At 37.7% G+C, this 138,368-nt stretch overlaps 1 protein-coding gene across 9 annotated transcripts; it reads right to left on the bottom strand.

Annotated features, from left to right (window-relative positions):
* Window positions 1-30,085: 30,085 nt before the first annotated feature.
* On the bottom strand, window positions 30,086-129,716 carry LOC100368443 (homeobox protein Mohawk-like). 9 transcript variants are annotated; one of them, XM_085495578.1, is made up of 9 exons: window positions 129,540-129,716; window positions 113,394-113,501; window positions 85,447-85,539; window positions 58,636-58,849; window positions 44,496-44,655; window positions 42,456-42,627; window positions 37,487-37,876; window positions 32,605-32,653; window positions 30,086-31,752 (listed from the first exon to the last, which is right to left on the bottom strand). In XM_085495578.1, the coding sequence occupies exons 4-9, from the start codon at window positions 58,797-58,799 to the stop codon at window positions 31,632-31,634; spliced, it is 1,056 nt and encodes a 351-aa protein (XP_085351704.1). In that variant the 5' UTR covers window positions 58,800-58,849; window positions 85,447-85,539; window positions 113,394-113,501; window positions 129,540-129,716; the 3' UTR covers window positions 30,086-31,631. The 9 variants fall into 9 exon arrangements, with proteins under 9 accessions (XP_085351704.1, XP_085351708.1, XP_085351707.1 ...); XM_085495582.1 differs by having other exon boundaries at window positions 113,394-113,498; window positions 129,540-129,707; XM_085495581.1 differs by lacking the exon at window positions 129,540-129,716 and adding an exon at window positions 121,659-121,803 and having other exon boundaries at window positions 113,394-113,498.
* Window positions 129,717-138,368: the final 8,652 nt, after the last annotated feature.

The raw sequence follows: 138,368 nt of genomic DNA, 5'->3' as shown, positions 1-138,368 counted from the left end.
AAGTGAGCCCCTGCTTTAAAATGGTAGCAACAAATAAATAAATAAATAAAATAAATTAAATAAATAAATAAATAAATAAATAAATAAATAAATAAATAAATGTGAATGACTTTATTTTACTTTGAGTTTATTTTTTATTCAAAATTTTGGTTGGTACCGGTATATATGCACAGTCTCTTGTGGAGGAACTTCATATTGATGCTTTGTTTTTTTGAAATTGACAACTTTTTTTGTATGATCATGTTTTGTTTAAACAATTTAACAACCAAATGTAAGTACATGTATTTGTCCAACCAATACAATACAATACAAAGGTACTGGTAGTTTGTGTTTTAATTCAATGTTGGTAAGTTGTTAATTGGATTTTATTTTAAACAGTTCTGCATTACGTATATTGTATGTTCTCAACATTTTATCCTAACCATTCTTTTGAGTGTTTCAGTGTTACAAACAAGATTGGTATTTCCTGTGAAAAATTTAAAACTAGGGGTTGACTATTTGAAAATTGTAGAGTAGATTTTGAAAAAATAAAAAAATGGGGGGAAAACTAGTTACTACAATGTATTTTAAAACACATACGGACACATTGAATTGCCCTGAAAAAAATGTAGCTCAAAACAAAGTGACGAAAAGCATCAACCGATGTGACTGAGTACTGTCTGAGTGCATACTTTGCAGTATCCTCATACTAACCTTATTATTATACATCTTTTCTTCCCAGGAATACATCATGGGAATGCCGAAATTAAAAACGTTTAGAACAGCCATGTTTGTTTTCTATTATTTGAGGATGCTTACAACGCATAATCATTCCATATTTGAAATTCACGTTTCCTAATATGGTATGATGAAAATACCCAGTGCAATACCGCAAAATTACGGCACACTGTAACTTATGGCGTTACGGTGACAGATGTATAATAATGTATAGTATTCATTGGATTAGAAATAAAAAACATGTAATACACATGTGTGGTAATTGTACATGAAACAATTACTATGCATGCACACACGAGACACTTTCACAGTTTTATTTAAAAAATACATAATAAATCATAATTCAATGTTTTTATAAACAGTATTCAATGTTCTCATCCATATTGCATCTTTAACACAGTTTAAAACATACCGGGGTAATAATTTTCAAATTAATTTCTACTAATGCAATGAATACAGGGTAGTAACAGTAATAATGATGGTCAACTATATGTTTTTGTTTTTTGGTAATTTTTTCTTTAAAGTATTATTAATGTAATTTTCTCTTTATTGTAGCATTTTTTTACCATACATTACGCACAGATGGTAATTGTTGAGTAATAAAGTTATTATTCAGAGACATTTATGTACTGTTAATTAACCAAGGCAGTTAATCAGCTATTGGCTTTAATTGATTTCAACATACATAATTTCTTTCCATATTAGACATACATGAAAAATTAGCAGATAGTTTGATCCATGGAGTTGAAAAAAAAAATTCATTGAATTCTTAATTCTACTAATTGACATTGTGCAATAAAAATACCAAGAACTTCACAGAGGCATCAAATACAATTGCATAGATATCAAACAAGTTTATCTTTGTGCTCTTTGAAAAATAAATTTCAAGTACATGTACTACTCAAAAGCAATTTTATCAATTTTGGCCTTGGAACTAGATGGCCTCTCAACTCTTAAAAGTGCAGGCCATGCCAGGTCATTCAACTGTGCAGGTATTCCAACAAATCAGAGCGAGACTAAATCGATACTTAAGTAATTACATGTGGTTGTTAATTTGAAATACACATGGGCGACACCTTATTGAGATATTGATTCCTGGTAGTATCTTAGCAATACAGTGGATAACTATATTTTAACTGGAATTTATTTTCACTGTTCTACATAATTGATGCCAATGTAAAGCATAGAAAACAAGTCATTATCAATGACATAGTCCTGTCATGTTTTTATTGACTTTGTCAAACAATGAAAAGCATAGTCAGATTATGTTTAAATATTGGGATGGTATTCAGCATATTAACTACAAATGTGCATGAAACAGGTATAAAGACAAAGTTTGAATGAAATTGGTCAAAGCATGCCCCAGAAATTGTTAATGACATGTCCAAATGTTGATTTTTGGAACAATTAATGGCTGTCAGTTGAAGGTCAACAAAATAAAACAAAACGATAAATTGCATCAATGATGATGGGTGTACGCACGTATGCACGAATGGAACCCAAAACATAAGTTCCCTGTTTCGAACTATGCCCGACAGGAACTAAAAGGCAGATGCACCAGATTTTATTTTTACCGATTATGCTGCGAAAATAAATTGCAAGTTAAAATAAAGTATTCTACAGTATGCAAGTTTAGAGCCTGCATGGTATGAAACAAAAAGATTTTATTCTAGTGTAGTCTAGTGTAAGTCAAGTCTATTCCAGACAAGTCCATTCTAGTCCATTCCAGTCCAGACAAGTCCAGACAAGTCAAGTCCAGACAAGTCCAGACAAGTCAAGTCCAGACAAGTCCAGACAAGTCCAGACAAGTCAAGTCCAGACAAGTCCATTCCATTCCATTCCAGTCCATTCCAGTGCAGACAAGTCCAGACAAGTCCAGACAAGTCAAGTCCAGACAAATCCAGACAAGTCAAGTCCAGACAAGTCCAGTTCAGCCCAGTCCAGTTCAGCCCAGTCCAGTTCAGCCCAGTCCAGTCCACAGTAGCCCAGTCCAGTCCAGTCCAGTCCAGCCAACAGTCCAGTCCAGCCAACAGTCCAGTCCAGTCCAGTCCAGTCCAGTCCAGTCCAGTCCAGTCCAGCCAACAGTCCAGTCCAGTCCAGTCCAGTTCAGTCCAGCCAACAGTCCAGTCCAGCCAACAGTCCAGTCCAGCCAACAGTCCAGTCCAGTCCAGTCCAGTCCAGTCCAGTCCAGTCCAGTCCAGTCCAGTCCAGTCCAGTCCTCGATTCCCCACATGTATGTACATGCGTACATAATAAAATAACATTTTGTCACAGGCAAATTGAGACACTGTTTTATTCATACTAAATCTCTCAAATTAACAAATTTTAAATTAAAGTAGATAGGTTTAATTTTAATTAATCCCGCATGTGAGTGCCAACATTTGGATGCAAAATTCTGCTTATTTTAATGTATTTTTTCATAATTTATTTTTGGATAATATTGGACCAAATGGACAAGCCTTGATAACAATTTTGGAAAATATCTGCTATACTGTAAAATACTTTATTTTAGCTGGAATTAATTTTTACTGAAGAGACTTTTTGGGTGTTTCATATGGAATTTATTTTCACTGATTTTTGACGAGTTGAATGTAAAATATAGGAAAAAATGTATCTTCACTGTATTTTATTTTCACTGAATCATTTCCTCAGCGAAAATTAATTCTGAGCAAAAATAAAATATTTTACAGTATCTGATGTATTTTTCCGTAATTAATTTTTGATAATTTTGGACCAAATTGACATAATTGTTTTTGGAAAAAATCTGATAAAACTAGGTGTGTTTTAATTTGTGTATTAACAAAAGGATGTTCAAAAGGTGGTGGTCATATCATTGTGCATGTTTGAAATGAGTCAAATACAAATGGTGCACATTTGCATTAGACTAATTATTACACAAATATATACATCCAAAGCACCCCCTCCAATTAAATCAATATGCAAAATATGTATATGTGGCCAAACTATTGTTGAAAGGGCAATAAATGCACAGGGTGTTTTAGAAAATATGACAAATTTAATTCAATTTATTGTAGCAGTGACAGTTTCACCGGGATAGTCAGGGATGCAATGTGATTTTCATGAAAATGCAAGAAAAAATATTATATTATTAAAATTCTGATAGTGAAAATTCAAAAGAAATAATGATTTTTCATTTTAGACTAGAATAAGTAGAATTGAAATTTAAGGAGTATTTTTAACCACAAAATATTCAGCCAAGTAGACAATCAATTTAGCCAATTTTCACAGATAATCATGATTATTAAGCAAAATATATTTTCCCTATATGAAAAATAAAAAAAAAATTGAAAGGTACTGGTACTATAAATAATTAGATGTTAGGTGACAGAAATGTTCATGATAGCATATTTAAATGTACCTGGATGAAATTTTGCAAAAGTCACAATGACATTATGTCTTAAAGGGTGGTGATCGTCAAGCCAGACATGTGTGAGATATGGGTCTCATATGAAAAAGCATGGAGACTGACTGTTCTGTAGACCAAAAAGTACAAGCTGAGACATTAACAAGCAATAATTAGGAAATTGCATACTAGTATTTATGATTTCTATTAGAAGAGTGCATTGGATTGTGAAAAATCAAACACAAATCAAACACAAAATCAAACACAAATGTCACACAAGCATTGCGCGACAACATCCGCCCTTTATGGTCACCAATATTCATAGCTACACACCATCACAATTTTCTCTCACTTGCAAACATTTTGTGCAACTTATATCATGCAAACAAAGTGATTTATTATCAATACACATTCAGTATCATGTTTGCCCTTTTGGATAACGAAAATCTTTTAATTGAAATCCACTAGCATTTCTATGGAATATTTTGATTTCATAGGCCAGCTATTTCAATTAATAGATTCATATCAGAGGTTTCATTAGATGAACTATAAATGTGACCATGATGTGATCAGTCAACCATGCAGAAGTGTTGCCAATTGTATCTACAAATATTAAATACTGTTAAATTTTAACTGATGTTCTAAAACGTTTTTGGTTTGATAACTCCATGGTTTCTGCAACAAGTAAATATTCAAGAAAGTTATTGTAATTTCATCCTTTGAACACAATCACCTTTTTTGTCAATTTTTTTTTTGAATTTTCTATTAGTTTTTAAATAATTTCGGAACAAATTGTTAAAAGTTTTAGAAAGATAAGTAAACAAAATAGTTTTATTTTGTCAAAGTTGTCAAAATAACTTTGATATTTAAGATGAGACAGGAAGCTTAGTTGTGACAATTCAACTCATGAAATATTGTGAACCCTGGGAACTACTTCGTATAAAGTAACCATTCACTGAGAATTGAAACAGGGCGCTAATATCAGTTGCCAGCAAATGAAAGAATATGTCTTTTCCGTAACACAAATTAGATAGAAAATGAACAATATTTTGTGATGTTTTACCTGTCTATGCCCAACATAAATAATTCTATTCATGGAAGCAAATAAAATATCCACAAACTACAATAAAATAAACCATGTCGTCAAATTCAGATTTATTTTAAGCAATCAATTCCTTTAGGCCAATATTTGAAAATTTGATTTTTTCTCTGAATTTTTTTTGCATTTTATTTTATTTTCATGAAGAACATTTCTTCATGGAATGTCTTAGGTACCAAACAGAAAGACAAAAGCTATTTAATAATATCAGTATTCCAGAAGAATTGAAAAGTGATAACCAGATATTTAAATATATTATGAGTTCAAGAGAAGACGTACTAATAAGACAAGTTGGTGAATACTTATACAAAATATTTGAAATCAGAAATATCAATAACTGACATTTTACATTTACTTTAATTTTATATGTATTGTACTTTATTACTAACATTTTATTGCTGTTCAACCAATGGAAATTATTTCTAAGGATGCAATAAATTCATTATTATTATTATTATTATTCTATTCCAGTGGATGTTCAGTAATTGAGTAAGTGCTGCAAGTTAACCACAAAATAGTCAGAAGTCATGTCAGTCATTTAACCAGATTTATTGTGCTGGAAAAATTGGCAATTGAAAAGCCAGAAGATAATAAAATAAAAAGAGTAGAGAATACTTTGTTTTTAAGTTAAAGAATGAACAATGTTTTTAAGGTAGTTACGATATAACTACCATTAAAAAACATATTCAGAAATTCTCAAAATCCAGCAAGAGTTGTTGGTTTACTTTAGTGTTAAAAATTCTGAAATAAAAATATATGCTCACCAAACTAAAGTTTTAAGTTTTCCACAAAATTACCTCGAAAATTGAGCAAAAATATGTGATTTGATTAGTTGCTTCCCATGACAGAAACATTCTATTATAACTCAAAATTTTGTTTGGTGACCTATGCCATAAAAATGATCTGTAGTGTTATGAAAGCTACATATGACTGTCAGGAAAAATTGGAGAATTTTAAACATTAAGTATACCGGTAAGTTACGCATGGGATGCTTTTTGTATATCTTGAAAACACATCCTTATTTCTCCATACAAACTTTAAATATAAATGACTTGCATGTATGTGAATCATTACACAACAATTTTTGAATGATTTACTGTGATCAACTTTGTCTGTTTTAATGGTAGCAAACTATCTCAAAGGGCAGTGGTCCGGTGCATATGTGCAACATTTGTGTTGATAAACATTGATTTTCAACAATCCAAAGTGCTCTTCTAATAAAACATGCACTAAGCACCGTCGTTGACACCTTTGATACCTTCCAATCACCAGAACAGTTACCTAGCTAAAGCTTGGTAAAGTCTCAGTTTGTAGTAATAGTTAAAGTTACCATCTTTGTTCAAATGAGACATGTATCTTGCGCACCAACGCCACTTAAAATAAATTTCATTCCATGTATTTGACAACTTAGAGAGAAAGGGCCAAAATTTGAGGTAAATAACAACTCAGCAATCAAAATATTGTATACCTTTGAAATATTTTACAGTCCCTCCCACTAAAATAGAATAGAATAGAATAGAATAATGCTTTATTAATACCGTAAAGAAAGATTTAACATTTCCTTTTAGGTTTTCAGATTAATAAAGTAAATAATAATAAAAATATAACAGATATCTGTGAACAGAATTTTGCCCCAACATAATTAGAAAAAGCATTGATAATGTTTCCAATTAAGTATTAGCTGTAGTCGATGTAAATGTTCAGTACAAGAGACATGTAGAAATGAAAGATCAATGTTTTTTTAACACTAACACAGATTATAGATTGTGTTTCTGTCAGTATAGTACCTACGTGGAAACTTTGAACTGAATTGGACTATATCTTACAGAGGAAATAGCATGAAAGAAAAACGCAGTCAGTCGAGTATTGTTGTTCAAGTATCTCCAAAAGAAATATGGCTTGCACCGTAACCTAATATGTAAGGACATCATACAAAGTTTGATTGAAAATGCCCTATTCAACTTTGAACTAAATCAGGCAGGCCATATCGCCCTGTTCATCTCCAGGAAACAGTTCCGGACATGTTACAGAATAATATTTTACGTTCTTTTTGACAATATGGCTACCATTTCAACAAATTTGATCAAATTTCAAGACAAAACATGTTGTTGTGTTACCTTGAGGTATACTATCTATGTACAAACTTTCAAGTGAATCAGGCCAGAAAGAAACAAAATAGCCACCAGTTGGCCATTTTGGTCCAAATTTTGAAAAAAATGACGTGCACATGTAACCAAATATACATGATCATCATACAAAGTTTGATTGAAATCACCCTATTCAGCCCTGAGAAACAGTTCCGGACACGTTACAGACAGTGATTTTAAGATATTAAACAAAATGGCCGCCATTTTGACAAATTTGATCAAATCTCAGAACAAAACATGGTGTTGTGTTATCTTGAAGTACTATAGTACCTATGTACAAACTTTGAACTGAATCAGGCCATATCTTATGGAGGAATCAGCACAAAAACAGAAAAAAAACAAATGGCCGCCAGTCAGCCATCTTGGACCGAATTTCAAAAAAAAAGTTATGTGCACCTATAACCCAATATGCACAATCACCATACGAAGTTTGATTGAAATCACCCTGTTCAGGTCCAAGAAACAGTTGCGGATCAGAATTTAGCAAATTTGAGGGACAAAATGGCTGCCAGTCAGGCATATTCAATCGAATCATAACAAAAATTGGTATGTATATGTAGGTCATCATACATTGTCTGTATGCCAAGTTTGAACAAGATCGGTCAAAGGGTGTCTGAGAAATGGCTCCGAAAGGACGCACGGACCCCAAATTAATAGTTCGTCCGAACGGGGATTAATTAAAATAATGTAATTAAAATCTGAAGGACGTAAATGCTCCATTCTTTTTTTGTATTGTAATTCAACCAAACATAATTAACAGTATTATTGAAAGTCTCATTTACCAACAACCAATCAAAAACCCTGTTACAAATTTAAATCAAGACAATTAGATCTTCAAGCATGAAGATACTACCGGTAATAGTCTCATGGCGGTTACTAAAGCATGATTAAAAGGAAATAAGCTACACACTTTAATTATGGTAGTAAAATAGACCTAGACTTTTCTGAAATTTTACAAGTGAGCTTTTGACAAAAGTCCAAATTGCAACCATGTGCGCAAGCAGCCAAGTGTACATAAGGGACTTAAATTTTGTGTTTAATGAACCTGACCTACACACACCCATCATACATCATCTGAATGCTTATTAGGTTTGCTTTGCAAACATGTATAATAGAGAGCTCTAAAGTGGTCAGAATTTGTGTAATGAGGGCAAAACGATCATGGCTCAATGATCAGCTTGCGCCATATTCATATTCCAGTGATGTCAGAACATACTACCTGCAGTCTAATTGCAAACTTGCATTTACTGAAAATTTGTAATAATCGAAGAAGGTATTGGAGGCATGTGTATAAAATATAAGGAATGTTTAAAATTAATTCAACATTTAAGATTAGCCTTATTAACAAGATAACTGATAGAGATGCCGAATTACTGACATCGAGTTATTAAAATACTACCATGCCCATATTTTAGAAACCATGCCCACTTGTGCCAAAAAAGTGCTCTGCCTGCTGCCAAACTTTCAATTATGATATTATACATTTAAACAATGTTTTATCATTAATGTCCAGGGTTCGATAGACAGCATGACCAACTCTATGCAGCCCATAATAACTATATACATCAGGTCAAAGTGTTGTCACTGGAGATGTGATTTCTACCATCAATTTTTAGACTTTATGTAAAACTGTCATGTTGTCCAATTATGTATTGTCCACACAAGTCACACTCACATAAGGTATCTGCTATTAATATGAGGTTATTTCGAGAATACCTAAAAGTATGCATGAAGACAGTACAGCTGAAGTATCGACCAACATGCAGCGCGGTGTACTGCCTGAGTGCATACTTTGAGATATTCTCATAATAACCTTATTATTACACATCATAGGAATGCCGAAATCCAAAACATTTAGAACAGAATCAATGAACTTCTTTGTGTGGAGTCTGGTCAAACCCTGTTGGCAGCCATGTTTGTTTTTACTAATAGAGGACGCTTACGCATGTAATCATTCCATATTTGGAATTCACATTTCCTTATATGGTAGGATGAAAATACCCCATAAAATACTGCAAAATTATGGCACGCTGTAGCTTATGGCGGTACAATGACAGATATATAATAATACAATATAATACACATGGGCAGGAAGAATTAGATTCATCTTTCATTAAACTATGTGAAGGTAGTTTTGATTTTCTGTGAATCCCAAATGATAACATTTCATAGATACTGTTATTTTCAAAGCAGGGACAATTACTGCAAATATCTGTCAAAGTATTTACACTTTAAAATATTGTGCAGCAAGCTGCTATAAACTACAATTGATGTTTAATTTTGATGAAATTACATTTGTATCTGAATGCAATATTTCCCTCTCAAAGATCGGCATTTCAACATAGAGGTATATAATAAGAAATTCAAGTTCAAAATTAAATCATTTGATTTTTGTGACAGACTTTCGGTTCGGTTCACATGTTTCCCGCAATACACGAGATCTCGCATTGTGGGATAATAATTTTTTTGAAAGACTGACTGTTTGTTGCAAACTTAGGTACTATTAGTATGGAACACAATTTTAAATTCATTTAATTCATCTGTCACTTTAATAACCCACTACAACAATTGAGACCTATTTGTAAAGGGGACAAAAACTTGTACTTTCGTATTTATATAGCCGAGTAGTTAAACAAATCATTTGAACTTTTACCTCATACTAATTTTAACAAAAGGTTTGCGGTCTGGTGCACGCATATACAGAGGTAGATAGCATCAATTGTCACCAGCTGCGCATGTGTATTATCTCAACAATTAACAATAAGCAAAAGGGTATTTGGGGAGATTGTACATGTGAACACTGAACTCAGCTGTCAATGTATTATCATGCATGATAAATCAGTTCACCTTGTGATCAGGGTCGTCATCTGATGCATTGTGGGATAAATGCATTGTTCTAAGTCAGTCCAAGGTTGATTCCATAAATTCCTGATGCTGGGATGTCATTCAGAGTATGGAGTTTATTGTCTAGTTAAATCTCTAATTAATCCCTTCATTCTACTTATATTTATCCAATACAACCATTTAACGACACCATAATATTTCCTGCTAAAAAGTTTGGTGAAACATTCTATAATTCTTATGTATTTTTATTTAATTTCTTTCTCTATTTTTAACTAAATGTATATAATTTTCCATTTCGTACAGGTTGAACAAAATCTTTGAGAAAAAAGGAAAAATTATGCTGGTTTATTTTATAAAAGGTAACAAAAGTGAGATTTAATCACATTAATGCCACAGTTAACTTTCATCAAAAATAAATATATAACTTGTTTAACTATCACCATAAACTTGAAAAATAATTTCTTCAAAATAGAAGGTCACCAGCTTGTTTCTATGGAAACAAGATAGTGAGAGATATTTGGAGAATAGTACAATTAGAAAGAGAAATGCAGTAACTGTTTTCATGGGAAATTTACATTACCATGACGATACAGAAATGAAATATGTAGTGTATATAACAGCCTGACAACATGATGCCTCATGTCAATGAAACCATTCATTATACTTGACAATAACCAAAACTACAGGTCACATTTGTTGTGGTCACATACAATTGTAAACAAGACAGACTCGTGATTGGGAAAGGGGATGATTTTACTTGATGTCAATGACACACTGCATTGTGGGATGTGTATGTATGTGTAAACAACAGTTTTATTTAGAACACACATCCAGTGTGTCTACCTCTAAATCTGCCACTTAAACTGGAAAGCTTAAAAACAACAACACTCAACATTTGTTAAAGATAATTTCAAGTTCATAATTTTTCTCAAATTTTTGGTGCCACTTTTTTCACATTTTAATGTATTTTTCAATAAATTCTTTGATGATTTAGGTCTATTTAAATGACAGATTTATTTAAATAACAGGTGGTTGCAGAAATTGTCTCTCGCTGCAAACAGGCAAATCAAGATTCAACAAACTAAAGAACACAATGAACCAAGCATTCAAATAATATCGCAATTTTTTTAAAATATACTCCTGTACATGTACACTCACTAAGTGAAAAATTTAAAAACAATGAGGGACTTACAGAAATTCAGCTGACTCAATATTATCTTAGGACATTTCAACCCAAATAGCTACTAGCATCATAACACATTTCTGAATATTTGCTATATTTACAATAAATTTAACAGAAAACACTTGTATGAAATGATTACAAATCTTTGGACATTTTGAAAAATAATTGCTGTTGATGATTTTAATCACATATTGAAATTAATAACTTGCCATTAACTGAAGTATGGCAGGACTACAGTGAGGGAATTCTCATATAAATGTCATTAAGTATAGTAACGCATTCTACTAGTTTCATTTTTAAGCTTATTAATTTTTTGTACATGTTAATTGGAATGATATTTTTATTCTACAAACATTTACAACCACCTACCTACGGCAATCAATATGTAATGCCAATTCAAACATTTATTTCAAGATCAACTCTGAAGTCAATGTAAAGATTGTGCCTGATTTGCTAACCAACTCTAAGAGTAAGACTAATCAGAAAGTAGCTTATTTGTTGACAGGTTTTTTCAAAGTATCATTGTGCCTGATTGGCTAACTAATCCTAACACCTAAGGGTAAGACCAATCAGTAAGGAGCTTATTTGTTGAGTTTTTTTTTCAACATACTATTGTGCCTGATTGGCTAACCAACTAACACCTAAGAGTAAGACCAATCAGAAAGGAGCTTATTTGTTGAGAGGTTTTTTCAACATATTAAATTCAGCCTTGTATATAAGCTTTGATTAACTACAACTTCTTGTTAAAAAAAATTGTCATCAAGTCACTGTTTTGTCAGTATACAATTTATTTTGTTTAACCATTTAAATTTTGCCAAATTGGCAAATGCAGGATTCTTGTATTTATCTATTTTATTTTCAAGAAATAAACTCACATAGACATCTCACCAATATGTCCTGCTGCATCCAGCGAGTTGATAAAAGAAATTGGAACCTTATTGAGGTCTTTCTTCTTGCAGTGTTGGAAATACATCAACAATGCATAATACTGCATACAGCAGACTCATTCCTCAGGATGACAATTACACAAGTTAGATAGTCAAGGAAGAATCATGTAATCTATACAAGGAGTGTAAAAATCTGGCTGCATGGAATCAAACCTACAGCCTCCTTGATGTGAAACCAAGTATCACACCTAGTATTCATTCATACCCTTCTCCAAATGGCAGCCATTATCAAATACCCTAGGATACATAAGATTACTTGTCTCGTAACCAATGTATGTCTGAGAAAAAATGCATTTTTGTGAAAAAAATGTATGCTAGTTGGCCATTTTGAAAATATATAGGTCATGCTTTCTGTAATTAATGAGGTATGTTAATTACTGGGGTATGCATGGCTTGCTTCCTAAAGATGGACTTCCTAAGTCTTTGCCTTTGGATTATTTGTTTAATCACCAAAGTAAGGCTAAGGTTGATTGTTTTAAGCACAGTCCCTCTATCTATAGAGGGACTGTGTTTTAAGATAATCTGAAAAGAACATTTCTACTAGTCCCACTGCACCAGAGGAAGTTAATTTACAAATTCAATCTTTGAGAAAAATTAGACAGTTTGTATTTTGTAAGCCATTGAGGACAGAAACTCAAGCAACAACTGACCACAACTCACAGGGGGCCAGTGGTATATACTTCACCACTAACCCCAGCAGTACTGGACATACCTGCCCAGGGAAGAAAGGCATGCAAGCAAAGAGCAACACCTGTAAAAACACCACATTCAAATTCTGCAAGGTGACCATACAAATCTGTGGTCACACAACATACGGTATGCTGTAAATACAAAAACAAAAACAAATTTCTCAAATTGTTCCCAAAATGATGCAACTTTGGGAACACTTTGTGAAATAGAATAATATTAAGGACCTCATGTCTGTACGATAACATTTGTAAGCAAGGGGTCTTCATCTGACTGGGTGTCGATGACAAAGAACACAATTGTGTTTGCCTTTCTTTAAGTAGTAAATGTCAGTTTCTTTGTTTCCAGCAAGGATTCTTGACAGACCATGAACACATAAAAAGTTTGTGCTGTGTAATACACTGATTAAATGCTGTGCTGAAACCAAAACATTTGTTAGTTGATGGCAAGTTATATCCTCAATCACCTGGGGTACAACTTTCAACTGTCAAACTTTCCAAGCCACACAATCCATTAAGGGTAATTGACAAACAAAATTGAAATTAGTGCCCACCTGTAAGATGGGTAGCTTTCCAGTAGATCTTGTAAAAATTGAAACTTGTATGCACAGGGGGGACCAAGTAAAATTTGTATTATGTTTCAATTGAAATTATGGGAATGCATTTTTTTTAGATTATTTTTCTGATATAGACTTTTCAAAGAAAGACTGACATCATTTAGATCATAATGGCCACTAACTTGGAATTATGTGGAAATAATCTTTAATGCAGGGCAAAATTTGTAAGGTAGCCCTGGTTTCGGGTACACAGTTTAGGAAACAATGTATAAATAATCTGACAAGTGTGCCAAGTATTTTGCAAATTCTTGAAGCAGAATTTTTAGTTTGTGGTCAGTGGTAAAAAATAACCAGAATTAATTACTGTGTAGTCTGTCCAGGTGCAACTGGAAGTGGAAAAAAGATGCTGCAATGCTAATGGGCAGAACCAGTGGTCAAAATTAAGGCCTGTAAATAAGGTTAACCCTTGATAGTAGGGGTGGCAAGTTTTCAAACCTGTTGTCCCTCAATGACTGTAAACATGACAAATACTGTTCAAGACAAGATGACAATCCTTTTTAGTGTCATATCACATGTAGCTCAGTGTATTGTCTGTTCATTTTGAGTTCCATTCGTTATTATGTTTCGGTCCAACAAGCAGGTCCATCAACTTTTTCTATTTGCAGGCCTTGTAGACCATCAAGTCTTTGATTTTAGTGACAAGTGCTGGTGGTGACAATTCGTTCAATTGATGCACAGGAATTTGAATTCCCATTATCTGGTTATTAACGTAGACTATGTGCCTTGATGGTCACTTTCTCTGTCAGCTGTTCACCGTAAAATTTATTGGTTGATTGTAAATGCAGTCAAACATACAATGCTATGATCTGGAGGCCACATGATTTGGGAGAATTCCTGGTATATTGGCTAAGTGAACAGAGAGTATTTTACTTTGCTTGATTCTACTGAAGCTTCCCCACAGTTCACAAATTCGCGATGCAATTGCTTGGTTGCCAAGCCAAGCACTGTCATCAAAGGTAACGCATAAATTGTAGGCTATAGTAGGGCAGTCATAGATTACCTGGACACATTTCTTTATGATTATTACTGTGTATAACTGTATAAGCCCTTCAAATGTTCTACCCTATTTTAATTTTAGTTTTCAGATTATTCAGGCAGTCTGAAATATGACAACAATGTATTGAAATTATTTTTAAAATTGTCCCCAACAAGTTTGATATATGACCAGTAGTAGATATACAGATATCTGCCAGCCCCTAGATCACTTTAACGAAAGCCAGTCATTAAAACTGTTTATTGCTTATACAGTTACCAGCAAGCATGAGAATTTGACCTGACCTTCACATTACACTGCAAAACAACACATGTCATCGCCCTAAGACAGATTTCTATAAGGTCAATAACCTGAGTGAGGACAGAAATTTAAAATAAACATAACCTTGTGTAGATTATTCACCACAATATTGACTGATTTACAACCCATGACATCATTTACATGAGGTCAAATTTAATGACATGCACTACATGGATAATCCTTTCAAAATTTGAAGCCTTGAGTTTTTCATGAAAACTGAATTTTTCTGTAATTTTTTAAAATTCTAACAGACACACATTTGGTCATCAGTTAAGCATTCCAATACTGCCATGAGTGATGTGTGCTACAGTAAAACGAAGAGAAATGATGTTATTTATTTATTTATTTATTTATTCAACACTAAAACAAACTACAGTGAGTTGTTCTATTCTATTCATTTATAACAGAAAAACTATAATATTGTTTTTCTGTCAATACTAAATTTAAGCATATTATTAATTGTTTCAGTAATTTAAGTAATATGGTTGTCTGCATTCACTTGCAATTGTCAGAAGATGTACAAGTTAAGGGTATAGAACTTGTTAGAAAATAAAAATTTACCACATCTCATAAATAACAAACGAACGAATAATAAACCTGAAATGCTAGAAGCATACTACAGAGTGTATTCACATTCTGAGTAAACAAATTTTTTACACGTGGTATACATCTCGTGGGAACCATCTGACCACAAAGTGGTGTGATGACTGAGGCATCCATTTTCCATTTTCCTTAAATTAATTTGAGTCATGCATATGTCAATATATCATACTTATGTTAATGACAGAGCTAGTTGCATCTATGGTTAAAATAAGTCATCAGGTATAAATTAAATCCATATATATTTGCTCTCTTAAAAGCAGTGTATACAAAATTATAGATACAGTGTTTTGTTCTTGTGAGCTTCTATCTGAGATATGCTACTAATAGAGCAAATACAGTATTTTGTTCTTGTAAGCTTCTATCAGACATGCTACTAATAGAGCAAATACAGTAATTTGTTCTTGTTAGCTTCTATCTGAGATATGCTACTAATAGAGCAAATACAGTATTTTGTTCTTGTGAGCTATCTGAGATATGCTACTAATAGAGCAAATAAAGTATTTTGTTCTTGTAAGCTTCTATCAGACATGTTACTAATAGAGTAAATACAGTACTTTGTGCTAGTGAACTTCTATCAGATATGCTACTAATAGAGCAAATACAGTAATTTGTTCTTGTTAGCTTCCATCAGAGATATGCTACTAATAGAGCAAATACAGTATTTTGTTCTTGTGAGCTTCTATCTGACATATGCTATTAATAGAGCAAATACAGTATTTTGTTCTTGCGAGCTTCTATCTGAGATATGCTACTAATAGAGCAAATACAGTATTTTGTTCTTGTAAGCTTCTATCAGACATGCTACTAATAGAGCAAATGCAGTATTTTGTTCTTGTTAGCTTCTATCAGAAATATGCTACTAATAGAGCAAATACAGTATTTTGTTCTTGTGAGCTTCTATCTGAGATATGCTACTAATAGAGCAAATACAGTATTTTGTTTTTGTGAGCTTCTATCTGAGATATGCTACTAATAGAGCAAATACAGTATTTTGTTTTTGTGAGCTTCTATCTGAGATATGCTACTAATAGAGCAAATACAGTATTTTGTTCTTGTAAGCTTCTATCAGACATGCTACTAATAGAGCAAATACAGTATTTTGTTCTTGTTAGCTTCTATCAGAAATATGCTACTAATAGAGCAAATACAGTATTTTGTTCTTGTGAGCTTCTATTTGAGATATGCTACTAATAGAGCAAATACAGTATTTTGTTCTTGTTAGCTTCTATCAGAAATATGCTACTAATAGAGCAAATACAGTATTTTGTTCTTGTTAGCTTCTATCAGAGATATGCTACTAATAGAGCAAATACAGTATTTTGTTCTTGTTAGCTTCTATCAGAAATATGCTACTAATAGAGCAAATACAGTATTTTGTTCTTCTTAGCTTCTATCAGAGATATGCTACTAATAGAGCAAATGCAGTATTTTGTTCTTGTGAACTTCTATCAGATATGCTACTAATAGAGCAAATACAGTATTTTGTTTTTGTGAACTTCTATCTGAGATATGCTACTAATAGAGCAAATACAGTAATTTGTTCTTCTTAGCTTCTATCAGAGATATGCTACTAATAGAGCAAATACAGTATTTTGTTCTTGTGAGCTTCTATCTGAGATATGCTACTAATAGAGCAAATGCAGTATTTTGTTTTTGTGAACTTCTATCTGAGATATGCTACTAATAGAGCAAATACAGTAATTTGTTCTTGTTAGCTTCTATCAGAGATATGCTACTAATAGAGCAAATACAGTATTTTGTTTTTGTGAACTTCTATCTGAGATATGCTACTAATAGAGCAAATACAGTAATTTGTTCTTGTTAGCTTCTATCTGAGATATGCTACTAATAGAGCAAATACAGTATTTTGTTCTTGTTAGCTTCTATCTGAGATATGCTACTAATAGAGCAAATACAGTATTTTGTTTTTGTGAACTTCTATCTGAGATATGCTACTAATAGAGCAAATACAGTATTTTGTTCTTGTTAGCTTCTATCAGAGATATGCTACTAATAGAGCAAATACAGTATTTTGTTCTTGTTAGCTTCTATCAGAAATATGCTACTAATAGAGCAAATACAGTATTTTGTTCTTCTTAGCTTCTATCAGAGATATGCTACTAATAGAGCAAATGCAGTATTTTGTTCTTGTGAACTTCTATCAGATATGCTACTAATAGAGCAAATACAGTATTTTGTTTTTGTGAACTTCTATCTGAGATATGCTACTAATAGAGCAAATACAGTATTTTGTTTTTGTGAACTTCTATCTGAGATATGCTACTAATAGAGCAAATACAGTATTTTGTTCTTGTTAGCTTCTATCAGAGATATGCTACTAATAGAGCAAATACAGTATTTTGTTCTTGTTAGCTTCTATCAGAAATATGCTACTAATAGAGCAAATACAGTATTTTGTTCTTCTTAGCTTCTATCAGAGATATGCTACTAATAGAGCAAATGCAGTATTTTGTTCTTGTGAACTTCTATCAGATATGCTACTAATAGAGCAAATACAGTATTTTGTTTTTGTGAACTTCTATCTGAGATATGCTACTAATAGAGCAAATACAGTAATTTGTTCTTCTTAGCTTCTATCAGAGATATGCTACTAATAGAGCAAATACAGTATTTTGTTCTTGTGAGCTTCTATCTGAGATATGCTACTAATAGAGCAAATGCAGTATTTTGTTTTTGTGAACTTCTATCTGAGATATGCTACTAATAGAGCAAATACAGTAATTTGTTCTTGTTAGCTTCTATCAGAGATATGCTACTAATAGAGCAAATGCAGTATTTTGTTCTTGTGAACTTCTATCTGAGATATGCTACTAATAGAGCAAATACAGTAATTTGTTCTTGTTAGCTTCTATCAGAGATATGCTACTAATAGAGCAAATACAGTATTTTGTTTTTGTGAACTTCTATCTGAGATATGCTACTAATAGAGCAAATACAGTAATTTGTTCTTGTTAGCTTCTATCTGAGATATGCTACTAATAGAGCAAATACAGTATTTTGTTCTTGTTAGCTTCTATCTGAGATATGCTACTAATAGAGCAAATACAGTATTTTGTTTTTGTGAACTTCTATCTGAGATATGCTACTAATAGAGCAAATACAGTATTTTGTTCTTGTTAGCTTCTATCAGAGATATGCTACTAATAGAGCAAATACAGTATTTTGTTCTTGTGAGCTTCTATCTGAGATATGCTACTAATAGAGCAAATACAGTATTTTGTTCTTGTGAGCTTCTATCTGAGATATGCTACTAATAGAGCAAATACAGTAATTTGTTCTTGTTAGCTTCTATCAGAGATATGCTACTAATAGAGCAAATACAGTATTTTGTTCTTGTAAGCTTCTATCAGACATGCTACTAATAGAGCAAATACAGTAATTTGTTCTTGTGAGCTTCTATATGAGATATGCTATTAATAGAGCAAATACAGTATTTTGTTCTTGTAAGCTTCTATCAGACATGTTACTAATAGAGCAAATACAGTATTTTGTTCTTGTGAGCTTCTATAATATATGCTACTAATAGAGTAAATACAGTACTTTGTGCTAGTGAACTTCTATCAGATATGCTACTAATAGAGCAAATACAGTAATTTGTTCTTGCGAGCTTCTATCAGAGATATGCTACTAATAGAGCAAATACAGTATTTTGTTCTTGTGAGCTTCTATCTGAGATATGCTACTAATAGACCAAATACAGTATTTTGTTTTTGTGAACTTTTATCTCAGATATGCTACTAATAGAGCAAATACAGTATTTTGTTCTTGTAAGCTTCTATCAGACATGCTACTAATAGACCAAATACAGTAATTTGTTCTTCTTAGCTTCTATCAGAGATATTCTACTAATAGAGCAAATACCGTATTTTGTTCTTGTGAGCTTCTATCTGAGATATGCTACTAATAGAGCAAATACAGTAATTTATTCTTGTGAACTTCTATCAGATATGCTACTAATAGAGCAAATACAGTATTTTGTTTTTGTGAGCTTCTATCTGAGATATGCTACTAATAGAGCAAATACAGTAATTTGTTCTTGTTAGCTTCTATCAGAGATAAGCTACTAATAGAGCAAATACAGTATTTTGTTCTTGTGAGCTTCTATCTGACATATGCTACTAATAGAGCAAATACAGTATTTTGTTCTTGTGAGCTTCTATCTGAGATTTGCTACTAATAGAGCAAATACAGTATTTTGTTCTTGTAAGCTTCTATCAGACATGCCACTAATAGAGCAAATACAGTATTTTGTTCTTGTGAGCTTCTATCTGAGATATGCTACTAATAGAGCAAATACAGTATTTTGTTTTTGTGAGCTTCTATCTGAGATATGCTACTAATAGAGCAAATACAGTATTTTGTTTTTGTGAGCTTCTATCTGAGATATGCTACTAATAGAGCAAATACAGTATTTTGTTCTTGTGAGCTTCTATCTGAGATATGCTACTAATAGAGCAAATACAGTATTTTGTTCTTGTGAGCTTCTATAAGCCTGTAATATAACAAATACAGTATATGCAAATGTTATTATGCATTAAAATCTGTGTTTATCAAATAAAAACTAAAAAAGCAAGTCATGACATTACAAACATGTTAGTTGGAAAAGTGAATTATGGGTTCATGGGAGTTTATAAAGTGAGTGATAATCAGCTCTCACAAGAATCAGGAGTACAATGACATGCAGAGAGGTGATTGACTTCATATGTTTATAACCTTCATGACTTTGACGTTGAGGCATTTCTATTTGCCCCAGAGTTCATGGAAATACATACATGTGGTGCATTAGTGTTTCCACAGAGAATTGGAGATCATGGAAACAGTTAGTCATGGGAAAGTTAAAGGGTGGTGGTCGTCGTGCCGCGTCCTGTTCGATATGGGACTCATAGCGACAACGCATGTAAATTGCATTGTTTATTTACATGAAATTCGAACATGCGCTACGCGACGACCACCGTCCTTTGAGTTTAATAATATTTTTAAAATATTGTAATATCCATGAAATAATGACAGGAAATAACCTTGAATGAAAAGCACAGAATGCTGGATACAAGATGAAATTGAGGAACCCTTGACTTTGACTTTATGGCACTTCTGCTATAGCTACAGGCAGGGGTGAATGACCAGATGCATTTCTCTCTCAACATCATCAGCATATTAAACTAAGGTTCAAGGAAAACTACAAAAGGTTACTGACCAGAATGAATAGATATTTATGATAACAGAATGATTATGTAATCATAATGGAATATGAAATGACAGTAATATGTCAGTGGATGGTATAGTACATGAGATTTACTGAAATTTATACAAATACAAAGAAAGGTGACTGATCAGAATGAATAGATATTTATGATAACAGAATGATTATGTAATCATAATGGAATATGAAATGACAGTAATATGTCAGTGGATGGTATAGTACATGAGATTTACTGAATTTGATACAAATACAAAGAAAGGTGACTGACCAGAATGAATAGATATTTATGATAACAGAATAATTATGTAATCATAATGGAATATGAAATGACAGTAATATGTCAGTGGATGGTATAGTACATGAGATTTACTGAAATTTATACAAATACAAAGAAAGGTGACTGATCAGAATGAATAGATATTTATGATAACAGAATGATTATGTAATCATAATGGAATATGAAATGACAGTAATATGTCAGTGGATGGTATAGTACATGAGATTTACTGAAATTTATACAAATACAAAGAAAGGTGACTGATCAGAATGAATAGATATTTATGATAACAGAATGATTATGTAATCATAATGGAATATGAAATGACAGTGATATGTCAGTGGATGGTATAGTACATGAGATTTACTGAAATTTATACAAATATAAAGAAAGGTGACTGATCAGAATGAATAGATATTTATGATAACAGAATGATTATGTAATCATAATGGAATATGAAATGACAGTAATATGTCAGTGGATGGTATAGTACATGAGATTTACTGAATTTTATACAAATACAAAGAAAGGTGACTGACCAGAATGAATAGATATTTATGATAACAGAATAATTATGTAATCATAATGGAATATGAAATGACAGTGATATGTCAGTGGATGGTATAGTACATGAGATTTACTGAAATTTATACAAATACAAAGAAAGGTGACTGATCAGAATGAATAGATATTTATGATAACAGAATGATTATGTAATCATAATGGAATATGAAATGACAGTAATATGTCAGTGGATGGTATAGTACATGAGATTTACTGAAATTTATACAAATACAAAGAAAGGTGACTGACCAGAATGAACAGATATTTATGATAACAGAATGATTATGTAATCATAATGGAATATGAAATGACAGTAATATGTCAGTGGATGGTATAGTACATGAGATTTACTGAAATTTATACAAATACAAAGAAAGGTGACTGACCAGAATGAACAGATATTTATGATAACAGAATGATTATGTAATCATAATGGAATATGAAATGACAGTAATATGCCAGTGGATGGTATAGTACATGAGATTTACTGAAATTTATACAAATACAAAGAAAGGTGACTGATCAGAATGAATAGATATTTATGATAACAGAATGATTATGTAATCATAATGGAATATGAAATGACAGTAATATGTTAGTGGATGGTATAGTACATGAGATTTACTGAAATTTATACAAATACAAAGAAAGGTGACTGACCAGAATGAATAGATATTTATGATAACAGAATGATTATGTAATCATAATGGAATATGAAATGACAGTAATATGCCAGTGGATGGTATAGTACATGAGATTTACTGAAATTTATACAAATACAAAGAAAGGTGACTGACCAGAATGAATAGATATTTATGATAACAGAATGATTATGTAATCATAATGGAATATGAAATGACAGTAATATGCCAGTGGATGGTATATTACACAAGGTTTATTCATGTGTCGCCATGTTTGGGTTAAATAACTGATCGACGATAATTACAAAACCTTTTGCAAATAATCACTAAGTCCAGAGGTTTTGTGGTCACATCTGGGTTTATGCAGTGTTATGTAATAATTGTGCAAGTGCTGATCGCTGATTGTTCCTCTTGAACATGCTAGAGTTGCCTGTTTCAGAGTTGTCATGACAACAGTGAAGTCATTATCCCATATATCTTTTTTGTATTGAAAATGAGAAATATAAAAGAGATGAAATGGAATTTTAGAAAATGCACTCAAAAATTATATACATTTTAAAAAATATTATAAGAAAAAGCTATAAACTACCGTCATGAACTAAATACATCATTGATTAAAAAAGAAATAAAAATGGCAATCACACATTCCCTAGATATGGGCAATTTTTGTTGAAAAAAAAAACACTTAACAAAAGTAGATTTCAAAAAAAAGTAGGTTTTTTAGACCAAATTTGGGCATATCATTTTCACTGAAGGAATGTATCAGAGAAAATAAAATCCAGCAAAAATACCCTTTTTCTTACATTTTACATTCAACTCCTCAAAAACCCAGAAGTGATGCCATTGTACCCCCCAGATAATGTTTTTGTTTTTTGTCATTTATCAGACCAAATTTCCATAGAACAGGATCAATATTTTGAGTTGAGGCACATATTTTCTTTATTTTATTATAAGTTTCCTTTCTACTTGCTTACTTTAGCAGGGTGTAGACAACATTTTGTATGCAGTATATTCTGTTATACATTTCTTTTTAATACAATATTTATAGACCTATACGACAATTACTGAAATGGAACATTGTTATTTTATTATGATGTGTGCGCATGTGTGAAAAGGAGAATGACCACGATATAATACTGCAGAGGATATTAAACTATGGATAGACAGCTATGACGAAGTCAGAAACCTCCAGGCTTCAATCACAATTTTCCAATCTCATATGGTTTAATTAGTATGATAGTAGTTGGTGAAACAATAGAACACATTTTAACCTAGAAGGCAGACTTTTTTATTCACAATTCTTTGAATGATACTGCGAAAACGGATAGTTACTATTGAATCTTTTCATCCCTGAGGAAAGATGGTGACATATGTTAATCAATATTTTTTTCTAATTTTTCTAACACAAAACAACACAACACATCTCTTCTACATTCTCATCTCATTTTGTGTAACTTCGGCCTAAAGCCATTTCCATGGATACAAGCATATATTTGTCATTATCCTCTTATATAGGCTGCCATGGAGATATCGACTGGCTCTATCAGTAACGCATAAGCTAATGTTAATGATTTGGGTGTACTTGATTGGAATTCATTTTTGCTATTTCAGCAGAAGTGATGATTCAGTGAAAATAAAATTCAGCGAATATACCTTTTTTCCTATATTTTACATTCAACTTGCCAAAAATCAGTGAAAATCGATTCCATACACAACACCCTAAAAGTCTTTTCAAAAAAATTTATTTTCGCTGAAAAGGCTTTTTGGGTGTTTTGTATGGAATTTATTTTCACAAATTTTTGATGAGTTTAATGTGAAATATAGGAAAAAAAGTATATTCGCTGGATTTTATTTTCACGGAATATTTCCTTCAGCGAAAATAAATTCCAAGCAAAATAAAGTATTCTACAGTAGTTTGATAAGAAATTGTTGACAACAGCAAAACAGACATTGTTTTAAATGGTTATACTTTTCATATTGTCAAAATAAATTCCATTTTATGCTTATTTATATTTCTAACAAAGATGTGTTTCTAATAGAGCAACTATGTGAAAAAAATTTTCCCAGCAAATCCCAATCTGATTACGATCTGTACAGCACATTTTTTTAATTTTAAGATATATTTTGTTTGTAATTTGCTGTTGTTCAAGATAAATAGAATGCATAAATTTCCCATGTCAAGACATTTCTCATAATGTTCGAATGGGAGTCTCATCTGGAATAAGTAGGCGGTGCCTTCAGGACATAGGTAAGCTCATACAACATAATACACTACCAAATATATACAAATGAAAGACTGGAACTTCTCAACACAGACTTACACAGACAAATTAAAAATGATTTTAAACATGACAGAGCCATCTCTGCTTAGACATGTTATCAGATACTTGAACAATGTTTTTACTAAAAGACAAGCACTAACTGGTAGTTAAATTATTATAGTTAAGTTGGTACTTACTGTAAAATGACCAATTTTCACTGGGTTTAAATTTCGCTGATTTAGCATTGCAGGCATATTCAGTGGGTTTTAAATTCACGATTTTATCATTTAGATAATGTATTCTATGCTAAATTTTACATATTCACTGGGTTTTAATTTAGTGCATTTTCCATTCAGCGAAATAAGCAAAATTAAAACCCAGTGAATAATTAACCCTTTTACAGTATATACATCATATCAACATGACAAATACTTTATTATTTACAAACCAAAAAAGAATTGTAATTTCTTTACGGCTATAATAAAGCTTATTATTATTATTATTATTATTACAATGCATAATGTCAACAGATACAACTGCCAACAACACACAACCACCCACCAACCCACCCACCTCACCCCCACCCCTAATATAAGTATTTAAACATTTTTGAGATCAATATTAATATGTCAATACTAAAATAGCGATAATCTTATATGACAAGAAGTATGACGCCCTCTAGTGACAAATCATATAAAGACATATTTTTGGTAGGTAAAGGTGCAACACAAAAGTGCAAAATTGTTTGGAACAGATTAATAGTGTACGATTGATTCTTGTCACAATGTACTGAGGGGGGGGGGGGGTAGTGCTTTGATGTGCATGCATTCAAGAGTCACCCTTGTTTGAATTACTGTAGTCAACAGCATTTTGGAATGAGTATAGGCAGTATGTGGGTAGCTGAATGATGTGTGGATTCAAAAATTTGTCATTGTCAAAAATCACCCTTGTTATGAATTATGGTAGCCAACAGTTGTTTTTTTCTTCTAGTGTATTTCAGTTTTTATCCTGATTGTTTCTAACATGGAATGACAACCATGCTTTATTGTACTATGTCAATTTTTAGGATATGACTTCAATAAGACTATTATTATATTATCATACATACACCATGTTCAAGGGTCACAGTAATTTGGAATGTTACATTTGAGGTTATCAAAAATTACACATACTTTATTTCCTGATGTTTCAATGGCTAAATCTGCTGTCATATCTAAAAATACACATGTAAACATTCAGAAAAAAGTTTTAAGAGGTGTCTCTTTTATAGGGAAACCAAGACACCAATCGTTTTGAACCAATAAAATGTTAAGTGGACAAAGGTCTTCATTATTATGCCTATTTGGTTTAGCAATTATTGAAATGAAACTCCCTACTTGAGAAGAATGTATCGATTGTTTGACAGTAGACTTGCATACATTTTCTTGTTTATTTTTTGGTGTTTTTTCAATAAAATAAAACATGCATGAGAGTGTGCAAATGGCCAAAGCCAGGTTAAAGAATTAAACAATATTGTAAATTTGCATAATTTTTGAACTAATTTGTCCCAATTTGCATATTATATAGTTACAGTAGTAGGAATGTTTCATAACATATTATGCGAGTTTTCAAAGTATAATGTTCCAGCATACTGCCTCCACAAGTTCGTGGAGAAAGGGGGCGTATATGAAATCGTGCGAGCGGACGATAAGCACATTTTCAAATCACACCAAAAAAAATTAGTGATACCGGTATGACGATAAGACATTACATTGAAATATGATGTGATGCTAGTACGAAATGTAGTTCGGGACTCACTTGTCACTGTTCTAATACTGTATTACAGCTCTGGCTGACGGGTTTCCATCGTGCTCGCCCTGTTTCTCTCGTCATTGGCTGTGTCTGCCCTCTGGTGTCCAATAGTGATTATCTGGTTTACACATTACAAACAACACAACCGAAAACTACAGTGCCGTGTATAGTACACCATTAACCCGTCGTTTTGACAAACTACTCTGTATTCACAAAAATAATACAAGTTTTTGTGTGCCTTGCAGTGCGGGACACTTTTTGAAAACAGCGTGAAACATGTTTGTGTGTTTGCTGCCACTGTTCTCCAATTCTATCAAACAAAAGTGATTTTTAGTTTGACCGTGAGCGGGCGGACTATGATATTTGGGGTGAACCATTTGATAATCCAGGAAGGGCCAAGGAAATTGTCATATCGAAATTTTTGGTTTTTCATAAATACACGCGTACGTTTTTTTTTTATTTCCAAGCCTTGGCTTATATTATTTTTGTATTTCTGTTTCTTTTTAAAATGTCAAAATCCACGCTTACAAGGAGGTTTTTATAGTTCATGGGTTGAACATATAAAACCAGTTACTAGTATGCGTTCAACGTTCAATTATTTACTGTTATCTGGACTGGTAAACACCTTTTAGGCTATATTTAAGTTTTAAACCGAAATCACTGATTTTATTTTGACTCTTATTATCTAACAGAGTCAAACGAAATTTTATAGGATTTCTCTCTAAAACACGACATTTACTTAGCAAATTTGTGTAATTTGTTGGCTACTAAAATTCTGATTAATCACAGATGTGTGTTGCTTTCGTTGCTCCAAAACGTCATAAACTTGTCTTATTTATTTAACACTAATTTAAAGAAACTTTGAAAGACGATGGAAGACATTACTCACTAACGATCATTGATTCCAAAATTCAACTTGGTTTTATCATAGACCCTCTAAAAGAGGGTCTATGGTTTTATCATGAGTGAATATTATGTTATGTTATAGCACGATCGATTTTGGCGGGGGAAATTATGACAATTGTTTGATGTGAAAAGTGCTCGTCAATATTTTGGCGGGAAGAATGATTCACACCACATGAGGAAAATAAAATCCGATCACTACAGTAGTATCAGATCTTGGAGAATCATTATAGACTACTGAAATCTGGTTCTATGATCAGCAGTGTTCAAATGTCTCCATTCTCTTCACTTATATTTAAGTAATGTTTAATTGTCGCCTTTATAAACCGAATAAAATAATTAAATTAACTATAAATAAATATATAAAAATATGCTGGGCAAAAATAAAAGTATTAATAATAATGTAATATAATACACTGGAAGAACAAAAACGACGAGGTCATCTGTAATTATATAAAACAAATTAATTAATATTCATTTCTGAATTAATATTACATGTACTGTATTAATCTCAAGGTTCTTATAGGATAACACTAGTATACCATAAATCATTTAACAGTTCTTAAGTACCACGGAAATGTATCTAAGCAATACTTGGGGAATTATACTGTCCAGCTTTATGGCGGGAAAGGTTATTTTTGGCGGGAAAAATATTTAGACTGCCATAATAAAAATAACGTATAGAATGACTGTACTATCTTTGAAATAATCATAATCTTGGAAAGCATATTACGTACATCTAGTTCTCGTGATTAGCATAAATGTCTTCATTCTGTGCACATAATTTTATGTCAACCGAATGACTATTGTAGCCAAATTTGAACTTGAAAATTATAAATGCTAGTCATACTTGAACTTGAAGGAGTATGTTTTATGATTGATAAGAAATTTAAGTTGGAAGATGATCAGATAACAAATACTTGAGTTATTGTAACCACAAAAAAAAGACAAATGTAAGTGAAATTTCGCCAATATCCTTAAAACTATACTTTTAACATTGAACTTGGCCAAGAGCCCAAAATAGTTAATCGATTATTAACTAATTGAGTTATCGTAACCACGTGGTAAAAGTTTAATTCAGAAACGACGACAAACACACACACGGCACAACAACAATAAAAACAACGAGGAAGGCATTTTTTTCTTATACTTTTATCTTCATTTAATGATGATCAAGTCATTCTAGAATCAGATGCACGTTTCATTCAAAATTGGCGCATATATCGAATTATATAATGTGGAGCTTGATGTACGTCATTTTGTTTTTAAGTTCTGATTCAAAATGACTGACTGGCTGCCATTTTGTTTTATTTTAATGAGTGGCTGTTCCGTTTGTGATTCCAATCAAAATGGTCTGATTGTGCAATTTCAGTGCAAAAAATCGCTAAAATCAGAAACATATCTGCCATTCCGTAACTCGGTCTTGTGTGAATGGATTTCATTCAAACTGTGTACATACATTGAACTTTACGTGACATCGATGCACGTCGCTAGAATAGCGTCAACAATGACAAATTCCTGAGCTCCTGAAAGCGAGGTTATTTGCAGTTATGTTGGCGATCGCCGCTGTGTCTGCGGAAGTACTATGAGAAATTGCATGATGGGAGTGACAAGTCTTTTGATCAGTAAAATCATTTTAGAAAAGTGAAAGTCAAATTCGGGAAAATCAATATTTATCAACAGTAATCTCGTTAATTCGTGGAGCGATGGCCACTTCCCTTTAAAGTGGGGTGTAAGTGGGACCATGTATACTGCAGTGGACAAATATTTATTAGGTTTCATTCTTATTTGATGTTACAGGAATATTTAGCAGAAACACACAAAAACGCGTGAGTGTATACACTTTATGAATCTATTTTTTTATAATCCAAAATGGTTGATACAATTGTAGACCGAAAGCTTTCCTGTGCTAAATATTTTTTTAAAAATCCCCCCTTTTTTAGATAGAATATGCGTTCTTATTTGCGAAAACTTTGCATTTATTTATTGTGTCCGAAAAAAGAAACCGAGTTTCATCCTGCCTTGAAATTGTGAAGTATTTTTATTTATCACACACTGATCAAATTATAGATTTAATTTTTGAATTACTTGCCAACACATTATGTATCACGCTGATCAATGTCACGTGCTTGTTATGCGCAATACATTTATTGTGATGTTCCACAAAATGTAATGTTTTCCTACAAATAGCGCCATCTAGCGACAAGGCGATTTATCTTTCGCAGTATCTCCATAAGCTTGAAAAATAATTTCAACCATCTCGTTCAGTTCTGGAGCTCATAGTGGTTTGATCTGGAAGACGTATGAGGTTATTACGAGAACACCGCACAGTACATAGTCACGTAGACCTCACACTCATACTGTTTTGTATTCGTGCATACTTTCCTAGTAATATTCTAATACCACTCACGGATTTAGGCTAGGCGCCTCCCTTCAGCACGCAAAACAACAATTACAGATCAATTGACAAATCCGGTTCACCTTCGGCCACGTCAATAGGAGCGCGCCCCCTTACCGAATTTCCGCCAGTAAATATAGTTGACCTCTCAAAAACATTTTGTCATTCGTTGGTGACTGCCGGTTAGGTGAAAACAATTATCTGGTTTTCATTTATCCCACTTACCCCACGGCGCAACATTTTATCTTTAACCTTTTCACCACCAGTTCCCTCTTTTCATCACAAATTCACAAAATATTCCCGTTTATAGTCTGCACTTTTTTCCCATTTTTTGTGTAAAAACAATAAATTGACTCAAAATTTGTCTGTTGTGCAGAAAAATTTGTGCCACATAGTCTTGTGGGGAAAAGGTTAAAATTTAGTCTGACTTTGTTGGGCTACAGTATTTGGAAGTATAATGACATTTCTTACGATCTCATTGAACTCAAACAATAAAATATCAAGGAAATTTCAAATAACACAACAGACTTGACATGTATTTTATTTTATTGACAGCGAACAAACTTCGTCGACGTGTGATCGTAGAATCCGTTACAATCAAGACAAAAATAAGAACTATAGAAATAAAAGTTGGAACAATTTGGATACAAAATGGTCGTCGCTAAAATCTGTAAAATGCATGCATCATCTAAGCATGCGCAACTGGATTTTTCCGGCATTTAAAGTATTTCTATATCCATTAAAACCCAAACTTATTGTGTCTGTTTTTCACAAACAACATAAAACTTCCCCCAAATCATGTAAAGTGTTCCTGATTTCCGGAGCGGCAAAATCATGATGAGTGTTTTGATAATAACAACACCTACACGTACTGACAGATGTGCACATGAAGTTGTTTAGTGTGCAATATGTTACTGACTATTGTACATTAACATATTCCACTTACAGTATTTAGAGATTACTCCGATTTTAGAACAAATTGTTTTAATGATTCTGTCTGCTTAGTATGTACGATTCAATCGTTTATGAACCTAGAACAATGCCAGAATCCCCTTTCCGATTGAAAAATAACCAAATTGGCAACGAAAACAAACACGAAAACAATGAAGTGCGAACCTGACTTAAAGAACTTTTAAAAACATTTTCCGAACTTACAAAAAATTAGACAAAACACAGATATGCGTACATATATATGTTCAAGTCAATTCGAACAGATGATCTTCAAGTTAAAGATTTACTTAAAAAACGAACGATATTAAAACCAAACGTCAATAGACTTGTTGAAGAAATCGACGCTTGAACAGAAGTAGGGTGGATGGCACACTGAAGACAACCAGCGTCATCAATAGTAATCTCGTACGAGGGCGCTTCAGACAAAAGGTCAACTCAGAAGCGCCCGCACATGACATTCTAAGAAAAATACTTTAATGCCTAAATAAGATCTGATTAAAGTCACTGTTCTAAGTATTGCTTACGCATGCAGATAAGCATTCTGTACTTAGTCAAAGTCAAAGGCACTAGTAGTTTTGTAGGTTTGGCAACATATTGCTTTGGCGTAACATTATACGTATATATATATACAACGGCAGATGAGTAAATGTCCACGTTTCCCAGGGATGACGTCACACTAACGTCACAATAGTCTATAATCGACAAGCTTGGATAAAAAACTGTTCCGTGATTCAATAAAATGCGTAGGCACCAAACACTGGGTTCCGCCGTACACAAATCGCTTTATCCGATCGCCGATCGTTCCGCCGGTAAGACAAAGTGGGCAAATAAAGCTGGCGAATTACTTTTAACATCGCACCAAAAATACAGTCAACCATTTCTCAGAAATGAATCCTGTCTTGAAATTCACTATATTGTTTGATTTCTCGTATTCAACGCTCAAAAACACACCTGCCACCGCACCAATCTAAACCAGTTAGACATATTCACGGATACAGGAGGCACGTGACTTGTTCAACGATTACACGTAATGATCACGTGATTTTGATACTTCATGTTCGTTTCACGAGTAAGGTAATAAAAAACAAACGTCTTCATGCAATTGCTGCAGCCATTGTTTATTTCAACACGTTGCTGTGCAGGGTGTTTTTCTGGCTTGTATTTGCCTTTGCTTCAACCGAGCCATGTGTGTCAACGCCATTGCAGCATTTATCTCCTTCCAGTATGTCTCGTCTGTCTGTTTACTGTAAAAAAAAAATCAAAGTAAATAACATATAACAGCTAAATACGATTGGAGCGCCCTCTCTCGGTGAGGATTTTACTGCGCACACAGGGACACATTCATTACATAACTGCCCCTGCAGCCCCTGTTTGCGTTTGTTCTTATTCAAAGAACAAACGCACACATTCACAGTAACAATAGATCTTCATTTCAGCTCCTAGCTTTGTCAGTTGTTTTGTGTCATGGATTATTTCAATTTCCAAATGCGAGCGAGCTCGTCAAATATCATTTTAGTTTTTTTTTTTTTTTTTTTTTTTTTTCGTTCGTACGTCCGGTTTTTCTGAAGTTTTCTTAATTGAGCGAGTCACCATGAGGCAAGTTCACACCAACTTCCGGGTCATGAAGTATGGGCTGCCTGCGTCAGGAGAAACGATCATTTTTTTTTTTACTTATGTAATGTCAGTAATGCCAGCTATATCTTTGATATTGTTAAACAACGCCGATTTTACTAGTTGACTGATCTGTTCGGCATGTTCAATTTGCCTGATCATGATTATTATTAGTTTGACGTTATTACTGAAATCGAAGCTGCAAATAAAACATATCCTGATCGTATGCAACTAGCTAAAAACGGCAAAATGTTTGAAGACGTTTTGATATTTACACATTGCCTTTGGACCACCTGTTGTCTGTCCACCATCTTTAATCATGACAGTCACGGTACAGGGCGTGATTGTTATGACTACCAATCACAATCGTGATTGAGCGTAGTCGAACACGTAATAGCTGTCGTCATTGGTTAATCATAAACATGATTGGGCGAAACAAACGCGCCTCGGGACAGAGACGGCGCTGTACGTGCAATATAACTCACCTGTCCCACTGTATGCTGATATCTGGGAAACTGAACTCGGTGTGGAAATCTGAAAAACGAAAGCAAATATGGTTTGAAATAAATAAAACTCTGACTGGATTGAAAACTTGGCAATACTGACGTGACATTCAGTGACGTCGCGTACAGTCCGTTCAGTCTTGTCGCCAGCTGAACGATTCGATTCGAGCACATTTTTAGACTTTATTGTGGCGAAAACGGCACAAACCAGTACGACGTGGTACAACAAAACACGCATCTTCGTTGGCTGATGCTCCTAACGGTTTCCAATTATGTGTGTACATTATATGAATAATTATCAAGCTTCTTTTAACACAAGTATATTCGAAATGGTCACTTCTCCTTTCCCCGTTCAGAGTACCGTATTCTCGATATTGTTAGCCATAAAGGGAGTCATGAAAGTGTTCACAACGATTATACTCCTGAACAGCGCCATCTCACGTCACAAACGTCGTCTCGACCAACACACAGCAGGGCGTCCTTGCCAATTTGACCTTCTAAAATTCACCTGCTTTTCTCCAATTCCCGAGAGTTTTTGGAAAATACAATGTTGACGTCATGGTATCAAATATCGCTTTCAAATGTCACCAAAAATTCCTTCACTTAATTTTACTTTAACCGTATTGTCATGGCTCGATGTAGCAAAAGACATAGGGGAAGATTGAAGGTAACCCAACCATCACGTTTGGTGGATGCCAATGATGAAACCACGCGCAGTCACAGTCTTTCAGGGACTACATTATCGTCGAGCCAAACAGCGCAAAACATGCGATGTACATTCCTTACACGCACATGTGCGCTGTCTATTTCAAGAAAACAATTAAAGTTAAAAGAGTGTAACTATCGTTCATTTCACACTGGTGTTGATTTCACTTACTCTTAAGTGTATGCTTTCAACCCAAACAAAAGTCTCCCATTTTCCCCACTTTGACCCCGCAAAATTCTCCCTAGCTGCCCTCGGACTAGAATTCCCGTAAGCTAAGCGCCGACCAGACATTCTTTCTCAATAAATGCGATGGTGTAGAGAACGAAAGAATGGAAATTGGTCCACGCAAACAACCAACATACGCATGACTCGTTGAGTGACGAGCTGCCACACCAAAATAATATGTTGTATAAATGCAAATTTTAAAAAACAGTAAAAGATGATCGAATACCCGTCATTATCTTAGTTATTTCGATAACACCAAATACAATAAATCGCTTATCATGACACGTGGAAAAAACGCGAAAATAGAAATGTTCGAACAACAATGGCGTGGGGATGGTGGCAGGGAAGTTGGTTTGTAACACAAAAGTCGCACACTATATAGGTAACTCAGTCTAGAGTTCCAGGGTGTATAATTTCCAATTTCTTACTGAGGACGAGATGAAGTTCACAATAATAACTGCTAGGTGGATTTTCGATTATGGGGAGGGGGCTGTAACAAGATTTGAGGTGCATTACCGTAAAACGACGGAAAGTTTCTGCATGGCCTAAGGGGTAAGTATCACTTGAGTTTCTATGTTTCCATGCAACCCAATCTCTATTCACAAGTTAACAAAGTTGGGTGCTTGAAAACGACATAGTAATCAACACGGGGTTGGGATTGTAGATCGATACGAGTAAAAAGTAAATTGACATCACCAAGCGCTGAACTTTTTGGCTTTTCTTGACCCCTCTACGCTTGTCTGGGTCGTAAAAAAGTAGACGACCGTGAAATCTCGAGAGTCTTTGCAAAGGATGCCAGAGTGTTACATTATTCAGTTTTAAAATATTATCAGTTACATATTTAAAATCTATGAAGTCCGAAATTTGATTTCGCTGAACGGACAAATTCAGACAAAAACATCGACCTACTGTTGAAAGTCACTTTATCTATTCGTAATACTATTGATTTCTTAAAAACTTCCTAATGGGCAATCTTAATGGGGACATAGTCAAGATGATTGTTCGGCAAATTAAACTGAAAAGTCTGCATCATGAAATAAAACCCGGTCGTAAGTTATACCAAGGACCATGGCAATACGTGTACGCGTGATACACTTTTCGGGTTGCCACTCCATTAGATACAGCAATTGATCAAAATATTACTCCTGATTTTATTTCTCTATAATTGAAAAAGTTTTAGAAATCATGCAAGCAAACTAGACCTATCACAACTCAATAAAATGTCCTCACTGAGTTCGCAGTAAGTTATATAAGTTTATTCTGTGAGGTCTTAGTGCAGCGCCTGTCAGACTGCATAAAGCCACAAGAGGACAACCAAAAACAAGTCGTATTGTGGAGTTGCTCCAGGCGATACAAAGACCACCGAACTATCCATCGAAACAGCGTAACTCGAAACCCAAGATTAAATCACAGGGGAGAGAAAAATACGTCACGTCTTACGGTATTTCTGAACCCAATAACGACTTTTAAACTGTGTTAGAATCTAAAACTATTCATTTCATCTATACGGGAATTAGACGCCGTATTTACGATCCGAAACCGTCGCAATGCATGTAAGCACTTAGTCTAATATGGTACGATTGCTTGGCATGTAATTGGCAGGTCTGTTTTCACACAAATGAACTTATCTGCGATCTTAGTTTCTACAAAGTACAGGTTTGGGGAGCGCATCTATTTCATAAACGGTCGGTGAAATCAACGATGCCGGGAACAATGTAATTTGGCGGTTGAAGAACGGAAGGACGAATATGCAAAAGATATGCCGCGAAGGACGTATTTTAATTTTCCGGAAAATTAAACCAGCTATGTGAAGATCCAAAGAAAACGTGCCGAGTTTGTTTTATCAAGATATACGCGCCGAGTTGCCATAACAGCGACAGAAGGTCGGAAGTATTGAATAGAAAATATTTTTATGAGTTACAAAAATAAATAAGAATAAATTACTAGAGCAGTTAACAGTTAATGGCTTCGATTTAAGGTAAGATATTGAGATAAACACAGTCAGGCGATAATAAAATAGCTATATAAATCTAATAAAGGCCACAATGTTATAAGGGTATAGGTGCCAAAGTTATGTGGAAACAAACTAATTAAAAACAGAACAACCGAGCTATTAATCAATCAGAAATACACCTTCACAGATAACGCGCACATGTGGGCAAACTAAGAAGACGGTGAGATTGGACGATCTTGGTTTGAAAAGCAGTCATGTTAAAACAAAAGCAGTGCATAATAGGACTGATTGCAGCAATTCGTGGATATCTTGAAAAAGCTTGTGCGGACTGATACATATATACAGGTGGAATGTTTACACACTGCGGACTGCTATTCACATTTTTCCCTGTGGCGCAGTGGTTTAATTTCATTACAAAGTGAACAACATTTCTCCCTGACGTGTCTTTAAAGCCGTATATTGTTGAGGGGACAATCCGGTAACTACCAAGCCTAGGACAACGAAAGAATTGCATCACAATCCTGCCACGGAACTCCATGGACGCACCAATAAACCGTGTATAACTAACAATAACAAAACACGTGATATAACAGGGTCCATTAGCAACTCGTTGTGAATTATGAGGGGGTGGAAATAAAAACAAGACAGACAATTTAATTATCAGGGTTATTCAGTGAGTATAGATGGCCTTGCAAGTTAGCTGTTCATTTTTACGAACTGCAATGTATTTTCCCGTTTTAAGAGCTACTTTTAAAAGTTATGGTTGTGAATTGGAGTGGGTGTATAGTGGTGTCTGTGGTGTTGAGGAGCTACTGTGCGCCTTTACTGTTGACGGGATTTAGGGAAATGAAAACTAGAAGGCCATAAATATGTTAACTACTTCAGACCGAGTTACTGAGTATATGCGAATGTAAAGCTGCAAACGTGCAGATTTCAAACACACCAGAAATGAGACACAGTTTTTACTATCGCGACTGACAGGGCGCAGGACGCGATGACACACAGTGGCGACGTTAATGGAATGGCGACACGCGCAATGAAGTGCGGTCCATTTGATGACTTTTATTACAACGCCCTAACCTACTCACTTAAACAGTATCTTCGCTTTAAATTAGGATCACAATAATTCGACACTACAGTCCTCATAAGAATAGGTGAGGCAAGTGTTTGAAGAGATCACAGTGCCGGGTGCTACTTTCCATACAAATATCCATTTCAAATGTTGCTTTACTGAGCATGTCACAGCACTTACATGCAATGCATTATGGGATCGAAACTTCCATTGTATATAATGGAATCTATTATTGACTGATTTTTTTCATAATATTAGGACACGTGTCATAACAGTAAAATTATCAGATATACTAATAATCTAAGCATAGAAACTAGTGTGAAAATGCAAGTTTTGAACATTTTTCATGACATTTTTTACTCAAAAAAATTGTCTGATAACCCAATTGTTTCATTTTCGGTATCCTGGTGGCATGAACATGGTGTATGATAAACATGGCATAAAATCATTAATTTGAACCTCTTTAAGAGTGGGCGATATTTATATTCTGTCATCTCATGTACTGTAAAATACTTTATTTTTGCTTCGAATTAATTTTCGCTATTTTCGCTGAAGGGATTATTCAGTGAAAATAAAACCTAGCGAATATACCATTTTCCATATATCTTTCATTCAACTCGTCAAAAATCAGTGAAAATTAATTCAAGCTAAAATAAAGTATTTTACAGTACCTCAAATCTCAATTGAACTTCTAACTTGGTGACATTTTAGTTAAGTTCTCGGGTATGAGAAAGCTATACAGAAGTATCACTGTTATACGCATGCGTTTTGAGTATTTTATAGCTTTAGTTGCGAGTTAAAGACATACGGGTTGTTCGGTTGCGTGACGCGCACTGCGTGTTTTCTACGTGACGCGCGTCATCTCAGAACGTGACGCAACATAGGATGCACGATGTAGTATACGTACCATCAAAGACTGTGTGGTGAGGGCGCTCCCCTTCGCTGGATGAGGTATCATTTGGTGATGCAGACATATCCTCGTAGTCATGGGAACTGAGAGATCCGGATTTCTTCGTTCTTGACGTTGTTACCCTGTCTTTCGATGACGACGTACTACTTTTACAGTTATGACTTAATGAGTCGTTAAGATATCGTTGTAAGATGGTATGTTTGTATTTGTGAGGCGATACCCCATCGTCGGCTGTATCATCCAATTCACTGTCATGGTAAGTCGAGTGTCCACTTTCTGATGAGAGCGATGGCGAGGGTGGCCGATCACTGGAAGAGCTTTGGTCGCTTTGCTGCCGTGTGTCCACCTCCTTAAAAGATTCATCTTCGGCAAACTCATCCACCAAATCTGCAATGAAAACGGCTAGGATTAGTGTGGACCGCGAATGAGATGTTTTGGACCATTTGGAGAAGAGCGCATAAGTTGGACGGCCAACAAAACGATACCCAGTGGAATGCCAATTGGTACATTCTGTCTCCGTACCCCAAAGAGCATAGAACACATGAAATTAACGAATTTCTTTTCATTGCACTATAGCTACCATTTCAATTCTGATCCGGTCGCGTGGTCACGTAACCCGTCCCTGCATGACACAGAAAACAATGAAGTGAACGAATTGTCGATCACTGCCCTATTTCACCTATCATGAGTTCAACGTACTGGCAATAGATGAAGAGACGTCATTTACAACTGAGACATGTTCAACAGGCACTTCAACGCACAGGGCGGGGATAGTGTAATAACAGACTATGTGAATTTCTAGCATTGGTTTTCTCTGCAAAAAACCTGAGTAAACATATACTGCCCTCCACGGCGAGATGAATGCTAACTTTTATGAACTTCGGTCCCTATTTTGAACTCCATGGTCATAAAACGTCCTTGTTACGATCTGTTTTGATATTTGTAGTTCTTACGTTGCGTATTGGCAATGTTTGCACGTATTAAACGTAGTAAAAATACTGTACTCAAAGTTTATGACGTCACCAAATATTAATGGTTAATATGTTTCACAATGCAGCCTGCCAGTCATAAAGAAACTATTTATTGCTGCGGGCGTATTGAAGTCACGTGATTTGCTTTTATTGTCAGTCGTTTGTATACTAGTATTTGAAATAGTATGTCGTAGCAATACTCAATCATTGTTCAGTTGCTTCCCCCGTCTCTCCGTATATTGTGAATAGAATATTAGACAGTGCATATAGTTTTTCCTGTTTACAGCAATTGCTCTGAAGCGCTGGGCATTAATGCTTAACGGTGATGTACATAATATAAAGTTTAAGTTTTACGACACCATAGACGTCTTACATCGCGCGTTCGAAATCGCGTGAACAAACAAGATATTTTACGCGATATGTAACGTCACATGGGACTTATATCCATCATTACGCGACACGAAGACAATGGCGCTTTAATTTTATTTTTCGATATGAGTAGGAATAATAAGGTGATTCAGAAAATACAACTTGTCTCGTCCTCCATCTATTGAGATAGATTGTTCCAAATCTATAAAAATATGAGAAGTTATAGGTTAGTAATTGGCCGCCAAAATCTCGTTGAGAGCGAGAGAGCCACATAACTTGCCCCCCCCCCCCCCAATATACTAGTAGTGTTACGTTCCCTGTTGCCGTCGCGTCCATATGGTTACAAAAGTCAGTGGAACAGTGCACGAGAATAGAACACTATTTGGGGGAGAGGTAAGTCTTGTATGTATTTCGCTGTCAACGAGATCCCGGCTGCCATTTTGGAACTTATATCGAATAATCCCAAAATTAAAATGAAGTGAATTGCAGCTACAAATTAAACAGTTCCCGCATGTGTGAAAGATAGTCGGGAATTATCAAATTTCTCTGTTTGAAATGTCATTTCTCTTTTTAAATAATATAATCACAACACTCCTGCCACCTACGACATTCGTCCGATCCTTGTGTCAGCTTATAATAGATAAGTATGGCGCCCACTTCATCCGAAATGTCCTTGAAATGACGCAATTGAATTTGAAGTGTTTGCTATATTTTAGTACGGCACGTCCGATGAAAGGTTAATTACTTGAATTGTGACGACATTTTATTAGAGTGCACGTCTGTGTCATTAAAATAGGCTGGCACTACAACAACCCAATACACATCTATTTCCGACCAATTATTCGTTTTCAATGGCCGTCGAACAGATACTCTTAAGAGTCTGTCAGGGTAAATGACAAAACTGCAATTCACGGATAACAGAACTTTCAGATCTTGATGGGAGTAAACTGGATGAAGATACGTCACAAAACGAATACATTCACCCGTCACATAATTGGCATACTTATTAATGTGACGATAAACACAGTCGTTCTAATTTGGTATACTGGTGCGCATGCGTGCGCGGTGAGATATGCTTAAACTAAATGCGTTTCTCAATAAACTCGATAAATTAGTAACAACAACACCTGTACTTTCCCAAACTATAACGACTCACCATTCCAAGGTCGTTTACGGTACATATGCGTGAATTTTGTTCATCAATTAATGACTGGAAGTTGAAAACAACCAGCAGAAAATATACGGTAGTTTTAATTATATTATTGTCAGGGCGTTACAATGAGCCAGAAATAATTACCAGGTGCCAATGCCGTTTTGATCTCGTTACCAATTTCAAAATAGAAATTACAGAGGTCACAACGGGCCAAGGTCGACATTCAAATTAAGACGTGACGAATGGGTCAAAGTTCAAAAAGTAACTTTTTAAAAATATAAATATATGGCTTGTTTGCAGAGTTAGCTGTACATACATACGCTGCTGACTGTGCCCGAATGAGTTCGTGTGAATATTAAAAGAAATGTACTCAGATTTTTTCTTCTTTCAGGGGGAAGGATTCAACGTTTTCTGGATTGTTTTTTGTTCCGAGTTTATTTTTGACTAAATTGCCATTCTAATGTTCCCATGTGAGGGATGGGTGTATAAAAAAACAATGATGACCATGTGTCGGTGAATCATGAATAGTCTAAAATAATGCGCACGTTAATGTAACTAAAGTGACATTTCGTGATGATGTAATCATAAATAAGCTGGAGCCAAGATAAAATAATAACACATTTTAGAAAATTTACCACAAGGTGCCATAGTACGTACCAAAACGGAAACATTAACAGGGATAGGGATAATGAAACATCGATTTGGTCGTCTCTTGTTGGGGCGAGCATTGTATCGCGGAGCCACCGGCTATGGAGATACGATAGCACAGCTGCCTAGTACAACAAACATGATACCATGACGAAACAAACTGTCAATATGTTTAATGTCAGAAAACATTGAGCTATATTGCCCGCCGCGTAATGATCAAAACTTACGTCTCCATCCATGTCAATTGTAACGTATCCTAGAAACAAGCGCTTTGACGGATCTGACCTGTTGTTACGTGGATACGTTTTAAACCTTGTCATCAAATTTATCCACAATTACATTTGATTAGTATATTTCAACTATTAGCGAGGGCATTTGAACAAAGTTTGTGGCGAGCTAGGTCAAACAGATACACGAATAAAACAGGGATAGATGACGCCTGCATAACGCGATCGAAACGCCGTAGAATATGATAACCACCTGCTGAGGTCGCCATTGTTTATGCTTAGGTTATCAAATGATAGCAGAACTGATAGAAAATATGTCAAAATCATACACGCTAGCTGTGTTGTATAACAATAGTGTTGCCGCACGTTTTAGTCCGCATATGTTTCATAGAATTGAGCAACTAGCTAATAGGGGAGTGGTTACAATGGGCGGCAACTTACAGTTAATTGCACTGGCATGTTAGCAGATGGCGGAGTGTTTTCAGTATCTGTGGACAATGCGACTACGTTTACAACCCCACACGCGATAACAACTAGAACACCTGTTGTTCATTCTAAGTACACCTAAGTACAGTTGAAATTCCGAACATTTTTGTGATATTTGTTGTCATGTATTTATCAATACACGCATATGACCTGCTGTTAATATCACACATTAAAATGGCAGTGGTTCTTTTCTTCAAATAATTGGAATATATAATCATTTAAAAAAATACTAAATGCGTAATTTTAATCTCAGGTGATATGGAGTAACCTGAAGTCCGATAATCTAACACCGAGAAAACATCGCGATTTTTGAAGAAATGTTGACATATAAAACTCCGTGTCATTTTTTTTCATTATGCTCTTACAATAAGTGGATGAACAGAATGAACAATTTTGTGATCTAAAATATTCAATGTGTATTTTATAATGTTAAAACGAGGCTGTCTAGCTACACTGCCATCACCTTTAAATTTGATCAGCAAGTTTGGAGAGACGTCGACCGTCCGAGAAATGATGCAATGAACGTGCAATGCGGCGACATTATATCAAGACCATGTCATGTGAAAATCGGACTCTCGCGCGTGGTAACTACGTGGAAGAAAACTGACTAGCACATGACGAGCGCGAGTCGTGGTGTGTGAATAATGGTCACGTGGTAGAAATGTAATATCTTTATCATGACTATTATCTTGAACCAGCACTATGTGAACGTCCGCGCTCAGTTATAATGTCGTATTGTACTAGATAAATGCACCTATTTAAATCTTTACAGGTATAGACGGAGAGATCAAAAACGGCGAAATGAAACCGTTAAAGCGCGGTGGTCGTCGCGCAGCGCGTGTTCGAATTTCATGTAAATAAACAATGTATTTTATACGCGTTCTATACGTCGCTATGAGTCCCATATCGAACAGGACGCGGGCACGACGTCTGCCGCCTTTTAAAGCCCCACAGTCGTCGCACCGCGTTCTGTTCTGTATGGACCCATAGCGACGTATACAACGCGTGTAAAATATATTGTTTTTTACACGCACTTTGAACGCGCGCTGTGCGACGACCGTAGCGCCTTAAACAGAGTTCAACAAGGAAATACTAGTAGGGAATACACTTGCCTTCTGCATGTAAGACAGAAGAACCCGGGGTACTTCCGGAACTGATACTTAAGAGTTCAGCATTTCCTTTCACGTAATGGTTGTACATACGAATCCTTTTCGCCCAGCTCAGCCCTGGATGGCGCACTGTATTTTTTAACCTCCTCCTCGCATTAGCGAACCAGTTAGAAACCTAAGAACAATAAATATGGAAAATGTCACGTGGTATGTTTTGTAACTACTCGTTTTATATTCACACACAAATATTCCAAATATATAGTTATCATTATACTAATTGGCAGTTAACCTATCACAAACAAGCTGACCTGTGATTGGTTTATACTATTAGGTTTGGTAGTCAATCAGGCACGATCTTGTAAGTAGCTTCACATTAACTCAAAATACTTTTCACATGTTTAAATTAATATTTTGTGTTTGTTTTACGCAATATATTTTATATACAGTATTTATAAATATTCTTTTTATTTTCTCTCTACATACAGTATGTACATAGAAATTAAATGTTGTGTTTCCCTCAATGTCAGCTACGAAAGATACACCTGCGAAGAATGCCAGGAAAGGTATTATTCTCAATAATCAAAATCAATTTACAAGGTTGTTTAAAAGTCAAATGCTTGAACTTGAACTCTCCGAACATTCAAGTACTTCTGCCGTTCAATTTAAATATCATAAACGAATATATAATAATAACGATCAGAATCCCTTTTTGTATGGGACTATATGACGCAACTCACATGTCAAGTGTATAATCACGTAAAACAACAGCGAGAAAAACAATTCGGCGCAAATTACTGAATATTTCATGTGATATTTATGAAAATACACGAATGCAACACCTGGTTCGATTTTAGGCACGGTTTACATGACCACTACAAATTTGAGGGTTAAACATCAACCGGGCTTAACATCAACAGGCACGGTTTCATTTGTCTGTTCAAAGGCGCTATGCTTTGATATTCAATTTGACAATGTTAGACGCTCCTTCAGACACGCACTTGTGCGCAGCTCCGAAAAAACACATTGACTATTTATGAGATGAGTAGGATTTTATTTCAAATAGAAAAGAAGTGAATTTATTGAACCCTAACCGGAAACAGTTCACCACTTGCGGTCGCGGTGTATGACGGGAAACCTATGAGCACCCAATCAGTCAGTGCACGGTTACTAAAAAAGTCTTGTTTAGTAACCGTGGTCAGTGCAAACCATGTTATTGAGCAATTTACTCGCCCACGGTTCTATTAACCGTGACTCACCAAAAGACTGCATAACCTTTACCAGGTTTTGTTTTGCGGTACACACGTGATGCACTCACAAAAAGACTACAGAAACCCTGCCAGGTTTGCTTTTGTCGCACACGATCGAACTTGAAAATCATCCCGGAAGCTATTCATTTTTAAAAAAATTGCGCGCTTCAGATATGGCCAGAATTTAAATCCAATCAGCGGTAGGTAGAGCAGCACACAGGTTGATATCCCATTGACAGACAGATGAGTTGTGAATCGATAAATGTGTGTTCTTTTCCCTCAAATTGAATTGAAGGTAAACGTGTAGTTACTGCTAACATTTGAACGAATCTGATTCACTAGTGACGTCACTAGTCGAAAAGAGTGTCATCCCTTCTCGCACTACGTGCTCGCTATCTGGGCCCCGCATATAGTAACGAGCACCTGTGCTATCGAGCGTCAGTTTGAACTTGACAATGAAGCTAAGCATGCATACATAACACGGAATTAGATCGCGCGTTGCTTTGAATTAAAACATCGTATAATACGAATTTGATCCAGTTGCCTAGCAACTGAACGTATTTCGACGAAAGTTCGGAATATAACTACTAGATTGGAATTGGAAATTGCTACTAGCCAGGTTTATCCATGCACGAAATTGTAACCATAGGAAATAAAAGAAGAGGTTATATTCGTGTTTATCATAATTAAAAGCGAATCAAAAGTGAATTTGGGAAATAAAGGTAACCATGACAACATACATATAATCAGGCTACGATCAATGTGTCTTTTGTTGATTTATATCCATAAAACTTACCTGAACTAACGTCATGTGGGATCCCAGGGCGAGTAATATTTTCTCGGTTTTAGTCGGGTATGGATTGTCTTTGTGTTTGTACAACCATGCTTTGAGAGGTTTGGCCATATCCTGAAGTGTTTGTCTCTTATGTCGAACTCTTTCCTCCATATGTGGTCGCCTAAAGAGCAAAAGAAGAAATGCATCAAGAAAAGTGAATAACAAATAAGACGTTCTTTTAAAGAAGAAGACAGATTGCACAGTCTTTTCACAAAAATCGTGAAATTCTGCAGGTACCTTCAAAGTGTCATCATTATGTGGGATACCGCCAATTACATCCTTTGACAACACTCCATTGCATCACGGGATACCACTCCTATAGTTCTACCATACTTTATACATGTATTATTTTACTAAGTGAACTCTGTCGACATCGACTTATTTTTAAAAAAAAAATTCCTAACGGTAGAAAGTTATAAGAATAAAACGGACTGGACAATATTGACAAGATTGTTGTTCTAGGACATAGCGTCTCTTATCTTTGATTGTGGTAGCCCAAGCGACGTGCAATCAGCCGTACCACCCAATCAATATCGAGCATACTGAATACCAACGTGAGATTTGACGATGCTCCATTGAAGTCGCTCGATATATAATAGCAACCCCGGTGATGTTGGCTGATAAAGGGACGTTTGCCATTAGACATTTGAAAAGGGGTATCCAAACCTCTGCGACAGACCAAATGAAGCGAAGTGCTGACTGATGAAGAGGTATAAGACGCCGTCACACCTAGGCAAACAAGGTTCGTACGGGATTCTGAAGAATAAATGTATTTGGGTGCGAGATGTCGACCGTTACACGTTAAGTAGAAGGAGGTCCAATGAACAAACACAATCGCCGCGTTCGGTTGAGGTGGGTGACTTTCACAATGTTATCCCAACTCTGCTATTTTTATTATTATTTTTTCGAATCTCGAGGAGCCCAAAAAATTTACTTTTTAAAGAAACTATAATCCACTCGCCACTTAGAGCATCAAGGGAAAAGTATAGAATACGGCCTTGTACCACTCGGGGGAAATTTTTCAAGTGGCTTTTGAGTTTTAAAGTAGGCATGCCAGCTTTTGGAGATCGTGAAAGACTATAATCGGTCAAATACGTCAAATGTGGACTTTATTTGGATAAGTAGCAAACACGCTCTGAATGGAACAGACTTGATAGTAATAGACGCATTACTCCTCTTATGTGATGGTCACTTTAAACGTTTTACCAAGAAAACCTTATTCGAATAATGTTCCTGCGGACATTATTAAACAAATCCCAAGAAACTGACACAAAAGTGCCTGGTGCGTTACGTCATATAAGGTCAACGTGTTCCATACAGTGTTGTATTCAATAAGCTGCTAGGTGTCTCGATTTAATAAGAATTTACAAGAATGCGGAAAATTGACCTCGCTCAGTACTCCCTTTTAACAACAATATACCTGATAAATCAACGGATTATAGCAAAAAAGACCCCAGCTTAGTTGCTGTGTTGTTTTACTAACCCAGCTTTGTACTAAATGTGTACTAAACTGACAAAAGCCGAAACGTTTAAGAGTATTTTGAGGTGCAGTTCAAATACTACCAAGAATTGAAAATGCCCCGGTCTGTAGTTAATGCCAACTTTCATCACTAGCAGCGATGTAGGAGTGTAAAGTTGGCTATGTAGTGATGTGGAGCGACCATTCGATGGTGGCAATGTACTGCAATGGACTGAGCATATTTGGTTTTATTATCACTAAAAATGTAATGTGCAACCAAAATCCGGTTGTAGAATCATTTAGTTTGAACAAAATCATGCAAGCCATCTCAGAGAAAAACAGTTGTTAAAATGACGTGATTTACCCAATATCTATGATCCTGATACAAAGCCCTGTTCATCTATGAGAAATAGATCCTTACAGACGTCTATGTTAGGATTTTACACAAAATGACCGTCAAACGGACAAACTTGGTCGAATCACAAAATAACACAACCCACATTATTACAAACTCATTCAACTGAATCAGGAGATATATAACTGAGGAATAAGCATGAATATGAACAAAAGCAAAAAGACTGCCAGTCGGCTATTTTGCTCAAATCTCAAAATAATACGATGTGCACCTGTAACTTAATATGCATAATCATGACACAAAGTTTGAATGAAATTAACTTGTTGATCCCCGAGAAACGGTTCTGGGCATGTTTATAAACTGCCATTTGTCAATTCAACAAATTAGAAAATAACACAACCTACAGTATTACTTGAAAGTATTGTAGTGACGATATGCAATGAAAGGAATGAAAAAAGTAATTGCCGCTAGTCGAACCGGACACGTTTAAGTATCAGAATTTTGGGGACGAAAATGACTGTCAGTCAGAAATGGCAATGAAAATTTGCATATGTAAGTAATCATACGTGGTCAGTATATGTATGTTAAGTTTGAATGTGATCGACCAAAGCATGTTTATAACTCCGGTAATAGACCCATCCAAAACTTCAAAAAGTAATAATCACATTATTTATAACTTTTCCCAAAATACATCAATTATGTTCTGGTATCCTCAGCAGTAGACGAAGAACATAAACCTGACTCTCTCGTGTGCAGATGTTTGGCGTGGCGCGTGCTGTGTCGCGTCGTGGCGCGTGCTGATGTGTCCGTGGCGTGGCGCGTGCTGCTGTGAGCGTCGCGTGGCGCGTGCTGCTGTGTCTGCGGTGGCGCGTGCTACTGTGAGCGTCAGCGTGGCGCGTGCTGCTGTGAGCGTGGCGTGGCGTGGCGCGTGCTGATGTGTCGTGTCGTGTCGTGACGCGTGCTGATGTGTCCGTGGCGTGGCGCGTGTTGCTGTGAGCGTCGCGTGTCGCGTGCTGCTGTGTCTGCGGTGGCGCGTGCTACTGTGAGCGTCGTGTGGCGCGTGCTGCTGTGAGCGTCGTGTGGCGCGTGCTGCTGTGAGCGTGGCGTGACGTGGTGTGGCGTGGTGTAGTCACAGACCGGCAATTGCAAATATAGATTCCTTTAAATATTTATTTTGCATACTGCGATGGTTGTGCAGGTCAATCAATAAACTGGGCACTTCAGCAAATCGTGATTGCAGCCAATTCTAATTCTGTCTAGTTTAAATTACTTAGATGTGATTTGATTGACGAGACAATTGAGTGTTTCAATAAAGATGTGGAGTGTTCAACTGACCAATGGAGCCACAGAGGCAATAAAATAGCTAGAATGATTGATTTCAATTCTTTAATTTGTTATCAAATTTGCAATCTGATTAAAATATGGTGTAGTGTACGGGCTTTAATTATTTTGGCTATAAACTTATTTTAATTTTATTTTTTATTACTTTTGTTATTAATGTCTTTTTATTTTATTAATTTTTACTTTGATTTTGAGTTTTTTTGTTGTTTTTTTTAATTCCGCCCTACATACATCTGACCCGATGCCTATGTAACAAGATTTCAACGAGACCCACTATCGACGATTTTAGTCAACGAATCACAGACCTCCTTCTATAGCGCACATGATGACGTCACCGGGCAGAGTCAGGTGGCAAACACACTCAAATAAAATGGCGGATTATACCGACGTTAGCGACCGAGAATAACACGGCTTTTCGGTAGGTTTATCATTGTCAAATGCAACGTAAGTCATTTTTATATTAATATTGTGGCTCGAATGGTTCGAGTTTAGATCGTTATTTTGCGTAGTTATTCTGGGAATGACGATTTTGTTTCCACCGGTTCGACCGATCACCGGTGTCTTTTTCCAGTCTGGACTGGAGACGGATGATGTTTTATTGACGATCGGGCCAAAATCGTCTACGGTATTGAAGCTGTAGCTGTAAATATTCATCAAAATGTATCAACATTTTGTGCATTATACAATAACTCTTTATTAAAGTAATTGAGCTGATTTGGACTTGAATAAAATATTTTTTATTTGGAACACATCGCAATTGATCAGGAAATATTGTTTTGCTCCAATTTTCTGCGTCGATGCCGTGGGCCGGTGACCGTTATACAATTTAAAATCAGTTTGCATTGTTTACTATGGCTGTTTACAGTGTTCTAATCATTACGATTTACTTATTTTTTGCTTCCATTCTAGATAATTATGCTCAGTTTTTGATGTAAAATTGAAGCGATGACTGAATGAACGAACCTTGGCTGGCGAAGTTGCTGCAGTTTAGCAGCTCTTATTGGCCGCTTAAGCTATTTTGATATTACGTTGCGGCCATAGAGCTGCAGATCGCGTCCATTGAGAACCGCACAGTTCGCCGCCCCGGGATCCCGGGGCGCACGCTATTTTTGATGTTATCGAACGATTTCAATGAAATTTAAAACGAATAAAAGTTATCCTTGCAAACACAAACATCTTAGGTATCTACTGACCGAAAATGAAGGACTATTTCTTCTTGAAAAGTATATATTTCTGTGTATAATTAGACCGAACGTAATTTAATCGATTGAACGACGGATTTCAAGATGACCTCTGTCATGTGACCTGATCACATGACAATGACGAAACATGCGCAGTTGACATTTTAACTGAAAATTGAGAATGGCAGGTTCTTGCATTCAATGTGGAGATGAGTTCCAGAAGAAAGTTAAAGGGTATCGCAGGCAATCCATTGCATCTAGACTTAAAACCTCGGAAACTGTTGACAATGCATTAGTGAATGTTCTAAAGCTGAAACCCATTACCCCGTTGGCTTGTTGTCTCTTTCCGCATAATATTGAGGAGCATTGGTGGTAAAATATACATCATACTTTTGCCATACCCTGTTGGTAATATGGCCAATGTGTGTATATTATTTAAAATACAAATAGTACCTTCTACTTGTTGAGCTTTTAGGTCAAATTTAAAAATATCTTTCAGATTCTGGTCAAAAGACTCAACAATTTTGTCCTTTGTGAATTCCATGCTGTCTGCTGTCTGCTCCTGTCACTTGTAACACTCTTTGGCAAGTTACAAGATTATTTTTAGATTTTTCACAATATATAAATAAAACTGCTAGAAAAAAATATTTTTAATAATACATGTACTTTATTTGATTTTTTCAAAAAAAGATGAGTCACTTAATGGTGAAATGAAATTAAAATTATAAAAAGCCGTCTGCCGATGTTTCGTCACATGAAGCGCTGTCCCAGACAGGCGCCGATGGCCGTCTGCTGTAGTCACGTGATTACACTCGTCACTAAAAGAGCCAAGTCACGTGATAGAGGCCGGCTTCAAAATGGCGGCGTTCAATCGGAGGTTTCACTTCGGCACAGTTTTAACGTAAAATAGTCTCATTTACACGGGCAAATTTGCTTAAAGCTTGCTGTAATCAGTAACAGATATATTTGTGAGAACATATTTGTCTATTTTTTCCTGCAAGTCGAGGTAATTTTATTACAATCACAATTTTAATGATACATAACTGGCATATTTAAAAATCTGTGCATTTCTTTAGGGAAGGGAACTGCAGCTCTCTGGTCGCCCCGCAACGTATACCACGACCAAGAGAGCTGCATAAACTGCAGCAACTGGCGAAGATGTATCTATAAGTGTACACATTTGTTGGAAGTGAAAAAAATATTCAATGTAATGACAAACATTGTAAAATGCTGTGGAATTTCTTTTGTAAATAAAAATATACTAGTAATTTTCTATTAATGCTTTATTTAAGTGGGCAAAATATAATGTACAGAAAGATTGCCCGTAGAGTATCGCTGTACTGAAAAGTAAGCAACCGACAGCCTGTATAAAAGGGGGGCTGTGATTGGCTGTTATTTACGCGAGATTTGAACGGGACTTACATAGGCGTCGGATCAGATGTAGGTAGGGCGGAATTAAAAAAAATCACAAAATCAAAGTATAATAATAAAATAAAATAAAAAGGCATTAATAACAAAAGTAATAAAAAATTTAAATAGTTTATAGCCAAAATAATTAAAGCCCGTACACTACATCAGATTTTAATCAGATTGTCAAATTTGGTGCCTGATTCAAGTTTGCTGAAATGGTAACAATTTAACTTTTAACATATAAAACACTTTGAGGCGTTTGAGTTGTCCCGATATAGACAGTCTAATCGACTGAGCGCGTGCCTGCTCCGCAGCCAATCCCAGGCGTTTTAACAAATTGGTTCCCGACCTTCTGATTTATGTGTTTGTTACAACCTCAGTGATTGATTGGCAAATACAGTTTGATTGATCATTGTTTAAATACTCCATATCGGAAAGTCAACACTGCTCTTGATAATGTCAGCAAACATTCGCCCGCCATCGAGAACCCGACCTTGTAAGTCCCAAAATAAACCAATTAACTTCGCTCACCTTACGGGGGAGTTTGCGCGGTACTGGCAGGTGGTCTGCACGCTGTACATGCATATCTACCGATAGTTGGGTTATGGGTGATCGGTATCATGGCAACAAGAAAGGGTCTCCACACGTTATCGAATTCTGACTGTTTTATTTTTGACCCCCTTCCCCGATACTCGTGATTCACATGTATCGTAAGAGAGTTGTGACACGTAATTGCGGATTTATCCATTTATGGTTTTACGTGTTGAACGCGCCCTAGTTCCCTAGTACTAATACTAGTATCGACTGCGCCTGCGTGAAAACGCTAGCACACTGCGTGCACGACACAGCGTGCATATGATGACACCGAGAAGTCACAGTCGTCTGGTTGCCATCCGTGAAAACGACATCAATGTGTTTTCTCTACTTGGCTCCGCCTGTTTACGATAACCTTTCCAGGCTGGATATATATATTTGACGTTTTATACACGCAGCGATTTTCAAATGGGATGTCATTCTTAGTAACATTTGCTCCCTTATTACCAGTATTGCGATTAGGAGGTATGGGCATGTATAATGTTGTTGCTATGTACCACGTTCCAAACCATTTGTAAATCGTTCGAAATTTCACAGGTTTGAGATATTTACAACAAGCAGCCTGTCGGCTGAGATAGCTCCGCTGTTAGCAATGCACATTTCAATTAAAGAACAGAAGACATCATTAGAAAATGAACAATATGTATAGTATCAAAGCAATCGGACTTGCAGTTTTTAACAAGAAGTCGAAAATATCACTTTCTACCAAAAATGACAAAAATATTCACCAAAATTAGAGAATTGAAGATATCATCAGGAAATGAACAAATCTGAGAAAGGTCTACATGTAGTATCTATATATGTAATATCAAAGCAAATGAACTTTTGGTTTTTAACAAGAAGTCGAAAATATCACTTTTTACCAAAAATTACAAAAATATTCACCAAAATTAGAGAATTGAAGATATCATCAAGAAATGAACAAATCTGAGAGAGGTCCACATGTAGTACCTATATATGTAGTATCAAAGCAATTGGACTTGCGATTTTTAACAAGAAGTCGAAAATATCACTTTTTACCAAAAATGACAAAAATATTCACCAAAATTAGAGAATTAAAGATATCATTACAAAATTAACAAATCTGAGAGAGGTCCACATGTAGTACCTATATATGTAATATCAAAGCAATTGCACTTGCGGTTTTTAACAAGAAGTCGAAAATATCACTTTCTACCAAAAATGACAAAAATATTCACCAAAATTAGAGAATTGAAGATATCAACATGAAATGAACAAACCTAAGAGAGGTCTACCCAAGGTACATATACACCAAGTATCAAAGCATTCAGGCTTGTAGTTTTCAAGAAGAAGTCGAAAAAGTAAAACATTGACACGGACGACGACGACGACGGACGCCGACGGACAATCACTCATATGATAAGCTCCGCTCGACAAAGTCGACAGCGGAGCTAATAAAGAGGAACGCATTCAACATATACATACATTCATGACTGAGGAGGCGTGATATGATGTGGTGCATTTTGGGTAAACATGGCGCTGTGGTAAGTCTGTGGCTGTGTTCTAATTGGTGCGGTGATTAATGCACGCGCCGATGTAGAACTGTCTTTATACGATGTGAGAATAAATTACCTACATGTTTAACAACATACAAAACACACTAAAGTCGTAAAAATGAAAAACCATCTCATAAAGTGGAAGTTATACAACACAAATGCAACTCGATAAATTATGTGCCGGGTGTTTCACATGACTACTACGTGTACAATCGAATCCCTCTGTACATAATACTAGTTATACACAAGTAGTTGAATTGACTGAAATTATAAAACAAAATCACACATTTTATATGACCTCATTTCACCTGTGCAGTTAGTACATGCAATTAAAGTGTTGTTGGTTATCCTACTTAGACATGTCCATTAAACAATGTCTGGCCGTACAGATACGGACATGTTTTTACAAACGGAATGTTAATATCATTTCGTGAAACGCTCGTCCAAATAGTCGGGATCAAAGGTTGACTGCTGCTAATTCCGATCAACATGTATGGTGTCCATATCGTTAGCAAAATTTACCTTTCATAAAACTAAAACTTACGCGCACATTCTGTGAGTGGCTCCGAACGAATCCGTGTCTGCGAATCATTCTACAAACTGAATAGGCAAGCATATTTTTAGACTCTCATTCACGGTCCGTCCCTCCTGAAAAGGGGCCACTGGATTTATAAATGTGTAGGGGATGACATCAAACTCTCAAAATATGACCATATATATATATACTTTGGTAGCTACAAAATGTATAAACATATTTATACCAATAAGTGTGTATACCCTGGATTCTATCAAATAAATAAATGTTTGTGTCGCATCGCATAATGCTCAAGTCCATACACTGCACACACCGACGCAAAACTACAATAGCGTGCTATACAACATTGTATAAAATAATAGAACTTCATATTTCAGGTGTTCAACTGGTGTCTGAAGAAAGTATGTTGAGAAAAATCTATACGTAAAACGGTTAAATACATATGACCGAATGTTATACCTGTCTCAGGCGGGAAGAGGAAGCCCTATTTCACCTGAAAACTAAATAATAGGCAATGTGTACACCCCCGCCCGCCCCCGGATGACCGCTACGCTGCATAGGTTTAACTATCGGCACATGAAAGATGGTTGCCTAGCCGATTGCTCCTGCAGTATTTCAAACAAATAACGTTCACAGAGGACATACATATCGAGATTACGGCAGTTAGAGTGTTCGTTAAGACTGGAACTTGAATGTAGAGTATATTGTGAGCGATACCAGGCTGTATCATGTTTTGTGAATCATATACAGAACCATGCTCGTAATTTCCTTCATTTAGGGTAGATAATCCCGAATTCAAGAAATTCACGTATTGTACTTGCTACATGAAAGGGGCGTGGAAATGTAAACCCGTTTAAGGTTGCCCTGTTGTCACGCATGAGGTGAGACTTCACTCAATACAGAGATCTGTCACCTTGTTCACTCTCTCCAGGATGCCTGCTTCCGTGTAAGTATTTTGCCGCGTTCTAATTGCCGAACACATGGCACTTAGATGTACCATGATTGGGTAAAGCTCGGCGAAAAACACTGAACAGATTAGTAATTCGTATACGAGTGTTGAGCGGAAATTTACATCATCACGATTTTTGGCGCCAATATTATTTCCAGACAAATTGGCGCTGTCCGTTGGAAACGCCAAATCTCATTAAAGAACGAAAATGCATTTCAGTCTGGTATACTTGAATCAAATGTATTTTTAGCATATCGTATATACTACGCGAGTTCTGCAAAAAATGCCAGGATGCTTACTTTGTGTATGCGACGAAGGGGAACTTGAAAAAAAAACCTTGAAGAAATATCCATTTCCATGCAACATGATATCGATTATCAGAAACCCACAGCTGTCGACAATAATGATATTTGTTTCTTCGATGCTATCAATATTGCATGGACTTTTAAATACTGGGAAATTCGTGACAAAATAATGCCAGTGGGAGATAAAACGTAATAAAAACACCTTGTCAAATGTCATGTATTTTATTATTTTATTATTTTATTAAATTAAAGATATAGGCTTGATTCACGGGCGCTTGTTCAACAAGATAGTGCCTACAAGATGGTAAAGATAACGGCGGTCGCCTGAAAGACGGTATAGTATTTAACAGTGTGTATTTACAAGCATACCCGATAGTCAGTATCTGATACGAATAAACCGCCTCCTTTAAAGGCGAAGCCGTCTAACAGCCTCAGCGTACATACTCACTAATACGAACGAGTCTATTCACGGTGTAACAGTTATCGAAAAAGCAAGTGTGTGAATTAGTGAGAAATTCATCCATCTTTTCCGATTAATAATATGTCACATACAATAGATGCAGGATGATAATTTCAAGAAGACACCATGCGATTGACTGCAATGTGTCACTGAAATGACCCGTACAATACACACGCGTATTTCTTTATGAGTGAAACAAGGAATGAACACGGTTATAATGTGATGGGCCTGTCAAAACTCGTACACAACTCGTTTAAAAGGCAATTTGATTTTGGTACTAGATTACACGGAATTGTCTTAGTATGTCATTTACCGACCTGGCTCAGTGTGACAAAGAGGGATTTCTGCTCACACGAGTGCGATTTGGCAAGCTGGGTTCGGAAACGTGCATGTCGTTGAGCTTAGTCAATGGTTTAGGTGTTCGTTGTTTTCCTGCAGCGAGAACTTAAAGAGTATTATGATCAGGTTCATTCATACGCCCACCCCTGACTGTGTTTTCACCGTATTGTCAACCATTCAGACTGTCCACTATCAATGTAAAACAAATATGCACGCTGCGCTACAATTGCCGAACAACGAAACCCCGATCTTGAATGAAAACATTATTGAACAAGAATTGTTCTTTGAAAAAAAGACAAGAAAAAGGTAGTTAATTGACTATTGAGGCATTTTCGATGTTTGTCAAAAGCGATGAGGAACTGAAATAACATATATGTCACGTTCGAGGTCATATTACAGTAACACGTGACACGCAAGATAAAAATCGACACCGATTAAATATAACAATTGTGACTCTGATCCCACTCAACAATGACAATACTAGTACTCAGAATTTAATCAAATTTCTCTATGAGCAAAACTAGGGAAGTATTTAACAAATAACCTGACTATGTTTGCTTGCTGTTAATTCAACATATGGTGACCATTTTGTTCAGTTTAGAATTATTGAATGTATGTGCATTGATGCACAAAATGAACAAATATATACTGTGGGTAACAGGGTACTTGTTGTTGTTGTTGTTGTATTTTTAAATTGTAGTTTCAAAAATAGGTGTAGCATGAAATAAAGCTATGAAATAAATTTGTGAATAATATTTGACCACTTTTTTATTGTTGTGTAACACGCGATTGAAGATTTCCATTGTTGGGACTATTAGCTAATTAACAATGGTTAAGACATTATGCCAGGCGATTTTATTATGAGAACGCTTTTATCGTAAAACGTGTTGTCTTCCGCTCGTAATCGTTTGTGTTTGGCAATCATCCAATCCCCCCTCCACCCCACGAGAAGCATTTTACACCCTGAATACCTTACGACGACGCGTTGTGTGTGTGTGTGACATGACTCGCTTTGGTAACCACATCTGAGTCTCCTCAATCGTCACGACGACGTCTTCTTATTCCGATTGATAGTTGCTTGTCTCACTATCAAAACATGTGGATAAGACTTACATATGATGTAATCTGACAGAGAGTAATTAAAATAGCGAGTAGGAATCTACACGCAGGGACCGTGCCGTTGCGGTCAATCCTGTCGATCAAACAAGACGTCTGGCAACTGTTTTTTTGTATTACACGCTTGTTTTTACTATGACACAAACCTGTCATGTTTTGATGTGTCCAGCGAATCCACGTGTGCGTATTGTGACCACACCTAGACACTATATTACTAGACACTTTTTTTTTATCCTAGATTGTCAATTTCTCGATAAGGAAAGAGGGAAGCTGTTTCAAGAAATAGGAATTAAAAATAAACAAAAAAAACAGACAATTTCATTAAAATAATGACATTCTTCATACCCCTGGCAAAGTTTCTAAATAAGGCAAAACAGAAATCAGGTACTAGTATATGATAGCTATCACCTCTACATTGGGAGAATCCTGTAACTATCATAAATTTGTTTTTTCTATTAAGCTTTTAACATCTTTTAGCTTTAATTTTATCTTATAGTTTAGCTACTGTATCTTTTTATGATTTGTATTTTATTTAGCATACTGCAAACTCTGATGACATAGTAGTGTAATAAAATTATTATTATTATATATCGGACTCTCGCCCTCATGTTCTGTCTGGTTTGTACATCTCACAACGCATCTCCAAATGTTTGCGACAGTATGAAACAAATATGATTGATATACACCCGTATATGTCTTCACTCCGTTCGTTATTTCGAAAACAATCTTAGCAACTTAGGAGTTATATTAATAAATCTTTTGTTACGTTAATATGCAACCGTTATGTTTCAATTCGCCCTGGCATACGGTGTACATCAACTGCCAAATCGAATTGATGTAATGAACTTGCGATGGCCTCGTCAATTACCGCTTGTTTCCTCGCCTTGCCGGGTAGCCAACCGTTCACCGCCGCCGTTGAGTTCAGTTCGCGAATAAAACAAAGGTCAAACTCCAGGTGGGCGTGCCCTTAAAGTTCGGGAGATCGTTGATTCTCAACGATATCCCAGGCAATCTAATAAGAATGATGACAATAAAACAGAGGATCTGACGTGGCGTGCAATATTTCATCTGAACAAGCAGTGTCGGTGCCTAACAACGAATTTATTTTATTTGTCCTATGCAGTCCGGCTCGGGGGACTGACATATGCGTGCAAAACAAGCTAATAATGACACGACTTGAAGTGGTCGACTGTGCAAACCACGGGACCGTCGATAGAAGCACTGCAGCAGTCTTCAATTAAAGACCCGCGAACTGTCACATATTCTATCTCGGCTTGATAAAAAATAAAGGAAACAAACGAAATTGTTTGTATTGTGAGTGCCCATCACACAGGGATCTTACTGGTAACCGCGTACAGCCCCCTAAGGCTAAGGGCCTCGGTCTCCTACATACCCAAACAATCGCTATGCAAATTGTAACATCGTATTAACACAATGCAGTAGAGAATTGACTCACACCGTCAAACAAGTAATCACCCCAACCGAGGTCATTTATTTTTACCGTATTCAAACTTCAGAAAGATTTCCATATCTTATCAAATCCTCTGTGAACCTATCGCGACTACACGCCACTAAAAATTCCGATTCCATACCATAACCGCTCGGTCGTCATCCATTTCATTGGATTTACTGAGTTAATGTAACCTTTTCAGCAAAGCTAGCGGATTCTCGCCGCAAACATACAAGTCAAGCAAAATGAAATTGGGGTTAGAATCTAAAGTGCTCACTGCTTTCACCTTCCCGGGGTTGCATTTGTAGTCCATTATAGAAAGCTCACATGGCTACTTCAATAAAAAAGGGAAGTCTCGTCTGTTGGTGGGCGTACAATGCCTAGTATGATACCGCAATACTAGTAATTCTGACATACACTGTTACACACAAACACGTTCTACGCCGCAAGGTGAGAAAGATACTACTCAGATACGAGGTCTTCGAGTAACACGTATGGGCCGTGTTGGGTTTTACGCTGGCGTCGATGTACGTTGTACACAGTAATTACGAGTGGTTGAAACGTACATACATTGAATGTGTTTATCTATACAACAACTTCGTAGCAGATAACCATTGATTATTCTCGGCAACTGCAATCTTTTGCCAGTGTGTCTATGATAAAGGCAGCCATATTTTAGCAGAACGTGACCTCGTCGAGGATTGTCGATGTGTTCCATGTTTTCACACAATTACATTGTTTCGAACTATATCTTGCTTGTGATAGTGGGATTTTAAAATGCGTATCTTCTATAAAAGCTCGTACATACTGTAAAAATAATCCCTATCTAACTATTTTAATTGATACCACTAATTAATTGGTCCCATTAAACTGGTCACATTAAAAAGAACCGGGTCACATCATGAAACAGCACCAACTGAATGACTGATTTATTAAGTTCGATACGATCAAGGTTGGTCATATATGAGAGCTAGCCACATAACACGGTATATAAGTTAAGTGGGTCGGATCTGTCAATTGAATGACACGTACGCGTCAAGGACTGCCAAATCACAAACAGCTGTGGAGTCAGAAATACAGGTAAACCTACCTTGACGATCTGTTTCGTAAATTCCTCACTGGACGGCCAGACTCGGTTTGGGCATCCGTGGTGTTGGCTGACCGCTCATCGCCGGTACCCACCTCCGAGTCGCTGCCACTACTGTCGTTGTAACTTGCCAGGTCATCATAGTCGCTGTCTCCCAGCATCATCATGTTTTACGCGTTCTTGTAAAAAACACCGTTGTTACTTCATTCGTATACGGCTGCAACGAGAGAAAAACGTGTGGATACGATAAATACACGGTGACTGAAAGCTATAACTGTGCCGTGTACGAGTTGCAAACAAAAAACATGAAGTTCTCGGACAAACAGTAGCACTGTGGCGGGTACGCGATGCGAGAGCAAACACTGAACACACGCTGAACAAACACTGCTCAATATACCGGGTTGGAATTTCAGGAAAGCTGCGTTTGCAAAACAAAATAATAGAGAAGAGAGATATTTGCCTAAAATGACATGGATGGCACGGGTGAACGAACATATCTGAATGCATAAACGCTGGTCCACGAACTCCACAGTAAAATCTCCTTATGTGTATATGTGTGGTTGCGCTCGTACAAAAGGCGGCTAACTTGCTAAGCTCCCACCGAGGTAATCCGGCCTCCTAGCGAAAACTATTACCGCAAATAAGAATAAACGTAAACAACGTGTTGAACCATTGGCCGAGTGAGACGCATGCGTAAACCGCGGTGTCATGAATGGTAGCAGAATGAGTTCGCCTTGTACGAGGGTGTACGTTTCCGAACTGGTGGCGTTGCCATAGTAATGGAATGACGCCATTGTCGCCACGAGTGATGCAATAGGCATAAGTATAGGTCGTTTTTATTGGAAAAAATGTGTTCGACTTGATAGTTGATTATCATGCAAATTGAACGTAGTATAAATAAACTAATAATAAGTGAAATACTGGGTAGTTATATTGTTAATATCGTTTCTTTTGTTTATTTAATTTGTTTTAACAACCTTTAGTTGTATTATGCGTGTTTGCACCTGCCATGTATAAATCGTGTTTATCACGTGACATTTCAGCAAATATTTACGAGTACACACAAGTCAGTCGGTTTACATGCGCATATCACTTCTCAGGAACAAGTAATAGTAAAATACAAAATATAGTATAGTATAGTAGTATAGTATATTTTATTTGACTCAAATTAATGAATTGAAAATACATTAACCAAGGTCAATAATCGTACACAAAAACACGAAATACAGATATAAAAAATATAACTTGTTAAAACGGATAACACTAACAACTATAAGGTATTACATCGTAAAATTATGTTGATAAACTTTCCTAGACTATTGGCAATGAAACTGTCTTTTATATATGTAATAGTTGTGAGTACCTTACAGTTAAGTGTGTCTGCCGCGGCGCCTGTGTGTGTTTGACGGTGAGGGGGGGGGGCACCTCTTGCTGGAAGCGTATCTCTGTCGTACGTCAGGGTTTATCATTGGGCGATAAACTAAAGGTTTTTTGGGGGGGGGGATATTGTCAAAAGCAAAAGCCGGAGAATATGCGAACACAAATTGTCGTGATACATATATAAATACAATATTAGCAGGAAACCAATTTCCAATAATGTCCGTGTAACGGTATACGGTGTTTTACGATGTTCTACGCAATCCAGTAACTCGCTTTTCAGCACGTTAAAACCCAATGACCTTAAAACAAGGAGTGAGAGTAAAGCACAGATCGTAAAAATGTAAAGCATGTGTCGGCAATTTGAAAAGCACTCTATGCTCCACTATCAAACTCCGGCCTGTAAGATTTCAACATTTATTAACCCGTGTAAGCAGTTCCACCGCTCTCTGAATGATTCTGGCTGTTTCCCATGTCTCTTGTCTCTCGTGATAAGTCATAATGACAGGTTGGAAGGACTCGCGTGCCATGTTTTATCGACTGAGGGGCATTTGTCGTGCTGCCAAACGGTTAGGATACGTGATGATTCGGGCTGCGGACACGGTGATCGTGACCTTGACTGCTCTTGTAACGCGGTCAGCAAACTCATGTTGCTTTTCAACGTTGACACGAATGTGAAATACTCAAGCCATTAGCTGATGCACAATTAGACGCACAGCCTTGAACCAAGATTCTATTTTTGGGGTGTCAATTGTCAGTACAGTTTTCTAACTTATATAAGTGAATGTGCGCCCTCTAGAGGCAGTAATTAAATTGACTTTGAATTGGAAAGTACCTGGCATCTATATAAAAATTTACTGGAAGTAAAATGCTTATCATTTGAAACACTGTCATCTGGCAATATTCACACACAAATCTGGAAACAGTATTGAAAATAACTTCAGACAGCCCGGAAATATACCTTTCTGGTCACCCCACTTATTCTCGTACATCGATCCAACAACTGTCACAGCGACGTCTTTGAATAGAATAACGATTTTGTCGATCAGTATCCTGGTATTAACACAAAATTTGCCGTTTTTTTTATCAAATTGGTGATGAAGAGTTATTGAAAAAGATCCTAGCTAGTAAAAATTGCGAGATGAAGTTGAGGTGTGGTTACAGTAAACAGTAAGTAAATGAGTTCACTTCGGTCAAACTCGTTCATCGACCTATTCGTACTCTGATATGCGGTGTCTGAGTACGACACAGTAGACGCTATGCTCAGAAAACCCGGTATTGTTTGTTTGCATCAAGCCAGGGTACGCGAATCTATTAAAATATGCACACACACCATATCAATTTAAGAAACATACTTTGATATGATAACCGGCGAGTGGTCCAGCCACTGAACTTAAATCGCCACGACAGACGTGTTCGATGTGCGTCCCATGCGACGTACACAATACCTGTAAAATAGATTTATTGTTTCCGAATTCTGTGGCAGCAATGTTTTAGTGACGTGACAAAACATGATAACAAACATTTGAATTTTTGTATTCATTATTAGACATTGTGTCTCTGTGTTCACATATTTTTTTTGGAGTGACGTGGTTACATTGTTATCTTCCTAGATATGAATGGGTTAAGTGTCGAAGAAAATCGACTCGCGACTAATGTATCCGCAGGGGTCATAGTTCATCTGTCCATGAAAGGTACTAACGTTTGTACCTTCCATGATCTGTCCAATCAATTATGTTGCGGTTTCACATTGTATTATATATATTTCGGACATCGATTTGTTGGGGGAAATTATACATATCCAGTGAAAATTTTGAATCAGTGCTTTGCCTGGAATTCATGAAAAATCAGTGAAAAATAAACCACAAACCTAATTGCGGCTCAAAAATGAAATTTCTATGTATTAAGGGGTATTATTGTAATTGTTCAAGGATTATAAATGTACTAGTAGAGTGGTCTATTTCATAGCGCTATATCAGTGGGATCCATTGCAGTCTTCTTGCGTGGGTGTCACGTTATTATGTTCGATCCCACAATCGCGTGATGCGGACCTATTGTCGCTCGCGTGTAAAGTCTTTTTTTCCCACGGTAATTAAAACTATCATTTGAGTGTTTGAATGTTTCAGGAAGAGCCTGTACAGAAGATGGAAAAGATTACGATTATTGATCACTAAATGCGGTCGAACCGCCACGCATGCGCAATACAATACTATTTATAACAAGCTATCATTGTGTATTTGAATAACGACTACTTGATGTTTGACGTTGACCTAATTTTGCAAACAAGAAAAGGCAGTTGTTTTCGCTGGTCCGCACGGCTTATTTCTGAAGTACACTGGCTTCTCGGATTCCTTCGCACGTGACACGTTTGACTATTTTTTGACCCTCCCCCAGTGCGGTTCATATATGCGTCGAAATACGAGTCACATTAACGAGCTCTAGTAGTACATGACCATTACTTTAACAGGGTTCTGAAAAAAAAAACAATTCTGCGTGGTGTTTGGAATAAAAGAGCCAATAAACTTTTAGGGTTGCTAAAGTTCCCACCGAGAGCGCATGTGTCCAACAACAAAGCGCATGCGCATTTGTGTAGTCCGAGATTTGCGCGCCACCAAAACAAGAATTTTACGATGAATAAGAACCCGTACTATATGGTTACACAAATACAGTACTCAGCAATTATACACGAAAATGACACGACCTCGTTATTAATGACATATATTACAATCTGGATGATTCTCTAAGCGCTCACACGTGGCTGGAGGAACCATGTCATCTACCAAGTTGTGGTACGAAACGTAGGGCGGTGCACGTGAGAACTGTGTGATAACACCCATTCAGTTGGGTCATTATTAGATATCATTTAACATATGGCAATTGATATTTTAATGTGTGATCTCGTGAAATTTAACAGCGGAAAGTATTTCGTGACTTGTGGTATCAGTAACACAATGATTACGCACCCAAAACGGTAAAGTCACCAATGATTGCCTTTTCAAGGCTAAGGCATCCATGTGATAGTGTAAAAAAAATGTCACGCTTGTTTTATTAATTGCGTTTCATATGATACAAATATTATTATTTTTTCTAATATGCTCAAACCATACTTTGATTCAATGAATACATTTGTTTTCCCAAGTGGCGCCCTCTATAGACGATGCGCTTATATGACGTTAATTGGTCACGGAGGCCGTTTAAAGCGTCAATGTCGTTTTGTTTTCTGAAGTGACACATTGACACATTTTAATATAACCTAGATGACGAGCGATTAAACACAGTTGTCGATTTGAACAACAGTCATTGCGGCCACGTACGTCAAGCTGACGTCACATAATCGCAGTAGCACCAGAGGGCGCGCGGTGCATGGACATTCGGATTAATATGGAATCACACTGCAGTTGTGACCATTAGCCAAACTAAAGCCAGACGCACAAAACAGCTGAAACACGTGCACCTGTTTATTGGCGCTCAAGTTTGTTTTTCTTGTGAACGTAAGCGACGTAGATTCCACATGCAGTGAATAATGGTCAGCTGCGGTGTCAGAGTTTGAACAGTGACTTATATGCAAGACGCAGGTCTTCTTGTGACGACGTTTTTAACAGAAGTAATTCTTATTAAAGAAGACACGTGATATATAATGTAAGCAATGAAGAAACCATCTTGTCAGAAATTCGACACCTTCCAATCGTCACCAGAATGATTTCTGTTCAACGAAAAGGAATCATTCGACTAAATATTGGGAATAAATATTGAATTAACACAATACACACAACGACCACATAATGTAATGTTCTGGGTGGAGATTGGAATAGTCTTATATATACTATGCAGTCAAATTGAATAATTTGTTCAACGTCACAAACTAAAAGAATTACCCCAGTATCTATATCATCATCTTAAGTATGTGACTGTATTTTTCCAATAATTATTTTATATTATGTGCCTTCTGTAAGAGACTCAATTATTCACTGGGTTTTAATTTTGCTTATTTCGCTGACTGGAAAATGCGCTAAATTAAAACCCAGTGAATATGTAAAATTTTGCATAGAACACATTATCTAAATGATAAAACCGTGAATTTAAAATCCACTGAATATGCCTGAAATGGTAAATCAGCGAAATTTAAACCCAATGAAAATTAGTCATTTTACAGTATTATACACAGATGTCATTTTACTGTACTGCACGTGCTCGATCAGAGCGCCTCGTATAACGAATGAGCCATGAACTTGGTCTATCAATTTGGATACATGTCCCATATATCTTTTCTTGAAAACATCTGGTGCTTTAATGTTTAGAGCATTTCGGAATTTCGGCCAGACATGTTTAGCAAGATGGAAACAGTAAGTTGGAACAAGCTACATTCAGTAACGTAGTCTAGTCAAGAGTGTGGTTATATATTCAGCTTTCACGCCAAACTTGGTAAATTCAACTTCAAGTAACTTGTTTTTTTTCTCCTGAAAATGTTCGTTTTGCAAAACATTGCTCGGGGTCGTTAGCCGTGCCTGCAAAGCGGACAGGCCTTTGGTTAACGGCAATTGACCTTTGCCGCGACCCACACTCTGCGTGAATTCTAGCGTCCAATCACAATATCATTAAGCTAAATGACGTCACGTAGAACTCCTTCATATCTGTTCGCGCATGCTCTTTAGCGAAGTTTTATAAGTGATGAGCAAAATACGTATGCAGAGCAAACACAAATTTGTTTGGCAACATTTGCAAGTGATCCAAAGTTTACTCACCAAATCAAATTAAAAATCCTTGCTATATTTTTTTTCTACTTTTATTTGCTTGTCAGTTATTTTTTCTTCCTGTGTGTATTTTTATTCTCACTTTAATTGTTTGTTTGTCGTTATTCACATCTGAATTGCATTTTAGTCAAAATCCTACGAACGCAATTATAATTATTATTACAGTGAGGTCGATTTTTTCTTGAAACAATAAGGATTGGCCATTTCAATTGAGGAGGAATCTTTTCACGTACACATATATCCAGACTTTTTTTTCAGTAGTATTTTGTATTTCACTATGCAGTCAGCTATATTAATTCACAGTCATGGCTAACACTTATTATTCAGTAAAATTTATAGATCCATGGATGGTCCGTGATCTTACACACTGGCAGTCATGAGTAACAGAGGTCATTGTCCCAGTGACACTTAGTGAAGACTCGGCCGAAGAAAAAACTGCAATGACTGGCCAAATCTTCCGAATGTTACGTTTGACGACAATAAATGACATCAAACCAAAGACGAGGCGCGTAAGTGCCATGCTGGGGATATTTCTTATAATGCATGCCTGGCCCATTATCAGGTCATGATCTCCCATCATAGCAATGTCTTGAATGTTAAACTCGAAGACTAAGAAATAACAGAATGTAACACATAAGTCGCACATTAAACCACGATCCCTGACAATAACCATGAGATACACCTATGTGAACGTGTATATTAAGGCTAGATCGTCTGCTTTCTCTAAGGGTTACGGCGGGTCATAGGAACATTTGAGGGTCATCTGTATACAATGATAGATTTGTATAGTAAACTAATTAAGACTATTATGTATTTGACTTTGCCACGCCCCGCACCTGAACAAATATGCGTTCGTCATGGTCGGCAGCAAGTCAAGGGGGGTCGTTATTTATGTATTATCACACATATAATGAATGCCTGGGTACCATGTGAATGCCCCGGTTGGCACGGGTGGTAGGAAAGATCGCAAAAACTTGGTAACATATGAATGCCCCGGTTGGCACGGGCGGTAGGACAGGTCGGGTAACATATGAGGCTGCGTCACAGCGTACGTCACGACTGAGAAACATATTTATGTTGACAATGCCTTAAGAGATCGATCATTTGAAAGTATGGATTAGCTGGAAGAATTGTTTAACAAAATGCAAGAAAGACACGAAGAGAAAAAATGCATGCCCGATGTTGCAAAACAAAAATTACTGGCACATTCAAAAAAAATAAAATGTACCAACCCTAACATTTAGGCCAATCAGAGAGCAGCTTGTTTGGTGACGTATCACATCCCGCCTTGCATACTAGTAGATGTTTCAATTCAACTGGAGTGTTGCATTCGCATCGTCGTAAACGCGGCATCTTTGGTCACCTGGTGGTTACCGCAATAGCTTGCAAAATCAGCGTGCTTCTTCCATTGAAAGAGCCAATCTTTATACTTGTAGAAGCAGATGATATACGGTCTCGTACATCTTTATACTTGTAGAAGCAGATGATATATGGTCTCGTACTAAAACAAACGCTGATTGGTCACTTGCCTCTGTGACGTTTATGAATATGCAAATCATATCTTGTTGCAGAGCGAAAAAAAACTATGGCGGATGAGAATGTGCAGTTACGGAGAGGGCACGTACAGTAGGCTTACAGTAGGGGTGAATTAGTATGTGTTCACTGGAGCAAGTACGGGATGTCCTGACCTGAAAACACGGCTGTGAAAAAGAAAGTGTCTACACAAATAGCATTTGGATAATTAGCTTAGATATGAAGTCTATATCATACTTTGAACCAGTTTGAAAGATGTTGTCTTGTTGATCGCAGTAGGTAAAAGTTAAGCCCTACCCAGGTGATGTCAAAAAGTTATCACGTGGTCACATTTGAGGTACCGATAGAGAGCGAAATCCTTAAAAAACTGACACCGTTTACTGTGATCAATTGAGGACTTTTTAGTATACATATACCCATCAACCGAAAACAAACTCTCTGCATGGTTTGGTCTCATGAATTGATACTGGACACAAAACACGCCACTTCCGGTCACTGCTTCATCATTTACGCCAATATGCACATTGGTTACACACTGAGTGACTATACCGCAGAATGAACCGAACTACTTTCTAATGTGAATTAATACGAGTAACATTCGATGTTGCCCTAGCAACTAACAATAACCAGATATGAAATGCAGTTAGTTACCTTACTAACACGGGAGAGCCGAGATCGGACGAAAGAACTACCGTCTATTAAAATCTTCTTCCGTCACGGTCGTCTCACATATTCCATAGAAAACGGTGGAGTGTACACGAGGTGTTAACATACTAACCCCTAATCACATGATTTCTCGAGATGTCACTATTGACCCTATTCACTAATTTATGCATACAAACTGACCAATCACGGAGTCGTATATCGAACAGCCGGTGATAACAAGTACGCGTTGTTCTGAAGCATTTGAAATGCGACTAAACAGGATGATCAACCGATAGCCTCCCTCCTGAAGGGATATTATTTGCAGAAATGATTTAATTAGTTGCGGGAATTTAATTTCTGAATAGTTTGCGTATTAAATGTTACGCTTCGGGCACTCTATTCCAATAGCATAAATGATTTGTATGTAACCTATCTGACCTAAACTAACGAGATATATCAGCTATCAGGAGACTCAATATCAATATTGTTAGAACACAGTTTGAAATGTTCTTGAAAATGTACGCTGGTGGTGTATGACATTATAGGGATGCATTCAATATATTTATTATTATACATCTGTCACAGTAACGCCATAAGTTACAGCGTGCCGTAATTTTGCGGTATTTTACGGGGTATTTTCATACTACCATATTTGGAAATGCGAATTCCAAATATGGAATGATTACGCGCGTAAGCGTCCTCTAACCTTATATTATAAAAAAACGTGTTGGCCACAGTAGAGGATTCAAGGACCGTTACGTAAGAACCAACGGTTGATTTAAAAAATGTAAAATTGCAACTGTGAATATTTGTTGTTTAATATATGTTGTAGTAGTGTAATACTATACACAGCATTAGAGAAGCATAATGTATTGTAACGTGATGTAGTGTAGAGAAGTACTCTATTCAGCGTAGTGTAATACTATACACAGCATTAGAGAAGCATAATGTATTGTAGCGTGATGTAGTGTAGAGCAGTACTCTATTCAGCGTAGTGTAATACTATACACAGCATTAGAGAAGCATAATGTATTGTAGCGTGATGTAGTGTAGAGCAGTACTCTATTCAGCGTAGTGTAATACTATACACAGCATTAGAGAAGCATAATGTATTGTAGCGTGATGTAGTGTAGAGCAGTACTCTATTCAGCGTAGTGTAATACTATACACAGCATTAGAGAAGCATAATGTATTGTAGCGTGATGTAGTGTAGAGCAGTACTCTATTCAGCGTAGTGTAATACTATACACAGCATTAGAGAAGCATAATGTACTGTAACGTGATGTAGTGTAGAGCAGTACTCTATTCAGTGTAGTGTAATACTATACACAGCATTAGAGAAGCATAATGTATTGTAGCGTGATGTAGTGTAGAGCAGTACTCTATTCAGCGTAGTGTAATACTATACACAGCATTAGAGAAGCATAATGTATTGTAGCGTGATGTAGTGTAGAGCAGTACTCTATTCAGCGTAGTGTAATACTATACACAGCATTAGAGAAGCATAATGTATTGTAACGTGATGTAATGTAGAGCAGTACGCTATTCAGCGTAGTGTAATACTATACACAGCATTAGAGAAGCATAATGTATTGTAGCGTGATGTAGTGTAGAGCAGTACTCTATTCAGCGTAGTGTAATACTATACACAGCATTAGAGAAGCATAATGTATTGTAGCGTGATGTAGTGTAGAGCAGTACTCTATTCAGCGTAGTGTAATACTATACACAGCATTAGAGAAGCATAATGTATTGTAACGTGATGTAATGTAGAGCAATACTCTATTCAGCGTAGTGTAATACTATACACAGCATTAGAGAAGCATAATGTATTGTAACGTGATGTAATGTAGAGCAGTACTCTATTCAGCGTAGTGTAATACTATACACAGCATTAGAGAAGCATAGTGTATTGTAGCGTGATGTAGTGTAGAGCAGTACTCTATTCAGCGTAGTGTAATACTATACACAGCATTAGAGAAGCATAATGTATTGTAGCGTGATGTAGTGTAGAGCAGTGCTCTATTTAGCGTAGTGTAATACAGCATATCGTAGCATGGTGTGAAGCAATGTTCTATACTCGTATATCCTCGCGTACCACTATGGGCTATGCCAGACAATGTAGCTTAATGTAAATTTACTTAACGTACAAAACGAGGTGATGAATATCCTTCAATGTAATGTAGTGTAGTGTAGTGTAGTGTAGTGTAGTGTAGTGTAGTGTAGTGTAGTGTAGTGTAGTGTAGTGTAGTGTAGTGTAACATAATTTAGGGTGACGTAGTGTAATGTTACAATGTAACACGAAGAACTAAATGTTGTTCATTGTAATATAATGTAGTATATGGGAAAGTGACATAACGTTGTGTAATGTAGAGTGAATAACGCGTTCATCGTCCTTAAAACGTGAGAAGTGGGACTGTGTTTATTATTTATCTCCCGGCATACATTGGGCTATTAATAAATTTGTATTATCGGAGAGGCAGGTCGGGGTAAGCACCAGACAAATAAATCGACAACCGTTTTACTTTCTCTTATGTTTGTATAAGGCGATGAAAAGTTTATTTGCGATAGCGAGCTCCCTGCCGATAAATGGCACAGAAGGCCAAGCAAGGATAAACACTAGTAGATACGAAATAAGATGGTATTTCTCGGGGATCGCGTTGGATTCTTGCACGTAAAGTTAATAAGTTACTGCAGTATTCTTGTTCTCAAACTTTGTGGTTTTCACGTTTGTTTTGTCTTTCTGAAGACAGCACATAATCAACTTGAGTATTTCTGAAAGCTGAGATGGTTAGCAGGAATGATATTTTTAGCGCGACCTTGCCAGTGATCCAGTTTGATAACGGCATCTGCGCTGTGTGTCTAGCTCGGCCGGCAGGCTGTTCCCGGGGAACACAGCTAATACCACGTGCAGTGCGAATATTAAATCTTTTCATAAAAGATTCGTTCACATATGGTACGCAGTACCCCATACGCGTTTTTACATTTTTACGCAGAAATTTCACATATTGCACCATGTTTTTAACTCAATTTTTAACTCAATCGAATTCAGACCAGGTTGTTAAACAAATAACACACCCTTTCAGGTTTCAGTTCTGACAGAAATGTGGTAGCCAGCCTGAGATTTGTTTTCGTAAATTGAAAACAATAATTTTATCAGGATACTATATATTCTACCAAATATAGAGACATAATTGGAGCATTCACAATTGCTATAGTTAGAAATCAGTACTGTTTACAACTACGTTTACTCGAGATAAATTAAGACATTTTCAAGACTACTTCTTTTTTTACTACTGTCCCGTTTTTCTGTAAATCTGAGACCGAAATTCATCTTCACGAGACGTCAAGGTTAATTTTGGTAAAAAATGTTTCGAAAGAAATATTATTCCCTGTAACACTCCATGGAATATCTGTCACCATACTCAGTTTGCAACGATACCAGCTTCAGCACTGTCCCCATGGCAACAACGCGTATAGAGCAAATATTTCTCATGACCTTTCGTGTTCTACGAGTGACCTGACCTTGTTTCCAAAATAGACGGAATAGAAGAAGGCGGCGGGAAAAAATAAACACATCTAGCATATTTACAACAAGTACACTGTAATGTTCAGATGTACAAGTTGTTTTTTTCAGCCCCCGTCGTCGTAAGAGTTATTAATTTCCATGAAAAGCATATTGCACACCGCGTGATCTTGGCTAGGAGCCACCAGCGACGGCTTCCAATCCAATCAATTCATGTGTAAGGAGTTGTTGACCCGGGCACTAGAAAGTCTGGGGAGATGGTGAAATTTGACTGAAAAAAAATCGACAGTTACAGAAAAAATACACACATATTTAAAAAAGAAAAGCCAAAATCGAATAACAACAACACATTCGTGAAAAAAAAATGTATTTCAAAACAGAAGAAAAAAATTACATAGTCGTTCTACTCCAAGAATTGTAATGGCTAGCCCCTAAGAGTTCAAACAGGGAAAATGATGCAATTGCATGTTGTTTAAATATCCAATCAGTGGCGTGATTTCTGACCACGTGACATCGACGTACTAATTTGATCCCCATTGTAACACATGTTTATTAAAACTTTAAAAATAATGTGAACTAATTGACAACGTGTTAGCCTATTTTTGTATTATATAAGGGATAGGCCATTTGAAATCCGGGGGGGACACGAAGATTTGCATAAAACTAAGATGTGCAACCATGCTGGCAAGGTAAAAAAATTCTAATATCGGAAACAAAAAATGATGATCTTCAGACGATTAAAAAAACAATAACTGAGATGACATTGCATGATTATTTTCCAATCACGATGCAAACATCACCTTGCTTATTTAAATGCATAAAATATGTAAATTGTTGCCATATTACAACCATGGCAGTTTATTTGGTTGTTACAATTGTTATCATCTTAAGCTAGTTTCAAATTCCATGGAGGACAACCCAGAAGACAGTCCCTAGCAACCACATACTTAGTATCAAAGCAATTGAGCTGGTACGTTTCAAGAAGAAGTCATAAATAGTTTATTTTTTACCCCAAAATGACAATGTTTGTGAAAATTAAAGAATTGAAATGTCTTCACAAATCTGACATAGAACAAGTCGAAAATGAATTTCTTACCAAAAAATGACATAAAAAAAAGTGACACAAGTAAGTATTGTGACAACAATTGAGCTGGTAGTTTTTAAGAAGTCGAAAATAGCAAGATATTCATTAAAAATAGAGAATTAAAGATATCGGCAACAAGTGAACAAATGCGACAACAGTAACTACATACCAGGTACCAATAAACATATTTATAAAACTATTAAATACAAAAAAAATGTCTGTAAGTCTTTCTCAAACCTCACTGTCTTGTATCTGACACTATCTACACTAATGCTTCATTTTGCCATTGTCTCAACATCCCTCACAGACCACTGTCCCGGTAACTTTCTCACAGACCACTGTCCCGGTAACTTTCTCACACACCACTGTCCCGGTAATTTTCTCACAGACCACTGTCCCGGTAACTGTTTCACACACCACTGTCACAGTATCTTTCTCGCACGCCACTACCCCAGTGTCTTTCTTGCACGCCACTACCTCAGTATCTTTCTCACACCTCCATGCTCACACACAACTGTCTCAGTATTATTTGTTCTAAGCTATCGACTAAAAACGGCATCATCTTCTAAGCCACGGGATTAGAAATGGTCCAACCCTAAATTATGACGAGTGAAAATAAACTCTTCACCCCCATAAATCGATTGTTCACTGGAACGAAACAAAATTTAAGAGCATTGTGACTCAGATAGCTATAGTTATCAGAACAGAAGACTATAATAAAATGGCGGTTTACACATTCATCAAAAAGCAACAGATTATCTATCGTGTAGCCGGCAGACACTCAACGTGTGTTCGTCATTCTTGACATGATCTTGGGCAACAATTATTCAATTTGTACTTTTGGACATCGCCAAGTAGCGACAGTAATTTGTTGATGCTGACCGAGACCTGATGAGACAATAACAAACACATGTTCTGTACATGTGTAGAACTACTGCCCAAGACCGAGTGTAAGGTACATTCAGCAACATACCTAGATACCATGGCCATTACAGAAACCTGTATAGGCGCGGCACGTACAAGCACTGCCCGGGTACTAGGTGCCAGGGATCGAGTGTAAGGTATATTCAGCAACATAGCCAGACACCAAAGCGTTACAGAAACCTGTGTAGGCGCGACAAGTACAGGAACTGCCCCTGGTACTAGGTGCCAGGGATCGAGTGTAAGGTAGGCAATTCAGCAACATAGCCAGACACCAAGGCGTTACAGAAACCTGTGTAGGCGCGACAAGTACAGGAACTGCCCCTGATACTAGGTGCCCGGGATCGAGTGTAAGGTAGGCAATTCAGCAACACAGCCATACACCAAGGCGTTACAGAAACCTGTGTAGGCACGGCACATACATCGAATCTATACCCGCCGGTGTTGTTTCCCGCCACAGTTTCAGACGATAACAGGCAAGGTCACTGAGGTTAGGAAACCATGGAGACAGTGTCCGATTTCTATCAAATCCAGGCTTTCTCCATCTACGATGGTAACCGGAAGAAAGGATTTATTGATTTCCTAAAGTCTACATATCCACGGATCATATGCTGTAAACCAGACGCAGACGACTGAACCGTTTCCTCCCCAGCAACAATAATTGTCTACAATGTGAATCATGATTCACTCAAAGTACTGCACTACAGAGTAGTAGTATTAAACCATGTTCTGAAATTATCCGCCATTTTGTTGAAATTGAGAGTTTTAACAACGCCTATACAATAGTGTTACAATGCTTGTAAGTTGTGACACATGCCCAATCTGGTAGTTTCCCCAATTTCATACTCGACCGCTTTTACGAAAATGTATGTATATGACCCTGAACCCGATTGTCACTCATCAACCTAAGTGCATCATGTCATGAAATGGTTCCATCTCCAACTTCTTATAATGAATGCGAAGCGTCCTCAAAGACTTGTTTACACAAAGGTAGGACTATGTTTAATGAAAATACAAATAACAGCAGTCAAGAAATATCACCAACTTGAAAATAAATACCACTACTCAATAGCGGCCACTGCACAGACTGCAATGAAACCTTGCCTTTGGTAATTTAAAAACAACAACATCACGTTGTTTGTTGGGTTGTTATTCATTTACTCCATATATATATATATATATATATATCCCCCCCCTTTTTCAAGAAGCATATGAGCTCAGTAAATAGTTACACCAGGTGACCTAGGAAATCAATTCTTTAAAAACTATTTCTAAAATAATGCCTTATATAGTCTGACAATATATTCATATATTCAAACTGCCACTGGTTGGCAACATTTGGATTAAAGTTTGTAAACCCCGAATCTTCATAATTTGCCACGTGGTAAATAGCACACGTACACGTGATTCACAATACAACCAAGCAAGTTGTAATGCGATGATTTATTTAGAGTTTAATGATAATACATTTAGCATTCAGATGACATTAATACTAATTAATTAATCTCTATATTGTGTTCAGTTAGCAAACTTACTAGTCTCAACATACAGAAATGTGTGTTTTTAAAGCGTAGGGGTCGTCACCTGCGCACGCACGGGAATTGAGTCCCAATCGACGTTAACAACGCACGCTAAAATCGAAAAGGCTCATGGGTAGATGTTTGTTTGTAAACAACGGCAGCTATGGCCGTCTGCCGCATGCGCAGGTGACGACTCCGCCGCGATTTTGACTGTTGCGCAGACCAAGTGTAAACTGAGACGTTACTAAACTTTATGTAAGTAATTTCTTTAGTGAATGGTGGATGGAAGTAACGGACGGTAATTAGTGCACGTTGCACCAGGTCAAAACTCGTACTCTTGATTTTCATTGCAAGAGCGCATTGGATTGTGGGAAAATCGATGTTTATCAACACAAACTTGAATGTCGCACATGCGCGGCGCAACGACCACCACTCTTTAATTAAATGCGTTACTGATTTTCCCACATCTAACATTGTTCACGTATTGCAGTTCAGGCCTCGTCTAGTGGTCACTGACACCACAATTTGTGTTACAATATGTCTTTTATCACGTGATTTTAAGCTACAGATTGTAATCTAAGATTGTTATGTAATCCGAAATAAACCTGAGCTGTTAGGGAAAGATCGGTCACTCGTCGAGTACTGTCAACTGCGTCGGCACCATTACGTGTTTAATACCCAGCCAGCCACGGGGCTTATGTTGCATAGACGCGTTTTTATCTTGACATAAAGCAGATGTGGCGCCGAATAATTCAAAACTAGTAGCCTACCGATTGATTCAACAAGTCATTCTAGTCCGTTCGATATTGCTAGAACCATATACCCTCACTTTTTGAAGTATGTGGCAGAACCATAAAAAAGTATGCTAGTACACATCACGACTTCTAGTGCAAATTTCGACCTACCTCCGTCAAGTTCTCATTTTTATACGATTGTTGTTCTTTACACAAGAGAATATTTTCGATATTAAACAATCCCAGGTGTTTCTCCAGATATATTCAGTTGCGCATGAAAAACTATCCTAACAGATTATTGATTAAAAATACACAGACGGGAAGAAGTGCCTGAGTCGGAGATATTCATGCTATGGCACTTCTTTGAGCGTGTACTTGACTTACAGTTGTCGGTATCTTTTATGGATTACAGCAGGCATCTGTTCCTCAAAACTTGTCTGTTTCGGGTGTAATTTTACCTCGTATCTAAAATAGTCTAATTAGGAGGCTCTGTCGGCGAAAGACATTTCACAGATCGGTGAACAATAGAGATAATGGGTCACTTATTGGGCCAGAGTGGTTGTACGCACTCGAGGGTAAAATGAACCAATAAATGGTCCTCGCTTGAAAATTGGAATTTCAGACACACAGTTTGCAAACATTTGTCGTCCAAGAAAGTACACAACAAATAAATGTGGACGATTTTCTGAAAATACAGGCACTCTGTTATAGTGACATGGTGTGACCTCTGACCCACAATTTGATTGGACTGGATGTCTGCGCACTATACACGAGTAGCTTCCCCGAGGCATGGTCTATTAAGTTTGTTTATCCGAATTCCCCCTAAAATACACATGTTATCCTACGTTGGTCTAAATCATTTAACCGTGGGGGGGGGATACTCTGTGATATAACCAACCCGCTTGCATTGCATGACGTGACCCTGGTATATTTGAATTTTTAACACTCGACAGGGCGACTCATATTTGTCGCGACCCTCGAGACTGTCGGGATATCGATAATCAGCTTGACACTTAGGTATTAATGACGTCATGAACTGGCGTAATACAAACGCTACATTCTCCTCTGACGTCAAGGTAACGGCGGTGGAAATAATGCAAATTGGTTAATATTGCTCGATAAACTATTCTTAGAACCATGGAAAAATGCTAAATTATAGTTACGATTACAACCTATATAGTGTGACCCTGTGACCCGAAACAACAATGTCGGTATGTTAAGAATAATGTCATTAGTAATAATAACAACCTTTATTGATATCGTATCCCCTCTGGGATATAAGGAACAATAAAATACATAAGGAATAATAATAATAAAAAAACTAGTATGTCTGTCTGTATAATCCATGATTCGGTATTATCGCGGATCACATACCACAATATGAATATGGATGGCGTGACACCAATCGAACACGTGATATCTGCACAATTTTCCGTTTCGGTAAAAAATATGCAAATTAGCTCTAAACTAAGGGGAACGCGAACACGAAAACAACAATTTGAATACATCGATCAATCAACGGTGGCGTGACACGTGCGAACCACACGTTTGTGGAAGGCATCTGGACCAAGTTAATGCAGCCGACCAAGAAAATCGTTTACATCGATGTTAAATATTTAAACTACAGAAACCATAATTGTAAACACGCATGTACGTAGAAGGTAAAGAAAACATGGCCTGGAAATGTCGATTTAAGTTGCCTATTGTGAACTTGAAATAGTCTAGAAATAGTAATCGCTTAGGCAGTTTCTTCGAAGACATGTTTTAACCACCCAAATATATCTATATATACGATATATCGATGTAGTTTTCAAAATTCAAGTTAACTCGGGCTACATTCGATTTGGCTTTTGATCATATCCGAATGCGTTGCCAAACGCATATTTGCTCATTTGTAGCTGCGATAGTTGATTTTATACAGGCACGACAGCAGTTGGTTGGTGTGTCACCTTTTAACGACTCCTGGATGCACGTCATCACGCCAGAAACCGTATCGCAATATGTTCTCTGGGGTTGCGTGCAACGAATGCGTTATCGTGTAACAGCACGCTGTGAGCTAACTTCAGGGAAATTTGACTAACAGCTTTTAAAGTAAGTGTACTGTTATGTACATCAAACAGTGGCACTGTTCCCCTGGCGTAGAATTTGCATACAGAAGCCTGGTATTATTTTTTTAGCAAACTTCACGTGTAATTCTATTGGCGAATTGATACACTAGATAGGTTTTGCTACGAATATCTCGACATCACGCTTCGGCATCACGCATGTTCTATTTGATGCGGTAGCTATGGACGCTTAAGCTTAGATGTGTTTAGGTTGTTGTGTTCTCAACAAGCGCCACGCACAAAAGCATGTACACGAGTCATGTCCACTCACTCTGTACACGACTCTATTGACTGGTGTTCACATCAGTATTCAGCTCAAGTTCAAGTTAGACAATGACACAAAAGGGCAAGGTCTCGTGGGTTCCAGTGACGTAAGAATGAATACTACAATTCGAATGACTTCCAATTAAACCTACCTTCTTGTAAACTCGTTATCGTCAGATTCCGAGCGAAACAACCGACCACCAGATCTACGGTAGCCACTCGACAAGAACATGGGAACTTTACTCCGCTTGCCACACAAATGGAAAGTTGACTGACAGCAGTGTTAGTGAGCATGCGCAGTAAAGCAGAAACCATACAAGCTGGCATGTAAGTACTAGTACACAACAGTATAACATATCGCACATAAGAACAAAACAACCCCGGTAAAATAACGAAGCAAATTATTTCTGTTCAACGTCCACATCGTTTTACTGCTCAGAATTGGCGCGATTTGTTTTCAGTTATTCAAGTCACGTATGTGGAAGACTAGTTTAACTGTGACACATTCTTCCGTAATCACCACCTACAGCGCGTGGGCTTGATCCCGCGCTATCGGAGACTGCGGGTGTGGGAATTTAACTGGCGGATGAGATTAGCTAACGAAATATGCTGGCTTGAGACACACTTGTTTTTAAACCACAGCATTGTGAAGTTAATCAATTAGATTCGGACTTTTAAACAACGCAAAACGGCACATATCATGGATTTCTAAAACCGGAATATGTTTAGTTAAAACAAACGTGCTCTTCTGGGCACCAACGCAATATCCGTTCCCAGCTTCCTGTCTAAGATCCTCGCCACGTCAGACATATACATGTGATCTCAATGGACGATCCCAGGCACCAGTGACTCTATATGAAACATATTTTAGTGCAATAAATTATTGCATTATCATGGTTTTAATAAATGTCGAGGTATTTTTATTTCTCAGCGGAGTATATCGGACGCCCAGTTGTCGCATTCGCATGGGCATATATCTCGCCGTGACAGTAATCAATTATTTACGTCACGGTGATTTACTGCGCCAATAATTGAACCGGCCGATTGTTGCCATTGTTTCACTTATTTTTGTAGAAATATGTTTTCATTAAATTCGACTTCATTCTATATTCTGTATTTAGAAGTTTGATTTTGGGGGATTTTGAATTTATCTTCAGAGTCCAAAGTAATATTTGTTGTTCCGCATGAGTGTGTAATAAACAACACATATACCTGGTCAATTCTTGTATAACTATTGACATGCTATTGGCTTGACATATTACCCCCGCCTTGTCTTATTTCATTTTGACTCAGTATTTACACGAAAATACTGTAAAAAACGCAGCTAATGTCGTTTATTCAAATGTATCATCCACTCAGGCACCCTATACGCTTGGTCGACAGACGTATGCAACGGAAGCCACAGTAACTGGCAGGAGATCAGCCTGCTTCGGGAGCTCCGTTATTCAAGCCGATCGAATCCCTAGAAATTGAAACAAGAGTAGGCAGGACAACTGCAGCACAGAGTTCTCGAGTGTGTCGACGTCTATATATACAACGGTTATTGACATAACCCAGCCAGTTCATTATCGTAGATTATCACTGGTACCTAAGAGGGTCAAGTGAACCGACTAAGGGATGAACCATTATTTCTGTGGGGGTGAAAAGCTGATCTGACAGGATAAATTGTGAATGAATCAATCATCTGTCAAATGAATGGTACAACCCAAACGTACTGAAACCGAAAACTTTTCCTATAAGCGTCGTTTTTTTTTTCAGTTTTCAGATCCGAAAAACAAAACGTAAAAAATGGACCGAGAATACCGCAAATAACGAACAACTTTCTGTACTGAGTTCAGGTCAAGGGTTATTTTGATTTGATACTATATCATGGAAGTGTTTGTATATTTGAAAGGAAGCTGTGTTGTATAGATTAAACGAAAGTACAATTGCGTTTCAAATTAAATTGATGCAAATGGTCATGTCGCGTCCATCCAATTATTGTTACAGTCCGTCCAAGGACGCGATATGCATCATGGGAAAGAACACCCGGGTCACACTGGTACTCGCAAATGTTTTCGGATGATTTCGCACACGACTTAAAAAAGTAATGGAAATGCGATGAATTTTTTGCAAAAAAAGAGAACTTTGTCTGATTTTGGAGATCATTCTGATTAAATTGCACCAAAGTCCAAACATTGATACTGGGTGACATGTAAACGACAGTCATTTATAAACACGAGGCCGTGGCGTATGATTTATTATGGTAATTGCTACGTTCAAGCGGCGCTGCTCGTGTCAGACCAATAAATCTAAAGAAACAAAATGGCGGTCGTTGTCGTAATCACCATCAATCATTATATTAATTTACTTACCGGCATCCGTTTTTTTACGACCGTCCGCATGTCTGTGGAAGAAACATTGTTTTGAACGTTTTCCTGTTTTAATAACGTTCACTAATATTTTAACTCTGTAAAACCAGAGCAGATGAACCACAGTTCTAATAAAAGTTCGACAAAAATAGAGGCGTGCATTAGTTCTGCACGTTTTGAACTTATAACCACACGCATGATGTAGTACCAGTAAACTAGTTCATGACGTCATACGCTGTTGTGTTGCACTTATTCACAGTGATAGAGGCCGGTGACTGTGACTTATTCTAGTTTTTTTCTTCTGTTGAAATATGAAATCATTCAGATTTTAGATTCGGGAAGGTGATAGTAACTAATCTTATCAGAAACGTAATGCGTGTACAAGGTAAATACATTTTAGTGTGGGTTGTCACATATGTTTCAGTATGTTCGCAGTGTACTTTTACGGCTGATACATGAGTGAAGCTACAAATATGCGCATGTGCAGTTGTGACCTCTCCACATGTTTTGGACAAATCACATGACCCCAAAGCAAAGCCTGTCAGAGCCTAATTAGCATACACATCTGCGTAGTCTGCCATATGTGTAACAATTATCAACTTTTCTAATTTGGGGCCAAGCTGGGAGCAGACGATGCGTAATATTGAACATGACATGCGCATAAGATCAAGCTCTTTTCAAATCAAACTTGTTCTTACGAAGGCCTTGAGCTACAATATTACCAAGAGTAGTTGTCGGCTAGAACTAATGAATGATCCTTCACAGTGTGGTGTCATGCGAGTTGATAGAAGTCAAACGTCTGAACAGATGTTTATATTCGTAATTCAGTCACTAAAGTGATTGAAACGATGTAGTTAATCACAGTGTATAAACCATCCCGTTTCAACAAAGCAATTTGTAATTTTGTAGTTACCATCGGTCGAATCACTCGCCGTGCTGTAAAGTCAAGTTCTAGATCAGGGACATGACTGGTATGAACTACGTACCTCAAAATAGCATTCACACTTTTCAAACACGTGACACATCACTCCTAAACAAATCAATACGATAAATGAGTAATAATGACACTGTTCCATAATTAAAAACAGTGATAAATTAAAAATAGATACTTTGACCTTACTTGCCCCATTTTGAGGGTACTGGGGGGGGTATTAGAATCTAGCCAATCATACCCACAATGCAACTGACATATATGGACAAACACAGGTACAGGGATTGTATTGTTTACATATCTAACTTAATTTTCAGAGCCTGCTCCTGCAGTTAATTTATAATTGCCAACTCAAAATGTCATCATTTTATTGGGTCAGGGGATAGTATATTAAATTTTGGTTGCAACTTCAACCAGCAATAGCAATGTTGTAAACACACAATTCCGTACTGTTCATTTCCGTACAACCCACCAACCAACTTTAATTAACCGAGTAATAATAGCATTTATCGAGATTAAGTACCACACTCTCGCATCACGTCGCGCATGTGTATCACTATTTCTAATTGGCATACGGGCATCCATTTGTGTTGCATGCCATCCTTTCGGGTATTGTTTTCCATCTCACCTGTTTTAAATGAAACACATCTTGATTAAATTAAAGTTTTCGCTTGAGTCACGCGTGCTCGGCATCCATGATTGGAGTGTGGTACAGGGACTATCGCGGGATGTAAGCGAGACAATATGAAAATGCAGCACACGTGAAAGTTAGGGGAAAGTACGATGGGTGAGTACATCGACGTGGCCACGTGACCGGCGACGCATTAATCATATTGTTTTGATAACAAATTATAATAATTCAACCGTATATCTAGACAATGTGATCAGGACAAGTACGAATATTCAACAAAACAAATGTATTTGACATTCCCAGGTTTCGAACTGTTCGTCATAGCCCTATAAGACATCGACTTTCAACAGTTCCCAATGTTCGCTGGTCGCAGATGTGGTACTATACATGCGAAGTGCCGCAACAGGGACCTTAATTACGCACGCCTTCAGTATGCTAAAGCGCATGGCCCATAATGCAATGTGGCAATGACTTCCGCCCTTGAGACGGACAAGATCAGACCACACGTCACGCCTTCCTTGAACATAAACGAGAACCGTTTGTACGATGCTATCTACATTATAATGCATGGTGTGTGGTATGGTATCCCACAATTACATTTTGAATGCTGTCAGTCATCTAACTGCGCGCACAATGTCAATCATATGAAGTATATTACATCGTGGTTTTTGACTGGACTTTTATTATTTTGCTGTGTATCCCACACTTAGAACTATATATCTGTACTAAGGCAAGAACAGCCACCCCTGGTGTTGAGCATTGCCATGGCGATGTGATCTAATGACAGTTCGTTAGATACGGGAAACATGTATGTTCGTTCCAGCATGGACGTACTAGAGATGTCCACAGAAAGAACTATCCCCATACACCAGGGATTTCAGTAGTTTCGATATTCTCTTGAGCGGGAAGTTGACACTACCGTAAAATGTTGATTTTTCGGTACGTGTTGATTGAGACTATGTTGTTTTTGCCGCATTTACTTGTCCTGATTGAACAACAAAGTCAAAGTCCCCTGTTAGTCTCGTCACATACTCGAGCCTCTCTAGCTGATGAAAAAACTGACTGGTTAAGATAGCTAGGTTTTACATTGGACGGATCAGTTTGTAAGCAAAACACCCCAAAAGTCTTTAGTTCTAGCTAAAATAAAGTATTTTACAGTAGTTTTGGGTGAAGTAAAAGAAGAAGTGGGTACGTAACTGAAGGCACAGTGTTCATAAATAAGTTTAACCTTTGTCACCTTTCACAAAATAACCACCAAAATGCTATTCCATTTTTTTTCAAAAATGTTGATCAATATCTGTGACTGATTAGTAATTGGCGTAAATTTAACCAAGAAATTGTAGAAAAACACCTAAAAATGGGCAAAATGTTGTTCCACATTATGGCGTTCAAAGAGTTCAACATATAGAACGATACACAACACTATCATTCATCTGTGACATGACAATTATGTCCATTCTTTGAAATCTGCTGTCCTGATTTGCGATAATTATAGTCTCCTACTCGTCTGAATGAAAATTATTTTTCCAATGATGACGCAGACGCATCAGACCAAAACAACAATGGTTACCAAGGCAACGTGTTCACCAGACATGGTTCCGTCGACGCTCGCGATACTCCAGTGGGGAATCCGATCCCTTTTCACTGATTCCCTCGATGATATCGTGAACTTTTGCCATACAGTTTGCGAGAGTTCATACGGGTTGTTACCCCGAGTTTTGCACCAGAGCAAAAGATTCCCGGAAGTGATGTCATACTCTAACTAACTCAATTTTAAGTGAAAACATTTGTTTTTAAGGAGTTCTCTATTCAAAAATTGTGGTTGGATGTAGGATGCGAGTGAATTTACATGATGACTGCGTTGTGTAAAAATAATTGAGGAAAATGTGATTAAACAAAACTGTCATCATGCAATACGTGAGTGAAATATTTGCAAACAACCATATTCCTTCTGACCCAAAAATGTCAAATGGGTAACACTTAATTTGACATATAATCCTTCAAAAGGGCATTCAAAGATGACAAGGTGAGCTAGAGTAAATACTAGTTACATAACAGACTCTACTAAATTATGTCCGAAATTTTGAAATCTGAAAAATCGGCACATCGCCCAAAAAAGTTGGCACAATTTGAAGAGGGAAATGAGGCGTAACAAACAAACAAACAAACAAGAGTCCGGACAATTGTGCAGGGCATCAGGATATTTTTCTAAACAATAATTTATTTCACATGAATTGTATACCGGTTGCAAACTTTAATGTAATGCACGAAATCATACTGAAGTCTCTCGTGTTGGTCGAATTTAAAATGTTCTTTTTTCGACCACGGGAAACAACCAACGGAATGTTAGTGATGATATTTTCGTCGAAATTGCGTTCATTCCAAAATATGAACACTACTATATGCATTGCAAAAAAATTCATGTACTATAATTTGAATGTAAATAATTAGTGCAGAGTAAAGAAATTTCGTCACTGTTTCCACCAGGGTTTCACCGCGCTTTCCCAAGCGCATGAACGCCCCTTAGACTTCCACGGCCGCGGTTGGTTGAAAAGCGCCCTCAGAATGTAGACTTTTTTATTAATCAGTGTTGTATATCCACGCAAAAGTATTGATTGACTCGACCACTTTAAGAACGTTTCTGGCCGAGAAATTAGTAAGTTCTATTCGTTAAACGTACTTACAATTTAACTTCAAAATATTATACTAGTATACGTGCGCTGTGGTGACTGAAACACAGCGCCCCCAATCTTAACTAAGACCTATGTCATTCCAGTGAACGGTAGTGCTAAACACAATGAACAGCGAATTGGAAATTACACCGAAACAAAGTCTGGATAAGGGATTGGTTATAAAATGTTTTTGTTTTGTTTTCTTTTAAAGATCGGAACTTTGTCCGTGTTTACAATAAAACCAATCGATAAATCAATAAAACCAATCGGTAAATCGAACATGTACCAGACGTTAAGTGTTTAGTGTTGTTGTTAAAGCGGGTTTATGTTCTAATTTGCCAGGCACGAGATGAGCCGACATGTAAATTTGACCCGATCACGAAATATAATCACTTATATGGTTACACCTACACATCAGTGAATGTGAAACGTAAAACCAAACACGGTGAACTCGGAGCGCAGGTCACAGGTGCACTGGATTTTTAACAGTTTGGAACTGCATATCTATAGTTAAGTTATTTTTAGAACGTGTCGATAGAATATACCATGAACAGAGAATATGGATTCTTCTGAAAATCAAATTTCACATATTTGTCGGTATTAGTATTTGGAATCACAGTTGTTTAAATAATATTATTATACTGTAGTGTTTATGTGTGATCGTTAACGACTTTGGAGAAGAAGAGATCACGCATTAGAATCCACGTGGTTGTGGTATACTAGTCGTAGACGGCGAATCACGCCAAGTCTCTGTACGGTATGACAGTATAACGTTACTTGTAAGTATTAAGCAGCCTGTTTAGATGGAAACTAAAGACGCTTACATACTCTGTGAACACCTGTCGCAAAGGGCCTTGCAAGGGGCCTTCCCATGGAACAACGCTATTTATGTTTGGCTAGGAAGGAAAGTTGGGACATGTTTTGAGTTGTTATCCAATCCCTTTACGTGTTGTACTTTAAGTATGTGTTAGAAGCATGGTCTAATAACCTCCCGTACATGTAAAGCGATAGCACAGCTGTGGATGTCACGACTAAATCATGTTTGTTATCTTCAACCAAGTTTATGAGATGCCAATTGCACCTCATATGTTCGGTTGCGATGAGCGATATGAACTTCACTTTTGGTGTCAATCTGAAACCTGTTCAAGTTGCAGTGACGGTTCGGTTCGATTTGACTTGTACATAGCTTTAGCACGGAATATACGTAAAATAACACAAATTCGCTGTCAGACTTATTCGGGTTGCAATACGTGTGATCGATGTACTATGCAAGGATTATCAAATGTGTACCATTCACTGATGAATAATTTCAATCAAGATTTGACATGTTACAACAGCGTTCTAATGCATATAACCGAACTGACATTATCGGTGAGTCGAAATTATATGTGAAAAAACCTGATTTGGATGTACTTTGGATGCTCTTTGGTCTTATTCGCAATGCTGAACACAGTGACTCATTGGTCGACATATTGAACACAACGCGCAGTAGGCGAACATCAACTGGGTTAACTATATACATCGCCAGGTGCAATCACGACCACGGTAATTAGTACACATCGAGGACACGCTTGTAGACGGCACTGAGAGTACAGCGCTTGTACTACTCTACTCATGTGGACGTATACGCCATCTTGCACCTGGGCGGAATCACACACATAAATATTACATTCAACCAAAGGCGTATTTCTCATAGCGATTCGGATATTGTCATGGCCAATATCAGATTATTTTCTTTACAAATTAAAAAGAACGTAACCTCCACGTACCTGCCTTAGTGTTTGCCTGCAGACTGTTCTGTGTATTTCAGCAAATGCGTCAGCCTAGGATGCCTGGAGAAATCTTTTACACAGTTCGATATCCTAATGGAAACAAAGGGAAACAAGAATCAAGATCTGCCACTTACTTATAAGCTGGGAATTGAGCTGACAAAGGGGTTGTACGCAGGATATGTACACTGCCATTCACCTAAATCACGATGGGGGCAGACATAGCGAATTTGAGTACAGTTCCACGCTTCGACAATACGGATAATGACGTGCTACAGTGCAAACTGAGAAAAGAACGAAAACGCGAAAATGAAACCTAATACGTTGTCCCAGGTGGTATCGACTGCAAAACACTCATTACACAGCGGCCTTGTCTGACAAAATGCCCCACTATAAATGTTTCAATTCTCAAGTATTTCTAAACAGACGCCCTCTCTTCATACAGAACGATTTTCGACTTGTTCAAATAAAAATGTCGAAAAGAACAAATTGAGTAGCGCTTGTTAGGTGTATTATAGAGTAGAGGTAGCCTAGCGCTCTCTGCATACTTCCTGAGCGCTTTCAAAAGTGAGTGTTTGACAATGGTTCTAAATTAGAGAGTTTACAAGCCATTTACAGAATACAATAGCTCCGAGATGCGGATTCAACTTTGCCACGTTTGAAACCAGTTAACATCTCCTCAACTGCCAGTCGTAGTGAAGACCCCACATGGAGTTGTCACGGACGAAGAGTACATATTTCACGAGTCTCAGGACAATGATACATGTTTACTCCACAAAGAAGCTAAACTTCGACAACTTTCAAAATCATTCTGATGGTGATTTGTATTCCAAATCCAAGTGACACCCAAGGTTTGTTGGTTTCAACTCAATTTTTCTTACGAGTACGTCACCGAACCATCCATTTTATTCAGCCTTGTTCGCAGTAAAATAGTTCTCCAAATAACTATTTATTTGCACCACTTTTTGAAAGATATATATTTGATGTGGAATTTGCACGCAATCCTGAAAGTGTGTTGTCACTCAGTATTTATTTCAGTGTGTATACGTATACCAACTGAACCACAGTACCACAACAACTGTGACTGAACCAACTTCGACGGAGCTTCCCTACTAGTTGGTGACGTAATCGAACATGCACACCACAAGGATCCCATTGATATATTGCCCTCAACTGGGTCACTTGTGAATGAATAAGTTGGACCAGTTCTTAACATGCACACATGGTTCACATTTGGGTATCCATTGGGTCAGCCAATAATGAACACTTAACCCCCGGCTCACGATTTTACATATAGCAGTCGCTCCTTATTTCAACTATACTTTATCGGGCGGCCAAAAAAGTCACACACAATACGCAACGCCTTATACGTAATTGAATGATTTATCTTAATCCTGCATTATTTAGTTAGGCTTTATTGATCTTGTAATTTACAGTATTACGACAACTAGGTATGCATAACTGGGTCACAACCTGAAATATTTGACATTCGTAACTGTTACAGAGACTGTGTACTGCTTGAGATCATATTTCATGCAGTTATACAACAAACCGCAATATCTACGTCAATCTACTGGCGTGGTGATCTTATGTCAGTCCAAGGCAGTACTGGTCTGTAAAAAAAGACACTCCATGTCAGTCCAAGGCAGTACTGGTCTGCAAAAAAGACACTCCGTGTCAGTCCAGGGCAGTACTGGTCTGTAATGGAGACACTCCACGTCAAACCGGGGCAGTACTGGTATGTAAAAAAGACACTCCATGTCAGTCTAGTGCAGTACTGGTCTGTAAAAAAAACTCCGTGTCAGTCCAGGGCAGTACTGGTCTGTAATGGAGACACTCCACGTCAAACCGGGGCAGTACTGGTATGTAAAAAAGACACTCCATGTCAGTCCAGTGCAGAACTGGCCTGTAAAAAAGACAGTCCAAAACAGTACTGGTCTGTAAAAAAGGCACTCCATGTCAGTCCAGTGCAGTACTGGTCTGGTTTGTAAAAAAGACACTCCGTGTCAGTCCTGGGTAGTACTGGTCTGTAATGGAGACACTTCACGTCAAACCGGGCAGTACTGGTCTGTTAAAAGGACACTGTATGTCAGTCCAGGGCAATACTGGTCTGTAAAAAAGACACTCCATGTCAGTCTAGTGCAGTACTGATCTGGTTGTAAAAAAAGACACTCCGTGTCAGTCCAGGGCAGTACTGGTCCATAATGGAGACACTCCATGTCAGTCCAGTGTAGTACTGGTCTATAATGAACACACTGCATGTCAGTTCAGTGTAGTACTGGTCTATAATGAACACACTGCATGTCAGTCCAGAGTAGTACTGATCTATATTAATGGAGACACTCCATGTCAGTCCAGAGTAGTACTGGTCTATATTAATGGAGACACTCCATTTCAGTCCAGTGTAATACTGGTCTATAATGGAGACTTTCCATGTCAGTCCAGTGTAGTACTGGTCTATAATGAACACACTGCATGTCAGTCCAGGGTAGTACTGGTCTATATTAATGGAGACACTCCATGTCAGTCCAGAGTAGTACTGGTCTATATTAATGGAGACACTCCATTTCAGTCCAGTGTAATACTGGTCTATAATGGAGACTTTCCATGTCAGTCCAGTGTAGTACTGGTCTATAATGAACACACTGCATGTCAGTCCAGGGTAGTACTGGTCTATATTAATGGATACACTCCATGCCAGTCCAGTGAAGTACTGGTCTATATTAATTGAGACACTCCATGTCAGTCCAGTGTAGTACTGGTCTATATTAATGCAGACACTCCGTGTCAGTCCAGTGTAGTACTGGTCTGTAATGGAGACACTCCATGTCAGTCCAGTGTAGTACTGGTCCATAATGGAGACACTACATGTCAGTCCAGTGTAGTACTGGTCTATAATGAACACACTGCATGTCAGTCCAGAGTAGTACTGGTCTATATTAATGGAGACACTCCATGTCAGTCCAGTGTAGAACTGGTCTATATTAATGGAGTCACTTCATGTCAGTCCAGCGTAGTACTGGTCTATAATGGAGACTCTTCATGTCAGTCCAGTGTAGTACTGGTCTATAATGAACACACTGCATGTCAGTCCAGAGTCGTACTGGTCTATATTAATGGAGACACTCCATGTCAGTCCAGTGTAGTACTGGTCTATATTAATGGAGACACTCCATGTCAGTCCAGTGTAGTACTGGTCTATAATGGAGACTCTCCATGTCAGTCCAGTGTAGTACTGGTCTATAATGAACACACTGCATGTCAGTCCAGTGTAGTACTGGTCTATATTAATGAACACACTGCATGTCAGTCCAGAGTAGTACTGGTCTATATTAATGGAGACACTCCATGTCAGTCCAGAGTATTACTGGTCTATATTAATGGAGACACTCCATGTCAGTCCAGTGTAGTACTGGTCTATAATGGAGACTCTCCATGTCAGTCCAGTGTAGTACTGGTCTATATTAATGGAGACACTCCATGTCAGTCCAGTGTAGTACTGGTCTATAATGGAGACTCTCCATGTCAGTCCAGTGTAGTACTGGTCTATATTAATGAAGACACTGCATGTCAGTCCAGGGCAGTACTGGTCTATAATGAACACACTGCATGTCAGTCCAGAGTATTACTGGTCTATATTAATGGAGACACTCCATGTCAGTCCAGTGTAGTACTGGTCTATAATGAACACACTCCATGTCAGTCCAGAGTAGTACTGGTCTATATTAATGGAGACACTCCATGTCAGTCCAGTGTAGTACTGGTCTATATTAATGGAGACACTCCATGTCAGTCCAGAGTAGTACTGGTCTATATTAATGGAGACACTGCATGTCAGTCCAGAGTAGTACTGGTCTATATTAATGGAGACACTCCATGTCAGTCCAGAGTATTACTGGTCTATATTAATGAAGACACTCCATGTCAGTCCAGTGTAGTACTGGTCTATATTAATGGAGACACTCCATGTCAGTCCAGAGTAGTACTGGTCCATATTAATGAAGACACTCCATGTCAGTCCAGTGTAGTATTGGTCTATATTAATGGAGACACTCCATGTCAGTCCAGAGTAGTACTGGTCTATATTAATGGGGACACTCCATGTCAGTCCAGTGTAGTACTGGTCTATATTAATGGAGACACTCCATGTCAGTCCAGTGTAGTACTGGTTTATAATGAACACACTGCATGTCAGTCCAGTGTAGTACTGGTCTATAATGAACACACTGCATGTCAGTCCAGAGTAGTACTGGTCTATATTAATGGAGACACTCCATGTCAGTCCAGAGTAGTACTGGTCTATATTAATGGAGACACTCCATGTCAGTCCAGTGTAGTACTGGTCTATAATGGAGACTCTCCATGTCAGTCCAGTGTAGTACTGGTCTATAATGAACACACTCCATGTCAGTCCAGAGTAGTACTGGTCTATATTAATGGAGACACTACATGTCAGTCCAGTGTAGTACTGGTCTATAATGAACACACTGCATGTCAGTCCAGAGTAGTACTGGTCTATATTAATGGAGACACTCCATGTCAGTCCAGTGTAGAACTGGTCTATATTAATGGAGTCACTTCATGTCAGTCCAGCGTAGTACTGGTCTATAATGGAGACTCTTCATGTCAGTCCAGTGTAGTACTGGTCTATAATGAACACACTGCATGTCAGTCCAGAGTCGTACTGGTCTATATTAATGGAGACACTCCATGTCAGTCCAGTGTAGTACTGGTCTATATTAATGGAGACACTCCATGTCAGTCCAGTGTAGTACTGCTCTATAATGGAGACTCTCCATGTCAGTCCAGTGTAGTACTGGTCTATAATGAACACACTGCATGTCAGTCCAGTGTAGTACTGGTCTATATTAATGAACACACTGCATGTCAGTCCAGAGTAGTACTGGTCTATATTAATGGAGACACTCCATGTCAGTCCAGAGTATTACTGGTCTATATTAATGGAGACACTCCATGTCAGTCCAGTGTAGTACTGGTCTATAATGGAGACTCTCCATGTCAGTCCAGTGTAGTACTGGTCTATATTAATGGAGACACTCCATGTCAGTCCAGTGTAGTACTGGTCTATAATGGAGACTCTCCATGTCAGTCCAGTGTAGTACTGGTCTATATTAATGAAGACACTGCATGTCAGTCCAGGGCAGTACTGGTCTATAATGAACACACTGCATGTCAGTCCAGAGTATTACTGGTCTATATTAATGGAGACACTCCATGTCAGTCCAGTGTAGTACTGGTCTATAATGAACACACTCCATGTCAGTCCAGAGTAGTACTGGTCTATATTAATGGAGACACTCCATGTCAGTCCAGTGTAGTACTGGTCTATATTAATGGAGACACTCCATGTCAGTCCAGAGTAGTACTGGTCTATATTAATGGAGACACTGCATGTCAGTCCAGAGTAGTACTGGTCTATATTAATGGAGACACTCCATGTCAGTCCAGAGTATTACTGGTCTATATTAATGAAGACACTCCATGTCAGTCCAGTGTAGTACTGGTCTATATTAATGGAGACACTCCATGTCAGTCCAGAGTAGTACTGGTCCATATTAATGAAGACACTCCATGTCAGTCCAGTGTAGTATTGGTCTATATTAATGGAGACACTCCATGTCAGTCCAGAGTAGTACTGGTCTATATTAATGGGGACACTCCATGTCAGTCCAGTGTAGTACTGGTCTATATTAATGGAGACACTCCATGTCAGTCCAGTGTAGTACTGGTTTATAATGAACACACTGCATGTCAGTCCAGTGTAGTACTGGTCTATAATGAACACACTGCATGTCAGTCCAGAGTAGTACTGGTCTATATTAATGGAGACACTCCATGTCAGTCCAGAGTAGTACTGGTCTATATTAATGGAGACACTCCATGTCAGTCCAGTGTAGTACTGGTCTATAATGGAGACTCTCCATGTCAGTCCAGTGTAGTACTGGTCTATAATGAACACACTCCATGTCAGTCCAGAGTAGTACTGGTCTATATTAATGGAGACACTCCATGTCAGTCCAGTGTAGTACTGGTCTATATTAATGGAGACACTCCATGTCAGTCCAGAGTAGTACTGGTCTATATTAATGGAGACACTGCATGTCAGTCCAGTGTAGTACTGGTCTATAATGGAGACTCTCCATGTCAGTCCAGTGTAGTACTGGTCTATAATGAACACATTGCATGTCAGTCCAGAGTAGTACTGGTCTATATTAATGGAGACACTCCATGTCAGTCCAGAGTAGTACTGGTCTATATTAATGGAGACACTCCATGTCAGTCCAGTGTAGTACTGGTCTATATTAATGGAGACACTCCATGTCAGTCCAGTGTAGTACTGGTCTATAATGGAGACTCTCCATGTCAGTCCAGTGTAGTACTGGTCTATAATGAACACACTGCATGTCAGTCCAGTGTAGTACTGGTCTATATTAATGAACACACTGCATGTCAGTCCAGAGTAGTACTGGTCTATATTAATGGAGACACTCCATGTCAGTCCAGAGTATTACTGGTCTATATTAATGGAGAAACTCCATGTCAGTCCAGTGTAGTACTGGTCTATAATGGAGACTCTCCATGTCAGTCCAGTGTAGTACTGGTCTATATTAATGGAGACACTCCATGTCAGTCCAGTGTAGTACTGGTCTATAATGGAGACTCTTCATGTCAGTCCAGTGTAGTACTGGTCTATATTAATGAAGACACTCCATGTCAGTCCAGGGCAGTACTGGTCTATAATGAACACACTGCATGTCAGTCCAGAGTATTACTGGTCTATATTAATGGAGACACTCCATGTCAGTCCAGTGTAGTACTGGTCTATAATGAACACACTCCATGTCAGTCCAGAGTAGTACTGGTCTATATTAATGGAGACACTCCATGTCAGTCCAGTGTAGTACTGGTCTATATTAATGGAGACACTCCATGTCAGTCCAGAGTAGTACTGGTCTATATTAATGGAGACACTGCATGTCAGTCCAGAGTAGTACTGGTCTATATTAATGGAGACACTCCATGTCAGTCCAGAGTATTACTGGTCTATATTAATGAAGACACTCCATGTCAGTCCAGTGTAGTACTGGTCTATATTAATGGAGACACTCCATGTCAGTCCAGAGTAGTACTGGTCCATATTAATGAAGACACTCCATGTCAGTCCAGTGTAGTATTGGTCTATATTAATGGAGACACTCCATGTCAGTCCAGAGTAGTACTGGTCTATATTAATGGGGACACTCCATGTCAGTCCAGTGTAGTACTGGTTTATATTAATGGAGACACTCCATGTCAGTCCAGTGTAGTACTGGTTTATAATGAACACACTGCATGTCAGTCCAGTGTAGTACTGGTCTATAATGAACACACTGCATGTCAGTCCAGAGTAGTACTGGTCTATATTAATGGAGACACTCCATGTCAGTCCAGAGTAGTACTGGTCTATATTAATGGAGACACTCCATGTCAGTCCAGTGTAGTACTGGTCTATAATGGAGACTCTCCATGTCAGTCCAGTGTAGTACTGGTCTATAATGAACACACTCCATGTCAGTCCAGAGTAGTACTGGTCTATATTAATGGAGACACTCCATGTCAGTCCAGTGTAGTACTGGTCTATATTAATGGAGACACTCCATGTCAGTCCAGAGTAGTACTGGTCTATATTAATGGAGACACTGCATGTCAGTCCAGTGTAGTACTGGTCTATAATGGAGACTCTCCATGTCAGTCCAGTGTAGTACTGGTCTATATTGAACACATTGCATGTCAGTCCAGAGTAGTACTGGTCTATATTAATGAAGACACTCCATGTCAGTCCAGTGTAGTACTGGTCTATATTAATGGAGACACTCCATGTCAGTCCAGAGTAGTACTGGTCCATATTAATGAAGACACTCCATGTCAGTCCAGTGTAGTATTGGTCTATATTAATGGAGACACTCCATGTCAGTCCAGAGTAGTACTGGTCTATATTAATGGGGACACTCCATGTCAGTCCAGTGTAGTACTGGTCTATATTAATGGAGACACTCCATGTCAGTCCAGTGTAGTACTGGTTTATAATGAACACACTGCATGTCAGTCCAGTGTAGTACTGGTCTATAATGAACACACTGCATGTCAGTCCAGAGTAGTACTGGTCTATATTAATGGAGACACTCCATGTCAGTCCAGAGTAGTACTGGTCTATATTAATGGGGACACTCCATGTCAGTCCAGTGTAGTACTGGTCTATATTAATGGAGACACTCCATGTCAGTCCAGAGTAGTACTGGTCCATATTAATGAAGACACTCCATGTCAGTCCAGCGTAGTATTGGTCTATATTAATGGAGAAACTCCATGTCAGTCCAGAGTAGTACTGGTCTATATTAATGGAGACACTCCATGTCGGTCCAGTGTAGTACTGGTCTATATTAATGGAGACACTCCATGTCAGTCCAGAGTAGTACTGGTCTATAATGAACACACTAAATGTCAGTCCAGAGTAGTACTGGTCTATATTAATGGAGACTCTCCATGTCAGTCCAGTGTAGTACTGGTCTATAATGAACACACTGCATGTCAGTTCAGTGTAGTACTGGTCTATAATGAACACACTGCATGTCAGTCCAGAGTAGTACTGATCTATATTAATGGAGACACTCCATGTCAGTCCAGAGTAGTACTGGTCTATATTAATGAAGACACTCCATGTCAGTCCAGTGTAGTACTGGTCTATATTAATGGAGACACTCCATGTCAGTCCAGAGTAGTGCTGGTCTATATTAATGGAGACACTGCATGTCAGTCCAGAGTAGTACTGGTCTATATTAATGGAGACTCTCCATGTCAGTCCAGTGTAGTACTGGTCTATAATGAACACACTGCATGTCAGTCCAGTGTAGTACTGGTCTATAATGAACACACTGCATGTCAGTCCAGTGTAGTACTGGTCTATATTAATGGAGACACTCCATGTCAGTCCAGTGTAATACTGGTCTATAATGGAGACTCTCCATGTCAGTCCAGTGTAGTACTGGTCTATAATGAAGACACTCCATGTCAGTCCAGGGCAGTACTGGTCTATAATGAACACACTGCATGTCAGTCCAGAGTAGTACTGGTCTATATTAATGGGGACACTGCATGTCAGTCCAGAGTAGTACTGGTCTATATTAATGGAGACACTCCATGTCAGTCCAGTGTAGTACTGGTCTATAATGAACACACTGCATGTCAGTCCAGTGTAGTACTGGTCTATAATGAACACACTGCATGTCAGTCCATTGTAGTACTGGTCTATATTAATGGAGACACTCCATGTCAGTCCAGAGTAGTACTGGTCTATAATGAACACACTGCATGTCAGTCCAGTGTAGTACTGGTCTATAATGAACACACTGCATGTCAGTCCATTGTAGTACTGGTCTATATTAATGGAGACACTCCATGTCAGTCCAGTGTAGTACTGGTCTATAATGAACACACTGCATGTCAGTCCAGTGTAGTACTGGTCTATAATGAACACACTGCATGTCAGTCCATTGTAGTACTGGTCTATATTAATGGAGACACTCCATGTCAGTCCAGTGTAGTACTGGTCTATAATGGAGACTCTCCATGTCAGTCCAGTGTAGTACTGGTCTATAATGAAGACACTCCATGTCAGTCCAGGGCAGTACTGGTCTATAATGAACACACTGCATGTCAGTCCAGAGTATTACTGGTCTATATTAATGGAGACACTCCATGTCAGTCCAGAGTAGTACTGGTCTATATTAATGGAAACATTCCATGTCAGTCCAGAGTAGTACTGGTCCATATTAATGGAGACACTCCATGTCAGTCCAGTGTAGTACTGGTCTATAATGAACACACTGCATGTCAGTCCAGTGTAGTACTTGTCTATATTAATGGAGACACTCCATGTCAGTCCAGTGTAGTACTGGTCTATAATGGAGACTCTCCATGTCAGTCCAGTGTAGTACTGGTCTATAATGAAGACACTCCATGTCAGTCCAGGGCAGTACTGGTCTATAATGAACACACTGCATGTCAGTCCAGAGTATTACTGGTCTATATTAATGGAAACACTCCATGTCAGTCCAGAGTAGTACTGGTCCATATTAATGGAGACACTCCATGTCAGTCCAGTGTAGTACTGGTCTATATTAATGGAGACACTCCATGTCAGTCCAGAGTAGTACTGGTCTATATTAATGGAGACACTCCATGTCAGTCCAGTGTAGTACTGGTCTATATTAATGGAAACGCTCCATGTCAGTCCAGTGTAGTACTGGTCTGTAATGGAGACACTCCATGTCAGTCCAGTGTAGTACTGGTCTATATTAATGGAAACGCTCCATGTCAGTCCAGTGTAGCTGCTGGTCTTCAATAGAGACACTCCACGTCAGTCTAGTGCAGTACTGGCCTCTTATAAAGACATTCCATGTCAGTCGGGTGCAGTTGAGTTCAAAGAGGGACAATTCCTTTCAATTCGGTAGTTCGGGTTCGAGTTGGTATTGTGCATATCATATGTAGTTAATTGTAAATATGTGACTGAAAATGCAAAATATGCGCTATAGAACTGCTTAAAATTATGGTATGGTAATTTCGAAGCAATTTGCCAGAAATACCTGTGACGTTATTCACTGGTATGTTTGTTTATCGGTTTCACAACCGGCTGCAAACACCGACTTATCAATCGGCGCCGTAATGAGCCGCTGCTATTTTGGTTTACATTGTTACTATATACGGCTGTTTGTTACATTGGACGATGTGACGCATGGCTCCGTAGCAATACACTGCTGGTCCACAGCCAAATATAGAGGCGATATTTTGTCTGGACTTTATCGTTGACTTATTCCATCCCAGCAAATATTTAGGGGCCAACAGTACATCTATGTGGGAGGGTCCTATCATAATCAAATTTTTATAGTGAGTACCAGTTGCCATGTCAACTGTGGAGATTATAAAGCAATGAATGATACGTATTATCGAAATATGACTCTTAGTAATAGTGACAAGTTTTAACACCTTTCTGAGACAGAGTGTGTTCATTGCCAGAAACTTTGTAGGGGACGGTTACATCTATCATTGCCGGGTATTTTAGATCGACTTGATGAAATGATTGAATTCTGCTGTTGCCTGTCAGTGTTGATGTATCTTCACATCCAGGCTAGCATCATACTACAGATGATATTTGTGTGTATGTGGACGTTGGAAACACATCCATATTCATTTTTGTTGACAGATTGCCGAATTTGTTCTTTTGCGGAGGAAACATTCCCGCTGAAAACACACAATAATGTCGAGACTATCAGACAACATTCTCTTGTACTACAACCGTCTTTGAGCTCAAGAATTCCATGACCGGAAATGGGTAAACCGAACTCCGATCAGATAACTACAGCAAACATGTCTTCGTACAAAACCAATAAGTGTAACTGGTAACCCAAGAGCCGTCACCAAGGAAGAAACCAATCACGTGACTTACTTTCTAGCTAAGTCGGCTTACGGTTTTAAAAAACACGATATTCAAAACCAATTGATACCAGACACTCAGTAACTTACAATTTTTGACGAAAAACACGTATGAAATTTACTTTTCATAAGTTCATTGTCGTTGAGTGCTTTTAAAACTCGAACAAATTCAATTTCCATACGATGACATGGTGAGAGGTCGGTCATATATACCAAAATTGAAATGCGAGTAATTGAACGAAACATTGGAGAATGGGAAACAAATTGATCACAAATGATTTCACTAGTTCATTATCGCAAAAACAATTATGTGTGTTGCTTGTTGTTACGTTTACAGGCGCGTTATATGTGTATCTGCCAATGTTTTTGCACGTTGGATTAACATTAGTGGCTTGAACATTTCCCGACACTGAAAAACACAAAATGACTCTCCCTCTCTTTCAAGTTTATCATCATAAATACAATTTTCTATTCTATTCTAATTGTATTCTATATCTATTCTCTATTCTATTCTATTCTATTCTATTCTATTCTATTCTATTCTATTCTATTCTATTCTATTCTATTCTATTCTATTCCAATCTATTCTATTCTATTCTATTCTATTCTATTCGATTTTATCAACCCACTTATTCGTCATGAAACTAAAACATAGTGGAACATTAAACGATTAGACAGCGTCTCTAACATTTAGTGTTAGAGCGGTGGATCAAACGATGGTGTTATCTACCACTACAGTTGGCAGTACTGAAGTGTGTGGTCAAATTACAAACACGCTATCCACCAACAACATCGTTCCGCTTTCTGAACCTTCTAAAACCAGTAGTAGTTGTAAAAACAAACACTACTCACAATCGAGGAGTGTTAAAGTTAGATTTATTTTGCTCTGAAAGTAACTGTTTTAGTTCCAAGTTAAAATAACAGATATATTTGGTGTGCACTTATAGCTTGGCAGTAGTTGAGTAACGAATGTACAAACGCCCAACGACGCCCGAAAAAAATATTTTTATGGAGGGGGGAGCATCATTGGCAACTTGCTGCTCCTGTGCAACCTAAGTTTTAATTGACTGATATCTGAATAAGCATTACGTTTTCCAAAACGAATTAAGTATTTGTTCAGATTGGAGAATGATACAGTACACCCGGTGAGATGACCCCCCCCCACCAAACTGCTACAAATATCATTATACAGAAATAAGTTAATAATTAAACCGTGTATCTAGTGCGTAGATATATGACCGCCATGATGTCGATTTCACGATCCTGAAATCAATAAATGCAAACTGTGAGACAGCCATATTTTTTTTACGTACACAAATCGAGCACTTAATATTATTAAATAAATATAATAAAAAAAAATGACACTTACAAACTGAAAACTGAAAACGCTCCAAACCAACTGTTCACTTATGTTTATAAGAACATGTTCGCTACCTATACCTGGCTGACTGACTCCTAAGTGAATGAACACGCCACATCGGTCGTGACGTCATTTAATAATATGCAAAGTACCCGTAGTTTTTTGTTTCGGGATATCGACTTTCACACAGCAAAAATGCTTAGACATTCCAATCAGGCGAGATCAGTCTTGTAGTGTTGCTTTATATACAAATACATCCAATCAAAATTAAAGAAGGTAGGTGTCACGTGACTACATAGAACGAAGTAACGAATCAGCATACACAACCAAAAGGGAAAGTGTTTGGAAGCGACGGCGTCGCATGTTTACGAATTTTGCTGTAGCTACTTTGGGCTGTTTGCATTTTCTCCTCCTGTTTTACACCCAATTGAATGTGATTTATGATACCGCCCTCTACATTGTTTCGCTTTTGTTTGTCGGCGTTCGCAGCTCGCTCGAGAAAGCCAAACATGTGGGAACATAAACTCGACGGCCATCTTGGATTACGAGTTTGGTGTACATATGTTTTGGCAGTGAATGGTTTTCTCCGGCTATTGGAAAGTGTTCTTAAGACAATAATTTTATATTCTTTGCTTCGCCTGTGATAATTGCAGCTGATAATAAATAAATCACACAACAACATGTTTCGCCAGTATTGTTTAAAAAAGCACAGCGTTAGGATAAACGCGTGTGACGTCATGAGAGAATTTGATACACGTGACGGAAATGATTTTAAAATAACGGTAGCAACCCATGTCGAGATAATTAGTTTTTTTAGTCTAATTTAAATGACATAAATTCTATCAAACATCGCCTATAGGAAAGGCAGCAGATCATGACTTCAGTGTTGCTAAGCAACAGAGTAATTAGTTCGACAAAGGACTCCCTATTGTATAAATAAGGATGTAGTATTATGTGAAACCTGAACAGTCGAAAACATGTGAAATAAAGATGAGATTGTGTCACATTATCGCTCTCCAAATACAAGGTTGCGGTTATATGGCCAATTCATACTGAAATTCGTAATGAAATTCTTTTACAAATTACCGTTTTCAGTTAAATTAGTTTTCGTTGTATCAATATAACGTATCAGTTCGGCACATTGACATTGATGTTTTAACCTGACATTGGAATTATATGCATATGATGAATATACGATAACAAAATACAAACTAGGTTGGGGACTACCACAGGTATTTGTCACAAACATTGAAATAAAAAAAAGTAAACAAAATGGATACAATAAAAAATTAATAAATAAATAAATGAGTGAGTGAATAAATAAATAAATAAATAAATAAATAAATAAATAAATAAATAAATAAATAAATAAATAAATAAATAAATAAATAAATAAATAAATAAATACAAGGCCAACGGAAGTAAGCCCCCTTACAGGCTCTGCTAAAATCTTCAGTAATCCCACGTGACCCTTTACTCATCGGTTACTGCCGAAAGAGATGCTGGGAAGATTTGGGACCCGGATGTTGGATTTCACATGTTTTAATCTGTTTAATGTCAGTGGCATGATACATTCTTAAATAAAAAGGGAGAAATGAAACAATTTCAATAATTGAATTAAATATGGAGAAAAAAAATAATAAATTTTAATGTCAGTTGTTGGCTCACTAAAAATCAAAATTGGAATTTGAATTGGTACAAATAGGGATATGGCCGATAAAAAATGAATACACCAGGCGAGTTGAAGTCATTGAGTTGAGAGAGGGCAGAATACTAGTACCATACGATTGCAATAACAGCCAGAGTGATCGAATCGAGTGAGTCATAGCTCGAAAATTAACGTTTCATTTAAAGCTGTCCACCCGTGTTTCCGGTAAAAACTTGACATAACGCGCTAAATATCAACATGACTATTTTCTACTTTATTTAGGATTGCATAATTAACAGCTCTACAGTACACCGGTGATGTAATACCTATATGTACTACAATATATAAAATCAGCTACTGCATCAAAATAGTTCCATTTTCACATATACGTGACCCCCCCTGAATACAACCAGTTCCATGATTCCCGGTAACCTGACATACCAGGGCGTGTCACGCGCTAAACTGAACTAAGCAAAGTACGGATACAAAAACAGTGCAGGTAAAACAACATTTTTCTGTCCTGGGGGGGGGGGGGTCATCGCTTGCCAGCCACTTTTCTTGTTGCAACTTCTTCTGCTTTCAGCACCCCACACTCTTTCATGATGGATATGAAATAAGACACACGACAGTTGGCAATCCTTGCCCCCCCCCCCCCCCATAGAACATGTGCGTTAGCAAGCAACGAACACCCAACCCATTCCAAGCACCTGAACTGACCTTCGGAAATACCGTTACCTTTCGTACTTCTCTATTATATATATATGATGGATGTTAAACGAAGTCCTGACGTCTCTCAGTAGTTAGGTAACACAACGAAGTCGATCTAACCCTAGCATGAATCCTGGCTTAAATATGACTGTTACCAGCCACGCACGCAGCAGACAAGTATGATGGGGGCACCGGTGCTTTACCGACCGATTCGACCCTGATAAAGTGTCCTTTCTTTACGAACGCATACAACCGTGCTACCCGTTCATACAAGGTGTGGAAATCTGAAGCTAGCAACTATTTCACGCTTCAAAAGTAGTACTAAGCCCGCCTTGTACTTTCCCACGTCCAATAAGACAACAAGAAATGCTACTTCTTAATGAGATCAATGATGTACGGCGTGTCAGCGTAGCTGGTGTTAAAATACATGAGGTGATGAGAAATATGAAACACATGTGTCGAAATACGGAGCGGGTTGCATTTACTTTGTCGTACAAGTGTTTAACTTAGGGGGGTGTGCACAGGGCTCATTTGTTTCCTATAGTTTACAGCAAATTCCTTGATTTTCTCATTATCGATACTGGAATTTCAAATATCCAGAATACTACATTATGACAAAAGTCCTGTATTCTGTAAGTTACACGTTTTTACCCTGAACAATTATCATAATTTGAGGAATTTTTGATTTCTGTTTCCCGTGTTTAGGTTTTATTTTCTCGAAATCATGTGTTGTCATTGTCATATAGATGCATTGTTAACTAAGAAACAACGAATGTAATAACAAAACAGGAAATGCAAAATAGAAACCGACCGCAATTAATGAGAAAGACCCCGGACAATATTGCTGAATCGCATAATTGCTGTACGCCACAAATACATTATCGTATTATTTCGAAGTATGTGGGTCAAATTGAACTCAGACACTGACTCTGACTTGTTTTACAACACACCGAAAATGACAATGTTGATAAGTAGGCTGTGTACTACAAAGTTTTTCTTGAACATGACGTTTGTTTTCACGGTCATTGTCCGAAGCAATTGAACTGACCATGGCTGAATAAACGCGAAGTAGAGGGACTGTAAGTGATAGCAACAAAAGGTGAAACATTGTCAATCACTATCGGAGCGTTGTCGGGTTGCCTCGACGTAGTGGAAAGCATGTCACGGTTATCCTTTTTTTGAACAAGGGATTCGGGCATACCAACAACCAAAGTATTCCTTTAGCCATTAAGTTCAAATTGCTAAAACTTAGACCGTAACAAAGTACTTTTTGTAACATAAACTGTGCTCGGATTGTTTGTGCTGGTAACTATACCCCAAAAAACATTGCCACTGACAAGTTTGGTGAAGAATTACCGTATCTATTACCGATCCCCCTGACTCGATTTAACCCGAGGTTGGCACCAGTTTGTGACGGTGCCTTGTACTGGTAGTGCCAATAGGAAAGGCATGGACATGGCGCATTCATCATCCTGCTCGGCTACACGAGTAACTTTGGAAAGCAGAAGGCAGCGATGAAATGCATAAGAAAATAAAGCCACCTCCTTGTTTACAAACGTCACCTTTTTCGTGGTTTTCAAGTAGATTGTGCAAATAAGCAGGTTTAAAAAATGGCGAGTAATCTGCTTGCTGAAATGTTTAAGAGAGACTTTGACATTTTTGCTGTCAAAATTGCATTAGTGAAAATTAGGAGCAAGAACACAAAATAAAGTTTAACAGTGAGACTGGAAGTTCACTGCTCTTTACTAGTACTGTGTCGATGACAGAGTTCTAAGTACTGTAAAATGACTAATTTTCCCTGGGTTTAAATTTCACTGATTTAGCATTCCAGGCACATTTAGTGGGTTTTAAATTCACGGTTTTATTATATAGATAATGTGTTCTATGCTAAATTTTACATTTTCACTGGGTTTTAATTCGGCTCATTTTCCAGTCATCGAAATAAGCAAAATTAAAACCCAGTGAACAATTAATCCTTTTACAGTATTACTTGGGATATTTTGAAGTACGACATCAGCACGTATTGTAATCGAACAAGCCATTGTATGTAGCCTTCAGAAAATAGACATGCCCCACCATAATTTCCCACCCCAATGACACAGAACTGTTAGCAAATAAATGGCTTTCAAACACATTTTTGTCTTGTTTTATGTTCACTGTGAGTAAATGAAATTAGTTTCGGAAAATTATTCAAGAACCAATTTTGTTGAAATCAACATCCGCAGAGTTTTGAAGCTGTCAACTCCAAACTTATATGAAACTTGACGGAAAATGGCGTACCATGTACACAGCCACCTGTAGGAGTTTAAGCGATGACACGAAACCAGCTAAGTTCTGTTCATACACATGTTATTGTGTTGTAATAACTGTGAATTTATTGCACGAGTTGATGCCAAGTCGCTAATCGTGACTACTCGAAATCAGATAAAACATACGCCCGTCTCATTAGCTCACTGACCAACAAGCTCTCCACCCAATTATTCGACTGACTTACACATAACTTTCACTAATCGAGGTCACCCGATGAGAGAAATAATTCAGGGACCATAGCCTTTGGAAATTAGGGCGAGGCAATTGGGTAATCAATCATATACGGGTGGTATATCTACTTTTGAAATACAAGAGTAATTCACCTCAACAAGGGTGCCATATTTCAACCTTGATCGATTTCACTCGGCTGTCACTCACTAGTATTCAAATTCAAATATCGTATTTTTGGGCGTGATATAGTATTTATTGGGAGTATTACATTTTGGAGAATAAATATGTACCCAATTGTCAAAAACATTGCATTTATGGCTATGCGAATATATCATACCTTGTGGTGTACATTTTCTTGTTTGATTCTGTACCAGGAACGAAACGATTTTCGTTAATTCTTTCGATATTTGGTAAATACTGGAATATTGTCATTGTTTATATTCATCCATGCCCTGGCTACCACGCCTATTAACGAACCGAGTCTCGTCATCAATCTCACTATTTCTGATCAACATAAATGCGATGGCTGGTTTTAGTAGGGATTCTGGGTCAAAATGGAACCCAACAATAATTTGACTCAGCTTGTTGACTGCTATGGAAGTCGGTTTTCAATAAAAACATAAAATTGTATGCGACATTATCAGCGAATGGAGGCACAAAGGAACGTGATGTGGCTCCTGCTTTCCTTTACTTTTTAATTTTTTTGTGTGTAAAATTTGAATTTCATGTTACCAAATTAAAATTTCCATAACTTCAATGAGATGTTTTTTATAATCGCAATATCAATATCAATGTATGATTTTCTGTTGCGTCAACGACATACAGTTACGCCCAGCAAATCTATGCGCGTCAGCAGCGCGTCAAATAGACCTAGAAAGCACACTGAAGACCACTCGGCCCACTATTTTTCGTTTCTGTCAAATAATGAATGACATGTTGGGAAATTACAGAGAGCTGTTTTCCATATCTCAAGGGTCGGATACCGCTGCGGGATTGGCTAGCACACTTGTGCATGTGCACAACGAATGCCCGTGCGTGGGTAGGTTCGCTGGCTGTTTTTAGAAAGTTTATTATAAGTGGAAATGACATAAATGCACAACTTAGTGTGTAGTTGACTTCAAGATATAAAATATCTACTGCCTGGGTAGCATGATTCCGATAGTGGGAATATAGTCGTCCCTGGTTGGTTGTGATATTTAACTTTCTTCGACTCATTTTCCCATGACCATTGAGTTAAAAATGACCTCCATGCCGTGACCGACTGCCCATCAACTTTAATCCCAAGTGTAAACTTGATTTACGTGCAGACTACTTTGTTGACCGCGCTACATTAGTCATATTTCGTCTACGAACGCTGCTATTTATAAAGTACCTCAAGGATTTGATTTGAACTTACTTACGTCCGTTTGTGTAAATTTCGTTGACGTATGCCCTCAAGTGGCCAGCACATAATAGTCACTTGATGTCAGCGGTGCGGTCATGTAGCTTTTGGTTTCGCTGTGGTTCGTTGTTTTATCGCCGGCAGAGCTATTTCATCCATCTTGGGCTCGATAGCAACGGACGAAATAACTCTACCGACGATGAGACAACGATTCACAAGGAAACCGAGAACTGCACTGCAGCACTGATGACATGTCACGATAGAGCGATGCGAAGGTTTGAACTAATCAGACAGTTCCGTAATGATTGTTTGTTTAGAGATCCCCATTTGAAAACTGGCGGGACGAGTGAAGATTTTGTTTTGGATGAAGAAAAAAAAGCAAAAAACAAGGCACGATAACGAAAAAATGTAAGCATTGGGAGACATTAGGATGCTGAACATTTTGTCAAGAATATGTGAATAAAATATTTACAAATAAAAACAAATTCTTCCATCCCTCTGAATTCAAATGGGTAACCCAGCGAGGGGGGGGGGATTAAAAGAACAATTAGGGCGTATACCGCGGTCGCATTTCGATATTATTATAACTAATAATTTATTATTCATATAAATTATAGTATAAATTATACCATAATGGCCTATAATAACGATATTTAATGGTACGTCGATGGTATAGTGTCGAACTTTGCACATGGTGTGCGGAAACTAGCTAATCCAAGCACCCCATGTATGGGCACTGCTACACTCTTGAGGGCAATAGGTCTTTGGCATTCTTCGCATAAGTTTGCTTATTTGTCGGGGCGGTGGGGCACGTGGTGGTTAGAAACATGCAAATTAATTGTTCCCTTTACTTAGTTTTGAGCTATTTTTTTATGTATAAATTTGTTTGCTTTTCTTTGACAAATGTTTGCGGGGGTTCTTTCACAACTCTATGTCTGTCAGTTCATGTAAGATATATATCCTGTGTAGTTTTGTTTTTTGCTTCCAAATCTTCCCCACAGAGTTTACAAGTAAGTCACGAGTACGTCTAGGTTTACAATAACTCTTTCCCGACCGGAATGGTACATGCACAAAGGATCTAAGTTTATTAAATAAACAAACAATATACAAATCACACCGAATGTTGCCGCACCTGGATGACACGACTGAACGCGTATGAAAAGAACATGTTTCATTCCGCGCCTTGTTCATATAAAGAAACGACATGTTTTTCGAATGAATATACAGGTGTAATCATCGTGCAATTGCTGTCGGGTCACGACCTCACATCGCAGTGATGTGACCTCGTACGAGTATTGACTAGCAATACGGCACGTTATAATAGAGACGTGCTGTTTTCGACATGTTTTATGTGTTCCTAGGAGAACTAGTTGTTAACGACGGTTATCCGAGCACATCGAGAGCGTTGGCTTGCTTGTCACTCATTGGATAAGAAACCGCATGGTTATAGCCAATCAAAATCAAGGGAACCAACAGACGATATTATTGCATCCTAGTAATTGTTGATAACGGACATTTTACATAAACGGCCATTTTAGGATAGTGTCGCGCTCAGCGAAACTGTTCTATCGCAAGGATCCATGGGTATTTTTTCGGGGCAAAGTTGCAATAGAACAGTTTGGCTGAAGGCGACGCTGTCGCTAGAAATGGACTAATGATGATATTATTTTGGGGCCATGTGACGTCCCGTGGTGTGATTGTTGCTAGCAACTTTATGTTATAACAATTACACAGGTCGTCGTGATATATTTTAAATGTGTCATCGTTTGATTGGATGTATTCTCCATTGCACTGCATAGCAGGTTCAGAAACAGTGATTTGAGCGAATTCATGTTTCTAAATTAAAATGAAGCAACTGTCAGCGAATGCCAATGTCAGTTACTTACTACGAGAAACTTTGGAAAGAATTGTTTTGGTACTCCAACCCCTAATCTTACCTATAACCCTCACCCAAAGCTCTCCCATTCATTTTTATCATATACTCCGTCTGGATAACGATGGGTGTCCCTAGGAGAGGTTAGGAGAAGAGTTAGGGTTATGAGAATGAGTAGGGTAGAGTTGGGGTTATGGGAAGGGTAGGGTTACAGCTGGGGTTATGGGAAGGGTAGGGTTACAGCTGGGGTTATGGGAGGGGGTAGGATTAGAGCTGGGGTTATGGGAAGGGGTAGGATTAGAGTTAGGGTTATGGGAGGGGTAGGGTTCGAGTTGGGGTTATGGGAAGGGGTAGGATTAGAGTTAGGGTTATGGGAGGGGTAGGGTTCGAGTTGGGGTTATGGGAAGGGGTAGGATTAGAGTTAGGGTTATGGGAGGGGTAGGGTTCGAGTTGGGGTTATGGGAAGGGGTAGGGTTACAGCTGGGGTTATGGGAAGGGGTAGGATTAGAGCTGGGGTTATGGGAAGGGGTAGGATTAGAGCTGGGGTTATGGGAAGGGGTAGGATTAGAGCTAGGGTTATGGGAAGGGGTAGGATTAGAGCTGGGGTTATGGGAAGGGGTAGGATTAGAGCTGGGGTTATGGGAAGGGGTAGGATTAGAGCTGGGGTTATGGGAAGGGGTAGGATTAGAGCTGGGGTTATGGGAAGGGGTAGGATTAGAGTTGGGGTTATGGGAAGGGGTAGGGTTACAGCTGGGGTTATGGGAAGAGGTAGGATTAGAGCTGGGGTTATGGGAAGGGGTAGGATTAGAGTTGGGGTTATGGGAAGGGGTAGGGTTACAGCTGGGGTTATGGGAAGGGGTAGGATTAGAGCTGGGGTTATGGGAAGGGGTAGGATTAGAGTTAGGGTTATGGGAGGGGTAGGGTTCGAGTTGGGGTTATGGGAAGGGGTAGGGTTACAGCTGGGGTTATGGGAAGGGGTAGGATTAGAGCTGGGGTTATGGGAAGGGGTAGGATTAGAGCTGGGGTTATGGGAAGGGGTAGGATTAGAGTTGGGGTTATGGGAAGGGGTAGGATTAGAGCTGGGGTTATGGGAAGGGGTAGGATTAGAGCTGGGGTTATGGGAAGGGGTAGGATTAGAGTTAGGGTTATGGGAGGGGTAGGGTTCGAGTTGGGGTTATGGGAAGGGGTAGGGTTACAGCTGGGGTTATGGGAAGGGGTAGGATTAGAGCTGGGGTTATGGGAAGGGGTAGGATTAGAGCTGGGGTTATGGGAAGGGGTAGGATTAGAGTTGGGGTTATGGGAAGGGGTGGGATTAGAGCTGGGGTTATGGGAAGGGTAGGGTTAGAGTTGGGGTTATGGGAAGGGTAGGGTTACAGCTGGGGTTATGGGAAGGGGTAGGGTAGAGTTGGGGTTATGGGAAGGGGTAGGATTAGAGCTGGGGTTATGGGAAGGGGTAGGATTAGAGTTGGGGGTTATGGGAAGGGGTGGGATTAGAGCTGGGGTTATGGGAAGGGGTAGGGTTACAGTTGGGGTTATGGGAAGGGGTAGGGTTACAGCTGGGGTTATGGGAAGGGGTAGGATTAGAGCTGGGGTTATGGGAAGGGGTAGGGTTGGAGTTGGGGTTATGGGAAGGGGTAGGATTAGAGCTGGGGTTATGGGAAGGGGTAGGGTTACAGCTGGGGTTATGGGAAGGGGTGGGATTAGAGCTGGGGTTATGGGAAGGGGTGGGGTTAGAGCTGGGGTTATGGGAAGGGTAGGGTTAGAGTTGGGGTTATGGGAGGGGTAGGGTTAGAGTTAGGGTTATGGGAAGGGGTGGGGTTAGAGTTAGGGTTATGGGAAGGGGTAGGGTTAGAGCTGGGGTTATGGGAAGGGTAGGGTTAGAGTTGGGGTTGGGGTTATGGGAAGGGGTAGGATTAGAGTTAGGGTTATGGGAAGGGGTAGGGTTGGAGTTAGGGTTATGGGAAAGGGTAGGATTAGAGTTAGGGTTATGGGAAGGGGTATGGTTGGACTTAGGGTTATGGAAGGGGTAGGATTAGAGTTATGTTATGGGAAGGGGTAGGGTTGGAGTTAGGGTTATGGAAGGGGTAGGATTAGAGTTAGGGTTATGGGGAGGGGTAGGATTAGAGTTAGGGTTATGGGAGGGGTAAGATTAGAGTTGTGTTATGGGAAGGGGTAGGGTTGGAGTTAGGGTTATGGAAGGGGTAGGATTAGAGTTAGGCTTATGGGGAGGGGTAGGATTAGAGTTAGGGTTATGGGAAGGGTAGGATTAGAGTTGGGGTTATGGGAAGGGGTATGGTTGGACTTAGGGTTATGGAAGGGGTAGGATTAGAGTTATGTTATGGGAAGGGGTAGGGTTGGAGTTAGGGTTATGGAAGGGGTAGGATTAGAGTTAGGGTTATGGGGAGGGGTAGGATTAGAGTTAGGGTTATGGGAGGGGTAAGATTAGAGTTGTGTTATGGGAAGGGGTAGGGTTGGAGTTAGGGTTATGGAAGGGGTAGGATTAGAGTTAGGGTTATGGGGAGGGGTAGGATTAGAGTTAGGGTTATGGGAAGGGTAGGATTAGAGTTAGGGTTATGGGTTATGGGATATGGTTAGAGTTGGGGTTATGGGAAGGGTAGGATTAGGGTATATGGAATTTTGCTATTACATACGATGAACTATTCCCAGTGACGTCAACACCTACACGCATAGAGCGTTTTCAGCGCATGAATATTCATGTATATTCATTAAAGTCCCAAAGAATGCCAAAAGAAAACAAATAAAAAATCCAGTAAAATTCATTAAAGAATCCAACAACTTGTCTTGTGCATTTAATAATAATTTCAGTACAGCGGCGACAATATTCTTAGTTTCTTGGCTAGAAATATTTTTTAACTAAATGTGTCCGTGTTATAAACTCCTGTCACCAAGTTTAAAGGCAAAAAAGAAAACTGGAACTCGGGGAAAATAGTGTAAAACATGTTGAAAAAGCGGCATGCAATTTTAGCGAATTGTGGTAAAATGACGTAATAGCGAAATGTTGATTTAGCGAATCTCACTTGTCATTGTTGATTTCTTCGTTTGGCGGCCATTTTGAATTGACAATAAAGTCATTAGCGACATCATGAATTAGCGAATCAGTTCTCTCGCTAAATTCGCAAAAAAGACATGCTCGCGAAAAAGACATGTTTTACAGTAGTTTCTTCTCCGGTCACTAATATGCAATGAGTGGAGCTGCAACTGTACTCAGAGCTAACGAAATCAATGAAGCAAGCAAAAGAATGAGTTTGATCACGAGAATTTAAAATGTGTTTTAGGAATAGTTTACATTATAAAGTAAACTAATTGTGGCCTGGCGCCATTTTTAATCGATATCAAATGATTTCGCCTTGAAAATTACAGATTAGAAAGAGAGGTTTTGATCTTGGCAGGTCAAGGGGTCAGTCTATAAGTTGCAAAACAGTACGTCTTTTGTTTCGATTGACCGCACGGGTGCTCTTGCCTATTAGTTGTAATCAAGCTAAAACTAATATATATATTGTTTATATCAACATCGAGCACTTCGCCTAAACCAACATGTTTCTTAAAAGACGGGGGATTTGAAGAGGTGGGGTAAACAAGTGAACGTTATATGAGTTTTTAAGTGTAACGAAAACAAAAACTACGAAATTTTGACAACAGATTAAGTGTATAATTATAGAAACGTGTATGAGGTTCACAACACCATAGACTTCAATTTAAACATGCATATTACACACCGTTTTCCAATGAACAGGGGTCAGTGAAACATGTTCGTGCATTCTAGCGGAAATGATGTTATCATATCCAAATAAGGCAACTTGTATTCTACCTTCACAATTGAAAATGCATACTGTAGTGTCAAATACCCAATGACGTCATAACAAAGTCTCGCGAGAAAGATGAGATCGTATTTCTATTCATCCTCTATTTATTATTCTCATTTTGAAATGAACAATGCCTCTTGTATATATTTGCCAAATTGCTCCGATTATGGGGCTGACAGAACGACAAAAAGCTCTAATGACAGAAATATGCAAAGAATGTTGTCATTTTAACCACATGTTACAAGTTTTTTGCACGCAAACACGGAGATTTTGAATAGCAGGAATTCACATGTGACAGCTGAGTCCCGCAATGTTTGCCAAAGCTTGAAATCGCGTGCAGACTGTAGACAGCGTGTAAGAACTATGAATTGAATCATTTTCGAATACCATACTTTGAAAAATATAAATATCTCATTAAGGGTCATGTTAAAGGTATTACATGCTTTTATCCAATCATTTATCACCTGTATGACCTCTGACCTTGCGTGCGAGTATTACGTCTTCGGATGACTCACAAGGTGTACTAGATTATGACATTGTAACTGGCTGCAGATTGCTGTAACATAATCCACATTAAAACATTTTCGCAGAAGTACATAATAAAATACTTGTTCCGTTAATATAGTTGTTGAGCGTAATGAAATTTGACCTTCAGTTCCCGTTGAATAGTCTCGTTTCATTTCATAATTGTAACATGCTCGTAATAACTGTCGATTGATAGTCAACTACACCGAAAATCCGGTTTAGAAACCTCTATAATATAATATACTCAATTTGGGCGATCTATTAGCGTTTTCATGTCATCATTATCTTACCCTTGGCGAGTGAATTCTAAGGGCGCGTATCAGGCTTGCATTGTGAATATTTGTCTAGTATGTTATTTACACTGAAACTTGCACAATATGGTTAGTTATCATTCATCACCTATCACGTGACTCGACATATCTAGTGCCCGAGGCATGGATTTAATATTACACAATGTCGTCATACTCCACGTCAAACGTTCTTTGTAGTCGGACATAAACCGATGATTGAAGAGGGAGTTACATTAGTTTCGGAAACCAGTGAATTAATATTGGTACTATGTACTATGGTTTGGGAGGCGGTTTACCCTCTGTTGTTAGGTAACGCTTTTCGTGAGCTATGTGGTGTGCCGGGGTTACTCTGATAGCCGTGGTTATCTCGCCTCAAGTGGATCTCTTGTTTTACAAATTACTCCGGAACGTGCCCGATATAATTTCTCAAATGACATCGTTCGCAGTGGGCACGTGAGGGAGAAGACTTTCCACGCGACTGAGAAAACGTTCTATCTTCCGTGTGTTTTTCAGAAAACAAGTTTCAAAAAATGTGATGCTTTTTTCTATTCGTCAAATTAGAAAGTCATATCACCACAGTGGGACACCACTGCGTTTATGGTACACACTACTATAGAATGAGATAAACTTACCCCATGACATGATGGCAGGCATGTTGTAAGGCTTTTTCCAATATCTATTCAAATCATCTCGAAAAATGTTTCTTGAAATATAATGACTCGTAGTTTCCGTCTACAGCTCGGATTGATATAAGAATTTGCCGGTAAACACTCGTGTCTACTGACGTCAATTTAAGTGGAAATGTCGCGGAATTATATCTACTAACACGCCATCCACATATCTATTTACCATTTATATATTGTGTTGTTGCGTGAGATGTGAACTGCCACGTGAGAGTACATCTATATATACTTACCTGTTTTTTTTTCAAGATTAATGATTAGGATTTTTATTTTTAAATATCTTCGCCGATCAAATGTCCCTTGTTACTGCTTTGGAATATTGTCCCGATGCGTGCATATTCACAGAAATTCGCTTCTATCTATACCGAATTACTACAGTGATTTGGAAAAACGTGTGAATCCTGGCAAACCATCAACTATTTCGTAGCATATTCAGATCAACAAATATTCAACAATAGTCTAAAGACCCCGGATAAATATTTAAGAATGACGTCAGAGTACAACTTTAGTGCACCACTGACAACTGTCGAACAGCGCGCGTTCGAATTCCCTGTAAACAATGTATCTTACACGTAATACGTCGCATGGGACTCACATCAGACACGACGCGTCACGAAGTCTGTGCCTCGTTGTCACAGTATCATAGCGTTTTTCTTTTACTTTATTAAAGTAGTAAAACATGGAGAGGTCATGATGACCCTCCGCCCATAAGTACGTTTCAGGGTGGCTTAACAGGTGCGTATCATGTCCTTTGAAGCATCTCCGCAGACATCGTCGTTCTGCTTTATCGCCTTTCTGAGTTGTCGATTTACGATCAATTTAGGCCACAGCATTGTTACTTAATTCATGCACCCAAATCCACTAGGCAGAACTTGTCACAAACGTCATCGTCAAAAATATAAAAAAAACAAGCTAAAACACGATAACACTTTCGCCATCTATTTTTTTTACTCAGTATGGCCACACAAATTTGGTTATATGTTTTACACTAGTACAGGAATATGATTTTACATATTATGTGGTCACAGTTTCGACGAATTAATAATAAAACCATTGGAGAATGTAGCAGTTGCAATAGTTCAATGCCTAGACAATATTTGATCTGTTAAAATACGTGTTCCACCATCTGTCTACCTGCACTATTCATATGTAACCAGGCGCACGCAACACGTAAGATTAAATTTATGATGCAAATTGTTATCGGCAGCGATTATAAAATGTACAGGTGCCCTGGACGGACAAATACAGACGGTTTGGTGTGCATATGGATATTTCTATTGGAGAAACATGCAGAGCGTGTCGTACCAGACTCGTCGGAGATTTACAGCATTTTCATCTTGTGTATTAATCGATAAAATATCTTAAACGCATTAGACAGTTTGTGCCATGATTACCCCCAAAAATACACTCCAGGCATACAGTATATTGTGCTGCCTTAAGTCACGATGACCGATTGAGTTAAAAGACACACGAAGAACCTTACGAAACCACGGACCACCCGCTATTGAAAGGGGAAGGACTGACTGGGAGTTGTGACGAAAGGGGAAGCTACACGACAAGCGTATACTGTCATGAAACCGGGATTGCCTCAATTAGGTTGTGCCAGTAAGAATTATATTAGCAATATACTCTTGCACATTGGTCGCCAGTCATGAATGTGTGCAAGTGATTTTCGCGTTCTTACCTCCACAATTACTTGTCACTGTCAAGTTACCGTCACGCTATCAGGGATGCTAGTTGAGCAGTACTTTTCCCCGTCGTCGTCTCGTCTTGCGAACTTCTCTGTAAACTACTGAAAAGAAAAGGGGAACTTATCTGTAAGTGGCTGTACCGTCAATACGAATCAGTTCGTGCATACTGTCACGAAATACCGATTCAAAAGGGGGTTGTAGGGCACTGCACGCCTTGGGGGAACGGCACAAAAACAAAACAAAATAGGTCGGTATACACGTGACCTGACATATGCCATATGGGAAAGTTAGGGGTTAAGTATTACTGATGTATCGACTTACACTCAATTAAAAAGACTCCGTAGCTTTCAAAACAATTTAACAATTATTCTTCTTCTGTAAGTTTGAATCGAATTAACTCGTATCTGTACATACATCGTAGCTTCCTTGAGTAGTGTTTTCTAAACGGGTCAGACCACGCAATGCGGCCCGGGACCGTCAAATCTCACCCGCAAAGGCGTATACAAAGGTGTCACGAGCAACGAAATCCCGCGAAATCTCACCGCATGAGCTCACTTTCGTGATGTTCTGACACAGCATAAAGAGAGTACGTAAATCTGACTCAGGAAATTCCATTTAATGATTGCACCCCTCCTTAATATTCGGCTGAGCATTGAACAAGTCTCCTATAACGTGGAAAAAATGGTGATTTTCTAATTTAAACCGAAACAAAAATACCTTGACCAACTAATCTCCGTCCATCCCAATATGTTTTTTACAATTTCGAGTCATTTATGAAAAATACCGTAAAACTTGGACTCAACGGAACGAGCGTTATGTTATTGGAAATACAAACTCCAATCATAGCCACGCCAACTTGATGTACAGTTTTTGCGAGAATGTGTCAAAATTGTGATTCGACTTTTTTTAATAACTTAACGCTGCAAATGTTGTGGACAATCATATACGATCCTCAATCACTTTTTTTTAGCAGATTACGTCTTCGGGGCATCCATTGTTTAGTATATAATCATTATAATGGTTACCCTAACGTCAATTCAACACTTTTGACAAACTTGATTTTAAAATTCGGCATAACACTGAACAAAATTTAGTCGTCTTATCGTTGTCAGAGAAATGGTCCTGCAAGCCTTTTCACTGTTTAATTTTATAGGGGGGTATGTTCTTTACTTGGAATACTGCGTGTTTTAATTCCATTTTCCTGTTCAAAGATTTATTTTGATCAGAAATCCGCAGATGGCAATCATCTTTCCATCGACTACTCGTCATGTGTGTATATCCATTTCTTCCAAGTCCGAATGAATCTATTATTAAACACTGGAATGATAATTCAGTATAGTGGCAGCAAACACAACTAGGCCACATGATAAATCAGTCCCACATCAATCTTTGAAACATCTAAAGGTTAATCATCCATCATTTTGTAGCAAAAAACATACAAACGACAGGCTTCAAAAAACACAGTTTTAACAGCAAACGTGGGAAAACTGTTTTCAGACCCATACCACGCATTTGTGCCGCCCACAACGACAAATTATGGCCATAAGTACTTAATCGAGTGTCCGATCAACCAATCATGCAAGACAGTGCAATAATTATTAGGTATCCAGTCGAAGCCATTCAACCAAATACGCATATATCGGTGACTTGCGATGTTTGTGTAACTACTAGTCCTTTTTGTGATTTATGCAATTCCCACAATCTTCAATCACAGTCCCTCTGACTGTGCTTCAATATAGACTTCGTGATAGAAATCCATGTCTCATGACATTTGAACCTACACTTAACCGACACAATAAAATTAGTGTAGTGTAGATTCACTTTAACGGCTTTGATCATCACGCCTGAACGATTACGTATTCTATAAACTTGAGTTTCACAAAAGGTATTTGTTCGAACAACAAAGTACTAGTCCAACAAATTTATGTTGCCGTTAAACTGTAGTACGTGTTTATTGTCAGGAGATAAACATGCCAAGCAAACCGCTCAAAACCTGCTCTATTTCGTGAATATTAATTATCTGATCACTGAAACCCTGGAGAACACTGCGTGCTATCGAGAGCGCTTATAGCCTCATAGAAGCATACGAGCGCTGCATTTGTTGTTTTTCCTGCGACAGGGAACCAGTAAATGCTAAAACGTGCAATCGGGAATACTAAGTCTCGCGTGATCATATTGCATCCTAGATAATCATGAAATTATAACTGCATAACACCCTCACTCACATTGACAAAAACGTACGTGATGCATTCTGGGTAATCCGGAAATATTGATTATCAATTTTGTTTTCTTGTCACAGGGTTCTTGGTGCAACCATGGTTACTAAAAAAAATAGTAACCGTGGTGCAACTCGCACGTAAAGAACCCCTTAACAATGAATACGTCTAACTGATTGTACAACTTTGCAGTCTTACAGGAGGTTAAATGAACACTCATGTTGGCGGAACAAGTAATCTCATACAGTAATATTACATTCTCATAGTACAGCATTCTCGTCTTTTGCGCCAATTAATTCCATTCCCATCATAGTTGGGTAACCTGGCGATAAACTGCAACTCACTCACGCTTGTCTGTCAGAAATATTCGACATTTATGGTGACATATCAATGTATACTGTAAATGGAGTTACTTGCTGTAAAGCCAGTTGAAATTCTATACTTCCAGTCGAAGAGGGGCCGATATCGTGTACTTTAAAGTGGGGTGTCGTCACCTGCGCATGCGTCAGATGGCCACAGAGTGTCACTGCTTACAAACAAGCGTCCACCCACGAGCCTTTGCGTCTTAACTCAGACAACTTGAACTAATAATGATAGTAGTTGTGTGAGGTTTTAAGCACGCGTTGTTGTTGTTGTTGTCGTCGGTTGGGACTCCCGCGCGTGCGCAGGTGACGCCCCCCCCGCTTTAATTTGTGAGCATAACAAAGCTGATTTCAACCAATTTGTTAAATGTTTACTTGAATGTTACAAATCAGGTACTAGTATATAGAATACAGTAAGCTCGTGAAAGCATGAATGTGTTTTTTCATATATTAAAATAGTTATAAATATTTAATAAATTTCAAATGACGTTTGAAAACAACTTGAACAGCCACGATCATTGGTATTATTACACTGCCCTTAAGGAATATCTTTGAATGTCACTTGATTTTTTGTGGCTCGGCTAATGACTGAAGGTAACCAGCAAAGATGGTTAATGGGCTTTAACAAATGGTTTCCATGGATTTGAATGAAGCACGAGTAGGGTCCTCCAGGTTCTATGTTTCATGAAACTCGCTATATCTAACTAACCATATTTCTTTTTTTTCTTTTTTTTTTCAGAACTTGTCCACGTGCCGAGCAGACGGAATCTGTCTTCGCGTAGAAACGTTTATTGTAGGAAATAGTATTGTGTATATCAGTCCAAAGTGATGGATGTTGACTTGTGTGTACAAAAGATTAACAGTTACGTTGAGTATCGGTGTGAATTCCTGAAATACGTTAGAACTGGGGAACTGTTTCCAACGCGCGACCGTCAATCCTTTCTCTGTCAAACTCATAACACGTAAATACAAGACCTGTCAACCTACAGGTGTCAAATAGTGAATGAAACCAATGACTAGGCAGATTATATTATATACTCTAATGAGTAGTACAGAGGAATGTCTGAATCAATTCTGAGATTGTATTTATATTAACAGGTCGACCTCTGCCATGTTTGGAATGCCGCCATGTTTGCGTCGAAGGCAGTCGTCTGCGTCGTATCGCTCTTTTCTCAAGTGAGCCAACACGTAACGCACATCATCTTTCTACATCGAGTCAAAGAAAAAACAACTCATAAACCGAATCTTTAAAAAATATCGACGTTGTTTCTCCGTAATATCAATTCAAGAATAAGACATTCCATTCTTGACATGATATTTATCTGTAATTGAATTTGACATTTTTGCAAACTCTGAAATCGTGCACAAGGGAGTGTCAACAGGTTAGCAGGTATGTTGGTCGTTAGTGTGTTCTTATACACTGTCTATGGAGCATATTTACCATTTCCGGTGTATAAAACTGATAAACAGGCCAAAATTACAAAATGTTCCACGTATGACTTCAATATGTGATTAAAAAATATGTCCCCTGCAAATAATGTACTGCACTGGAGCCCTTAAATATAGAAAGAGAGACTACGTTTGCGCATGCGCGCACAGTTAATATCAAACGATATGTAATGGGCTTCTTAGCAGCAGTATTGATGGAACACTGTCGACATTTCAGAATATGATTACTTGAATGCATCATCGCTCCGATGCTATTACATACACTGACGACATACGACCGTATTGATTGTATCAACGAGATAACTATCAGCTCATTGGCGCTTTGTGACGTCACTTCCCTGTGCGGGGTCCTTGACTTTCTTGTCGATTTGGTATGCTCCATTGATATTAAATGGTTTTAAATAAATTTAGTATCGTTTTTTTTTATTCTGCATGTTGATGAAAAAATTGAATTATGAACTAACAATATTTTATGACTCAATGTTTAGCATTTGTTAGATGAAACATGAAAAGCATTAATGCGCATGCGCGGCGTCTGTTGGTGTACATACAGCATGATTAGTACACATTAACATGCAGTATCAAACAATATTGAAAATTTAACGTTCACACCCATATTCCTTTTAAACATATTTTTTCAGGATTAAACGCTTAAAAACATTGTTTTGCGCCGCGGAATTTTGAGTGATAACATCTTTGTCACTTGGACCCCTTCAAATCGGTTGGTTGGTCCCTGAGAATAATACTTGTATATTACAGATCGTGGGGTTATAAATCCACAATGGTTAGAACGGATGCTGTCTGGTCATATCATGATTCCGGCTACGCATGAGACCGGACCACAACTCGCCATTACCTCAGAGTCTATTTTTAGCTCATATATATGTATCTGAAGATGAAATCGGACTGATGTTACATATCGTGGCCCAAAAGCAGATTCTGACAGTTTATTGTAACCATGGTAACTGTTACATCAAGTGATAGCCGTGACGACAACGGGAGATGTCACGGGATCACACTATTGAGCACAGTGTTTCAATACGAACAAGAAATAAGTGACATGGGGGAAGTTAGTAACACGAATGGCTTATCGTATCACTGTACTTAGCGTTTTTGCACACTGGTCAAAATGCGTACATAAATGGCCTCGCCACCACATGTTAATGGAACTCTAGACACACTGTGACATCGTTCAATTGATTGAGATCTACAAACAAAATACTGTACATAAATGCATGCTATCAATGTCCTCTATTCAATGATAAATCCCTCACGGTAAATCGTACGTGTCATAGTCTGCGTGTGTGCATGATTAATGTGAATGCAACATTGTGCTGACAGATACTCGCGCCAAAATTAAGGCATGTTCTAATAAAGCGTGGCAGACGTCCACGTCCACCGCGCCTCAATCCATGCAGGTCTCATGAGACGTATACAAAAATGCGCGCGCGTTTTAATGGTGGTTCCATTTGTTTCTGTTTTGCAACTTTGATGATACTGTACTAAAAATAACTCATTCGAAATACGACTAATCTTCTTTCTCATCATAGTGCGCAGCCGAATAACTTTTTTGTTATATATTATGCCGCAGCACTGGCAGACGACATAACGTGACTGAGCTGTCATCATCTGTCGACACGCGCTAATTACAATGTATCCAGATGGGTAGGCAGATAAATACTTAATATGGATGGTCAGTCTGATGGATGGTTCGGAGTCTATAAGTCTAAATCGATACCAATCTTTGCTTTGCTATGCAGAATAATACTGCGTGTAACATCAACGTGATTTACGGCGTGGCACAGAAAGGGCGTCACGGTCAATGATTCAAACATGCGTATGGTTTGGTTTGTTTTGTTTTAATGTTAAGACGACACAATCTCGCTGTCATATTCTTTTATTTGCGCGTCGCAAACTAGTGAATCCCCGAGGCTAGCTCATATGTCATAAAGAGGTCATGGTTTAAAAAGAGGCTACTTCGCATTATACATACGGGAACTGAACTTTGGTCACGTGACAACTTTCCGCTGATAATTCCAGGATCCCTGGATACATACCAAGACAAGCGAATACAATTACATTATTGGGAAGGTTGACCGACCACTGTGCCATGTAAATGTGTTACTCCGCGATTTCATCCAATAACATCCAAGAACGTTATCTCTTGCAAAAGGTAGTTTTGAAAATAAATGTACTCTCACGTGACCTCGCTCCTTGATACAGTATGACGCGCATATACAACACGCGATGTAAGATTGTGAACATGTAACAAAACATATCTACTGGCATAGATCAAGCACTGTGAAAGAAAACACTTTAATTCATGAGGCAATGTCCTACAATATTGACAACAAAACAAAGTGGGCAACAACAATCAGTCAAATAACTGGTGTTGATAATATACATGATTACTGGAAGGGGGATGGTAAAAGTGTCGAGGGAGTTGTGGAAAAAATAGAAGATGATTATTCAAAAAGGTGGAAGAGTGACATTAATTTAGAAAAATCTGATTCAGGAGAGCTCAATGAAATTCGCACCTACAGGAAGTTCAAAACAAACTTCAAAATGAAAAAGTATTTGATGGATGTGAATAATTCAAAATATAGAAAATATATTTGTAAATTAAGAATTAGTGACCATCAGCTTATGATTGAGAAAGGTAGGCATACCAGACCAAAAACAAAACTGAAACACAGAATCTGCACAAGATGTGACAATAGCTCAGTTAAGGATGAGTACCATTACATTATGGACTGTCCACAGCACAATGAAATGAGGCAGATACTTTTTACAGACTTACATAAGGATAATCCGAATTTTACTTCAATGGATCATCCCGATAAATTTATTTACATTATGACAAACTGCCACATTAAACTTGGTATGTTTATAATGCAAACAGGTGTGTATTAATAATAGTAAAACACTTGATTCTGTACTACCGTGTAATTGCCTTTTAATTAATCTGTTATTTTAATTTTTGTTTACTGTGTTATTTGATTATCCTCCTACATATATTTTTTTTTATTTTACTTGACTATGTTCATCTTCTATAGAAAGAATAAATTAATGTCAATAAAGTTATCTTGTAAAAAAGATGCTGAATAGTTCGAGGTACGAACTTCGGGTTACTAACATCGAGTTTCGAAAACATCGAGTTACAAAAATGACCAATATTTTAGAAACCACGTCCACTTTTGCAAAACCAACCAAATTAAAACTCGATGTTACCAGCTAACCAAACATCGAGTTAAGGGCAAAATAGAATGTTGTTGTTGTTGTTGTTACAGTAAAAAAATTTTGGCTATGCTGGGCACTTTCGTGAATTATTTAAAGCGCGGTAGTCGTCGCGCAGAGCGTGTTCGAATTTCATGTAAATAAACAATGTATTTTACAGGCGTTGTATACGTCGCTATGAGTCCCATATCGATCAGGACGTGGAACGACGACTGCCGCCCTTTAATGTAGACGTTGAACAGCAACACAACTGATGCTGCCCGTAAATCGAGGTTCAGTTAACTGTTAAAGTTCGAGTTACTAAATGTACACGTGGTCGCAGCTGACATTACTACAGTAATACGAATGTAGTATTTCCGTGTTAATTACCAAGTTCATTGCCATCCAATAGAGAGTAACGCATTTATCATAAAGTATACGTTGTTCATTGAAGGTCATAGATGAGTTGGTGATCATAAATGGACGATTGACTAAACATTTACCGTTTTTGTTTTATCTGTTTAGACCTAATTCACTGATTAATATGACTATGTCGAGCATAAAACTGCTTTATATTACAGGATGAAGTTCCAGGTTCGTGAAAATCTAGATAGTTTTAAACTATTCACCACCAGTTTCCTCTTTTCATCACAAACTTATTCCCATTTATAGTCTGCACTTTCCTTCAGAAAAATAGCCATTTTTTTTGAGTAAAACCGAAAATTGACCCAAATTCTGTCTGTGGCCTCCAAAATTAAGGTTCATTTCCAGAAATATTGAAGAATATAAGAAAAAAGTGCAGAAAATGTGGACAAGAAAGACTGATGGTGAGAAGGTTAAGACACATTTCCGGTATTTATACATTACGCATGAATAATAAACAGAAGAGCAACGTCCACACGAAACGAGAGATTACAGGCGTCATTATAAATTGATGGGTTCACGTCACTGTACAAAAAACACTATCTACAATACACTTAGTGTACGTAGTATTTAAAATAAAACAGAAACTTACTGGAACGTTGAACAACTTGCCGGATAAGGTGATCGATGCAGAATGTCTTCGTTTTCCTAAACAAATAAACGAAAAACATAGATTTTCCTGTTCACTGCGCGTTGAACATTGTGCGTGTGTGTGGGCTGGACATCTCCCTTACAGATCCGTGTACAAAAAGAGTATACATGTTTGCCGCTTTACAGACAAGCAGTTAACAATTACTGTACACATATCGCAGCCGGACACTAGACCGCCCACGGATTTAAATCTGTTTAGGTTTAAACTCGGGTCAAATTAAACGATCTTGATGAAAACAAGCGGTTTTTGTGTATTTGGGCAATCTTTTTAATTTGGATAGTGTTTACAGTTTGTATAAACCAATCTGATGTAGTTTCACGAGCTGAGGAGGTGCAATATGGCGAACGTGCATAAACCAGACATATCTGGTTACATGACCAACGTTTTTTGGTCAGTCTGGTTCTTTATTTGAATGTTGACATTGGGCTGTATGCTGACACGTTCAACTGCCACGCGCGTGCACGTGATCAGCAGCTAGTATATGATACCATATTTAAACGTAGCTGTCGCGTCTAACGAGTAACACGTGTGTTTTCAAGCTATTGGGTCTAACTTTACTTTTTAATTTTCCAGAGTGTGGAATTACGTTTTCTTTGCAAATAAACACAACCTGCGAAATCTGATTATTGTGTTTATCTTGCTGTTTGAAGGAAGTTGGTTTATAGGAACACATGTTACGTCCATATTTGGTGGATTTTCTTCTCATATAACCACAGTAATTTGTAAGCGATTCTTTTAAAATATCAACCCGTTTCTTGACTTGTCGAATACGTATCTGGTAATATAGACATATCCCATCTTGTACAAGTGACCCAGTTGACGTTACAAAATTAAAATATGTGGCACTAATGAACATACGTCGCATGGGACTCATAGTACTCAGTTTCAATATCTCCTCGAGATGTCCTGAACAATTGGAGATTTGAAAAAAAAAGAAGAACGTTATACAGTACCAAGTAACCAATTCAACCACAGTCCCTCGATCCCAGAGGGACTGTAATTCAACTAGGTTAAGTCCCGGGGGTTAAGTAGTTTCGTCGTAAAACGTTGATTAGAATGATGTTTTCAAATGAACATATACATAATTGGCGTTTTAGGCCCAGACATACCTGTATGTGTCGCCGGAGTACCCGCTAGGAACCAGTTTGAATTGTAGCTCAAACTAATAAATTAGTTGGCTGAGGTTGTGGATATTGCGGTACCCTGTACACCGTGGCGTAACTCTCTACACAGCTCGCGGCTGTGAATTGTCGCGCGCCTTTCCTGTCTGGCTTTATCTTGTTTTCACAACGTATATCATTTAATCGCTTTTTTTCTTCGAGATTTGATTGTTCTTTTGCCGAGACGCATTATCGTAGTATTGAACGGTATTCACGTGTGTATTTATATCATGTTGTTGTAAACTGGCACCCAGTCCGTTGGTTTACAACACAAAAGATACTGAATGTTCACGATCGTTGTAGAATTGTTAACATTGTTTGGCTTACATTGTTATAGACCGGGCCTTGACCACAGCTCAGCTCACCTACTTCGCCGTTATCAATCACTCTGCCCAACACCCCTATCAAGTTAGATAACACCGATGGTGTACGTGCATTGTACACAATTTATAACTGATTTCCTAGTAGTTTATTGTGTAAAAGGATTAATTATTCTCAGGGTTTTAATTTTCCTGACTGGAAAATGTGCTAAACACATTATCTAAATGATAAAACCGTGAATTTAAAACCCACTGAATATGTCTGAATTGGCAAATCTGCGAAATGTAATAGTAGGTACTTATGACGTCACGTTTTATCATTCCCGTTATTAATAAAAAAAGCACAGGAATCGTATCTCTGAAAATAAGAGTCAACTCTAACAACATTAACAGACTGAAACACACACAGACGGCCAAACTCAGCTTGTATGCACGTCGGTTTAATTAGACATCTCGAGGATGGGTATCGTATGACTGCGACATTATTTTATTGTCTAGGAATTATCGATTTTTTCGAGTAAGACCCAATCAATTAGTTGTCTGGTAGTACTCATAACCGTTGACCGGCGCAACAAGTTCGATGTCGAAGAAAGTGGTTTGAACTTTGATAGCGCCCTCTTGCGCCTAGTAGACGTATTGTTAAACGTTGACCACGTTTAACATTTCGCTGAGCAGAAAAACAATAACAAAAATTTACTGTGTTAATAGGGTATTGCGTTATTGTTGATCAGTGGCGAATCCAGCAAAATGTATGGGGGGGGGGGTCCAAGCTTCGCTTAAGATATACGGAGCGTAAATCGCAGAGAAGCTATGCGTAATCCAGATGAAATGAATCGTCATGCGTTTGGGAGGGGCCATGGCCCCCTGCCCCCCCTCTGGATCCGCCACTGTTGTTGATGTATGGTTTTATGATTACATGTTTATCCGTCCCCTGGTATAGTTGCTTTTTCTCAATCTGTTTGTCTGTAATTTATCCGTCGACGTAAACTTGAAATTCTCTGACAGGGAGACTGTGCCTGAACTACACTCAGTGTAGCGTCAACTTTGCATGCTTCCCATGGCCCCGTGCATTCATCGGACCACATTGTGGAAATAGACATCAAGGGGCTGTACAAAGGCATCTCAAGTGTCTCCAAATAACGCAGACAACTTGGCGCTGTACTACAAGCGACGTTTTCAAAATGTTGGTAAACTGAGGTGAAAGGCATGCTGCGAAACGTGATCTATGTACACTATATAAACTGTCACTATGAGCGTACCATGAAAGAATATAGAATAAAGTATTCTTTTTGACCTTCAGTCGAGATAAGTAAACTTGAACGAGCCTAAAAGTAATGGTGTGTGTTCTTGGACTTAGGTGACCCCCTTCTCATGGTACTGTCTCTGTAAAACATGCACATCACTCAAGTATTTGTAGCCTTGGCAACATGCATGTAATAAATTTCACCTGTGCGTAAAATAACTTCCTTCCCATGTTTCTACTGTACACAGGTAATCACGTAAAACCACAGTTGTAAAATGTAGATACATCCTGTATGAAACAATGGGTTGGTTGCTTAACCTTCTTAACGTTTTGCTGATTAATTTAAAAGCCTACGCATACATGAAAACATACAGAAGTTCACGCACGGTTTCGCAGGCTCTATGTAAACATACTCCCCACGAATAAACGAACCCTGGCTGGCTAATTTATCCCCGTTCGGATTTGATGTCCGTCCTTCCGTCCCCACCTGTATGCCTGGGTCGATTTCATTCAAACTTCACATATACATCATATTATCAAACATTTCTTCCATTCGGAACTGAATCTCGATCGTACATGGACATATTTCATTCAAACTAGTTAATTCCGTTAAACAAAATTGGTCCTTGCTGCACCCCATTTTTTCAGATCGAATTAAAAATCGCCGATTGGCGGCCATGCTAGAAATGCATGTTGAAGTTCATGGGCGGAATAAGGGAAGAAACAGGTTCCACTTAGTACCATCATGTCTGTCACATGGTGTAAATAATTATTGGCACTAATGTTGACGTCACTAAAACTAGACGGGACTTGTTATTGATAATGATTATGTTGTACCCTGGACTAGTTAATACCAATAGAAAATTTGAGGTCAATAAACTATTTTAGGTTTCCAAGATAAAAACATTTTCTCATATCCCTAACTATTGCAACGTGTTTATGAATTACTGGCTGGCAGTAATATTTATTTTTGACAATTTTGGTTTTTGAAATAGGGTAAAAATGAAATACCATTGTCACACTGTAAACTGTCTTCAAAATGTTTACATAATAATTGGTTATTTTTTTCCAAAAATGTACCACGCAATGTTGTTAATTATTGAGTAGTAATCCAGTGATTAGATAGATTCGTAGTAATTCAAACATTACCAAGTGAAGAATCGGCCTTTCATGGACACGGTTCTTGCGAATTTGCGCGCGCCCTCTCTTTCTATACCTATGCGTATACGTACACGAAGACCCGTCAATAATTTCAAGAAATATCCCTAGTTGTATTATACCACCGTTACCCGAGGAAAAATGGAATGTGCTCTCCTCGTAAAATATTTAAAAGGCGGCAGTCATCGTGCTGCGTCCTGTTCGATATGGGACTCATAGCGACGTATACAACGCGTGTAAAATACATTGTTTATTTACATGAAATTCGAACACGCGCTGTGCGACGACCACCGCGCTTTAAATTCCAACGACTTCTCTTCTAATTCAACCGTAAACCACACACGAACATGTTTCGTCGTCCAGTGCGAGTCACATTAAACAACAAAGCTACCTCCGGAATATTGAATTATTGGTCGAAATAGTTCCATCACCAAGGTTAAAAGGGAGTGTACAGTATATGAACTATGGTTAGGGTGGAAACTGTAAAACAGAAAAATATTCAGAATTTTTCCAATTTCCATAATTATAGTGTAATCTGGAAAGATAAAATAAGTTGACGTAAGAAACGTTAGTGTTGCCTTACTATTATTCGATAAAACTTTGGTTAATTCAGCGGCTATGCTGTCATTCCTTTGTCGTTGGCTGTTATGGTAATACTTCCTCATATCTCAGTTTTACAAGGCAAATAGTACATGGTCACGTGATAACTACCATCATACTATATGTTAAATTACTTTTTAAAATGATCAGAAATGATATGTATTTGTTCAATGAAAACTATATTGCAACAGAATATTAATAGTGTGATCAATGAATGCATACATTTAATATTCTTGAGGTAATGAAAAATGCAAAAGTCCTTTCACTATACCTTAAAGACACTATTTATAAATCCCTTGATTAAAAGTTGCGAAAATAGTGAAGTTTTTATTTTGATAATTCTTTAGTCTTTATCTTTTAAGTTTTTGTTATTGTTTGTTTGTTTTTATTACATTTGTTTATTCTTGTCTTGTTATTTTCTTTACCTTACTAAATCCTCTGATGATTTAGTTGTGTAATAAAGTTATTATTTAATATTGCAACATCCACCAAATTCGAGAAAGATTCAAGTTCTCAGTTTTCCGCCTTAAATAAATATGTTCTGTTGTCGAATAGTGCATGGGAAGCAATTCAATGAGCTGTTTTTCTTGTGAATAAATAGTGTGGAGTTAGCTTTCTTCAACTCGTTAAAGTAAATAAAACATAAATCTGACGTTATAACTTTGTTTACAATATGCTGTATTCTGTATATAGAAACTAATTCGGATATCGCTTCTAGGCTCGGTGTGTTTAACATGCTAGGTGAACATGTTAGTGCTTATCGAAGGGTTGAAGGTCACAGTGAGTTAAAAACAAATATGTTATTGACGAGAGCTGGGCGGGACATCGCCGTAATCATTAGAGTCTTTACGAAACGTAATGGGCGGAGAAGAGTTATTCAGTCGTACTATACAAAACACGTGTATTGTATTGCTTGGGACGTACACCATGATTTCTGTGTGAAATATGGGATGTCCATACATCATATACGTATTAGTGTTGACATGGATAATGTAATCTCACCACCTAACTGGTTTCACAAGCCGTCAACTGTGTATATACGTGCAAGGCGTGACACCACATATCAATGTTCCACAACAGTTTTGTGTATTGAGTTGCCGTTTGATAGCCGACCATGTTCGCAATAACATTCCCGACACTAAGCGACAGTGCAAGACAAAAGAAAACGCGGGCGTTGATAAATTACGACACTGAAACAGACAAAATATCGTATTACGGTAAGAAAACTGTCGTATTACGACAGTCAACAAAGCGAGGAAACCGTAGACGCCTGAGAACGCGTCATTGGCTCGATATCAAGGCGAAAACTGAAATTCGATTAATTTGAATATTTGAGTTGAATTTAACGAACTTCCATTTTCAGCGTTTCGGTAAATGCGTTAGTTGGCGCTGTTTGTTGGTGTTGTCTTCGTCTCAGATATCACTCACGGTGCCTGGTAGTTGATTATGTTATCATACCAGGTCACCAGCTTCCCTCGACGTTTACTATCACGTGGTTTCATTTTATGTTGTTGTTCACAATTCACAGATAAAAACACATCGCGTCACCGAATTACTAATTGCGCAAAAATTAGGTTTTTTATCGATTGTTGTTTATGTGTTTTCTCCAATGTGAAATAACATGTAGATAGGGGCGAATATGTATACATATTCCGACATGTAACAACGCATTATTGTGCATTCCCATAAAAATATCTAATTTTTTGGATGAACAACTTAAAATGAATTGATCATATGTACGCACGTGACAAATAGTTTAAGGTAGGTGGCTACCACGATAAACGATATTTACAATGTGGGCTTTTTTTATATTTTTGCTCACAAAATAAAACAAAAATAGTCACCGAACTACTTTCAGCCAAAATTATCAATAGTTCATACTGTAAAAATGTGTTATCATATCATCATGATCATCATCATCAAATTTTAGTTCGGTTACATGTGGTGAAAAGAATATAGTTATCAGACATGTGCTTATGGTTGTCATGAATAATTCTGACTAATACTATTTTTTTAATGAAATAATGCTATAACAAGGCTATTAAAAAGTGCCCCACCAAGAAAGATATCGTACTGGGGGGGGGGGAAATGCCCAAACGTCGAAGATTTGTGTCCAAATATTATAAATTTGTCATAGTCCACGAAGGACATCAATAGACACGTGTCAAAGTAAAATACGGTGGTGTTCCGTGTGTTCAATCGTATTCCTGATGAAGATAACAATCCTTAGAGAAGTAATATTAATAATTTCATCGTTATTAGCAATACAATTATTTATTACGTCACGTGATTATACATTTATTTTAAATACGTACAATTATTGAATGCTGACGTCAACAAAAATGACATCTGTGAATGAAGTATTCGGTTTTCAAATTACTCGTATTCAACTAGAAATAGTGAATTAAAGAAGAAATTGCCTCCATACTAAAACGATTTGATGTGCATCTGTCTTTTCAATTAAGGATTAGTAAAGATTTTCACCCGTCTTGTGCAAGTTACTGCCCATAAATTAGGCAGTTTTAGTGCATGTAATCAGGATGTAGCAACCATGCCTATCCCCGTCTCTCGGTATTTCCGCAACATGTGGAGTGCCACAATTCATTTTCGCTTTGACAATTTTAATCCGGTGCTGTCACATTGCGTTTATTTTGACCTGATTGTGTGTGATTCTGTATTTATCACGCGTAATCCCCGGCTAAGCCAGTCGACTTATACTTCTGCATGTACGTGGTTCTCCGTCGATAGTGTGTTGCAGTTTGTACTATGTGCTAAGGGTACAAACAATACATTTGTGTGTGGGGGGGGGGGGCAGTATAGAAACTGTGCAAGGTGTTGTGTTTCTTCACGTACCGAGCTCGATTTCTGTTTTCCGTTCCTCTATCAAGTGTGTGTATGTATGTGTCGGCGTGTGCGCGCGCTACGTGGGATTTCATTTTCATATTCTCTCTCCAAATTTACCACCCCTAGAGAGTTTAATACTTCGCCCTGACCTGATTACTAGGAAACCCCCCCCCCCCTCTACTGTAAGTGCATAATGTAGTCGCAGTACTACATTCCGTGTGACCCCTACTACATGTATTATTCAAGGTAGATTGGTGTTCGCTCGTTAGTTACTAAAATGTACAAATATCCTGAAATTTACTCCAGAGAAACGGTCATGATTAAAACATGCGTTGAATAAGACATGCTTCAGTGTCTGTTTCAGTTCGCGTTTCGTTGTCGACATCTATACTCCGTTTTTACGGTGGAGAGCACAACCATGAGTTATCAACACAATACCTGAATGTAAGAAATATAAAATGTATAAAAATAAAACACGATTTAGTTGAAACATTACCTGGCTTTAGCGTGGAATTGCCGCGGTGCATTCATATGTCCGTTACGGTACAGTCTGCAGAGTGACCACGCGTACACGGAAAATGTACATCGTTTGATTTATAGACCGGGTAAACACATTACTGCGGTAATTTGCCAAGCCTCCACATCAATGGCGGCAGTTTTTACGTGGAAATATTTGTATTGTTGCTTCACCGAGTTAAACTATTCCATGCAATAAATGACGCAGTCAGTATTCAGCTTTCTACCCGGGATATGAATATTGATGCATGGAATTAACCAATGGGGGAGGGAAGCGCGCCGCTGATTTGCATACCGCCTTTCTAAATATGGCCGAGTTAAAATAAACCAAAATCGGTCGTCAGCACAATTTCTTGTGTTTATGGTTAACATAATAATACCAGACACTCATTTAGATAATATAATAAAAATGAAAGAACTCGTCGATGGAACAAATATTGACTATTAATTTCTACATATGATTAATCACCTTGTGGATAGACATTACGTCATTTTTGAGAATTGAAAAGTGAAACTATTGACGTAGTAGTAGCTGACGACATCAATATGATACTAAACTGCAATAAGTGCATCAAAGACAACTGGGACATTACGTAATAACTGTAGACAATTGTGTTTGTACATGCCTAATAAGCGCCATCTACGTCCAATCAAATAATTTCTTGACGAGTTGATAAATTCTATTCTATTCTATCTTTTATTAAATCTTTTTTTCTTATGTTTGGAACAAGAAACAATCGTGAAGATGGTATTTTACAATGCATTATGGGATGCTAAGGTCAAGGGTCAGCTGATTCACGTTTGAACGCAATACTAGTAAATTGCGCAAATTATATCGACATTCTTTGATATTCAAATGAGAATATAGCAAGCAGTATAGTCTCAGCAGATTTGAATGTTATATTACCTCTGTGTAAACAAACCAAATCCCACAAATGTACGGGCGGGAATTCGTTATCCTGTCATGTCGATATTTTCACAGTGATGTCATGTCACGGATGCACGTGTTCATTTCAATACAACCTATTGTTGACTTGATTTCCGATTTTATTAGAAACATGTATTCATAATGCGACATCGCGTGAGAGAGCGGAAAAAATTAAAAACGCCAATTAAACATTTATTGAAAAAAAAACATTAGTCTTGCGGGAATTCAAACTCGTGCCACGACAATGACAACATGAAAGCTTAAAACGATGAATATTCCATTTCTTGCTGTTAGCATAACAACTAGTACTGTTCAAACGGGAGAAAGGCATGATTTATGCTGCCACAGTGACGCCATTGTCATATTGCATTATTATTAATATACGTATTATGAACGAACATTTTACAATGATACGACCTTTGACCCAATCTCACACCACACGTATCTTTCCGGCATAAATGAATTTGTTCCAATGTTGACTCGGTCAATGATCTTAAACTAGAAATCTTGTATAGAAAATACTACAAACCACCAGTGCATTATGGGTGCATTATGGAGCAGCGCAGCTGATGTCCCTTGCTGACGTTTTTTTGTTTACGTCGAATGGAATATGCCTGTGTTTAAAAATGAAACAAACAATATATATTGAGTATTGTGTGATCAAATTTCCTGTTTTGTGATTTAATTTTTTTGTCATTTTATCATTTTTAATTTGATTAAATTTGCGAAATCAACATTTAACTGTGAATACGATTCAAAAGATACGAGTTTGGCCACCGTATTACTGGATGTATGCCAACTTGAGGGTCAACTTGATGAAAACTTCGGTCACGTCAACCGTCCGTGACGCTCTGGAAGTGTGCCTTCTGTATCCGATATTTAGAGTGTGATATTAATCAACCGATATTTAAATTGCGATATTCATAATCTAAATATTTAGATTGTGATATTAAATATCCAATATTTAGACTGCGTTATTTAGTAATCGATATTTAATTTGCGGTATTTTTAATCTGATATTTAAACTGCGATATTTAGTAGCCGATATTTAAATTGCGATATTTATAATCCGATATTTAGCAATAGATATTGAGACTACGAAAATAGATTAAAATACTTTATCTGTGAAATTTAATTTATTCGTTAGCTTAACTGTGATATTTTTACTGTGAAATTTTCATCTCCATATTTAAACTACGCAAATTGGAATATGTTGACAGAATGTGATATTTAGAATGCGATATGCGGACGCCACGTTAAAAACGATATATTTGGACTGTGATAATAATATCTCAATATTTAAAACTGCACTATATATATGTGATATAGGATTATCCGATATTCAAAATGAGATATACTGTGATGCTTGTATCCGAATTTATCTTGGCAGTTTCGGGCTGTCTAGTTGGTTCAGTCAGTATCGCCGACTCAAATTGTCAAGTTATTTTGCGCGATATTCCCGGACTCGACGATGTTCTCGCAGAAAACCTATAAATCTCAAGTCACAGTCCTCTAGTCCATTTTACGACTCGCGACGTTCTGCCGTCTTTTGCTCAACGCTCGTCGAGACGTCTGTGGAAAATGTTGTGTCTATGTCGTCGGTCAATACACCACCAGGTCCTTCTTGTTTTTTTATAACTCGACCTTTGAATAGTCGACCGTTTGTTGATACCACCTGAACTACACGTTAATTCGGATCGTCGTAACTCATTCCTTCTTGACTCACGCTGTTGCCCAATACTGAATGCATTAAACCACTGCTGTCAACTCCTAACTGTCTCTTGTTGACTACTGTGCAACCATTCTTGTTGACTATTTGTAGACTATCAGTGTTGATTTTACTGTCCGACTGCTACTGACGACGTGTGACCCAGCGCATACTAGTATTTATAAAGTCACTCGTAGAATGACGTCATCCTAATATGTTAGATTTCATTGATATAACGTTCCGGATTATTCTAACACATAACGCAATATTCAAAAAATACAGCCCATCCAATAAATAATATTTACAAACAAATTAAAAATTTCATAAAATTCATTCTGACAATGAGAAATAATTATTTGTGCGCATAGATAAATCAATGATGATGCGTTCTCAAACTTCTGAAGACGACGACGTTTTCGACAATGCTGTATGAATATGCATGTACATGTAATTTGCTTTTATGAATTCGTGGTCGATTTGATTCATTCATCCAACTTTTAATAATTGTAAAAAACAAAACTTCAAAGTTCTGTTCTGTAATGTACCTCATAAGTTATGTCATTACGAAATAATCACTACACTAGTCCATGGTAAACAAACTCTGCTGTTTCTGGAATTGTTTCAGGCATTTTGCGGGTCATTACACAATGACGATGATATATTTTACTGTTAGCTTTGAAATCTATACGCTCAGTATAATACCACCCGTCATTTAAGAGTCATAATGTGTAAATTAAGTCCACTTTGAAGTTCTGAGAGCGAATAAAATAACTGACGTGAGACGGACACCGTCCAAACCACGGGATATCATAACCCGTGGTTTTATACTAATCATCTAACACGGCTTTCAAAGTAACATCAGCTTTGTAACCTAATAAATACAACACTTGAACACGACAGAATCATTGCACACATTGAGCTTTGATTTCGTGCATGGGAGACAGTCAAGACAGACATGCTCTCCAGACTATTAAAGGGACACTTATAGACATATTTGAGGAAGACAAGGCGGACAGTCACTAGTTCATTTACTGATTCATGTCTTCATTGTCTGATTCTAATTATCCATGGTATATTAATCCACTTAGAGTTATTGTTGTTCTCGGACATCTCGAACCTTATTGACCGTAATTCCGAGTTTCTTTCAGACGCCTAGGGTAATTGGAGGTCAAGCTTTGGGTTCCTTCTACGCGGCCGCCTCCGAGTCGCAAATTGCCTCAGTGGCATTCGTGGAATGAACAGTACTAAACGATGCGTTCAAGGAAATACACAATACATGACATTTTCAACTTCAACAAAAAATTTCAACAAAAACAGAAGTTTAAAAGTTTACACAAGTGTCATAGATTTTACTTACAAATTGTCATTTTAATTGAAAATTGACGATGACATCACACATTTTTCAGGCGATATTGAAAAAATAAAGTGAAATCATAATTTTGGGAGATGAACGGGTTCGTTGACTGTTCGCTGTTCGTTGCATAGCGACGAACGCATCGGGCAATGAACTCGTAATCGCATACGTATCGCGATTCAGATCGATACATTCCCCGACTCACAAACACAAATAACCGATGAAATCAAAGACATTCAGCGATAAGATCCACGCTCCCGTGCGGTATTGCATATTCTCGCCACGCGTGAAAAAAATGTTTTGGAACGAGGTCGTCAAAGAAACTTTTAGACATAAATTGATTGGTGGCAGCATGGGTCAACGCTAGTTATGAATATGGACTATTTGTAAACCACTTCCCGGCATGCATCCGCGGCGCCAGTTTAGGGAGACTCTGAGAGTGGTATGAGGGCAACTGAGGTCGTTTTATTTCAAGACGTCTACACAATTGGGGAAGAGTGTTCATGATGGAATTTCGATAACAAAAGCGGGGTCGGTTAACTGGGCAATAATTGGTCCCGTAGTCTAACTGACAACTGGGAAAATTGGTCTCCATTACGCACAGCTATTAGATCATCCAAGCTGCATTGTGGAGACGAAGCTAAGACACAATAACGCCCGTGGAATGAATGGACTAGCCAACATAGAAATTGGTGGTGTGACGCGAATACAATGTGTTGCAGGGATATTTATACATGTCACAATGCTTCATATCATACTGAACCACCCGTTCAGAAAGCTGTGAACGTTGAAAATAGCATGTAAATGTGTAAAATCACTGTCTATTGCATTGTTATCGGTCAATGGGATGGACAGTGTATTAAGTCTATGACTAAGTGACTCTGTATTATTCAAAGTTCGTTAACACAAAAACACACATTTCGACGTGTTTGATAGTATTCCATTTGCTGTATGTGATTGAAAAACATTTAATAGTGGGTATCGGGTGATTGAAATCTACATTTTTTGAGGTGACTAAACAACACTGACCAGTTGACCAAAAGAGACGGGGCACATATTTGGTACTCTAGATGCAGGTAAAAAGCTCTTAACAGTCGCTTTGTGGCGATATTTACAAGCTTTGAGAGGGATACAAAAGTCTCAATAGCTCCAGTACCGCAATTACTTTGGCGAACTCTTGAGATATCGTGCGGTAAACAAACACAGCGCTGTTTCCATTGTTGGGGATGTTATAAGGACAAGAAATCCCCATTTAATATTCTGACAATGACATAGACGATTAACCTGTTTACTTCGACGATTCCGACATTTGTGACTTTTTGTTTATTTTACCAAATCATAGAAAATTGAATAGTTAAATCGAAGACAGAAGAACCAGAATGAATGCGTGTTCTGTCTGCGTAGGGGACTGTCACGTGATTGAGTTAAAAACTGATTCGATGTAAAGTTGACGTTTAGTAAGGTCTAGGTGGACATAATAAGAGTTGGTGAACTATGGGCCACATTCCCGATTTACCAAAGATCATGTGACACTACAAAATGACGATTTTTTGTCAAAATTAATTATGCATAATGGGATTTGTAAAACTTTTTTTAGCTAGCACATTATTTTAGCCAATTTAGCTAATCCGCAATTTCGCTAAATTGAGATGTCGCTAATTAGAATAGAGTGTATTCTCACAGCGAGATTGTTGACACTTTAGCTAAATTAAGATTCAGTTAATTCATGCATTGAGTCAAATTCGCTAAAATGGTACGTAGTTATTTCAAAGTGTTGTACAGTATGTATTAGATAATTCCCACCTACTACGTGTTTGGAGTAGTATAATTGTATAGTTTTGGTTTGTTTTAAATGACTGCTTTACATCTAAGTAATAACGATCGGAGCTATATGTGAATATATTCCGACGTAGCAGATAAACATAACTGTCACAGTTATGTGGTATGTATGCACGGACAATGAGGTGCTGTGATTATAGCAAGGCCATAAACTGGCGTGATCACCATCGAGGGGCATGTTTTACAGATTTATACATACTTGGGGAAAATATCACGCGTAGACAAGGCGGTAAATACGAACTACAAGTTTAAAATTAAAAACGCACTCACCTGATATCTACTGATGACGGAGTAACTGGCCGATACATGGGACGTACACGCCAACACCTTTAAGTCAAATCTGTGATAAGCTGAGCGTAACCCGAGCCGAGAGTGTCGAAAGAGCGCTGATTTAAAGCTCGTTATTAGGGGCGTCTCCAGATAGCCAATCAGGGGGAAGAAACCAGCCAATTAAGTCGCGGTTTGTGAGTAATTTTATAACCTCATCATAATTGTTAACGACCCAATCATTGTTATTGTCAAGAGGTCCCATAACGCTTAGCAGAACAAATTCCTGACTTTTATACAGGGTTCTTTTATTAAAGGACTCAAATGTAAGAAGCTGATTTCTTGTCCACGTTTGAAATCGTCCTGGGAGGCAATGCGGAGGTCAAATTTCCCCTTTCTTCACCCCTTAAAGAAGTGAAAAGAACACGTTTTGTTTGCCCACTTGTAGCATGGTCCACAATCGGCGTGGTTGCCGTGGAACTCATACGTAATGTGCCCACACAAACGAGTTACTGATAAAATCACCGCCGTATACCATTTGGAGCAACAAATTACTCTGTAGTGGTAATTTAACTCTCAATGTCGCATGTTTAAACTCAGTTTACAAGTTTGTGAATGAACTTTGCTCTGAATGCGCCCTCTATCGACATCATCTGGCAGTATTTCTAAAAGTCTGTATATTTTCAATGGTGGTAATCGCATAGTGGAAAAGGCGAGCGTATACGAGATGTTTTCCAATAAATACCGTAAAGGCAAACATACTGTAGCAGAACTGCAAACAGGAGAATATATAGTCGAGTCTAGTACTCCACCCCTACCACCACTTCCTATTGAAATACAGTAGCGAACAAAAGCACAGCCCACTTGAGGCGCAGACGTCACGTGACATTAGCGTTCGTTCCGCCCACTCCTGTAGTCTATAGAACACAAGAAATGAAGGAGAATTTGCTTGAAATGTGCATCGATCGTAGACGACCCATAGACGAATTGCTTGACATTGATCAGGCCCATACTCAGAGTGACACTTCGAAACCGCAATTGATACGATGATGACAGCTGAAAGTGGAGCAGACTTTCTCTACAGTGCATGTTTTCTCTTGCAACGTTAGCCAAGAATATATTCCTCCACGATAAGGGCCTAGAAACGACTACCGGTTTACGTTAATTGATTTACTACACTGCGTATTCTCGACACAAAAAAAACATTTCCTTCACCTTTATAAATTTCAATAGCATTTAAACCAAACCATCCGTTTAACTAGCGGATTACGCGTTGATAGCATTTAAACCAAACCATCCGTTTAACTAGCGGATTACGCGTTGATAGCATTTAAACCAAAGCATCCGTTTAACTAGCGGATTACGCGTTGATAGCATTTAAACCAAACCATTCGTTTAACTAGCGGATTACGCGTTGATAGCATTTAAACCAAGCCATCCGTTTAACTAGCGGATTACGCGTTGATAGCATTTAAACCAAACCATCCGTTTAACTAGCCGATTACGCGTTGATAGCATTTAAACCAAACCATTCGTTTAACTAGCGGATTACGCGTTGATTTAAACTTGTTGTTTCAGTTTGAATTGTGAAATTTATAAATATTGACTGAAGTTTTTCATGGAATGGGTTAGTAATGCTGAGAGTGTAGTGGGCCAGATTCACTGGAGCTGTCCACACTATTCAAGCGATCTCCAAATAATTATTAATTATCCAAATTTACGCTGAAATGGTGTTATAGATTTTAGTTTGGTGTGGATCGTAAACCGAGTTACCGTCACGAATCAGAAGTCATGGGAAAATGTCTCAATGTACCATCGTTCTTTTCATGATAACATTTACAGTTTGTGTCAGTTAGGTTTCTAAGATTGGTATAAACAGACTCGTTTTCATGGAAACATGATTTTCTTCAAAACATTATACATCAGAATGCCCAAGAAAAAGTACAAACTTGACAAGAGTCACGTGACATCGCACACGTTAGAAACTTTGTTCAAGTTCAAGTCGATATTGATGATCCCTTTTTTTAGAGATATCGAAATGAGTCGCATTCTCATTAAGTTCTCTGGCCCATAAAAACAATGGACAGGTTAATTCTCTACTGACAGGGTATTCAATGTACAAATGTGGAACCATTGTTGTATATCAATAGATTGAGATCATATCTAGATGACGAATGACTGACTAACCAAACAGCATATACATCTTTTTGACGTCACAGAACCGCCGTGTCACTAGAGGGCGCGATGTATGGTGTATCAGTGGGTGTGAATACAGCTGACATATTGGTTTAGAATGCTACTCGTGATTTTTTGTACATTTTTTGTATCAAAATCTTCAATTATTCGTTTTAATATTAGTCAACAGTACGTGAACTGTCTTGGTTCGCTGTCCGTAAACAGTATGTGAACTGTCTTGGTTCGCTGTCCGTAAACAGTATAAAATGTCATTTTAGCAGCGGTTTCCATAGATCACAATGAAACACATTCCCTTGATAAAAACCTACTAAAATATCATATTTTTAGTACTTCTAGACATTAAAAAGTACCCTAACGTTGGATGTACAATTTTGAGATATATCCGTTTCATTAGATACAATGGTAAAATACCCCAAAACAGACAATACCTGCTATTGTACATCGAATTTCTCCGAACCAAGTACGGTGACCCTAGATTGTTATTCAATTATCTTCATTCTTGTGACATGAAATATTA

Source organism: Saccoglossus kowalevskii, chromosome 22 (genome assembly GCF_978046115.1).
Source record: "Saccoglossus kowalevskii chromosome 22, keSacKowa6.1, whole genome shotgun sequence".
Lineage (NCBI taxonomy): Eukaryota > Metazoa > Hemichordata > Enteropneusta > Harrimaniidae > Saccoglossus > Saccoglossus kowalevskii.
The sequence above is the reverse complement of the archived record's forward strand: the minus strand, read 5'-3'. Positions and strand labels throughout refer to the sequence as shown.

Bases quoted from the DNA above. Each gene is read 5' to 3' on its own strand.
- LOC100368443 (XM_085495578.1), bottom strand. From the start codon at position 58,799: ATGATGATGCTGGGAGACAGCGACTATGATGACCTGGCAAGTTACAAC. The intron at 32,654-37,486 runs GTACGTATACTA...TTCGTTTTTCAG, and splicing joins TCACCACACAGTCTTTGATG to ATTTCCACACCGAGTTCAGT. The intron at 31,753-32,604 runs GTGAGTTATATT...TTTTTTTTACAG, and splicing joins ATCAGCATACAGTGGGACAG to TAAACAGACAGACGAGACAT.